Raw genomic sequence first — 144,179 nt, 5'->3', positions numbered from 1 at the left:
ATGAGAGAGATGGGGGAGTGTGACTCTATTGGTCCTCCATGAACTTTCAGTGGCTTTTGATACCATTGACCATGGTATCCTTCTGGAGCAGTTGTCTGAGTTGTGTATTGGGAACATCACATTGCGGTGGTTCTGTTCTTACTTGGATGGCCAATTCCAGAAGATGGTTTTTGGGGAGCATTGCTCGGCTCCGTGGGCTCACCAGTATGGGATCCTGCAGTGGTTGATTCTGTCCCCCATGCTGTTTAACATCTACATGAAACCACTGAATGGGGTCATACAGAGTTTTGGAGTGCATTGTCATCAGTAAGCTGATGACACACAGCTCTATTTCTCCTTTTCATCTTCTGCAGGTTAGATAGTGGATGTGCTGAATCAGTACTTGGTTGTGATAATGGACTGGATGAGGGCCAATAAACTGAAGCTTAATCCAGACAAGACTGAGATGCTGTTGGTGGGTGGTTCCTCTGACCGGCTGAGTGGTGTGCGGCCTCCTCTAGATGGGGTCACACTCCCTCTGAAGGAGCGGGTTCATAGTTTGGGGGTTCTCCTGGATCCATTATTGTGGCTTGAGATACAGGTGGCCTCAGTAGTGTGGAGTGTCTCCCATTAGCTTATGTGACCCAGTCTGGACAGGGATAACTTGGCTACAGTAATCTATGATCTGGTAAACTCAATATTGGATTATTGCAATGTGCTTTATGTGGGGCTGCCTTTGAAAATGGTTTGGAAGTTTCAATTAGTGCAGAATGCAGCTTCCCTATTGTTGATGGGTTCAAGGCGAACAGAGCATATAATACCTATCCTGCTCCAATTGCACTGGCTGCCTGTATGCTTCCGAAGGTTCAAAGTTCTGGTTTTGACCTATAAAAGAATTACTTTTAAAGATGTTTTTAATTTTATTTAAAAATTATATGTTTTGTTTTAATGTATTTCAAAGTCTGTTTTTATGATGTTTTCGAGTGTTTTTAGTGTTGTTTTTTTTGCCACCCTGGGCTCCTACTGGAAGGAAAGGTGGGATATAAATTTAATAAGTAAAGGAACAAGTGGTTAATTTATTTACGTTTTGATTGTAATACAACAAGGAGAAATTTTAGAATTGTTTTAGAATTATTTAGAATTTAGAGTGATTTTAAAATTATGATGTGGTTTTTTACAGCAGCTACCCTGTGCCTGCCTAACGAACATGCAAATTGTTGAAGAATCTGGCTTACGGCTAAATGAGAGACAGCAAAGTACAAAGGTGTGCCTGTATTTAGTTGATAGCTTAAGGCAGAGCTGAATGGAAGCTTCTCACACTTTTGATTTGTGTTTCAGCATGTGACTTGAAATGCAGAAAAGAGCAACTCTGAAAATAACTTTTCCTGTAACACAAGGATTTGCATGACCACATATAACTCCCCCCCCCATTATGCACTGTGCATCTTAGGCAAAGCCTGTGGTTCTGTTCATACTGGGGTATTAGCATCAGTTGCTCAGATCCAATTTTTCTCTATGTGCATTTGTGCCCATATGTCCACACATAAGCACTTGAATTTGATTGCCTCTGACACCTGTATCAATGTTTTCCATCCACATTAGTGGGCAGTGCTGGATGGGGTAAGTGCACATTGTGATGTGTGGTGTGCCCTCCAGGGGTGTAGTTGTCCAGGGTCTCAGGGGGTCTTAGAGCCCTTACTTTTTTGGGAGCAGGGTCCCAGCAGGGTCCCAATGTCTCCAGCATCCTGTGAGTCAATCAGCATGAAAGGGAAATGTGTGAACCCGTTCCAGTTTGCATCCTTCTTGAAGTGCGGAGACCACACCTGGACGCAGTATTCAAGATGAGGCCTAACCAATGCTGAATAGAGGGGAACTAGTACTTCACGCGATTTGGAAACTATACTTCTGTTAAAGCAGCCTAGTTGCGGACCAGCTCCAGACACTCTTGGATGAGACCGATTATCTGGATCCATTTCAATGGGGTTTCAGGCCCGGTTTTGGCACGGAGACGGCCTTGGTCGCCCTGTATGATGACTTATGTTGGGAGAAAGACAGGGGGAGTGTAACTCTGTTGATTCTCCTTGATCTCTCAGCGGCTTTTGATACCATCGACCATGGTATTCTTCTGGGAAGACTTGCGGATTTGGGAGTTGGAGGTACTGCTTGGCGGTGGTTCTGCTCCTATTTGGCGGGTCGTCTCCAGAAGGTAGTGCTTGGGGAGCATTGCTTGGCACCCTGGGCTCTCCAATATGGAGTTCCGCAGGGGTCAGTTCTGTCCCCCATGCTCTTTAACATCTACATGAAGCCGCTGGGTGCTGTCATCAGGAGTTTTGGAGTGCGTTGTCACCAGTATGCTGATGACACGCAGCTCTACTTCTCCTTTTCATCTTCATCAGGTGAGGCTGTCAAGGTGCTGAACCGATGCCTGGCTGCGATAATGGACTGGATGAGAGCTAATAAATTGAAGCTCAATCCAGACAAGACTGAGATGCTGTTAGTAGGTGGTTCCCCTGACCGGATGGTGGATGTACAACCTGTCCTGGATGGGGTTGCACTCCCCCTGAAGGAGCAGGTTCATAGTCTGGGAGTTCTTTTAGATCCATCCCTGTCACTGGAGGCTCAGGTAGCCTCGGTGGCACGGAGTGGGTTCTACCAGCTTCGGTTGGTGGCCCAGCTACGCCACTATCTGGACAGGGAAAACCTTGCTTTAGTTGTCCATGCTCTGGTAACCTCTAAATTAGACTACTGTAATGCACTCTATGTGGGGCTGCCCTTGAAGACGGTTCGGAAACTGCAGCTCGTGCAAAATGCGGCGGCCAGACTGATAACTGGGACCAGGCGGTCCGAACATATAACACCGATTCTGGCCCGCCTGCACTGGTTGCCTATATGTTTCCGGGCTCGATTCAAGGTGCTGGTTTTAACCTATAAAGCCTTGTACGGCATGGGACCACAATACCTGATGGAACGCCTCTCCCGATATGAACCTACCCGCACACTGCGCTCAACATCGAAGGCCCTCCTCCGGGTGCCTACTCAGAAAGAAGCCCGGAAGGTGACAACAAGAAAAAGGGCCTTCTCAGTGGTGGCCCCCGAACTATGGAATATTCTTCCTGATGAGATACACCTGGCGCCAACATTATTATCTTTTCGGCGTCAGATAAAAACCTTCCTCTTCTCCCAGGCATTTTCAGTATTTTAGTAGTATTTAATATGCATTTTAGTGTGTGTTTAATTATGTTTTAATTCTTGATATTTTAACTTATTTTTAAACTGCTTAATATGAGGTTTTAATTGTATGTCAGATGTTTTTTACCTGTTGTAAACCGCCCAGAGAGCTTCGGCTATGGGGCGGTATATAAATTGAATTAATAAATAAATAAATAACATAAAAAGAATCTTCTAACATGCTTCCTTGTCCTTTCCTGCTGATTGGAATCAATCAGAGTGAAAGGAGGTGAGTCAGCCACTGAGAAGACTCTCTTCAGTAGCTAACACTCTCCTCTTTCATGCTTATTGGCTCCTAGGGAGTTCTACTTTTGTGGGAGAAGGCATTAACAAGGATCTCATTCTCAACCCTGCAAAAAAAGGGGAGGGGTATGGCTGTGACTAACATGAAGGGACCCTGTACTTCTGAATTTGCCACTACACTACTGTGCCTTCTATTACCTTTTCCCTCTTCCAGGCTAGGGATGGAAAGATCTGTCCATTTCGGTTCTCTCAGTTTCTCATTTTCCCAAAGTTAAATTGAGTTATCTACATTTCTACAGTGATCTGTAATTTTTTTTTTTTTAAAAATCCTCACGAAAATTCTCCACCATTTTAGTGCGAATTTCTCCAAATAAACACATTTTTGTAGGCAGTTTTGACAAAGGTACACATTTTTGCAAGCCATTTCTCATCACATCATGCCTTTTTGCATGTTATTTTCACTCATGTATTCATTTTTATGCACACTTTCCCCTAATATATGCATTTTTGTAAATGTTGTGTAGTTGGTGAACTGCATCCCAAAATTCTAATAAATGCGAATTTCGAAGGATGGCTGTGTTTCGGTTCTCATATTGTTTAGAAAATCGCAAATTTGATAAATTCTGCTTAAAATGCGAACTGAATCGAAATTCTCACCCATCCCTATTCCAGACACATGTGCAGGATAAAACAAGAAGTCTGCTCCATTCACCTGCTCCTTCTACCTAACTGGCTCTCAGAACGTGCTGCTGTAGCTTGTGGGGGATTAGAACTGTGCAGGCTCAGAATAGGAAAATGCATGCCTCTCATTGACTTAGAACAGCAACAGCAGAATGCATGCTTGTGATTGGTTGTGTGGGTGCCCATAGGTCTGGATCCGCTCTGTTAATACCATCTGTTGAAAAAGGAAATGGACTGCTTTCATAGAATCATAGAATAGTAGAGTTGAAAGGGGCCTATAAGGCCATCAAGTCCAACCCCCTGCGCAATGCAGGAATCCAAATCAAAGCATTCCCGACAGATGGCTGTCCAGCTGCCTCTTGAATGCCTCCAGTGTTGGAGAGCCCACTATCTAGGTAATTGGTTCCATTGTCATATGGCTCTAACAGTTAGGAAGTTTTTCCTAATGTCCAGTCGAAATCTGGCTTCCTGCAACTTGAGCCCATTATTCCATGTCCTGCACTCTGGGACGATCGAGAAGAGATCCCGGCTCTCCTCTATGTGACAACCTTTCATGTACTTGTAGTTTTAAAGGCAAATACGCAAGCTGGTATAATTAATTAAAATGATCCTGTTTCCATGGCCAGAAATGTAATGGAACAGTCAAGATGGTGATGTTTGCCAGTTATGATAAATCATTTTCACATTTGATTTTGTCAGGATTCTCTGTGTCTGCCCAAAGCTCAACTTAAGGAAGGAAGGAAGGAGGGGGAATTAAATATGCAGTGGCACACTGTTCTTCTACCTGCCTGTTTATATGCCTGCTTCAAATTAAGGGTTTAGTGTCATGGAAACAGCTCCTTTATTTGGAAAGCTACTGCACTGCTATGAGAAGCAAACAGAGTGTGCACAAGGGGGGGGCAGGAATGTGTTGTCTACTCTGTCTAACATCTAACATGCTTTGAAATACTTTCATAAAAGATGGGTGGTTCTGAAATACCTCTTGTATTGCATTGCAGCATATTATAAATCTTTCTAGCACTGCCACTTGTCAGCTGCACAAACTTCAGCATTTTGTATTTTGTAATGAAACTGTAAATTTCCTGCATTTTAATTAGGAGGGTTTCACCTATTCATCAGGAACACTGAAAACATTTCTGAAATATATATCCACACACAGAAAGTACTTTCCCATTTAAAACAGAGAATTCTGATTAGCATGTGAAACATTTATGTCAACTGTGCTTTATATGTGTTGATGTGTATAGAAAATATTATTATAGAAATGCATTGTTCTTTAAAAAGAACTGGCAGGGATAAGGCATATTATATTCCTGAAGCCTGGAAGGAAGGAAACTCTTATTTTCTAACTGAATGTAAAGACAAACATCGGAACTAAGACAATTTCCTAGATTTGCACTGTTTTTCTAGGCACAACGTATGTGGTAATATAAATGAGTAAGTAACAGAAAAGTGTTACGAAGTCAAAATTAACTGCAGCACATGATGTTTTGTTAAAGTAGACTAAAAGTGGTGGTACCTGATGGAGCAGTTTAATACCACATAAATGTGACATTAATATGAATGCCAATGTAATGTCCTCCAACTTCTTCTGTTCTGTTAGTTTTATTTGTTAGTTTTTTTTAAAAAAAACATGCATGTCTTATTTTTTCATCAAGTGAACTTGAGAAGGTTACAAAAGATGGCCTCAGTAGCATAAAACCCATCAGCTTTCAATAACATACCATAAAACAAACCATACAAGGAACAGGACTTGTACAGCAATTGCCTTCTTTGAAAGCCATACTTTAAACAAATATTAGGAAAAGCCAAACATCTTTTAGCAGAGCATTTCATAAGGTGGTGAGCCACCACAGAAAAGACCTGCTCCTAGCAGTTGCCCATAATAAGACCTCAGATTTTGAGCAGAGTATGTGGGGAGAAATATATGGAAGGCGGTCCTTAAGATTTTCAGGTGTTGTAAAGTATGAGGAGCTGACATGGGACCCAGAACCTACCCACCACTTCTGCCATTGGATGGGGTCCTTCAAACCTCCATTTTGGTATGAAATTACATCTGGAGATATGGAGAGAGGAGGAAAGAGTGGTGACCAAGTGGTTGGAGGTGAGGTGATGAAGACTGTGTAGCAGGAAGCCAAACAGGTGAAAAATGAAAAGGTTGGGAAGATCTCTCTCTCTCTCTCTCTCTCTCTCTCTCTCTCCCTCTCTCTCACACACACACACACACACACACACACACACCCCTCTCTCTTTCAGTTGGAAATTGTCAAATGCTTCTCACTACTTGTAATTAGAACAGGACCATAGGCAAATGTGGGCAGAGGAACAAATGTGAATGTTTATCCTCGTTCAATACACTAGTTTCTACAAACACATGCAAACTCTGCTATTCTCCACCCAGGCAAGCAAGGTGTGGCCTGGGAAGAGTTCCAAGGGCCAGAGAGAGTGGCCCTGGAGCATTTGCCCCCCAGGCTTGAGGTTCCCCATCCCTGCACTATATGTTGTTTTAGATGAAGAGCTGAAGAATTCCCACTTAATCTGATCCCTAGTTTCAGGTCAATCCATGCTTCCTAATTCCAGGTTTTCTATAACAAGAGTATTTAGTTTAAAATTAAGGGCACCGTATGATCCTTCACTTGATTTATAGTCTCCAGATTATTATTCTGCTAAAGGGTCATAAGGAGATTCTGTGGTGGAGGCTCTGGGACAGTGTTGCACCTGTTCAGAGTCTCTCTCCACCAGACAACCAGTGGGGAAAGGGTGGGGGGTTGGCGAGGTATAAAGGGGGGAAAGGGAGGGGGCTTAGTAGTTACAGGAGGTGAAAGGGGAAGGTCTAAGGGGTTACCATGGGGGAGTTGGTGAGGATAGGTGAGGTTGGTGAGCGAAGTGAGCAGGGGCGGCAGCTCCTAGTTTTTTTAATAAGAACTTATATTTCCTCGTGCCTTCACATTCAGTGCTGGTATGCAGCTGATTAGCTCTCTCTCTCTTTGGAGGGTCTTAAGCAGTTTTATATTAGCCAGGGAAATGCAGGTATTTTATTATAGCTGTCTTTGGCTTTTGATCTGGGGTGAGACCCAGCTTTCAAACAGTGACCTCAAGGTGGAGGAAGACTTCCTTTTGAGGCCCCACAGACTCTGAAAGAAAACAACATACAGACCTCCCTGAGAAAATATGTGGCCTTTGATCCCATAATTTAGAGCTTCCTGGTGGTCAATCTGAACCCTTTTTACACCAACATACTAATCACCAAAGACCAGTGAAGGGCACTACTGAAGGCAACTCAATGGCATGGCAGTACAAGGTTCCAAGATGGAGCACCTTCCTTTCTAAGTTCCCCTCTTCCATCAGCTTATGAGCAGTGGTTTGAAAGTCATCAGCCTTGCACCAGAATTTAAGGCCTGCAGTTTTCCAGTGTTAGAGCAACATCTTTCCTATATCAGAGCTGTCCCAGGTCCTGTGGATCCTGTGCCCTGCAACGCAACACCCTGGCCCCATCTATTCAATGCTTACTGCCCACAATTTTGAACCCCCTAATTGCTCCAGGCTGATGGTCTTGGGTCTTGCCCAGCACTCTGTGCACTCATTGGTGACTTGGAACAGGACTGAAACCTTGGAGAGCCACTGCCAGTTAGTATTGGCAATTCAGAGTTAGATAAAGCATCTTCCTATGCTTCCTGGGGTCTTGAACCAGAACAGGAGTCTTCGTTCTGTTTCAAATGTGAGTCTTTTGTCTTTGGCTGAAACAATGTATTAAAATAGCAAATTACCAAGTTCTGTAAGGTTAATTCTCTCTGTCTCGTCCTTACAGAAGCCCAATTACTTTTATATGACATTTTCTTATGCAGTACTTTATTTTTTCTAATTTAGCACTTATGTGATACGGCTGCATTAACTGGAAAAGGAGCATTCCCAGGTGAAAACCCAGCAACCTTAGCAGAGGCTGTACAGTGATTGAGGCACTATTATTATTATTATTATTATTATTATTCCTTCAACAGTAGGTCTAAGTAGCACTTTGAGCTGAACTTTAGCTGCTAAAGAATAAGTCTGAAGAACATATATTTATGTGTGTGTTTGGGAGCCAGTTAAAAAGAAACACTTTGAGCCAGTAGTGGATGTCGTGTCACGTTGCTGCTGCTTACCGGGAGGCTGAAGGAGATGGATGAGGCAGTGGTGTGGTTGGTGTGGTGCAATTGCACCAGTAGGAGCACTGAATTGGCTCCTCCAGTGTGTTTGCACCATGCTGACCTCACCATCTCCTTGACCCCTCCCCCCTCTACCTTCCCATAAGCAGCACAATGTAACCGACAGGAGGTTAAGTGAGCGGCAGCAGCTCAACATGGTGTTTGCTACTGCTTTGAGCACAGTCCTTTCCTGCATGAGGGTGCAGGGCATGTAGGCAAAGGCATCCCTATAGGTTCTCACCTTTTCCTCTACTGCAGAAAGCATGGGTACAAGCTGCCCACTGTGTCATTATGGGGAATAAGAGGACTTTGCATGGCTTCTACTGGGTTCTTGAATAACTTGAACACCACAAAGAGGGATGGCTTGATAGAGAAGTGGGCCCTGTGTAGACTCATTTATTCTCTTAATGTCCTGATGCATTCCTTTCATATGTATTTGCCAACGTGTTAGTACTGGTGGAGAAATAGGACTCTGTTGAGACATGTGAGGATCCTTCCATGTGGCACCATTGGTTACTTGCACAGGGAAAAAATGTGCCTTTCTCATAGTGTGGTTTATTTTGCACTACAACTTCTATGCTTATAGACAAGGACCACCACATCCTTGTTAACTGCACGTGCCCCATGAGCCCCATAATTATGTAATCTTTTATAACTTACATTTGTAGTTATATGACTTTTCTTATGCAGACATTTTGTATGTTTCCTGGAGAAAGTAGGCTGCACCATGAAATTACTGACAGGATATATAAAAAACAAGAAGATCCCTGCTGGATCAGACCAAAGGTCCATCTAGTCCAGCATCCTGTTCTCACAGTGGCCAGCTAGGTGCCTATGGGAAGCCTCCAAGTAGGACCTGAGTGCAACAGATTTCTTGTTTTCATTTGCATTCTGTCTCCATCTCTGCATGTATGATGGCTGACTTGTTCAGCGAGCAGAGAAGCAAGATATGTTTACTTATCTTTATTGATCTTTCCTTAGATCTGAAAACTCAAGAAAGAGTTAAGAAATTCTTTCAAAGAATAGAAAGCATTTGTTCTGGAATTGAATCACTGTGATGGAAAGCTTTCATTTGCCCCTTGTGAAAGCACAATAAATGTGATAGCTGTGACTTTTCTAGCCCAGAAAAAGAAAAATGCCTTTCATTACAACTCTCAGTTCAAGAACGAGGATGGTGTGAATTGAAGGCTAGGAGCAATTGTCTGCTGCAACAACTCTGGCCTAGGAAGAAACTTCAACTGTATCTAGCTCCTTGGTTCCCCCCCCCGTCCATTCCCCTGTGCACTCTTCAGTGGTAAAGCAGAGTTCAGTGGCAGAGCAGATACCTTGCATGCAGACAGTCTCAGGTTCTACTTAACCCACACTTCTTGAACCAAAACATGAACTGAAACGCAGTTATCCTTCAAAATTCGCACTTCTCTGAATGTTGCGATGCAGTTCTCCAACCAATACAAAAATGCATATATTAGGGGACAGTGTGCATAAAATGCATACATTAGTGAAAATAACATACAGAAATGCATCTTATTACAGACTAGGGCTCCGCCACTGCCAATCCCACCTACAACACCGCCCCAGCCCCTCACCAATCCCTGTATCCTTAGGTCTTGCCAGACCTGCCCAGATGTACTCATTAAACTATTGGGCCAACTTTAACAGGTGGGCGAGGCAACCTCAATGTCAATCACATGGCGTAAGTGTAATGTCACATGACTGACATCTGTCAAAGTTGGCCCACAGAGTGGGAGCAAAAAAGGTTCCCCACTGCTGGTCTAATGAGTTAGTGTATGGAGTTTAGACCTGGCTAACCCTCCCCCCCACTTCCCCCTCCACTTTAGACTTGATTATCCCTCCCCCCACTTCTCCCCTCCCCTTTAGAGCTGGCTAAGACCCACCTGCTTTCTCCCTCCCCTTTAGAGCTGGCTAAGCCCCCCTTCACCCTTCCCCTTTGGACATGACTAAGGGCCCCCCACTTTCCCCCTCCCCTTTAGAGCTGGGTAAGGGCCACTGTGACGCCCTTCCCTGGCTCTCCCTGTCAGGTTCCTACCTGCTCGTTGCTACTGCCTGTCACTAGGCACCACCAGGGACTCCACCAGTCCGGACTGTCCTTTTTTATGTTTTCTCTCTCCGCTCTAGCACAGACCTCACCAGATCCCTCTGCTAGGCAGCACCACCAGTCACGTCCTATAACCAGTATTCCCAGAGACTCTGCCTGAGTCTCTCTCAATCAGGTTACCTCTGTGACTGCGTGCTTAAGCTGTCCCAATCCCTTTGATCTATATAGAATGTATATAATTCTGGGTTGCTCTGGATACTTGTGGTGTTATATTCTTCCCTTCACCGCTGCCACCAATTGTTACAGTTTCTCTTCAGCCTTGGTAAGTACCTTGCCCTCCCCTCTGGTCTGTATATTCCCCAGCCAAGGATCAGGCCTCCGGTAAACCAAAATAGTGTTTATTAAATATTAGAAATAACAAGATTACTTTATAAAGGCACATAAGCATATGGTTTCATCTATTCCTGTGATACTTGTCTTAGTATTAATCCGAACTCCACACTCTCCCCACACCCAGCTCCAAACACCCAGCTCCAAACACCTCTCAAACACCTCTAAAACCCACCAACGTCCACCAAATACCTCTCAAACAACCCACTAATGTCCACCCCCAGATTCAACTGTCATCCTTCCATTTATACTCTCAGTCATTCAAACACTCAGCCAATCATCCAGCATTCTACTGCTCATTTACTCCCCCCTCCTCTTTTACTCCACTTACCACATATCTTCTATACAAACAGTACTTACCATATATACATTAATACAGGAACATCACAGCCACCTCTGCTTTCCTCCTCTTCATCAGAGCTATCTAAGCCTCCTCTGCTTTCCCCCCTTTAGAGCTGGCTAAGGCTCCCCTCCCACTTTCTCTCTCCTTTTAGATTGGCTTATCAGGAATGTTCGTCCAGGACTTGCCTGAGCTGCTCCACACTGCTCCCACCTACACTGCTGCAATATAGTTCACAGTGCCACCAGTCTGTTGGGCTGTGAACTGCAGTGTGATAGGTTACATCTTCATTTATTTACATCTTTATTTTTTATTTTTATTTATATAGAAATCTGCATACAAAAATGTGTGTATTAGGAGAAATACACTCAAGTGCTGACAAATTTTCATGAGGATTTTTTCCTGAGAATTTTTTAAAAGGTTACTTGCTGCAGAAATGAAGAGAAATGAATTTAAAATTGATAAAAAGGAGAGGATGAGAGCAAATGAAATGGACAGATTTGTCCACTCCTAGTTCAATCCCAGATAGGGCTGGAAAGTCCCCTGTCTGAAAACCTGGAGAGCCACTGCTAGTCAGTGTAACCTAGTAAAATAACCTTTGTGTTTTAGTATAAAGATTTCTTGATGAAAGTCCAAATAGAGAAATATATAAATACTAGTATCATCAAGAAAATGGAACTATAGCTTTAAGAAATTAAACATAGAAGTACTTCCTTTGCATCAGAAAGATGGGATTGGATGGAAACAGGGGCATAACAAAAGCTCCAGAAGGTGCTGAGGTAGGATGACTCTGGCTGCTAAAACTGTATCTGATGTCTCTATGAAAAGTTGTGCTCCAGACCCTCCAAGCTCCTGCTTGAAATTTAGCTGTCGAAACAACCACAGTAACAACTGAGATGCATTCTTCTCCTCAGGACTTCCTTCTGACTCCCTGTGCCAGGTGATGTAGATAACGTGAAGAATTCAAGGTCACAGGAAGATAGGAAGCTGCCCTATGGCGAGTCGGACCATTGGTCCATCTAGCTCACTGTTGTCTACATCGCCTGGCAGCAGCTTTCCAGGGCTTCAGGCAGGGCTGTCTCCTGGCCCTACCTGGAGAAGCTGGGGATTCAGTCTTGGACTTTTTTCTGGCAAAGCAGTTGCTCTACCACTGAGCGATGGCCCTAATGGCAACAGGTATATTTATCTACAAGGGTTCCAGAGTTGCTCTTGCTCCCCCTCAGCCCATCCCACTAGCTGCCTCCTGCAGCTTAATCCTCACAGGCCCTCTTCTGTTATGTAGTTTGAATGTTCAGTACAGTCGATCAAGACTGAACGGAGCCCTCCTCACAGGTTGTTGTCGACACAGGGAAGGGAAGTGGAACCACGCCTGCTGGTCCTGCTCCCACCAATGTGTGCCCTGACATCTCTGCCTCCTGACGTTTGTGCTGTGGGTATGACATTGCAAACGAAAGTCTATGCCTGCAGATGTACCCAGTCATGCAGGGCTCATGATTGCCTAGAACTCTATGTGTGTACAGCTGTATGCTTTTCAAACACTGAGGGTGGGGCCAGGAGGCTTAGTCCTGCTCCCCATCCATATATTCAGCCCTTGTGAAGAGGGTTCTGCTGTATTCTGCTATGCTTTCAGCCCTCATGAGCATGACTTATTACACTCCTGTTTGTCAGTCCAGGGAACTGGCTCACCGGTGGTGGCCATATTGTTCAGATCTGGGCCACGCTTTCACTTCCTCCAAATCTGTACTTTGAGGCTTTAGAAATATAGGAAAGGGCCATAGCTCAGGGGCGCAGCCCATCTTTTTGCATGCAGAAGGGTCCCAGGTTCAATCCTAGGCAGCTCCATGTAGGTCTGGGAAGGGCTCCTGCTTTAAAAACCTGGAAAGTGGCTGCCAGTCAGCATTGACAATACTCAGCTAGATACATCAATGGTCTGACTTGATATAAGGCAGCGCCCTACGTTTGGTGCAAGTTGTGGGTTGCAGAGCAGAGTAGGTGCAGATGATACCAATCTGGGAGAAAGTTACTGTCTTGTTTTTATTATACCTCAGATATGTCACCCCAGATTCAAAAGAGAAAATGCTAAACAAATTTAATTAAATCTCTGCATAGTGACTTAGTATGCGATCCACTGACTACTTCAACAGACGTGATATCCCCCACCAGCTCTAATAGGATGACTACAGCAGTGTAAGTTAAAAATGGAAATGATGCCTCAAGAACCAGAATAATTATATGTGCTCCTCTTCTTTTATTTAACTCTGAAATGAGCAGACAGATTTTGACATTCAAGGACATCCTTTTAATTTGTAGTCCTCTCTAAGAGATTTGTGTTCATGACGAGATGAATAGGTTTTATTTATTTATATTCACAGTTTTAGTCGTGCATTATTTTTGCTTTGGAATGTTGTTCTCTCTTTAATCATTCATAGTTGGTGAGAAATAAAGGACACTAATTGATACAACTGTTGATTGTCAGACCAAACAGGAGCTCCCAATTATACTTTTCGTCTTCTAAGCATACATTGAACCCAAGACATTCAAGCTGTGTTTCCCCCTTTTTTCTTTTCCCAGTTGAGCAGTGCCATTCAATTGTTTACCTCATTTATCCTCACACCAGGTAGATAGATTAATCTGAGAGATGGTGACAGACTTGCCCTGGGCCATATAACAGTGAACTTCATTGTTACGCAGAGAGGGACTTCAGCTTGGCTCTCCTCTATTCCTGTCTGCCATTCCATGCACAACACAATACTAGTCATCAGGAAGAATGTAACAAATGTTTGTGCCCATCTCTTTTTTAAAATAATATTTATAATATTCAGTCACAGTAGCCTATATTTCACAGCTGAAAATAGGTAGGGGTGTGTGTGTGTGTGTGTGTGTGTGTGTGCGTGTGTGTGTGTGTGTGTGTGTGTGAGAGAGAGAGAGAGAGAGAGAGAGAGAGAATGTGTGTTTGTGTGAGGAATATACACGGACAAGTAAGGTTGCGTCTTTACAGAGGTAGCTCTCTATTTTAAGGTGTTCTCTGCTTGAAGAGCTGTCCAGTACAACCTCAGTTAACAAACCATAAGAAGGTAGAACAAGATCCTTGAAGTTGCCTGGTTCTAACTTTGCATCTAAACTTATAAATTAGCATATGCAAATTTTATTCAAATCTCCTTTTGATGACACATTTCCAGGGCAGGAGGGTAATATGTAAGTTGCTCCTTATATGCTGGTGAATATTCTCCTCTGCCTGATGTATGCTATATTCATTTTATCTGCAATAGCTCATCCTATATTGCCTTCTGAAGCGATGTTACTAAATAGTCCAGACCACTTTTTAAAAATACACATGATAAAAATGTGTTGCATTACAATGGATCTTGTTGTCCTTCATAGAGCAGGGATGGGAATCTGTGGCTGTCCAAGTATTGTCAGACTACAGCCCCCATGACCTCTCAGGCCATACTGGCTAGGGCTGATAGGAGCTGGAGGGCACAGGATTCTCTGTTCCTGCTTAGAATAATAGCTGAACTCTGGCTAGGAATAAGTCCCATTGAGCTCAGTGGATGTACTTCTGAGTAGACATGTAAGGATTGCATATTTTGGTTGGTGGTTCTGGAGTGGAAGAGGAAAGGAAGGTTGTGCCTGCATGTGCAAAGGTATATGCACAAAAACAAGTCCAAAAGGGCATCTCCAAAATCTTCTCAAGAGGCAAAATAGGAGCAGTGATTTACCAGGGATGGATACCAGAAAATAGGGACTGTCCCTTGTAAATAGGGATACCCGCAATACATTTTTATTGTTTTGTTGATGTGTTTGCTGCCCTGGGCTCATTTGGGAGGAAGGACAGGATATAAATTCTATAAATACTACTATGACTATTACTACTAAGATGTAGCAGTAGTTGCATATGAAGATGCAAGCACACTTTTTACATATTTTCATATGTATGTGCGTTAAGGTTGCCATGGTTTGTGCCTAAGAACAATTTCATACAAAACTGAGAGATTCCGCTCCCCAAAAAGGCACACATATTTTATCAGTTTACTAATAAGCAGTTTCTGCACGGGAACATATCCTCTATAGGCATATACATTTTCTTATTTCATGAATAAGAGTTACTACAATAGGTGGTACTTGATACTGTACTGATCTCAAATTGGTTAGCTAGATATGGTTTGCGCAGAAGTACAGGAGGAAATTGATCACACACCAAAATAAGATATTCTGATAATCATGGGGGACTGGAATGCAAAATTAGGGAACAGAGAGGAATTGTGGGGAAATGGGGCTTAGGAGACAGAAATGAAGCAGGAGAAAGACTTATTGAATTCTGTGAAGCTAATAATTTGTTTCTTGCGAACACATTTTTTGAGCAACCGAAAAGATGACTGTACACGTGGACATCACCAAATGGTCAATATAGGAATCAAATTGATTATATAATTGGTAGCAGAAGATAGAGAAGTTCCTACGTTCTGCGAAAACAAGACCAGGAGCAGACTGTGGTACAGATCATGAAGTGGCCATATTGAAAACCAGAGTAAAGCTAAAGAACAACAACAAAGCAATCATAATGCCAAAATACAATTTAAATAACATCCCATAAGAATATAAAGATCAAATAAGGAACAGGTTTGAGGCTTTAAACTTAGTTGACAGAGAACCAGAAGAACTATGGAGTGCAGTCAGAGACATTTGCAGGGAAGAATGCAAAAAGACAATACCTCTCGTTAAAAAGAGAGAAAGACCTCAATGGATGACTGAAGAAACTCTTAAAATGGTTAAAGAGAGAAGGAAAGCAAAAGCAAAAGGAGATAGAAATACGGTTAGAACCCTAAATGCAACAGTACAGTGACTAGTACGTAGGGACAAAGAGAACTATTACAATAGTTATTGTATAGATATAGAAGAGGACAACAAAAAGGGTAGAACAAGAGCCCTATTCCAAAAGATTAAAGAAATAAAAGGGAAATTTAAACCAAGAGTAGGGATGTTGAATAATCAACAGGGAAACACACTGACTGACCGAGATGAAATAAAAGGAAGATAGAAGCAATACACTGAAGAACTCTATAAAAGAGATGCCCGGATGACAGACTCATTCATGGAGGAACCATATGATGAAGAACCAGAAATTCTAGAATGTGAGGTGAAAGCTGCTCTTAAAATACTTGGAAGAAACAAATTACCAGGAACAGATGGCATACCAACAGAGTTGCTACAAGCTACTGAGACTGAATCTGTCCAAATGTTGACTAAAATCTGTCAAGTGTTGAGCCCCAGCTCTTCCTGGAGGATCCGGGAGGGGAGTCAGCTGAACCCCAGCTTCCCCAGATAGAGCAGAGGGTGGAATCAGAGATAGATGAGGCTTTTGAGAGCCAGGAGGGAGGGGGTGTAGCTGCCAGGCTGCCAGTTCCCATGGACAGTTCTCCCGCTGAAGCAAACCTCGTCCCACCTACAAATGCTCCAAGAGAGATGTTGGGGAATGATCTAGCACACGCACCAACTCCACCCCCCCAGGACCCGCCTGGTACTTCAACACTTTCCCACCTTCTGATGCTGAGCCAGCACCTATTCAGCCTGTACTGTCAGATGAGCCGGTGGAGGCTCGCCTCCCTTCGCCTCATATGAGATGCCGTGAGAAAGTGGGACTTTGAAGGAGTCAGAGATTACGGGTGAAGACCTTCCCTACTTAAGGTGGCGCCCCCCTGACTCGGTTGCTGAGTCAACTTTCTTCACACGCTGCAGAGTATGCTTTGGTAGCTTAGTTAGGGATAGAAGTGAGATAGCATAGCTAAGTCTTTGAAGCACACTGCTTTTGATGTATCAATTACTCTAATAAAACAAGAATTAATTCCAGTCTCGCTTCTGACTTGTGTTTCGCACTCTGGGCGGGACATCAAGAAATATGAAAAACTAAACAATGGCCCACAGACTGGAAGTGTTAATAATCCCAATTCCAAAGAAAGGGGATCTCAGGGAATGCAGTAATTATCGAACTATTGCCTTAATATCCCATGCAAGTAAAGTAATGCTCAAGATTCTACAACAAAGGCTCTTACTATATATGGAGCGAGAAATGCCAGATGTCCAAGCTGGATTTAGAAAGGGTAGAGGCACCAGAGATCATATTGCAAACAAACATTGGATAATGGAATGGACCAAGGCATTTCAGAAGAAAATCACCCTGTGCTTTATAGATTACAGCAAAGCCTTTGACTGTGTAGATCATGAAAAACTATGGAATGCTCTAAAAGAAATGGGGGTGCCACAGCATCTGATTGTCCTCATGTGCAACCTATACTCTGGACAAGAGGCTACTGTAAGGACAGAATATGGAGAAACTGATTAGTTCCCCATTGGAAAGGGTGTGAGACAGGGCTGTATTTTGTCACCCTATTTACTTAATCTATATGCAGAACATATCATACGGAAGGCAGGATTGGACCAAGATGAAGGTGGTGTGAAAATTGGAGGGAGAAATATCAATTTAAGATATGCTGATAATACCATACTACTAGCAGAAACCAGTAATGGGTTGAAATGAATGCTGATGAAAGTTAAAGAGGAAAGCACAAAAGTAGGACTACAGCTGAACGTCAAAAAGACTAAAGTAATGACAACAGAAGATTTATGTAACTTTAAAGTTGACAATGAGGACATTGAACTTGTCAAGGATTATCAATACCTCAGCAGTCATTAACCAAAATGGAGACCATAGTCAAGAAATCAGAAGAAGGCTAGGACTGGGGAGGGCAGCTGTGAGAGAACTAGAAAAGGTCCTCAAACGCAAAGATGTATCACTGAACGCTAAAGTCAGGATCATTCAGACCATGGTATTCCCGATCTCTGTGTATGGATGTGAAAGTTGGACAGTGAAAAAAGCGGATAAGAGAAAAATCAACATTTGAAATGTGGTGTTGGAGGAGAGCTTTGTGCATACCATGGACTGCGAAAAAGACAAATAATTGGGAGTTAGAACAAATTAAACCAGAACTGTCACTAGAAGCTAAAATGATGAAACTGAGGTTATCATACTTTGGACACATCATGAGAAGACCTGATTCACTAGAGAAGACAATGCTGGGAAAAACAGAAGGGAGTAGAAAAAGAGGAAGGCCAAACAAGAGATGGATTGATTCCATAAAGGAAGCCACAGACCTGAACTTACAAGATCTGAACAGGATGGTTCATGACAGATGCTCTTGGAAGTTGCTGATTCATAGGTTTCCCATAAGTCGTAGTCGACTTGAAGGCACATAACAACAACAAGATATGGTTTGTGTTCTCCTGCATTCTCCTGAGTTGTGATGTGGGCAATTAGGGCTTTTAATTCTGCCATAGCTGATTGCAATCAGGCTTGCCCCTCCTTTAGTTCTTTTCATTCTCTCACAACTTCGCTTAGCTAACATGGTCCTATTATCTGTGTTTTTAGATGAGGGATCAGCAGCTGAGAAATGTGACGACTGCATACTTTGACCTGCAAGGCTGAATATAGTTCTCAAAAGTTTCTTCACCACCATGTTGGGAGCCTCAAGACAGTGCAACCATTTCCCCTAAAGATCCTGATGAAAGTTGTGAAACACTGTCTGATAAGAGAGATTCACCTTTTTTCACACACAGGAGAAATGCCTTTTCAAAGATAATTCCTGGTGTGGCACTTATGTGCATCATCTAAAAATAAAGAAACTAGCTTCTTGCTTGAGAAATACAAATATAGAAATTTAATCAATAGATTAATCACCTACAAAAGATAATTGATTTATTAATTAACATTTATTTAAGAGGCTTCCAGCCATAATGATTTTTGCTAGAAACTGTAAATCTTCCTTTTCCCAAACAAATGAGAAAATTAATTGGATAAATTAAAATTACAATTGAATCCTCTAGATTAATAATAATCCACCAGAACTTTTGAGCCATATGACTATCATCATAGTGCAGGATGGGGTACCTGTGGCCTTCCAGGTGTTCCTGGACTCCAGCTCCCATCAGCCACAGCCACCATGGCCAGTGGTCAGGGATGATGGGAATTGTAGTCCAGCAACACAGGGAGGACCTCATGTTCCCCCATCACTGGTCTAAATATGCAAGGACAGCAGCTAAAACTTGGGGAAAATGCACTTTTTGAAATACATTCAATAAAGATAACAGTCTTCTTGTTCACATGTAATACTAATCTAAATAATGGCTTAGCATGAATGAGCAAACTTGCAGGTTCCTAGAGAGGAGATTGCAGTCTCTTTGCTCCTCTCCTGCTCTCCTGCTGCTTGGCTAAGCCATAGTTTGGCTTAGCATGTTGTCTGAACATGGGCTTGTGGGCTCGCTCTCTTCAGACAAATCACAATCTGTAACCAAGGTTTGTCCTATCGCTTACAGTTCATGGTTTGTGTGGGAGACGTAAACTATGGGCCTAGGTTCAGATGACGTGTTAAAGCCAAACTGTGGCTTAGCTCAGCATAGCAGCAGAATGACTGCGGTGGAGCAAAGCACCTGGAACCTCTCCTCCAGGAGCCTGCATTTTTGCTCATTTGCGTTAAGCCATGTTTTGGCCTAGCCTTATGTGTGAACTAGGCCAATATGTGCAATGTGTTTGTGGCTAGAATGTGGCCTATGAATCTGAACTTGTTTTGCATTCAGGATCTTATCGAGTTCAACTGGGTATGGAATTTGACCAGGGCCTAACTATACACGACATTAATAGGATTATTAGAAACCATGTCATTGGCACTGAGGAAGAGAGAGAAAAAGAAGGATGCACACTTCATTGTTTGTGTGGAAACTTTTTTGGTTGCCAGTTAATATTATTTATGAAATCATAGAGGGTTTGTTTTTATTTTGTTGCATTTATTTGTATACAAAATTGAAGAAAATATATCTAGTATAAGGTTGAGATTGCTGCAAAGTTAGGACTTCAGTCCCTCCTTAGTCACTTGAGATATGAGAAAGCACATTTCATTTGTGTCCAAGAAGGTGTTACTTTTTCTGGCACAGAGATTGCAGATCATACTTTAGGATTCAGGATTGCTCTCATCATTCATACTTTTTAACACCTCATGATTCATCTTCTGCAATATGTTCTGCACGGAACTATAGGTTAAATTAAACCAGCAATGATATGGAAATGGCCAGCTGTCTAGTAAAGAGTGTGACTCACTGGACGCCCATGAAATGCCCATGAAACCAATCTGATAGCAATGAAAGATTAGTGCACAGTAAGATTTCTCAAAAAAATCTAATTTTAGCAAAATATTTCTAATGTAAACAGCGGCAGTGAGAAAAGGAAATTGGTGTGATGTTAAACATCTAGCTTATATTTTATACCTTGGCACATCACATTTTCATTGATCTGCATAATTCTGACATCAAGGTATAGCAGATAGCATGAAGGAGAAGTAAAACTAACTTTTAGTATTTCATCAGTATGCAGAATCAATATTTAATAGTATACCAAAATCTAGCTGGCAGTTTTATTCAAATGTTTATACATCAGGTCATCATACTATGATTTGTGGAGCTTTGACATTTGTAGCAAAAACATCTGCTTTGATAAAATGCAATGAGCATCCTGTTTGTGGACCAGCCCTTCTGTTAGGCAGCAGATGCTGGGTGATACGAAACAGTAGCAACCTGTTGGAGACAGAACTATGTCTGTCATGCAGCATGCCCTGTGACCTCCAAGTGAGTCTGCTGCCTTCAGGTGCACTGTCTTGTTGCCAGTGTTGAAATATGATTGCCACTTTACCTGGTCAACTTCTGCTCATAGAATGTGTGTGTGTGTGTGTGGGCTTGTTGTCTTGTTCTTTGCCTCAGGCAGGAAAATGCCCAGGGTTAGTCCTGTTCTAGATTATGACAAAAACATATAAGGATATATTCAAGGTATTACAATTTCTCACACGTGAAATAAAAAAAGCACATTGATTAAAGAGCCATCTGAAATTACAGTTGGCAGGTCAGAATCATCCCAAAACCTGAGATTCCGTGGGCTGGCCCTAGTGGTGTCATAGGGTGGGTCCTAGTGATGTCATGGGCAGAGCTTGGAAAAGTTACTTTTTTGAACTACAACTCCCATCAGCCCAATCCAGTGGCCATGCTGGCTGGGGCTGATGGGAGTTGTAGTTCAAAAAAGTAACTTTTCCAAGCTCTGCATGGGATAGGCCCTAGTGATGTCACAGGATGGGCCATAGTGATGTCATTAAGCATGATACATTAAGCATCAACCACAGTTGCTTGGAGCATACTATGCAAACAAAAACATTTCTCTGATTGTAAATTAAGATAGAAATCTTAGCTAAAAGATGGTGTTCCCAGGTCCAGCTGAAATGATAGAATCATTCCTTCTCACCTGTTTAGGGAGCATGGGTAGGGAACATTTAATCTAGCCTACTGGCTTCTGACAAGAACGGTTTAAGTGCCCTCAGGACAGACTAGTCACCGGAAGGCCATTGTAGGAAGAAAGGAGCCTAGTGTTGTGGAGATGTTAGATGGGAGCACTCAGGAGTAAAGACAGATGCCCTTGAAAGCTGCAATTCTAAACACACTTACTAAGGGACTAAGCCTCATAGAACTCAATAGGGGTTACTTCTGAGTATCTATGGTTTGGATTGTGCTGTTGGTAAAACTTGACTAGGGATCATCTGCAAAGATATCCATATCCAAGTAAGGTTGGCAACCCCCTGCCTGGAATATCCTGCCCTTGCCTTTTAACATGGGTGCTCCAAACTTCTTTACAGACTTGACCCTTCACTTCAGAAAGAGGTTTGAGAAATGAGTAAGAGTTAAGAAGATTCTCTGTCCTTTGCCACCACTCACCATATGCTCAGAGGGACATGTTACCAAATTCTTCCAAGCTACACAGGAAGTGGATTGGACTGTGAAAGACCAACCCAAATTGTGTTTGCATTTTTACAAATTTGTAGGGCAGTCCAATATCTCAGAGAGGAGATCAGGTCCTGCTCCCCTGGTGCATTCACTATAGCTGCCCAATTTCCCTGCCTTTTAAAGTTTGATAGAAATATCTGTTGGCTGTAGATATGTTCTTTTTTGCCTATTAATGAATTTCTCTGCTTTTTAATCTGGGAGGTAAGAAATGGGACCCTGTGCAAATTTGCTGTGAAGGGATTGATCATTTGCTTACTTATTGAGTTCAATTGGATTTACTCTCCGGCAATCATGCTTAGGATAGGTGAAACTGACCATGGGGGAGGGGAGGAGGAGAAAGGGCGGGGGGAGGAGGAGGAGGAGGGGTTTGATCATTTGCATGCATATTGAGTTCAGTGTGATTTACTCCCGTGCAACCATGTTTAGGATAGGTGAAACTGACCACGGGGGAGGAGAAGAAGGAGGGAGGGCTGGAGTAGGCAGGGGAGGAGGAAGAAGGATGAGGGGAGGGGAGGAAGGAGGGGAGAGGAGGGGAGAGGGGAACAAGAGGAGGGGAGGGGAAGGAGAGGAAAGAGGGGACGGGGAGGGGAACGGATGATCATTTGCACGCTTATTGAGTTCAGTGGGATTTACTCCTGTGAAATCATGCTTAGGATAGGTAAAACTGACCATGGGGAGGAGGAGAAGGGGGAGGAGAGGGAAGGAAGAAGGGAGAGGAGAGGGGAGGGCTAGGAGGGGGAGGGAATTGGAAGGGAGGCAGGAGGGGCAAAGGAAGGGGGAGGGAAGGGGCAAGAGGGAGGAGATAGGAGGGAGGAGGAGGGGAGGGCAGGTTTGATCATTTGCATGCTTTTTGAGTTCAGTGTGATTTACTCCTGTACAATCATGAGTAAGGTATGTGAAACTGACCTGGGGGGCGGGCGAGGAGGGCGAGGAGGGCGAGGAGGGGGATGGGGAAAGAATGGGAGGGAGGGGGAGGGGAGAAGATTGGGTGGGTGGGTGGATAGTGGGCAGAGGGAAAGCCCCTTTCCTTTCCAAAAGGAAAACATTGTGAACAGTATCATTGTTTTCAGGGTTTCCCCACCTTTTTATTCTACAGTAGGCACATGTAGTCTCCCACCCAAATTTAAACCAAAGCTGTCACTGGCCACAGGCACACCAGACCTTTATGTCACTTTAGACAGTCATTGTATCCTCTAAAGAATTCTGTGAAGTGTAGTTTGTGAAGGGTGCTGAGAGCTGCTAGGAGACACCCCATTCCCCTCACAGAGCTACAATCCCCAGAAGAGGGGCTGATTGTTAAACTACTCTGGCCGCTGGAGTTCTGCCAGGAGAGTAGAAGTCTCCTCATAACTCTCAGCATCCTTCACAAACTATACTTCCCAGGATTCTCTGGGGGAAGCCATGACAGTCTAAAGTGGAATCAGTGTCTGGTGTGGGTGTGGCCACCTGATTAGCCAAGCCAAACAGCTTTTCATCTGGCTTTTAGAACACTGTCAGTTGGTTCTTACTGAGCATGCCCGTGCTTATCATTGAGTCCAATGTTAAATTTCTTAAATTAATTAAAAATCAGTCAGGCATTTTTTAAAACTTTGAAACTGCAGAAGATGAAGGTCAGAGTATGGGGCAATGTGAGTAACAGGATTACAGGTACTCTGTGAACATGGCTGATTTTTAATTAATTTCAACAAATTATGAGACCACTGGCAGAAAAAATACAAGAGGGGTATGGATTTTTTTGTCTTGTTTTAGAGTTTGAAGTCTCGATTCTCTCTGAGTGCTTTGTGTATTGCCATGAAAACTGAGGAGGGTTGTTATGCAAGCATTTCTGAGTTCAGAACTATATGTTTTATAAGGTTTTGTTTTGAAATGAGCTTATGGGAAGCATCAGAATGGCATGGGGGGTATTTTCAATTCATGCTGGCTATAGTATACAGCCACTCTTGTGGCTGTATAATACTACTACTTTTTAGATTTTTGAAATTATACATGATCATTCAGTGGAGAAATTAGCGGGGGAAAGCACTAAAAAGTCACAATTAAACAGAACTAAAATTAGGTGATAGCTATAGCTGTTTCCTTCCACACAAGCTCAAATTCTTTTCTTTTCACAGTGTATCTTTGTATGCAAGGAGCACAGTCATATCTGCTGCATAAAAACAGCATTTTGTATGCTTTGCCAGTTCTCTGGGCAGCGTCTGTACCTGTTTACCCTTTACAAAAATTCTGACGTCAGTGGATGAAGAGAAACAACTACTTCTCTTTTTTGGATCTAGGCCAAGGCATGAGAGAGAAGATGGATTAATGTAAAACAGACAGTTAAGGGACTGACGAAAAGGTGGGTGAGTGAGAAGGACAAGGCAGAAGTTAAAAGAGAGAGGTGGATTTGGAACTTTTTGAGCTAGAGGAAGCCTCATCTGATAATGCATCAAGGCGTTAAGCAGCAGAGTGACAAGAGGGTAAATAATACCTATTTATTTATTTTATTTAAAACAACAGCTCAGTATAATGAGGGCACACTAAGGTCACTGTATACTGGGAGCCAAATTCTGTAATAACGTGTACTTCAGGAGCTATATTCTAGGGGTAGGAAGCCTGTAGATACCTAGTATTTACCGCTATCCTAGCAAGGAAGCTGGAGGGGCCACAGTAAACTGGACTAAGCTCCAATTTTGGAGAGGGAGTAAAATGAAAACACTAATTATTCAGGCACGAGAGTGGCTGTATACTATAGTCAGCGTGGATTTTTCACATTCTACAATGTTACATTGAAAATACCCCCATGCCATTCTGATCTTTCCCATAAGCTCACTTCAAAACAAAACCTTACAAAAATTATAGTCCTGAACTCAGAAACGCTTGCTTAACAACCCTCTTAATTTTCATGGGCGATAAACAAAACAGTCAGAAAGAATTGAGCATTCAAAGTCTAAAAAGAGAGAAAATAAACCAAGACCTCTTTTGGACTTTTTTCTGTCAGTGGTCTCATAATCTGTTGAAATTCAATAAAAATCAGCCATGTTCACAGAGTAGCTGTAATCCTGTTACTGACCTTGCCCCATACCTCATCTTCTGCAGTTTAAAAGTTAAAAAAATGCCTAGCTGATTTTAATTAATTTAATAAATTTTGCAGTGAACTCAATGATAATGTTGGTCATGCTTAGTAAAAACCAACTGTTAGTGTTCTAAAAGCCAGACTCACAGCTGCTGGGCTTGCCTAATCAGGGGGCCACACTCAGGCCAGACCTTGATGTCACTTGAGACAGTCATGGCTTCCCCCAAAGAATCCTGGGAAGTGTAGTTTCTGAAGGGTGCTGAGAGGAGACTCCTGTTCCCCTGAGACAGCTCCAGTAGTGAGAGTGGTTTAACAGTCAGCTGCTCTGATTGAAGCTCTATGAGCGGAAAAGAGCATCTCCTAGCAACTCTCAGTACCCTTCACTAGCTACACTTCCCAGGATTCTTTGAGAGAAGCCATGACTGTCTAAAGTGAAATAAAGGTCTGGTGTGGCTGTGGCTAGTGACAGCTTTGGTTTAAATTTGGGTGGTAGACTACAATTGCCGGCTGTGGAATAAAAAGGTGGGGAAACCCTGAAAAGCAATGATACTGTTCACAATGTTTTACTTTTAGAAAGGAAAGGGGCTTCCCCTCTGCCCAGTGCCCACCCACCTAATCTCCTACCTTCCCCCTCCTCCTACCCTCCCTGCCCCTCCCCCAGGTCAGTGTTGGACTACGACCTGGGAGACCAGGGTTCGAATCCCCACACAGCCATGAAGCTCACTGGGTGACCTTGGGCCCATCACTGCATCTCAGTCTCAGAGGAAGGCAATGGTAAAAACCCCTCTGAATACCATCTACCATGAAAACCTATTCATAGGGTTGCCATAAATCGGGATTGACCAGTCCATCCATTTTCAATCATGATTACACTGAAATAAATCCCATTAAACTCAAAAAGTATGCAACTGTTCAAACTGACCTTCCCTTCTCCTCCCTCCTATCCCCTCCCTCTTGCCCCTTCCCCTTCCCTTCCTTCCCATGGTCAGTTTTACCTATCTTAAGCACAGGAGTAAATACCATTGAACTCAATAAGCATGCAAATGATCAAACCTGCCCTCATCTGCCCCTTCCTTTGCCCCTCCCTCCAATCTTTCCCTCTCCTCTCCCCCTGCTCCTCCCCCATGGTCAGTTTTACCTATCCTAACCATGATTACATAGGAGTAAATCCCACTGAACTCAATAAGCATGCAAATTATCACACCTGGCTTTCTCATTCTTCCCCTCCCCTCTTCCTTCCTCCTCCCCTCCTCTCTTCCTTCCTCCTCCTCCCCTGCCCACTCCAGCCATCCCTCCCAACCCCCCAGTCAGTTTTACCTATCCTAAGCATGATTGCATGGGAGTAAATCCCACTGAACTCAATAAACATGCAAATGATCAAACCTATTCTCCTCCCCTCCATCTCCTTCCTGCTCCTATCCCCCTCCTCCCCTCTGCCCTTCCTTCCCTCCCTCCTCCTCCTTCCCTCCCCATCCCCTGTGGTCAGTTTCACCTATCCTAAGCATGTTTGGAGAGGAGTAAATCCCACTGAACTCAATAAGCATGCAAATGATCAATCCATTCTTAGCAAGCTTACACAGGATCCTATTTCTTACCTCCCAGATTAAAAAGCAGATAAATTCACTAACAGGTGGTTCCTTGCGGTTTAAGAACGTACCTATAGCCCACAGATATTTCTATCAAACTTTAAAAAGCAGGGAAATTGGGCAGCTATAGTGAATGCACCAGGGGAACAGGAGACCTGACCTCCTCTCTGAAGAGTTCTTGTCCAGAATATAGGTTGCGCATCAGGACAATCAGGTGCTATGGCACTCCCATTTCTTTTAAAGCAGCCTTTCCCAACCAGTGTGCCTCCAGATGTTGTTGGACCACAATCCCCATCTTTCCTGACCATTGGCAATGGTGGCTGAGGCTGATGGGAGTTGTGGTCCAACAACATCTGGAGGCACACTGGTTGGGAAAGGCTGTTTTAAAGCATTCCATAGTTTTTCATGATCTACACGATCAAAGGCTTTGCTGTAATCTATAAAGCACAGGGTGATTTCCTTCTGAAATGCCTTGGTTTGTTCCATTATCCAATATATGTTTGCAATATGATCTCTGGTGCCTCTTCCCTTTCTAAATCCAGCTTGGACATCTGGCATTTCTCGCTCCATATATGGTAAAAGCTTTTGTTGTAGAATCTTGAGCATCGCTTTACTTGCATGGGATATTAAGGCAATAGTTTGATAATTACTGTATTCCCTGGGATCCCCTTTCTTTGGAATTGGAATGTATATTGAACACTTCTAGTCTGTGGGCCATTGTTTAGTTTTCCAGATTTGTTGACAAATTTTATCAAAATTTGGACAGATTCAGTCTCAGTAGTTTGTAGCAATTTTATTGATATGCTATCTGTTCCTGGTGATTTGTTTCTTCCAAGTATTTTAAGAGCAGCTTTCACCTCACATTCTAAAATTTCTGATTCTTCATCATATGGTTCCTCCATGAATGAATCTGTCATCCTTGCATCTCTTTTATAGAGTTCTTCAGTGCATTGCTTCCATCTTCCTTTTATTTCATCTCGGTCAGTCAGTGTGTTCTCCTGTTGATTATTCAACATCCCTACTCTTGGTTTAAAGTTCCCTTTAATTTCTCTGATCTAACGTTTTTGTTGTCCTCTTCTTTTTTTGTACAATAACTATTGTAATAGTTTTCTTTGTCTCTACATACTAGTCGCTGTATTGTTGCATTTAGGGTTCTAACCATGTTTCTATCTCCTTTTGCTTTTGCTTTCCTTATTTCTTTAACCATTTAAAGAGTTTCTTCAGTCATCCATTGAGATCTTTCTCTCTTTTTAACTTTTTAACATTAAAAATACATTAAAAACAAAGGTCAGCTATTGTTAACATACATCTTAATTGCCTGCATAAGCCTGGCAGAACAGAAAATTTTTCATCAGATGTTTAAAGGTTAAAACAGAAGGTGCCTGTTGAATCTTGGTTGGCAGAGCATTCCAGAGAACTGGGTCAATGACACTAAAGTCTCAATTTCGTGTCGATGTTAAATAAGCCTTGCCAACTCAGCCACTCCTGCAGATTATCTCAGTGATCAAACTGGGGTATAAGGGTTCATGCAGACCCTTCGTTGTTCAGGGCTTTGTAAATTAATACAAGGACGTTGAACCTGGCTCAGTAATGGGTGGGCCTTGGAGAGAAACTGAGCTGGTATGATTGAGCCAAAATGGATGTGGCAGCAACATTTAAAGTGCAATTCAAGTTGTTGCAACAACAAATGGAGGTCTTGCACCAGCAGCCACTCAATTCTAAACATCATATGCTTCATATTTAGACTATATTTAAATACCATTGCGCAGTGACTCTTATACATACTATCAAGATGGCTGCTGGCCTATTATGTTGTTTGTCACCTTTTGGTTAAGTCTGGATTCTTTCTAGGCCTTTCTATGTTTAGTGTTTAACAGGTGTCCCGATTCAAGCCTGTTTTGAGGTAAAAGTGTTCTGCACATAGCAGAGACAGAACCTGTGGTAAGTTCTCTCACTGAAATACAAACAACAAAAGAATGTGAAGACACTAGTTTTAAAACAATAATGTCTGCTTTTAATTTCCAGACTGCAGATCAGGGGTGGGGAACCTGTGGCTCTCCAGATGTTATTTGACTCCATCTTCCAATAGCCCAAACCAGCATGGCCAAAGGTCGGGGAAGATGAGGGTTCTAGTTCAGCCTTCTCCAACCTGGTGGTTTCCAGATATTGTTGGACATCAGTTCCTATTATGCCTGACCATTTGCAATGCTGGCTTGGGTTGATGGGAGTTGAGGGGTTCAACAATGTCTTGAGGGCCACAGGTTGGGGAAGGTTGCTGTAGTCCATCAACATCTGGAGGTTCCCCAACCTTATTGTAGATTATCAAGATTGCCACTACTGTTTAAAATGACCTGGTTTGAGTGCCACTTTTCTAGCAGGTGAGAAAAATGCAAACACTGCAGAATATGTTCGTTTCTTTTCATTCCTGGTTTTACATGAGACTAAAGCAAATCCTTAAATGAGAAATAAAGGGCAAAATGACTAAGCAAATACAAAACCATGTAATGTCTCTTTAGGTGCAGAGCCATCCCAAATTACTCATCAGACTTACTCAGGGAAAGGTTTTTTTTAACTGCATAGAGAGGAACATATTGGCTGCTAACAACAGCATCACCCGTTACTTCAAAATGGTTTTTTTGAATGGCTGAATTGATCAATTGGTCAGTGAACTCCATGTAACTTACAAATTAACCCTGACAGATTACATTCTTATTGGTGTGTGTGTGAAGTGGGGGCAGGGGCAGGGGCAGGGGTGGGGAGAGAGCCCTATTCCATCTCAAATGTATCTGTGTTTGAATTTTATTAACTTGCAGCGCACCTACATGGATGATGCAGCTGTACAGAACCATGTCAGAAATGATAATGGTATTTCTCAATGGTATTGACAAAAGGCAGTAGCCACAATCCCTCTGGTGGAGAAATCTCCACATTTCTGCAGCAATATATATATATTATATGTATATATATAATCATCATGAAAATTCTCCAGTATTTTAGTGAGAATTGCTCCTACTAAACACATTGTTGTATGCACTTTTGACTAATGTACACATTATTGCAAGCAATTTCTGCTAATATAATGCATTTTTATATGTTATTTTTGTGAATATATTCATCTTTAGGCACACTTTTCCCTAATATATGAATTTTTGCAAAATTGCTTAGTTGGGGAACTGCATCGTAAAATTCAGATAAGTGCAAATGTCAAAGGATGGCTGAGGTTTGGTTCTCAGTTTGTTTCAGAAAGCGTGAATTTGATAAATTCAGCTTTAAATGAGAACTGAATTGAATTTCTCCCCCATCCCTAGCTTAGTTATGGGTGGGTATTCTCCTCTGTCCTCAATTGTCTCACAGTGGCAACCAGTAGTTTTGCCTAGTGAACCACTTCATTGGCTGCTGCTAATTAATTAATCCCACTGGATTGTGTCCAACTAAATTCCAGTCTAAGTAGACCCAATGAAATTACTGTACCTAAGCTACTCATGTCCTTTTGTTTCAGTGGGTCTTCTCTGACTATGACTAATATTCGATACAAACCATTGTTTTTAATGCCAGCATGGCTTACAGCAGCAGCCCTCAGACTTGGGTTTATGGGGTGCAGCTTGACTGTAGGCAGGTGCCCACTTACTCTAGGGTAGCACCCAGGCCTGACCTCAGATCATGCCTTTCTTCCTGCATACTGCATTTGTTGCTACCCTGAGGTATGTGTTGACTTGAGATTAATGTGTCCATGACAGAGAGGTGGCCAAAGTGAGTGGGAGTGGCAGGGCAGCCCCACCCATGCAACAAAGTCAGTTGAACTGTTCCAGGCAGTGGCATTTGGCCACCTTTCAGGGGTGACATTTTCCTGGAGAATCCACATACAAACCCCATCCCATGGAAAGCACAGCTCCCCCAAAAGACAAAGGAAGACAGGAATTGATGTTTGAATGCTAGAGCAAGACCCTTTAAAACATTAGTCCCAGCATTGTGGGGTGGGAGTGGGGATTTTGTGGCAGCAAAATATCGTGGGACACCACTGGAGAGTGCTCCCTAGCCACGAAGCCTCAAGGCTGTCTGGGTTGTATTGAATAGGTGTGCCCAGAGTCCTGTCAAGATATGGTGGCACGTGGGCCTAAGTCAGTGACCTTCTTGCCACCCAAGGAGTATAATATTTTGGAAAGGTGTCTCACACAAGCCTAGTTGAAATGAAGGTGGTGGTGGAGTTTGCTTGCATTCTTTTCAGTGGGGTGGTTTGCAAGAGAATGTGCCAGCAGATCGGGCTTTGTGAGTCAGAGATGCTGTATTGGGCCTAATGCACTATACATGTAAAGCAGTATCATACCACTTTAGACATTCATAGTTTCCCCCAAAGGATCATGGGAACTGTAGTTTGTTAAGGACTCTGAAAGTTTTTAGAAGACCCCTATTCCCCTCACGGAGCTACAATTCCCAGAGTTCCCTGGGAAGAGAGATTGTTAAACTACTCTGACAATTGTAAGCTCTGTGAGAGGAAGAGGGGTCTCCTAACAACTCTCAGGAGCCTTAACAAACTACAGTTCAAGCCACAACTGTTTAAAGTGGTATGACATTGCTTTAAATGTGTAGCGCAGATGAGTTCAACAGTGCTGCCCTTAATGATCCTCACAATCTGCCACCACTGAAGGCTGCTTCATCTTGCCTTATGTTCACCAGAGTCGCCTCTGGTTGTGGCATTTTTTTTCTTTGTAGTAAATAGGTTTCTAGGGTACGTTTACAATGACACGTGGGCTGCCTGCCATGTCTAGGACTGCCACTTCAATTGCAGCAGTGGGGATGGGGAAAAACACCCCCTGTTTGTGCCACTGCAGCTAAAGCAGACCCATAGGATCTGACTGTTCCTTTTTCCTTTGATTTTTCATAGCACAACTTTTAGCACAGGATGATCAACTATTCTGTTTAAATAGCTATTTCCAAAAGGACTTAAATCAAACTAGTTTTTATTGTCCTCTTGGGGGAAAACTATGCCGTGCATTTTAAAAAGCTCATAGAAATGCTTCATATTTTATTCAGGTTTAGCACTTTTCATCTAAAGATTTGGAAGCACTTCTCAAACATTAATTATAATTTCTATTTACAATTCCTTGTGAACTAGGCCTTATTTTACAGTGAAAAAACAAAGAGCACAATGGCCAATACACGTGACAAAATTTGCTTGCTGAGAGCATGTCAGTCATGAAAGACATCATATGGTTTTTTGTCTATTCAGTGTGGTTACGCTGAACTTTGTCTAAATCTACCTGAGCAGCTCTGAATTAGTCATTATGCTAAGGATGCTCTAGCCAAATGGATTGTAGCCAAATTCTGTAATTTTTGTATCTGAAGGACCCTCTAGCCCATCTCCTTAAAAATTTCACACTGTTCAGAAGAAGGTATCTCCTGAGGTTGGCCATGTGTCCTACTTTACAGAGGATAGTTCTCTGTCAACTCCAGAGTTACACTCATTCAGGAATATAATGGAAACATAACGTCTGCACCAGCCTTTTCTGGAATCACAAAAAAGGACTAATTTACAGTAATAAATACAATTGGGGTAAACAGATTTGCTTGCACATATTTTACAAAGAGAAAAAGGATAAACTCATCAGATGAATTATTGAGAATGAATTATTTGTTCAGCTCGGATGGAGTTCATAATGAATTCACTTGTATGGAAGACATGAGAGAAACTATTGCTGCTGCACATCCATCCAGTGAACAAATGTCCATCTTATCTCTTATTTGAACCATATTTTCTAAGTATTACGACATCCTGGCCACAATCCAGGGAATCTATGCAGAGTTATGCATGCTATATATAACATGTTAGTTTCAAAGGGATTAGATTGCATTGGATTTTGACACTATTTATTTTCTATATGTAATTCTATAAGAAATAGCGAGCCTCAAAATAGAAGCCACCTACTGGTGGGAAAGTGACACTACCTACCAAATTGACATTTAATCTGCATAGCTGGGTGGGGCTCATTAACATGTTTAGTTATACAGTAAACTGATAATACCAGAATTATAGATGTAACACTTGTGGGCGGCTGTAGCCCAACTATCAAAGGAAGAAACTGTACATTGTATTGGCACTATTTGCTCTCACTCCAAATGCTCCTGGGAATATCAGAGTATAAAGAACAGAAGATGAAACATGGAGAAATTATTCCTGCAGAGCTTTAGGGTTGTTTGTGTCTATTTTGTTGTTGTTTGAGTTTAGGCATTTGCTATAAAGCCTGGGACAATATGAAAGGTACTCAAGCACTATAAGATGAAGAAGCTGTTACTGTAGTCAGTCTTCATATCATCTGCCTGAGGTGACCATGGAAGGAGAAGCAGCTACTGCCACTATCTTATTGTATCATTGTTTGACCTGAATCTATGAGCTGAAATTTCTCCACTCTATAGGTCCCTCTTCCCCTGCATCTTTGTTAAGATGAGTTATGGTGGGTGGGTAGCCACCAGAGTGTCCAATCAGTGCAGAAGAATAAGACAAATGTGCCAGACCAATGCTCTCAAGTTTGTGCCAAAAGCAATAGTCTCAGCTCTTTAGGGAGCTTTTCCTTCCAGACCAGCCTTTCTATTCCATAGGATCTATTGTGGAGGCTCTTCTCCATTTCATGATGGTGGGTGGCCAAGGCAATACTAGCTGGGTCGCATGTGAGAGCCTTCTCAGTGGTTGCATCCAAACTGTGCTTGCATCCTTACTCTTGGGAGGAACATTTGCTCCCCACTTTGTTGTTCAGGCAGACATCTAAAAGGACAGACCAATGGCTCTATTCAACTAACTCATTGTGCTACCAGAAGCCAGTACAAGGATTCCTGCTAGCACAATGGGACTTCTCTCCCCCCCCCACTGTCCCACCAAATCCACTCCGAAGGATTGAGAGAATCCCCAGAACAGCATGAAGGGAGAGGACAGAGGAGATTGTTCCACTGGGCAAGCAGAAATGCTTGCACTGATGGAACAATCTCCTTAGGGCTACATTGAATGCAACCCTGAGACTTCTAGTGGCTGCGACCCTTGTTCCAAGATTTATTTATTTATTTATTTGGTTACATTTATATACCACCCTTAGCAAATAGCTCTCAGGGCGGTAAACAGCATAGGGTAAAATACATACATGGCAATAATAAAATCACAAAAACATATATGACATAAAAACAAATACAGTTAAACAGAAAATAAAAATAAAGACTTAGTATACAAGATTAAAAAGCTAAAAAGATTAGAGTGATTAAAATGCCTGGGAGCATAAAAAGGTCTTTACCTGGCGCCGAAAAGATAATAGTGTAGGCGCCAGGCGTACCTCTTCGGGGAGGCTATTCCACAACTCAGGGGCCACCACGGAAAAGGCCCTAGATCTAGTAACCACCCTCCGGGCTTCACAATGAGTTGGTACCCGGAGGAGGGCCTTCGATGACGAACGAAGCAAATGGGTAGGTTCATAGTGGGAGAGGCGTTCCACCAGGTATTGCGGTCCCACGCCATGGAAGGCTTTATAGGTCATAACCAACACCTTGAATCTCGCCTGGAAGCAAATAGGTAGCCAGTGCAGGCGAGCCAGAACAGGAGTTATATGCGAAGACCGACTGGTCCTCGTCAATAATCTAGGTGCCGCATTCTGCACTAGCTGAAGCTTCCGAACTGTCTTCAAGGGCAGCCCAATGTAGAGTGCATTACAGTAATCCAATCTCGAAGTTACCAGAGCATGGACAACTGAGGCGAGGTCGTCGCCGTCCAGATAGGGGCGTAGTTGGGCTACCAAACGGAGATGGTAAAACGCATTCCGTGCCACCGAGGCCACTTGAGCCTCAAGAGACAAGGAAGGGTCAAAAAGAACCCCCAGACTACGGACCTGTTCTTTCAGGGGGAGTGTAACCCCATCCAGAACAGGATGCACATCCACCATCTGAGCGGGGAAGGCGTTCACCAACAGTGTCTCAGTCTTGTCTGGATTGAGTCTCAGTTTATTAGCTCTCATCCAGTCCATTATCGCGGTCAGGCAACGGTTCAGCACATCAACAGACTCACCTGAAGAAGATGAAAAGGAGAAATAGAGTTGCGTGTCATCAGCATACTGATGACAACGCACTCCAAAACTCCTGATGACCGCACCCAGAGGCTGCATGTAAATGTTAAAAAGCATGGGGGACAAAACCGACCCCTGAGGGACTCCACAATGGAGAGTCCAGGGTGTCGAGTAATGTTCCCCAAGCACTACCTTCTGGCGACGATCCACGAAGTAGGAGCGGAACCACTGCCAAGCAGTGCCCCCAACCCCCAACTCCGCGAGTCTCCCCAGAAGGATACAATGGTCAATGGTATATTTATCTGCTTTTGTGTCATTTTCTTTTACTGTTTTATTATTATTGGGTGATATTCAATGTTAGTCAAACTCAGAGTTGGCCAAATGAATTCAATGGACTTAAGCAAGTAAAGTCTATTAGTTTTGATGGGCAGTATCCAACAAGGAGTTTTGGCTGCACTATGGAACTTCCTTCCCACTTCTTTTTATTTATTTTTTTATTTTATTTTATTACATTTTTAGACCACCCTATAGCAATAAGCTCCCAGGGCGGTGTACAGCATAATAAAACAGATTAAAATACAAGCGGATGCAAATACAATACAGTACACAATAAAACATAATTAAAAATTTCCAAATTTAGATTCAATTTTAAAAATTTTAAATTTTTTTTAAAATGCCTGGGCAAATAGGTAGGTCTTTACCTGGCGCCGGAAAGATAACAGAGAAGGCGCCAGGTGTATCTCGTCAGGGAGGGCGTTCCATAGTTCGGGGGCCACCACCGAGAAGGCCCTAGCTCTAGTTGTCGTTCTCCATGCCTCCTTATGCGTTGGGACACGGAGAAGGGCCTTTGACGTCGAGCGCAGCGACCGGGTAGGTATATAGCGGGAGAGGCGTTCCGCCAGGTATTGCGGTCCGATGCCGTTAAGGGCTTTATACCGCAATACCTGGCGGAACGCCTCTCCCGCTATGTACCTACCCGGTCGCTGCGCTCGACGTCAAAGGCCCTTCTCCGTGTCCCAACGCATAAGGAGGCACGGAGAACGACAACTAGAGCTAGGGCCTTCTCAGTGGTGTGCCCCCATGTACCCCCTAAATCTGTTCTGGGTCTCCCCCCAAACTAACATAGATTTGGGGAAGGCACGGGGGCACACAGGGAGAGGGGAACATTCTGTTGTGGAAGTGGAAATGCTTGTGCTAGTAGAAGCACTGAGTTGAATGCTGCCTAAGAGGCCTACTCTAACATTAGAGTTGACCCATTATGCTTTGGGGATTTTGAACTTAAATGTTTGTAAGCTGCCCTGAGTGCTGTATATTCAGTGGAATTGTGGAAAATCAATTGTCTGAAATAAAAACATAAACCAACAAACTCTGAGGCTACCCGAGTAGCGGTGTGTGTTACATATACATATACACGTGTATGCTATGGGCACACTAGTTGCTTCAAAAGCAGCCAGAATGTTTTTTTCTTGCTGTATTTTGAAGCGACACTATCCTGTGCTGGCCACACCTCCTTTCACCCCCAGTTGCCTTCAGACCTTTCAGGACTGCCCAAGCAAAGCATTGGACCAATGTTTGGACTATCAGCAGACAATTCCAACGAGGAAAATGTGGAGTTTTAGTATGATCTGGATGAGCTCTGTGTTTATATCTACTAAACCCCTCTTGTGATGCCTGTGAATGACTAGCAGTACCAAATGGGTCATAGTCAATTAAGTCCTACTCAGAATAGGCCCATTGAAATGAATGAATCTAAATTAGTAATGTTCCATAATTTTAATGGGCCTGCTGTGAGTAGGACTAGCATTGAATATCACACAGTGTCTCCATTTCACAGATATTTGTGTCCTCTTTCAATGCTTTCCTGCTGTTCAAAGACAAATTCCTGTCAGATCTGAAAATTGAGTCATGTCAATTCATTTAATAGGTGTTATTGTTTGTGTCAAAGGTTTGGTGACTGTTTTTTTAAAAAAGTATTGTATTGGTTTTTTAAAAAGAAAGGTAAGTAACAATACATCTAAACAAAGAACCACTTCAGCTCCCTCCCTCTTCCCTATCTCTTAACCCCAACAATCATACTTCCAATCCTTTTTTCTTTTTCACAGGACATCACAGGATATCAGCAGAAGAAAGAGTCTCTAGGCAAGAGACTTGGTGACTGTTGACATTTACTGGTAATTCTTAAGATATACATCTGTACTAGGGTAGAATACATGATGCCATTTATCAAGTGAAGTCACTCTTGTCTCCGAGAAATGTGTAAGCTACTGTTGTACAGAAGCTTCAGCAGAAAACGTACGCTAGGCAAGGGGAGGCATGGCCACCTTTCTCCTGTAAATGTGCTTGAAGCTGTTCTACCCTCCTCATCCCCACAGGAAGCTGTGACCCTCCTAGGGTTGCTGGACTCCAGCTCCCATAAGCCTCAGCCAGCATGGCCAATGGTCAGGGAGGATGGGTGTTGTAGTCCAATACTGGAGGGTCACAGGTTCCCCATCCTTGCCCTTTATATATGGCACTGTCTGATCTGCCAGCCTTTCTGTTATGTATGTATGCACCAAGAACAGGTCTCCTCTGAGGGCATTATGATATAGACCAAAACATGGTTTTTGCTTAATTTTTTGATAGCATAGGAGGCACAGGTAGGAGGTTTAATAGCCGAGAAATGCATTAACCTCATGCAGATTTTGTCCTACAAATCAGCAAGGACTGGGAGAGACCATGCTGCTGCAGCAGCTGTTTCATAGGTCCATCTGCACAAATCCTAAAATTCTCCCTCAAACCATTTTGTGCCTGCAGAGAAAACTTTCTTAAGCCCACAAGAAAGAATGAAGTGTGCAGTATTAACTTTTAAGGACAAAATAAATCACACAGCTCTCTACTTTCTTTGCTTCTGTCTTGGGGTGCCGGAAATTATTGGAAATAAGGTTCATAATTTGGCTCTTTGTCATGTCTTCCTTTTTTTTTTATTAAAAAAAATCTGCCTCATTTTTCTTTCTGATTTAATAAACCAGTTATTACCTTGGTCTTCTAAGAGACTTCTTGAAAGTCATGCCACTTGGATCCATCAAGGAAACATTGAACAGGTGGGCTGGAAGAAAGCTCCATGATTATATATCAAACATTCCCTTCTGAGATAGAATCCCCTTTCTCCAAGTATTAATCCACCTGGTAAAAGAATCCACCTTGATGCACCCCAAGTGAATTGTGAGCGGATGCCAGGCACACGTATTTTTAGCTGTGCAGTTAGACTTTCATATCAGGACAGAACAGGACAGCTCCCTCTCCCCGCAATTACCAGATCATTGCCAAGGAGAAGCAATCTCAGCTAAGGTGCTGGGGAAGAGAGGCTTCTCTGGGTCAGGAAGTTTCCCCATATATGTTCTTTAGAATCCCTCCTTTTTTTCTGGGACATACAGTACCTCTAGAACACGTGTGGGGAAGCTATGGCTCTCAAGATATTGCTGAACTACAACTCCCATCATCCCTAGCCATTGGTCATGCTTGTTGGGGCTGATGGGAGTTGTAGTTCCACAACGGGCTTATCCACATGGCAATTTACTGTGCGATTGGTGCTACCTGCATGCCCTTTTAATTCGCATGGTTCACATGACATTGCAGGCAAGCAGAAGCTATCACGCAGTTTTCCCCTTTAAATCCGTATTAATCTAATCTGCTAATAATGCAAAAAGGAAAGGAAAAACCGTCTCAGCTGTGCTGTGCTCCTCCTTGTAGGCACTTTGCTTTGCTTTTTTTTAGTGGGCGGGTGAATTCTCACTTTCAGTGGTTCCTCTTTCTCTGCCCACTAACTCTCCCGTGAGTTCCCCTCCTCCCTCGACGATATGTATGTTCTGTTATGCCATCACCCGCTCTGTCTCTCTTCTCAGATCTTCGGACTCAGGAGCTGCCCAGTGAGGAAGGCTCACATGCTCTCCCCGCTGTTCTGCAAAGTGCCCCTGTGAAGGAGCGCTGCTGCTGCTGCCGCCGCCAAAGGATGCCTTCCAAGTGGAGTGCTCAAGGCCTTGCTGTGGACTTGCAGATTAAGGAACAGCAACTCGGGTCTCCAACCTTTCTGCCCCCAACTTACCCTTGTGAGAGGCTCCCCATTGGAACAGGAATAGTTTCCGTCAGAGTTTCCCTCCTCTTGCCCCCACCCCCTTTTTAGACTTTTCTCTCCCCTTGTTCAACTGGAGAGGCTGCCGTCTACTTGTGTGAATGGAAAACAGAGCAACAAGTGTGGACCTTGAAAATCTATTATGATGGTAAAAGCAGCATCTTTAGTATGAAGTTAGGCTCCCGTGTGGATAAGCCCAACATCTGGAGAACCAAAGCTTCCCCACACCTGCTCTAGAAAAAGGATTTTGAATGGTGTGGGTTTTGCTTACATTTGTGATCTGACTGAACACCGTGTTTGGAATTTATCTCTAGGTCTAATGGATATGTATTTTCACACACATACCTTACCTCCCAGCATGTGGTTTGGATCGCATGTTTTGCATCTGAAGCAACTGTGATGAAATTGTTTGCTTCTGTTTCCATTGAAAAGGTTGCTTGGGACAGGGGTGAGTGAGTATATGGCTGATTCTGCCTAATGGCAAAGGTTTGGACTTGATAGGCTTTTGATTCCTCCCAACCCTATACTTCCAATCATAGTTTACAGGACCAATAAGCAGCAGCATCTGAAGTACCAGTAAGTCAGGAAATATCACTAGCGGGAATTGGTATGACAGCAAGCCAGTTAAGCTCAGAAGTGGCTTGCCAAGTGGAATGGAGCCTCACCGCTGCTTACCAGGAGGGAGAAGGGAGAGGAGACTGTGAGGTTGGTGTGGGGCAGGCAGAGCCAATCTGGTGTTCATACTTCTGGCTAAGCTGAAATTCTAGAACCTAAGACTGTGTGGTGTAGTGGTTAAGGTGTTGGACTATGACCTGGGAGACCAGGTTTCGAATCCCCACATAGCCATGAAGCTCACTGGGTGACCTTGGGCCAGTCACTGCCTCTCAGTCTCATGAAAACCCTATTCATAGGGTTGACATAAGTCAGAATCAACTTGAAGGCAGTACATTTACATTTTACAAGACAGTGAACCCCTAATCAACCAAGCTTGATATGTGTTCAATAAAGCACAAATGGAAGAAAACATTTCTTCTGGTTTACAGGAGAAGCCAACTGTGTAGAATGTTGAGTGGCTGGTTTGTAAGTTTTAAACATCCAAAATGATGGGCTGTTTAAAAAGACATTGAATAAACATGTTTAAATGGCTAAACACCCTGAATGTATGTGTGGAAAAAAAACTCTTATGATATGCATGGAGGGAAATGAGGGGAAAAAAATCCATGCTAGAGTCAGAGCCAGGTCCGTATGTCAGCAGAGGAGTGAAGATGGAGGGAAAGCGCAGCAGAAAAAAAACCAGACCTGCTCCTGAATGGAAATATGCTTATTTCAGGCCTAACCCTTATTTACTACCATTGATGTATGCTTAAATGGGTTGTCCAATGGAGCTGTGCAATTTCTTGCAGCTGTACCATTCTATGGTAAGCCTGAGAAAACCCTTTTAATGTTTTCCCTTCGAAGTTTACATGCAGATTAATAGTAATCCCATATTTTATAAGGGGCATTGTCCTCTAAACTGAGGGCAGGGTCCATATCATATATTTAAAATACATCCAAAGCATATTTAAAGCACATGACTTCCCCCAAAGAATCATGGGAACTGTAATTTGGTAAGGGTGCTGGGAATTTGTAGCTCTGTGAGAGGAAAACCATCGTTCCCGGGATTCCTTGGTGGAAGTCATATACCTTAAATGTATGGTATGGAACTGGTGAAGATATATACCAGTATAAATGTACACAAAAGCATTTTTTTAAATGTGTGCTTTATTTTTTTTAAACCTGTATAAATAAATACAAAATGACAAAGAGGTTTATGTTTACTAAACATTGCATTTGATTGTATGACATTACACAGTGTCTGTCACAACAGGTTGACTTAAAATTGTGTCCCTTCAGCTGTTGGTGCATAATTACATAACTTTTTAGGATACAATTAATCCTGAAGCTGCATCCAGCCACCCTTTTCAGTGAAAACCCTGAGTGCTTACAATTGCAAAAGAGTGTAAGGGGAGCCATTAAACCATAGTGGCTGAATTCTGGGAATTTTGTAAGGAAAAGAGAGAAAGAGAGAGAGAGGGTTTTTCCCCAGACATAAAATCATCACCAGGCTTTCAAACATGTTTCCTCCGCAGTGGCTGAAAAACCCACAACTTTCAAAGGAATAATAATGATAATATGAATTCATTACATTGCTTGGTCACCTGAGATTCCCTTCCTCCCATTCATGCTCACTGAAAGCCTGATAAAGTTTATATTTGATGCACATACATTACACATGTACTTTAGTCATAGATTAAAACTGCATTATTGGGTCTGCCCAACAAGATAACATGCAGAGCTAGTCATGTGTGTGAATTCTGAAAAGAGCGTACATGACAGTGGCTAGGTTTAGTCTTGGCTTTGCAAAGCAAACTTAAACTAATACACCAATTGATCACCACCATGTCCACGAATGTGGCCCAGGTACTCTCTGTTACACTAATCCATATCTGAATATGCTGCAGAGTTTTTAATTTTTACAGAGCATGAAGAGGAGGGATACAATCAGCCACTAAAAGGAGCCTGTGATTCTCCAAGCACCTTCACATTCTTACCCATGGAAGGTCAACTGCCAAGGTTCTAAAAGTGTACTTTATAAAAAAAAACAAATTCATCACATCTGGCCATTTAATAAATAGACTTTGCTTTTCAAGTAAGAGCTCCTCATTTGTGAACAACTCATCTGCTGGATTTCACCTGCTGTTTTAGAAGGAAAGCCCATTGCCTGAAAAAAAACCCCTTTATATTAGAGTCATAGAAGGCTATGAGTAATCAGAGCAAGCAGTTGAGGACTGCAGTAAATAAAGATAAACTTCTTTAAACAAATCAGTGAATAGTTCTAGGCAGGTATCGTAACTAATGATAGGCAACAAGTGTAGGTAATCAATGTTTGGTCTATGAATCTTGTGATTAGCTGGTGATGTCATATGCCATGGTTTAACTTCCTAGCTCAACAGTTTCTTAAACCTTGTATTGAGGACCATTGTTCTGTGTTTCATGTTCTATCACATGTTCTTCTGCTGTTGTTGCCCACATGAGGGGCCTCTTTGAAAAGGTTCTGAATTAAAATTAGTCCCTTCTGTACTTCATTGCAGCTACACTATGAACTGCAGTAGTGGACAGAGTGGTGGGGTACAGTTGTTCACCTGATCTCCCAGTCGGTCACGTCACAGCTGCTTACTGGGAGGTAGAGTAGAAGGGGTGAGGCAGCGGCAAAATCAGCGCAGTGCAAATGTATTGGCAGAGCCAATCCCATGCTTCCACCAGTGCATTTGCACTGCACCAACCTTGCTGCTTCCTATCTACCTCCCTGTAAGCAGCAGCAACACGACCGACTGGAGATCAGATGAGCAGTGGTGACCCACCACGTCCAGTACTGGTTTACTATGACCAATAAATGCATTCATAGTGTGAAGGAGGGAAAGGCATTATTGATAGTACTGGGACTTTGCATACTCCACATAGCTCATCACTGAAACATTTGTTTGCCAATACTTAATTCATAAGTAGATCTAATCACAATTTATTATTTCATTATAGACTACTCACTGTAGGTAAACTGAAGCGTTTTCCATATGGGAGATCATGAGTGTAGGTGGTGCTTTTTATGAAATGCCAATTGCAACATCCGCTTTAGCAAAATCTTGGATTTTTAGTATATTATTTTTTGTCATAGTCTCACAGATTACCTGAAAGCACACTAAAGGCTAATGCTAATGAATCATGGCTCTAGCTTGTAAAAAGCAGGAAATATACCTATAGCCACCCTGAAAAGTCAAACTTGTTTGGAAGGAAACATGAGGCTTAATTGTTATCAGGGCTCAGGCTCAGTCCAGATACATTGAGAATGTGTCTTTTCCAAAAAGATTGCACAGATTCCAGAGCTCTATTCTTAAGTTTAATTGGATCATTGGAGGGGCTGTGCATGCCAACCCTGCCCCATCACCTCTAAACTTCCTATGCTGAATGAAAAGATCTGAAGGAAGATTGTAAGCATATTTGGCTGAATGCAGTTATAGTCCTCTCCATGACCAGGATCGTGTGGGAAGGTCAGAGATGGTGGGCTGGGTTTGAAGGGTGTGGCCCCATAGCCCTTCCATTGATACAGTGAACAAATGCCTGACTAGGGCTCAGATTTACACCCATGCCTGTTATTTGCATGGTGGATTGGAGGGTTGCATCCACTATTTCATTATAATTTCTTTTTAACTTCCTGGGCAAGTGACCAGGCTTCTCAGCCTTGCACTCTGTTTTCAATACTATGGTGGAATCTTAGATGGTTTTAAACAACCTAAGATGAAAACAAGAGAGCGTGTACAGGACCTGCACACATCAGTGAGCAACTGCAGTCTGTTACTGCATGCTGAAGACAAAGGAGTAGTATTTACATAGCCATTGGCATGGCTGTCAGGTAGACTTCAGTCTTGGTACCATTCTTTTTAGGTTATTAGGTGATGATTAGGGATGAAGAGGAAAATGAACAGGCCTTTGTACATTACTACAATAAAAAGAATTTTTTAGATATGTTTTGACTAGAATATTCTATTTAGCGGAGTACAGATGAAGCCAACGTTTAAAAATAGCCAGCCTTCATTCCCTTCTGAAGGGCAAGAAGAAAATATAAACTAGATTTATTAGCCAAACAAACATTACATTCAGTTCTTCTTTGTCAAGTATCACAGCAGTTCTTGAGGATCTAATTCTTCCTACTCAAGAGCTGCTGCTTGCCAGCTTCCAGCACTAATGTTTCTTAGAAAATGGAGTTCAGGTTGATGATACACCTTCCCCTCAAGAAGCAAACTTCTATCAATCTGATGAGTAGTTCTGTAGAGGAAGAATGCGTATGCTGGTGGCTCAGTTCTCAGATTGCTTCTTAAGGAGGAAGTAAACGGAGGATTGTCTGTTGAGTTTAGCTTCAGAAGCTGTACTTATTCATTCACAATGAACATGAACACATTCTTCAAAATACTATAGTTGGCCAGTCTACAAACATTCTTCCACTCTCCCTTGGAATGCAGTGTTAGGAACTTTGGCAGTGCTCACATGGAGGTACGGTTTGTGAGAACTAGCATCTCTTTGCGGGGGCTGTATATGCTATCACAATTTTTGCAATTACTGCAATCTGTTAATGGATACCATGCTCATGCTTAGTGACATGTATAGCTTCCAATAGAGAATTGGTTCTCATAAATGCACATCCACATGAATGCTGACTCACCATGAACCCTCTAGAGGCCTTTCTGAGGGGCTGGAATAACTATGAACTGACTCATAGTCATGCTTCCCTCCAATTGGCTTGCTTGAGCAAAGTCTTCAAAAGTGCTTCATATTTTCAGGAATGACTTTAGTTGTCTTCATGTCTATTCATACTGAACACTGGGAACTTCTCATGATTTCTACTGCAGTTGTCTGAGCAAATGTAAGGTCACAGTCTGCTACAAAAAAGCTATCAGTGGTCCCTTCTAAAATCTTAAATTTTAATCTTATTTTCATCTCAGTTGACTGCTACCTCATTGAAAGAGAGGCACAGGGCTAGCACCAAGGGGTCTGGATCATTGGGCAGATACGGAAGCCCTGGCACTCTAGGAGGGCCCACTGCCAACTCATGATCCACCATAGTGCAGCTGCAGCCACCACCAGTTGCTTGGTGGCTGTGACTCCTCTCCTCCCACATAACAGGAACAAGACAAGTAGTCTCTTTTCCATCTTGACAACTGCAGAAGTCATTGCTTGATGACACCCATCACTCACCCTAGTTAGGGTTACCAACCGTACTCTTTTAAGAGTACATGTACTCTTTTTGAGATGGTGCAACAGCATACTCTTACTTTTCATTGATCGAAGCCAAATGTACTCTTTTTGAAATGACAAAATGATGGTATCCCTAACTCTAGTTGGGCAAGCAAGAGCTGAAGACTGATAAGATGAGTAAGTGATAGGCAAGTGGCAATGGTTGCTCAAAGCAGCAGTCGTGTGGAGAGGAGGAATAAGCAGGCAAGTGGCTGTTGCATCTCCTAGTTGTCACCACCACTTGCCCACTTGAGCAAGTCAGTGATCAGCAGCAACAAAAAGCAGCAACCAGCGCTGTCTGTCTCTGAGTAGTAGCTGTTGGTGGTATTCCTACCAATCATTGCTGCTGGATCACCAGGTGAGCAACTGGCAATGATGGCCACCACCTGCATTCTGCCTGAACGAGGTGGGGAAGAAGGTGGATGAAGAATTGTCACTACGTCTGATGGCATGAGGAATGAGGTGGGAGCCCCAGACCCCATCTTGCCCAGGGTTCCCTGGAACTGGCCTTGGTGAGAGAGACAATGAATAAAAATATACCTGTTTCTAAATGAAAATAGCACTTTACCCTGAACAACTGGCTGAACAAAAACTGATTGCAAAAAGCAGCAGTGTTGATGAGGATGTTACTGAACCAAGAGGAAGTTTTCTTCATTCTATATAAGTTCCTTATCAGGAATAAAAGGCAAAAGAAACTGTTGGATTGGGGACTGATTACTGTAATTCTAATCCAACTAGTTCAATAGCTTTGCTGGATTGTGCACATCATTTCCAGTCACCAAAAATGAGAACTTGTATCAAATATGGCTATTCAAAAATAATGAGAATTTTGCATGTTATGTTGACTAGCTAGTCTGACAGAGTGGTAGATGATGGAGGTGTTAAAGGGGACAGGAGTTTTGGCTTTAAGTCCTTCTGGTAAAACAATGCCTTCTCTTACAGAATTACATTATCACTTTCCTCCTCTTAAAAAATTTACCTGGCAGTTGTTTTCCGCTTTCATGCTCTGTAGCCTGTAAATTGTACCTTCTCTTTTTGTAAACCCCTTCAAAAGTTTGCTAGTTCATTACTCCTGCACTTCAGATTAGTTTTCTTCACTGCTCAGAATTAACAATAGTTGTATGAATATATAGTTTATGTATTTCAGTCAATAATGGAATTCACAAGTTTAACCTTTAGTTTCTGCTTGAGGGATCAGTCATAACATTGCAGTTTTCTCAACTGTGCTCATTAGTTAGTATTGCCAGGGACTGAGCTCCATTAAACTTCAGTTTTTTACAACATAGAACAGTTGGGAGGTTCCTTCTGAGCCTCTCCCTGGGGCTGTAAGAACACAAGAACAAAAGAGCCTGCTGGATCAAGCCAATGGCCAACTAGTCCAGCATCCTGTTCTCACAGTGGTCAGCCAGTTGTGACTGGAGGTAGTAGAAGATGCAGCTTGTGATGCTTTGAATTCCAATCCACAGCCTGACAATTTGAAGAGCATCTCAGAGGCTCTTGTTTTTACCAGGCTGGAACTTAATGGGTCTTATTGTCTGGTTCCCTTGGTACCACATCCTGCGTGGGAGGAGGAGACCCTGTGAGGGAGCTTCAGAGCCATTACTGGGCACAGTTATTCCTAGTAGAAGGGTGGACAGGAGAGGGTGAAGCTGGCAGGCAGGCAGGCAGTCAAATTCCCTAGTACATAAGGGTCCATATTACAGCAGGCGTAAGAGCAATCTCAAAAGCAGCCTGAAACCTCTGGAGTTCTCTACTTATAGAAGTTTGCTTGTACCACAGCCTCAAATTGTTTTGAAAACAGTACAAAGCATTTCTATTCAGTAAAGTATTTGGTGGTTTTAAAATCATTTCTAGAAGTGTATTTATAATAATATGTTCTAGCAGTGGATCTAAGAACACTGCACCATTTAGATATGAACTAGGTCTCTGCGGGGGTTCATAAGTGTCCAAGGTCAAAAGCTACCTTGCTGATATGATTTCATGATGTTTGTGTTCTTATCCAACTGATGCATGGCTAGGGATGTGGAGAAATTGTCACAATTCACATGTTCATAGGTCAGAAATGGAAATCGTGCAAGTGAATACGAGTGGTATTCACTGTCGTCATTGTTTAGTCCACAAATGTTAGGTAAATAATTACATTATTTTCTGTGTGGCTTTTGATGTTGCCCTTTCATTGAAACACATTAAAATCAATTATGTAATTAATTTCATAGTGTTGGCCATAGCTGAGAACAAGACAAAGCAATGTAGGTTTAAGTGGAAGATGAACTGTAGCAGAACAGGCACAGCGCTAATCGCAATAAACACAGGATAGGACAGAAACCGCTGTCTCCTTATATCCCTATGTATGACTATGCCTCATTGTTTTATTATGGGATTGTTGTAATTTGGCTGCTGCAAGCCACTCTGAGCAATGCAGATGCATTGGAAGGCCAAGATAGAAAACTTTTAAAGATATGGGAAAAAATATTTGTGGTTTGAAGGTTATCCCTATTGTCAAGCTTATGCAGGAGGCGGGTATGGCCATATATTTCATCAATTAATTAACCCATCAATCAGAATAAACACTATGTAGCAGCCATACCCTAAGTCGATCCACAGCTTGCATTCTTGGCAGCCACTTTCCCATGCAACAGAAAAAATCTGTACGGCCTTCAACCTTTCATCGATAGACATAAGTGCAGTCCACTTAGAACAGATGCTTACTCTACATATACCAGGAAAAACAGTTTCTTTTAGTGGGCAGTGACTATGCTACTTCCAGGGTGCCTTTCCCAGCCTTTATCTTTAACAGTGAGTTTAATACGGTTTTTAGTTTTTGTTGTTCAAAGTTTTCACAGTGAATGATGGCTTTTCTGAATTTCCCCGCAAAACAAAACTAGTTTTGTGTCTGTTTTCCTAATGGAACTGATACATTGACTGAAGCAGGGGCCACCTATTGGCAGAAGAATAAACAAAGAGAAGAACAGGAAATGGCGCTGAAAAAAACTACTACTTCTGTATCCGGCACTGTCATATGAAGCCTCAATATCATGCAAAGAGAAATTGGCGCATTTCAGTATAACATCAAACCATTTAGATGTCAAGTTTTTAGAGATCTGGTCTCATTTAGTAAGGTGGTTGGCATTTAGAAAGAAAGAAAAAAGATGTATTTTGTCAGATTTTCAGGTTTTTGAACTCTAGTGTTCATCTAATTTGCATTGTTTCCAATAAAATTCTGGGCATAAATTTTGGATATGGATCATTTGCAATGAAACTGTTGCAGTTGCTCCAGTTTTTCTTCCTTCATTTTCCCCTAGACTCAGGTTGCTTACAAGAATTAACTTCCACAAAGCCACTATAGGGAATAATATCTCCAGGAATACTACTGTGAATGGATTTGGTAGGCAGACTAAATTAAGCTTATTACCCCCCCCCACACACACACACACTCCTGGAGTAAAAAATCTGCTCTGATCAATCTGTTATTACATGGATACTGTAACGCTTTTAAATGAGTTATTTAGTTATCAGCACTTAGGCTAAGCAGGTGATATTTTGAAAATGTAATGACGTCATATCAGATCTAATCTCAGTGGCCACAATCCAACCTAGACTTGCTGCTTTAAATCCCTATTAATTTCAGGGACATTTAAATATGACGACCTTTGCACCGGATTTCTTCCACTGTGTATTTGGGAGACAAATTTAAAATATTCTCAGCATCCAGCTTAGGAACAGGTGTGAAAAAGGACATTTTTGAAAAATAATTGAAGCAAGCATACAGGTTTGTAAGATAAAAGATTTTGCTGAACTATAACCTGGAGCAGGGAGAACAAAATCACTTTCTAGATGATACAAATCATTTTAAGTTTTCACCAAAAGAAATGTATTTGCTGTATCTCACTGTAAATTAAATTATACTATAGGGCCTGAGCTTTGGCTGGGGGGAATTTGTGAATGAAGAATTAATTCCTCCTTTTAAAGTAGACTGTACTTTCCAAAGTACACCTACCACCACCACCACCAGGGATATGGACACTGACACATGGACCAGCCCCTGTGGCAAACCCAGATGTCAGCTTTGTCTCCATGCCTACTTTGGCAGAACTATTATAGCACCTAATAATGTCATCCACAACACCAGGAGTTCATTCACCTGCATATCTTCCAATACGATATATGCCATTATTTGCAAACAATGCCCTTCTGCCATTCTAAACAGGATAAACAGGCAAGTTTCTACACACAAAAAATAAATGGACATAAACCTGACATCACAAATGGCAATATTCAAAAGCCAGAGGGGGGACATTTCAACCTCCTGGGATGATCTGTAAGTGACTTTGAGTGGCCATCTTGGAATATAGGAACTTCAAAGGGAGACTGCAATGTGAATACATCAAGAGGACCCATGCTATCACTTGTGGGCTAAACCAAGACAAATAATTTTAGCACATATGTGTCAATTGGCTTACCAATGCTACTGTGTCTATAGTATCAACATCTGTTTTGTAAATTACTGTAAATTATGTAATTATCACTCCCTATACTTTTCTGCATTTCATTTCCCTCTGACTCCCACTGTTTACAATCCCCCACCCTCCAAACTACATAAACTGTACATATATGTACCTGTAATTCAGTATTACACTTCAGTATTACACCTTAATATTTAAGGTGTCACAAGATTCTTCTTCTTTATTTATTTTATTGCTATGGCCACCTCTCCAGAAAATGCTACTTTTTTATCCATCAGTCTTGTGTGATACAAAGATGATATTCCATTGAAAGTTTCTAAGAAGGAAGTTGCATTACAACTTCCAGTTGCTACTGTATATTCATCAGAGTATTGGTGTACACAGGAGCTTGCCAAATTTGGGCATTATGGTGCTTTGTGTGTCTGTGTGTGATTTCCATTTTAGAAAGGAGAAAGGTTTGGCAGGGATACAAATGGCTCTTGCTTGAACACCTCTTATGCTGGAAGAATGACAAAATATTTTACATTTGAAACAAAACATCTTAACTTTCACATACATACAGATACTCAACAGCTGAACAGCAACAAAAGAAGCTCCTCCATCAAAGTGGAGCAGCAAGAATGGCTTGGATGTATATCTGAAAATGAACAAAAGAGACTTAACCAAATCACTGGTTTGTTTCAGCAAATGGTTCATATGCTTATCCTCAAAGTTTGTCCAAACTGCAGACAATCGGAAACATCTGCGATTCAGGAAAGACCACTTTTGTTAGCTAGACGTATGGGAGATAATTTGTGTACTCTCTAAATCCTTGCCAGATCCCTTGCAGGAAATCTGAATGCTTATACATAATATCTGAACACAGAAACCCATTCCAACTTTTTCTTCTAGTGAAAAACATTATCATTGAAAGATTATTTGTGGAAGCCAGAAAATTTAGCTTCTCAGCTGTTGCATTAACATCCCCATTTCTACAATGGCACATAGGAATTTGCATCAAGGCCCCAGTGCCAACAGAAGAGGGCAAAGATGCCCCTTGTTCTAATCTTGGGGCAAAACGTCCTCTGGTGCAGGATCAGCAGCAGCCACAGATACAGTTGCGAGACGGTTTTCTAGCGCAGTCTTTGCACAGCTCCACTGACCTAAGGTATTATTCAGGGCAGATGCAGAACTGAGAAACAGAGCTACAAGAAGATTGTGGGATTGCATCTGGAGGTTGGCCATCTGGTGCTGCCTTCCCAATGCTAGTGCAATTGCACTAGTGACCACTGGGTGGGTGGGTGGGTGGAACTTGGAGGGAACACTTGGAGTAAACTATCCAGCTGTGCCCCACAGAACAGTATCCTGTGCCACTGAAGCTACAGCAGTATCCTAAAATTTGGTTCCGAATACCTTCACTAAAGCTTGTCAAGGGTGGCATTGCTTTAGCTAATACAAGGAGATATATACGAAAGAGACCTGTAGTCACCTTAAAAACTCCTGTGACATAGATCATTGCAATAATATTAATTATTTATCTATAATATTGGTTTCCACCTGTCTCTGGCATTCTGTATCAAATGAATCTTAGGGATGGTGTGTCCATTGCATTTCATTATTGTTAGGGCATCTGCTTTTAACATAACCTTAACCTGCAGTATTAAGAATTCAAAAGCCACTTCTTTCAAAGTAGCCCCACTAATTTCCGTGACTCATGGTCTACAGTGGAGATTACTGAAATGGAAGTTATTGACAGAGGGTTGCAGACCACATTGTATGTTATGTAAAGCTACTCATTGATCCTCTTAGTGTGCATTACTAGTGAATGGCCTGGAGTGAAGGCTCTTATTTTTAAAGAGCCCTTACATTCACTTTTTCTTGATGCAATTTAGGCATCGGAGGCTTTCATGGATTTTGGTGGTGAAGCGCTTAAAATATCCCTTCCTTTTGTCACTAGATCATCCAGCATATTTAACAGAGTCCTACGAAATTTAGCCTTCAGTAAACCACGTCTCTTCAATGAGACAAACACATTCAGAAAGCGGAGCTGGATCAGAAAACATGAACTATGTGTGTGTATGTGTATGATGTCTTATACATATCATTCTATATTTTCTTAAAATGAAAAAGAAATGCTACAAAATCATGTTATATTAAAATATACTGAGGGCTAATTACATTTTAAAACATCTATCAATTCAGAAAAGAAGGCAACTGCAACAAGATCCTACTTTGACAGAGATTGCTGTATTTATCCTTGTGTGTAATTTTTTAAAATCTCCTTGGCCTTTTTTGTTTAACAAACTTGCATATACATTTCCATTCAGAAAAAAAGCAACAGAAAGGAAAGTTAGATGTGATGGCTAAGATCCATAATAGCTGACTCACTGACTTGAGTTATTGCTGTACTGAAAGTTTCCTATAGCCTTGATGTCCGAAATGTACACTTAGCTGTTTCTTCAGCGTTGACAGTTGACCTTTCAACATGCTGGGATTTTGCCACAAGGACAACAGCATCTGCAGGGCAGACACAAGCAGTTTATGCTATTTAATAACCAACCTACCTCTACTCTCTTATCTCAAGCAGCAACCCAAATTGGCACTCTCTTTGTATTGGGTGAATGTAAATTTCACTGTACTTTTTTATGTGAAGACCAATCCATGTATTATTATTATTTCCCCTTTACACTTTGCTTTGGATGCTCCTAGTTTTAATTTGAAAACAGACATCCAAACACCATTCTTATATAATCAATATGATTTTCTTCTCTTGGTAAGATCTAGGGTGGTGTTTTGTTTTGTTTAAAAAAAGATAAACAAACCAACTAGTCAGACTGTTGTAATTTGGTCAACCACTCGGGTACTATCCATATCCACCATTTCAACACACTCTATTTCCTCCCGGTTTTCAGGAGTTTTCTTCTCTTTCCTCTTTTTCTTGGATGGTGGCAGAAAAGTCAATATCACAGGTAAAATGGCAAAGCAATGAAAGAAGGTGACTAATGCTATCAAAAACAAGCACCTGAACAGTGTACGGGTCAGATTTGAAGGCACAGCTGCGAGAGGAATCAGACCAACGATGTAGCAGAAGTAGCTTTGTAAAATAGCTACTCCATGCACTTCCAGGGCATTCTTTACCCATTTAGTTCTTGTGAAATCTTTGCCCAGGACAAATGTTGACAAGAGAGGTGCACAGTTGTCAACTGTATAATTAATCCCATAAATTAAGCACAGCACAGAAATACAGTCCAGCTCTACTTTCCACAAGGTCATAAAACCGATAACTCCAAATTCGACTGAGGCAACGGTGAGCGTGAGCCACACATTGATGAGAGAATCTGCCACCAGAAAAGCAGAGAAGAAGAGCAGGAATAAAGCACTGATGCAGGAGTTCTGCAAGGGGGCCCCCACATATGAGGCATAACGATCCATGTAGACAAAGGATGGATTGAAGACAATGAACTTGACCTTGGATTTGAGAGAGAGCTTTCTTAAGGTTTCCAGGAGACGGTAAAGCTCTTCCCGTTTGGTGTCCATTGTCTTAGCCACCAAGAACATTCGAGAGGCCACAATGTCGAGTTCATTGTTGTACTTCTTGGAGAAAATGATATCCTCTGAAAAATGAGCAAACGGGGGTGCTTTCAGAAAGGAGTTCCTCAGCATATCTGTAAAATTCTTTTTGGGTAATCCCGTTGATATGTTGAGTTTTCTAAGGTAATTTAAGTAGCTCTCAAACCAAGATATCCTCACAAACCCCTTGGTATACTCTAGCATATCATCTTGGACGGTCATGTTCCAGTATTCAATTGATTCATAGATATAAAACCCAATGACTGGGCTGTAATTACTGAAGTATTTCTGCTGAGCAGCAGTATACTCCATAGTCCGTGTCGCAGTTGCTACAATGTTACTAAGGTCTGACTCTTCGTTGACCTGCAAGTAGCCCATTAAGGCAAAGGAAATATAAATAAGGTAAAAGAGAACTACAAAAGGCTTGACATAAGTGTTTGTTATCCAGTCACAGTAATAACGTTTGAGAAAACACACCAAAAGGTGACTTTCATAGCTGTTTGTCTCCTCTGACTCTGCCGTGTCCTCGCTGAATTTGGCTGTCAGAAGAAACCTATACCAGGCAGGCTTTTCTTGCAAGACCTCTGGCTTTGGTACCTTTCTACAAAAGATACTATGCTGGTAGTTGTTTTCTATGTAGCCAGTAAACACGAGGCTGGAACCATAAAAGGAGAGTATATAGAGGTAGTTGAAGAAAATTGCGATACAGGAATTGCAGCAGAAGATCCTGGCTGCTTCAATGTTTGTGAAGGGGCTGGCACCTATCCCCAAAGTGACCAGGTACATGGCAGTGGTGAGAGAAAAGGAGAGCATGGAGTCTGCAAAGACAGCAGCAGTCCTCTCTTTCACATGTTGGTCTTCTCTCGTTCTCCTCCAGGAGGACAACATTTCAAAAGTTCCATATAATCCATGACCTGGAATAAAGAAGAAAGTGTTAGAAAGGAATGGCAGACCAGTCAAAATGAGTATGTCCAAAGTTACAGTCGTTTATGCATGGGTTTTAATCAAGGCTCTTTTTAAACAATGGAACTACAGCAACAGGGGCTGGTAGAGTGCTGTGCCAGGAAAAAGCCATGTTTGTTGCCAGGATGAATTATGCTAACGAGGCCAGTTATCCAATTTAAAACTAAATTATGCATTTTTCATGCCATGTTTTCACTTTGAGTAGATTTAAGAGTTACCAAGTTAAGGGGACTTTAGCCATGTTTTAACTGACATTAAAATAAAACACTGAATTTACCCATGAATTCTATTTTATATAAGATACAATAGAAAGCTTAACAAGAGGACCCATGGCACAGAAATTGGCTTTCTTTTTTTTCTTGTTTTATCTGTGGCTGGGAAACTCAAAAATTGTGGTCAGACTAAATTATGCAAATCAATGCAATCCATGTAAATTTGCTTAATTTTAATAAGTATTCTCAGAGAAAGATCTATGTGTGCTGTCGGAAAGCACGTATGGTGTTCCCCCCACCACTGTAGTGAATAAAGAAGTCCATGAAGAATCTTGAGAATTGAACCTTGTATGTGATTGTTTCTAAAGCAAGTTCCTAGCCTTCACCATTGCATGAATAGATTTGAAAACTTGCAGGTAATAGACACAGATCAGAGGCTCCTTTGTTACATGGAATGACAATTGATTTCCCTTACCATGAGAGCTACAAACTTTAAAAAACCCACAAAGTTCCAAGATTTTTAAGATTCTGTACCAGATACAAAATTCTGAGGGACACATTTGCCCAGTCATAAGGACTAGCCTCAGCTATGAAGAGAACTTAGATTTTTGTTTCTGTACCAGGTAAAAACTTGTGCAATACTCTGCATTCATGGTGCCTGCCATCCCTGATTAAAAAATCAGGGATGGGGAGCCTCAGGCCTAGGAATCAAATGTGGCCCTCCAAATCTCTGTCTCTCTGGCCCTTGGAACTTTCCCCAGGTCACACTCCTCTCCCCAAGCCACACCTTTCACTGTCCCTGCTTTGCACCCCAACGGGTTTTGCCAGAGTTCTTGAACTCTGATGCCTCTTGCTTGTTTGGAAGAAGGATACAGAAGGATGTACAAAGGTTAAATTTGCACTTGTTGCTCCACCCACTTTGGCTTCTGGCCCCACCCACCACTGGCCCGTGGTCCTCTGCAGGTTTCCTAGTGAATGTGGTCTTCAAGCTGGAAAAAGGTCCCCCACCTCTGATTCAGATTATGGATATGAGCAAGCTTTAGTCACTGTATATTTGCCATCAATAACCCTATGGAAGGAAGACATATTGGACTATAATTCATCAATACTTCAATAAATGATGTCAGTGAGGGTGAACTTACATATTATGTTTCATCTGGTTTTCTCTGTTTTTCTTTTCTATTTTAAAATAGCAACTCTCACTCTCTCTCTCTCTGTGAATGATCAGGGTTGGGATCACAGTGTGCAGAAAGTGGGAGGGGTTAATCCTTTACAGCCACACTTGAATTCCTGGAGCTGCTATATGCTCTAGGAGGGAAGCTACTATTGGTGTCAACAACTCCTTCCTTTTGCTCAAGGTTGAGGAGGGCAAGTTACACCCCCCCCACAAGAACTAGTGTGGCAAAGTGTTGGACTATGACCCGAGAGAACAGGGTTCCAATCCTCTCTGGCCATGAAAATCACTGGGTGACCTTAGGCCAGTCATTGCCTCTCAGCCCAACCTACCTCACAGGGTTGTTGTGAGGATAAAATGGAGAGAACTATGTATGCCATCTTGAGCTCCTGGGAGGAAAGACAGGATAGAAAATCAATCAATCAATCAATACCCCTACCACCACTGCCTATGACTGCAGTTCTGATATTGATAAGATCTCCTCCCCCTTGCACTGGCTGCTATTTTTTTTAAAAAGGGATAAATGTAAGGGAGGAAAAGTGTCTAAGGTAATGTGCAGTTTGATCCTGAAGTGACAGTAGCAAGAGAGCCACTAGCAACAGTATTGACTAGTCTGTGATGCTCTCAAGATCATTTTCCTCATTAAGTTTTTCAGTTAATGGATGATCTTGCAAGCTATTTTTCTATGGCTACAATCTTAACGGATGGAAAATTTTTAGGCGCATCTTATCTGTCGGTCAGAAACAAGCAAGTCAAGAATCCAGGAGGAACTCAGTGCCACTTAGGGCATGACATCAGAGTAGGTGCATAATCCAATTTCAGTGATGGGATCGGTGTGCAGGAGCATTTCCATAACAGGAAGTAAAGCCCTGAAATAAAGTGTTTTTTCATCTATCTGAAAGTAAAGATGATAAAGACTGTAATAAAAATTTAGCAGATAAAGGAGTCCTTGAGTATTGTGTAGTCTCTTAGCAACCGTTTCTTGCCTCCAAAGGTCAATTTCTTTACCAGCACCGTCCTGCACATGTCTACTCAAGAAAGTCCCATCGAGTTCAGTGGGGCTTACTCTCAAGTAAGTGGGCATGGAATTACAGTCTGAGTGATTTGACATCATGATAAAAATCAGTCACAGCAACTATTCCACTCCCTCACAACATTCTAGAAATTAACAAAAACCTGCCAACATACCCAATACAGAAATTCATCAGAGATATGGATTGTAATATATTACAAATAAGGAATATATTATATATATCACACACTTTCAATTAGGGATGGGCAAATCTGTCAACTTTGGTTTGTTCCGTTTTGCCAATCTTCAGTTCTCCACATTTCTGTATCAGTTTGTGAACATTTTTTTAAAAGCCCTCATGAAAATTCATCAGCATTTTAGTGTATGCAATTTTTGTATGCATTTTTCTTAGTATACATGTTTTTGCAAAGCAATCTTTCCTAACAGAATGCATTTTTGCATGCTATTTTCCTCAATATATGCATTTTTATGCACATTTTACCCTACTACATACTTTTTTTTTATACATTACTTGAATGGAGAACTGCATTGCAGAATTCGGAAAAGTGCAAATTCTGAAAGATGCTCATGTTGCAGTTTGCATATTGTTTCAGAAATTGTGAATTTGGTAGGTTTGCCTTTAAATGTGGACTGCATTGAATCACTCCCTACTCCAAATTCTCCATTAGATAGCCCTCTATTTCTTGAATTCCAGCCCATTTTTAACCAAGATTTAAACACTACAGGGTATTATAATCTCTCTCAATAGAGCAGTATTTAGGAAAGGAACTATTGTATATAGGAGGAACTGGGGACTAATTTTTTCCTGTTCTTCATCAGTTGCATTTTGCCCCAGGTGGCCTAATGCTCCATGGGAAAATATATATATTCAGTCTTAAGGAAATAGGTGTTTCCCATCTACACTAGGTGTTTCCCACCGACACCCACCCGCACTTCTGTGCAGACTAAGGGTCTTCCACATGATAGTTACACTGAACTCAGTGCTGCTCATGCTTTATGCAGCATCCATACAACACTGTTGCCATCACAGTGCCAGCCTGCATATTATTTTCCTGTTTAATCTAGATTTACTGTTTCCATGGAAAGTCCAGCAAGAGAAAAACCACATAAACAGAGATGGTAAATCTGGATTAAAGGGGGAGGGTATGGGATGGCATTTGATGAGGTTGTAGTTGTGTGGATGCTTAAAAATATGTAAGTGAGCAGCACCAAATCCACAACAAATTGCTCTGTGAAAGCACCCCATCAACAGAAGCGGTGCGGATATATGCCTGCTAACCACACAATAGGCAGCAGCAGTTTATTTCATCCTTCTATAAGGTAAGCAAGACATTTTGGAATTCTAAAAGATTTGACTTATTTGAAAATATTCCTCCTAAGCTTTCTAACCTTAAAATAAACTAATTTATAAAAAGGTGCTACCCTGGGCTCGTGCCGGAAGGAAAGGGGGATATAAATCAAATAATAAATCAAATAATAAATAAATAAATAAATAACAAAACTAAGTGCAAACTGTTTAATTCTTAAATTTAACTAATAGTGTGCACATTCTCCCAGTCATGGTAGAGGTTAATTTATTTATTTATTAAATTTATATTCCACCCTTCCTTCCAGAAGGATCCCAGGGTGGCAAACAAAAACACTAAAAACACTCTAAAACATCACAAAAACAGACTTTAAAATATATTAAAACAACATCTAAAATCATATTTTTTAAAGAAAAAACTTTTAAAAACATCTTAAAAAGCAATTCCAACACAGACACAGACTGGGATAAGGTCTCTACTTAAAAGGCTTGTTGAGAGAGGAAGGTCTTCAGTAGGCACCGAAAAGATAACAGAGATGGTGCCTGTCTAATATTTAGGGGGAAGGAATGCCAAAGGGTAGGTGCCACAACACTAAAGGTCCGCTTCCTGTGTTGTGCAGAATGGACCTCCTGATAAGATTATCTGCAGGAGGCTCTCACCTGCAGAGCACAGTGATCGACTGGGTATATAAGGGGCAAGACAATCTTTCAGGTATCTATTAATCTATTTATTTACATCTCACCTTCCTTTTATTATGAAATTTAAAGCAGTGTACATGGAGTTCCCATGCAGTCTCCAATCCAGGGACTGACCTTACCCAGACATGCTTAGTATCAGCAAGGTGGCTGCAACATACTCTCCACTGGATTTATACGTATGACATTTGGATAATGCCCATACTCTTCTCCTGTGGAATAAATCCCAAATGGAATGCCATAGCTACTGTTGGAAGATGAAATCAGCTTGCTTAGTTTTAGAATCTTTGTTTTAAGCCTCAAAATACTAGTGAATTTTGAACTACCAATCCTGTGTTTGGCAGAGTAGCATATGTGTGTCTCATTTATTATCAGTATCAAGTCATCAGAATTGTGGTTCAGCCTGGATGGAAAGGGCAGCATCTTTTAATGTTTATCTTTTAATGTTTACCATCCTATCAGATCAACAGGGAACTTGGAAATTCAGCAGTCACATAGCTGTTTCTGCCTGCTGCCTCTTTAAACTGGTGTTGATGCATCAGGTATGCTTAATTGTCTAAGCAAATGATATCTTTGCAGTCATAACAGAATTTTCTTTTTAAAATATTTTGAAATGCTATTTCATGAAGGTCCCATCAATACTTCCTACAAGCTTTCACTAACTTTGTCAAGTTGTTACAGCTGAACAGATTAATCACAGCTCTTGTGTTAATGTAATCTTTTTACAATTGATATGTCTGGTATGACAAAGTAGGTATATACAGCCAATGGTTAGGGGGCAACTTACTTATTGACAACAAAGAAAGAATGCATTGCCAAAAAAGAGGATAAAAGGGGGTATAGATTTAAATACAATGTGCATATGCTAATTTATTTGTATAGATGCAAATTGAGAAATTATTACTATACTTTAAATAGAAATACAATACATCTCACCTCATTGGGGAAGACTGTGACCACGTGACTGCTGTTCCTGCCCAGTCTGCTGACCTGGTGCTAACTGTGGATGGACAACTTCTCAAGAGCACTGATCTTCCTTTGTATGGTTCTTTTATCATTAAATCAGACTTGCACTGGACAGCCTTTCAAATAGGAAATGGTCCTTTGTAAAGTAGGACAGATGACCACTCTATCAGTGGTGTAGTTAGATAATTCTGGACTTAATTATCTTTTGCCTCCCTCTCCTCTTTAGATGGCTACATGTTATTACTTCACTTCAAAATGTGGCAAGCCTACCCAGCTGTGTTTCGGTCACTCTTCCTGCTCATTCTGCAGACTGGTGCCCTTGATTTATGTCCCAAAGTCCTGTCTTGATGGCACCACTGTATATATATTCACAGCCTGAAGAAATTGGCAATGCATTGTGATATGCACAGAGGGGTCCCACTCCAGTATCACTTACTCTAATCAGAGGACGGTGCTGTACACAGAATGGTGATCTACAATGGCGATGTGTATATGAGATACCCCTTTGGTCAGGTGTGAACTCCGCGCACACTCCCAAATTCTGTTCATGTTCTTTTAACATTAGAAATCAGAATAGTCAAAGAAAGTTTCAGCTGTCTCCAGGTGTTACATTTTTAAATACAAATTTTCATGTTCATGTTTGTAAAGATTGCCAAAGGTGTCAGATAAATTCCTAGCTTTCTCTCTCAATGCACTTCAGCAACTTCTTAGCCCATTTTTTCCCAACATCTAAAGCAGGGATGATAAATCTGTGGCTCCCAGATGTTGGACTGCAACTCCCATAATCCCTGACCATGAACCATGCTGGCTGGAGCTGATGGGAGCTGAAGTACAACATCTGATTCCCCACCATGTTTTAAACCATATAATTTCAGATTTCACTTAAATTTCATAACCTGAGATATTGCTAAATTTTTGGATCATTTCTAGAGTGGTAGCATGACTGACCATGTTTTAAATTTTATTATTCAGTCTTTAATCCTTACATTGTCTTTCATCTGTCAACTATTGCAAATGTTTTCAACAGCAAACAAACAATAAAAGGGAAAGACAATAATCCAAAAGCCTATTAATGATTAAAACTCAGCCGGTGACTTATATATCACACTTATCCACAAAAGAAAACTGAACGATTTCAAAGCCTCTTACAGTGACTGAACTCTATCAAATGCTTTTTCACTATCAATAAAACAAGATGCTATTCCTTCCTTCCTTCCTTCCTTCCTTCCTTCCTTCCTTCCTTCCTTCCTTCCTTCTAGTATTTAGGCCACTGTTCAGGGCAAAACTCTTCCACGACAGCTCACACAAACAATTTAAACATAAATATAAAAAGAAACTAAGTACAATTAAAAAACTAAAAACAGCAGTTGAAGACAATACAAACCCAACACAACACTTTAGATAAAACAGATGAAAGCGAAAAACAGCAGTAATCTAAAAATAAAAAATAAAACCCAGCTCAGCACTTTAAGTAAAAGCAGACTGAAACAAGGGGATGGGGTGGGGGAACAAAACACAAACCCCTTCTAAAGATCTTGTCCTTGGATATATCTGTGGATAAATGGTTTTTTATTTTGTAAATTGAGCTGCTAGTTGTACTTTTCTCCAACACAATAAAGACTTTTACATGCTACATTTTAGTGTATTATATAGTGGATACAGTGTTAATACTGTATTTCTACTTTTTTGTTCTGTAAGCTCTAACAGACAATTTGGTGATGGGCAGCTATATAAATCTAGTAATAAAAAGATATTTTCCAAAATTAGAGTGAATTTGGAAGCCTCTATTCAGGTGAGAGCTTAATAGGTACATAAAAAACCTTGCATGGGTAAACCCCTGAGCAGGAGCTTTCAATCTGACAGTGCCAGAGTTCAATTTCATAGGCACAGCTTGGAAAAGTTACTTTTTGAACTACAACTCCCATCAGCCCCAGCCAGCATGGCCACTGGATTGGGCTGATGGGAATTGTAGTTAAAAAAAAGTAACTTTTCCAAGCTCTGTTCATAGGTACTCTTAAACTAAAGAGAAACCCTGATGAGATTATGTAGAAGGTAATTTCACCCTTTGAAAAGTTCACCCTTGCCTGGGAGAGCACCAAGGAAGGCTGGGATATGAAGGTACTGCAAGCATGTTTCCTGATATTTACAAGAGCAAGGCATGTGTTCCTGTCCATTTTGGATGCAACAGGGTCATCATAATTTGTAATCCTGTCATATAAAACATGTATAGACATATAAAAGATATTTGGGTCCTATCTGTGATGAGACTTCTACTATTCATCTTCATTTTTCTAATAAACTGTTTTATAGTTGCTTCTGCCAGGCAGGTCAAGACTGTCAATTTGATAACTAGCAGAGTGGCCCCATTAAAGCTAATTGGGAGCACTAAAACTTCCCAGACATATAATCCAGCAAAAAAGTGACTGACATCCTATTGTTAATTATGATTTAAATAGTTATGTTCTATTCTCCATAGGGAAAATTATTAAGCTCACTTTCACTGCCTTTATAAAGGCAGACTGACCTTTTTCCCTTAAAAAAAACCCATGCAACAGCTTGCTTGGCAAAGTAGGAACTGAGAGGTTTAATCCTTTTTCTAGTTCCCATAAGTGCTGTGGACAAGCCTGAGAATTCTGTGTATCATCCACATGAATCTGACTTCTGTTCAACAAAATATTCTAAAACCAAATCACTGCATATTATACATTTCTGGTGCCATAAGTTGTAACCTGCAATAATTTTGTACAAACACTTTGCCTAGTAACAAGATCTGACATTAAAACATTTCAGTTAATTGGGCAGTTCTTAACTGTTGCAATACAGCAAAAATTAGATCTCACTAATATTGATGGAGGGTCTGGTATATTTATTAGTATAAACTTGTAGATAATAACAATGATGTTGATTCTCCTTGCCATTAACTTCACAAAGAAACTCTTTGGACTATGCCTCTGACTTAGAATAACAGAATAGTAGAGTTGGAAAGGGGCCTATAAGACCACTGAGTCCAACTTCCTGCTCAGTGCGGGAATCCAAGTATAAAATCATAGAATAGTAGAGGTGGAAAGGGCCTATAAGCCTGATCATCTGTATCACCCTACAGAGAATTTTACCAAACACTGGGTGCAGACATGTGATAGAATCAGAGCTTGGAAAAGTTACTTTTTTGAACTACAACTCCCATCAGCCCCAGCCAGCATGGCCACTGGATTGGGCTGATGGGCGTTGTAGTTCAAAAAAGTAACTTTTCCAAGCTCTGGATAGAATGTGTTATAAAAAAATATGACTTGGCTCAAAGCAGGGGTGGGGAACTAGATCTGGTCAGTGGGCCAGAAAGTTATCTCCCCCTCCACCAGGCCATGTTTGACAGATAGGCAGGGCAGCCCATTTGTCAAACACTTGATAGCACAGTGACAGCAGTTGTCCCTTTTTGCCCACATGCAGGCAAAGGCACAGCCTGCAAAGTGCCAGCAATTACCTCATTGTTGGGTCTTCCCTCTTGCCAGCACTCCGCAATACCTGACAATCAGCTGAGCCTCCAAGAAAGTAGGAAGGGTATTTGGTAAAAACACATGAGGATCTTTCTACTTATGTAAATGAATTCAAGATCAAGTTTTTGACCAAGCTTATTATTAATGGTAATGGAAAGAGCTTTGGGATACCCAGTCTTGTAATCATTAATGATCTTAATCTATAAAAACAACCACAAAGTTCAGATCTTTATCATCTTCTATTGAAAAAGTTGTCTACCAGTTACCACTTGCCAGTGACACATTTGTAATAAAAATAAAAAAATAGTGTTTTGGTTCTTCTTACCGTTACAAAATATTTTCCAACTGGTTCATTGGAACAATTGTGGGAAAGCATTTGGTAGTTACGATCAGTTATTGTCTATATAAGGTTATAAGTATACACAGTGCTTAGCGAGTGTTTTACATAAAATGGTTTTACATATGCAAAGTAAGATTGCCATAAACTGACATCTTTCATGTTCTGGCTGGAAGTCCTGTACTGTAGTGTTTTATTTTCAGTACATCCCAAGAGGTAGGCATTTGTGTCGAGGAAGGTGTTAAAAGTGGAACAGGCAGCAAATATTGCAATCAGGATGAGATAGCTAAATGTACCTCTCAATATTTAAATTGTGACAAGTGTGTGGGGGCGGTGGAAGCAAACTTCTTTGGCCCAAGAAAACAAATGCTCAATCATGTGCAGGTCTACATACTTGCATGTAAGTGTTTATAGGATTGCAGCCTCAATGAGGTTTCTCATGCTTTTACCTTGTGAGATAACATTACCTTTTATTATTCAAAAAATTTCCTCCTTTGTTTGGATCATATTAAAACATAACAAGAGTTCTCCTGGATCAGACCAATGGCCCCTCTAATCCAGCATCCTTTTCTTACCATGGCCAAGCAGATGCTTATAGGTCCAGGCTATCTATCAGACCGTATCTCCCTGTATGAACCTGCCCGGGCCCTGAGATCTTCAGGAGAGGCCCTTTTCTCAATACCCACGCCCTCTCAAGTACGACTGGTGGGGACGCGTGATAGGGCCTTCTCGGTGGCTGCCCCTAGGCTTTGGAATTCCCTTCCTAGGGATGTAAGAATGACCCCCTCCTTGCAGTCCTTCCGGCGTCAAGCAAATACCTTTCTATTCCAACAAGCCTTTGGTATTGACGGCTGCTAAAGATAGGGCTTGACGGGAACTGCATTGCTAGTGCCTAATTCCTCCATTTTTAAACTGGTTTTTTGATTCTCTTTTAGCTATAAGTATGAATGGTTTTAATGTTGGAATTAGTTTAGTTTTATTTTTATCTAGACTCTGTATGTTTTAATTATATGTGTTTTTTATCTGGAAGCCGCCGCGAGTTCCAGTTTTGGAAGGATGGCGGGGTATAAATAAAGACAATAATAATAATAGGAAGCCCACAAGCAGGACCTGAGTGCAAGAGGACTCTCCCCATTTGTGATTCCAAGCAACTGGTATTCAGAGGCATACTGCCTCCAAAGTAGAGGTAGAACACAGCCATCATAGCTGCTATTGATAGTCCTATCCTCTATGCATTTGTCCAAGAATCTTTTAAAGTTGTCCAAGCTGGTGGCCATCACTACATCTTGTGTAAGCAAATTCCATAGCTTATTTACTTGCCATTCACAGGTAAAATGTTGAATCTCAGGTCAGTGTACAAAAATACCATTCTGTGAACAGTCCCACACCTCTAGAAGCATTTCATTGAGGCACTGACACTCCATGTCAAGCCTTAGTACTCCATTTGGGTATTCTGAAATAGATTTTCTACTGTACAATTTGGATTTTTATTTTGTCCAATCACAAGTGGTTTCCCAAAGTGTCCATGAGAACAGGCTCATTCTTCCCTTATCTTGCTTAAATACTGAAACATTTCTTGTTTCTAATCCTGCTTCTGATTGGCTTGCGTGGCTTACATACTCTCTGTGTGCATGCAGACACACACACTTTTATGTTTTTGCCTCATATTGATATTGATGGGCATTTGGGATACTTGTCCTTATTAGGACTGATCATCCTATTTTAATATATGTTCTTGATTGTTCCTTTTTCAGCTCCATGGAACATAACATTTCCTCCACCTTTCAGAATGCTTCTTCAATGCTTCAGCTCCAGATAATCCTTTATCTGGACAAAGAGAGAAAAATCTGACCTGCTGATAAAAGTTACGGTAGTGGAAGATCCTCCATGGCGCAGAGTGGTAAGTGGTGGTAACGCAGCCAAAAGCTCTGCTCACGGCTGGAGTTCTATTCCAACAAAAGGAGGAAGTCGAATCTCCGGTAAAAGGGGTCGAGGTCCACTCAGTCTTCCATCCATCCGTGGTCGGTAAAATGAGTACCCGGCGTATGCTGGGGGGTAAAGAAAAGCCAGGGACGGAACTGGCAATCCCACCCCATATATATGGTCTGCCTAGTAAACGTCGCAAGATGTCACCCTAAGAGTCGGAAACGACTCACACTACAAGTGCGGGGACACCTTTACCTTTACCTTTAGTGGAAGATGGATAGAAAGATTATATGCTGAGAGGAGCTTGTGGCATGAGGAATGAGGAAGAAGAAGAGAAGCACAGAGAAAACAAAATAAAAATCTTGGCATCTGACAAGTCTGCCTCTCATCCTATGGCTTAGAGTGTTCCCTTCTCTCATGCCTGAATAAATAATTTAGCTGTAACTAAACAGACATGAAATACTGAGAAATAAAAGTGAGAAAAGTGCTGTTTTTAGATATTATTTAAAGAATACAGCCTAAGCCAACCTTTTCTCTTTGAACCAGATACAGTTGCTTATATTAAAAGAATGATAATTTGAGGCCATGATCTTGTCCTCGGGCTGCAGTAGACCAAAACATTGTGTAGGCACCAGAGGCCAGCCAAATCTTTGCATTATTCATCAAAGCAGAGCCCGCATAGTATCAGCAGCTGTACAGACCTGGCTGTAGGATAAGCACAATCACCCTCCTTGAACTGATCCGTGAATGGGGACACACTGTGGAAGAGACCAATGGGCCCACATTGGACATCCCTTAATGTGACCTCTAGAGAGCATTTATGTGGAAGCACTGGACTCCATGGTGAAGTGGTATCCGCCGTGAAGAAACAGGAACCTCCACATGCCTAAGCTGCAGTGTCGTTCCTTCTTTGGTTGCTTTTTCACAGCACAACTGGAGGAGGAGCTCAGCCTGGCTGATAGAACTATTATTTATTTTCTTTACAGCTCATCAAGTAAAGACAAGATTTTTTCATGTTTAGATTTTCATTTCTTTCCAGATTTTAAATTGAAGCAGAACAAAGTATGAAAAACTAGCACCAACATATTTCTTACTGTGTTGACATTCCCTCTCATTTAAATAGAAATTGCTATGCACAAACTTTAGTATTTTCCAGCCTGATTCCGTAACAGTTTACAATGGTAAGTGTGCACAGACTGCAGTCTTCATGAGGAATTTTCAGTGAGCTACCTGAATAGAACTAAACAGGTTTGAATGTGACATAAGCATACTCTTCCGACATTCTGATCGGGGTTCTAAAACGCACTCAAGTACAGGATACTCTGTGCTTCACAATCTGTGAAGGGTGCCAGGAAAGGCAATGGGGGTGGAGCTAATGTGCTTGTCCCATGCCCCTTCCCCGTATGTTGAGTCAACCTCTTATCAGAACACCTGAAGCTATGGTGCAGTTTAGGGTGTGATTCTCATTCTTATGTCAGGGTTAGCATGGATCTGCTGCTTTGGATCATTTTTTTTATCATGTACCTCACTTCTCTTGTAAGGTGAAGCAGTGGGGATTTACAAGAACAATCAATATACCAACAACATAGAGGTAATAAAAAACCTTTGTAATTAAATGATATATAATGTAGTAGTAATCAGAGAGGTATCATGATAGTCGCTTTAAGCAGACTCATTCTTAAAACTGTATTATCATATAATCTATTACGTGAATTCATTTACTGGTGAAGTTTGGAAAGTCTCCCTTGTGTAATACTCATCAGCCTTACGTTTCATTGCTTATTTTACATTTATATCCCACCTTTCTTTCATCGTGGAACTCATGGTGGTTTACTTGGGGTTCAAGTGTATGTCGTTACTTCGTAAAAGCAATGACCCTAATATTTAGGGAAACAGTTTATTTCTCTCCTAGTCACTTCCTTTTTGGTTGCAAACAGTGGTTTGTCCCATTTATTTTACAGGACTGCCTCTCCCACTTATGCTGCTGTCCTGCCATAAAGCAGTACTCATGTGTGACATTTTCTGAGGCAAACCTGTGGTAATGTACTAATTATTTTACCTAGCAGATGATCTGAGTGTGCAACAGTACAATCTAGTCCAGCCTTCGCCCACCTGGTGTCTTCCAGGTGTTTTGGACTACAACTCCCATCAGCCCCAGCCACTGTTTAAAGGGGCCCAAGGACAGCTGAGCATGTATAGCTTTTACACATCTGAGCATTTATAGCTATAACAGCAGGTGAAGAGTGTCTTGAGGGTGGGGAAATGGGAAAGGTGTAATTTTTTTCTTTGACTGAATCAGCATACTGCATTCTGCAGTTTAGTTTTTTAATGTCGCAGCACACATTCCCCCCACCCTCCAAAACCTCCCCCAACAACCAAGATATTTAATAACAAGTTGTTGTGAATTTGAGCAGGGTCACTCCTTTTGCTTCTCCCACACCTCCAGTTCCTTCCATCCCACCCCCAACGAACTAACTCTGTACTAACCCTTTACAAGATTATGTAATGTTAGTTTCTGTAAGCAGTAGCTATATGTAGTGTGTGTTCTCAAGACTGGGCAATATCTGGAGAAATAAAACAAAACTGTATTTGTATTGATGTAGTAAAGACAAAGCATCAGTGGCAGTTAAAATCTGACATGTGCTTTGGTGACTTTCATGATGGACATAGCATTCCGAATGAGGGGCTGTGGAGGGGAGGCTCACAGTGGCGAATCTGAAATCCTAAAGGGGCAGAAAGTGTGGTCTCCCCCCTTCACACTTGATATCATTTGCTACACCAGCTCTAGCACAGCTGAGACAGCCAAAGATTTGGCTTCTCAGGGGATCCACAGGGCTTGGATTCCGATGGATCCCAAGCTTCTGGTGCGTTGCCCATACCCTGAATGCCCCATTTCATGGCCTTTCTACTGAAGTAGCTTACCACCCGCCAGCGGCGTCACTAGCAGGAGTGCGTGGACCTCCGGCGCGCGCCCTCCCAGGTGTATGGACGGGGGTGGCTGGCCACACGCGCACTCACACGCGCACTCACCAGGCCCGTCCCGGCTTCACCGCCAGCGAGTGGGTGCCTGCTTTCGGTGCCCACTGGACCGGGTGCCAGGGGGCCCTTGGTGAGCCCCCAAATCTTGTGTTGAGCGCACACGTGTGCGCAAGGCCAGCCACCCCGTCCATGCCCCTGGGAGGGCACGTGCTGGAGGGTCACCCAGCCGGAGAAGCAGGCCTGGGAACGCCGGCGTGCCTCCCTCGACCCGCCGACGCTGATCCCAGTCTTGCCCGCCCGCCCGCCTCCGAGGAGGAGTTGGCTGCTCCGACCGACGCTGACCTGGAGCGCTTCTCAGCTCCTTTGCCGGGCAACGGTGCGGGGTGGGGCGGCTCTGGGTGTCACCCCCTCATGGTGTCACCCAGGTGCGATCCGCACCCCCCGCACCCCGCTAGTGACGCCCCTGCCACCTGCTTCAGCAGTGCTAGGACTTTCACTGCAGCAGAATCACCCTGCCAGCAGCACACCTCTCCAGTATCGGTGTGCGAGTATGTTCGGGTTGCAGTCTAAGAAGCTAGAGTTACTTTAGGCAGTTTCATCTGACAAATACGTACCCTCCCCCCCATTTTCTACAACATAGTGTATGAATTTATTTAACAAATGAATGGATATTTATAATTGGAGGCAGGATCCAAATCTCCTCTCTCTGTTTCCAGAGGGAAGGCAGAAAGTCAAAATATGTGGCAGCTAGGAGAGAAGGCTTAGGTGGAGAAAGAAAAAGCTGGAAAGAAAAATGATTTGCAAGGCAGGACATTCCCTCTTCCTGTGCCCATTCAACCCCAACATCACTCACTCCAGAGAGCTCATCCCCTCTGCTGCTGGTCCACAAGCCTGACCTCAGCCAGGAAGAGGAAATGTCCTTCACTGGCTACTCCCTTCCCCTAATCTGCATCTTCTTGCATCTCCAATCACATCTTCACCCCCGGCTTCACATACAGTAACTATAGCATGAGGGCCAAGGTGTGCACATGGAGAGATATGTGCACATGGAGAGCTGTTATTGAGGTTGTAGAAAGATAGCTGGGATAGGATACTGAAGCAGAGGTGGATGAGTCCAACACTGACAAAATAAATTGTTAACATGGAATGTGGAAAATAATAATGTGTTACTAGGCAGCATGAGTGGAGCTTGGGAAGGAAGACACATTTCAGAATCCTGCCAGAAGGCTTTTCTCCTTGACCTTAGGAACTTTTTCTTGTATTTGACAAAGGAGAAGGGCTTCTTGTATGGCTACCTTAGCAGACATAAGGTAAGGACTACTTGCATGGGCACTTTGGTCGAGGTACAGTAAGGACACCTCTCTAGTTAGAAATTAAAGACAAGGCAACAGAGTGATTCTATTAGCTATTACTATCCCTGAAAACGTCATAGAAAAATTAGTTATCTACTTTAGCAGCTAAGCTCTAGAAAACGGCATTAATTCTTTCAAAGCATTTTCAGAAAAAGGAATGTCTTGCTGAACTCTCAGATGCCTGAGTCAGTGTAGTAATTATTGGACTTGTGCTTACAGTAGTATAGTGGCACATTCAGATGTGCAGGGTTCCTTCATGATAGTCATACCATACCCCCTCACAGTCACACCCCCTTATAAGATTATATAATTTATCCCCACTGCAGTGTAATTCTGGTTTTATTCCACTTTAACTGCCAGAGCTTTCCCCAAAGCTTCCTGGGAAGTGTAGTTCTGTAATCTCTAAAGGAGATTTCTCAGCACCTCACCAAACTACTCCCCAGAGTTATCTGGGGAAACCTATCTCAGTTAAAGTGGAACAGAACTAGAATAAAACTGCTGTGTGCATAGACTCTCTCTCTCTCTCTCTCTGGGGGCTAAATGTTGCCAGAAATGTTTTGATTTGTAAGAAGCCTGAAATTATAGCCAAGTGTGGGACTAGGGCCACATTCACACCATAGATTTATAGCACTATTATTCCACTTTAAGCAGTCATGGCTTCCTCTAAAGAATCCTAGGAACTATAGTTTGTTAAGGGTGCTGAGAGTTGCTAGGAGACCCCCTCACAGACCTGCTGTTACCAGAATTCCCTGGGAACTCGGGAAATCGTATCTCTGTGAAAGGAATAGGGGCTTTAACAAACTACAGTTCTTCAACATACACTAGCCCCCCTCCTCACACTCACAGGGCTGAAAGAAAGAAGGGGGCACTACATCTGACAATAAATCCCACAAGTCCTTCTTACCACATGTTCACAGAAGAAATGCAAACAATCCACACATCATTAATTTCTTAAATAAATCCCCTCACAATCCCCTTCCATAGCTTCCCCAAGAGAGAGAGAGAGGGTGTGCAGTGGGTGGGCAGGCCGTCCAGCAGGCAGGCATGTCCCTTCCCACCTTTCATTGGTGAGTTGATAAGGAAGACTCATTAAGCACTTTTTATTTTCTTTTGTGAATGGGGTTTCTTTGACGTTTCCTCCTGGTTTGGGGCTGGAACAAAAGCACACATCCCCCCCCTTTTTGCTGCTGGGTTGGAGACTGGGATTCTAGTTAACACCCATCAAAAGATAAGAGTTTAGCCAAGCTGCTACCCTCCAACCCCCCCTCTCACATACACACCTACCTCCTTCCAGGGCTACTGCAAGGATAAGATGGGTGCTGGGGATAAGATGGGGCAAGGGGAAGAACTTTGTGACACTGAACTCCTTCCTTGCTTGCACGCTGTCATTGGTGTCCTTCCCGCGCTTGCCTTTTCCCTCAACAGACATCCGTAGGAGCCAATTAGCATGAAAGGGGAGGTATGTGGTCTTCTCTTAGTGGCTGACTCACCCTCTTTCACTCTGATTGGCTCCAAGCAGCATGACAGGACAAGGAAACATGCTGTTAGCAAGCCAAGTGACAAGGCTGTTCTCAGTGGCTATTGGCTAATATGATCCCTTTCATGCTGATTGGCTCATAGGAGATATAGGGCTCTGGCTGGGCTCCAGCTACCAAAAAACGAACAGGGTATCAACCTGCTGTGTCCTGGCACAGCTACACTGTGTGTCTGGGAATGTCTTGCTGAACTCTTAGATACCAGAGCCGGTGTAGTGGTTATTGAACTTGTGCCTGGGAGACTTGGGTTCAAATTCCACATGCACAAATTGCTAAGTGCCAGCCCAACTACCTGACATGATTGTTGCAAAGATAATGTATGCTAATTTCAGCTTCCTGAATTTCTTGGGGAAATGGTGAGATATGATATATTCAATTGCTTTACTGGAAGTGATTCTAAGGGAGACCTGTCCTGGTTTGTTAGACATATAGCAATATGCAAATTGCTGGTTTGGCTGGTTTACCTCCACTGTTGGAGGTAGCATGCTTCTGAATATCAGTTGCTGGAAAATGCAGGAGGGGAGAGTGCTGTTGCACTCAGGTCCTGTCTGTGGGCTTCCCAGAGGCATCTGGCTGGCCACTGTGAAACCCAGGATGTTGGACTAGATGGACCACTAGCCTGATCCAGCAGGCTCTTCTTATGTTCTTATAGGCCAAATCATAATTCTGAGTTTGTTTGTTTTTAAAAAGTGAAGTTAAAATAATGTTAAGCTAAAGAAGCAGACAGAGTATTTCTACATTGTAATGACAACAAGGAGGGGCAGTGGAAATCTGCTGGTAGAGCAGTCTTCAAATCCATTGCCCTGCTTTTCTGCTACGGCCAGGCCAGTGTGTGTGTATCTTTCCTTTTCTCATCTCACTGACTACAGAATGGGAAGGAATTAACTGTCAACCCTAGAAATAGCATAATGTTCTCCCAATTCCCATGTCAGCAAAATTAGGGAGCCTTGGATCCAATATACCTCCAATGTGCCCAATTTCCCCTTGCATTGTTTGCGGGACATCAGTGCAGGTGGATGTTTCTACCTGTGTACTGGGGTGCCCAGTGGCGTTGTCATCCCATGGACAGACCTCCTTCTCTTCTAAAAGCACAGGCTTTATTTTATTGAATTCATTACAGATGTGCATCTGATTCGAGTCAAAGTGGGTCAAACTGAGTCAAATCCTGAGTCAAAGGGGGGTGCATCAGAGGAATTTTGGGCTTGTAAAAGACATGAGATCTCTGAGAGGCAACACAAGACAAAGCAGGGACACTTGAAATGCTTCATGGTACCTCGGTGATCCAGACATTTAAAGAGCTGCAAACAAGCATCTACTGAAAGTGAAAGTAATGTCTCTAAGTTTACTATAACACCATAATGCCAGGGTGGACTGATGGAGTAAGGAGGAGCAAATAGTAGTAGGGAGAGGGCAAAGGGACAGTTCTATTGTGATTGACAACTTGTAACCAGAGGGAATGATTTTACCTGGAAAATAAATCCCCTTTAGTTCTTCCCATTTCAAAATCAACTTTAAAAGTTCCTAGCACCTGGACCTATTTGTGTGCACATCTCTCATCTCTGCAATTTTCAGACCAAGTGCCCACAAAACACTAGGGGTGATAAAGAAATTCCTTTTTTTATCCACCCTAATACTGTAATGGCTGTCCTTGCAGGAAAACCACTAAAGCTATCCTTCTGAATTTTGGAAGAATTCATGCCATCAGAAGGGCATTGCTTGCAAATTTAATCCAATTCTGTCCAAAAATGATAAGTTATACATGTTTCCTTTAAAAATAAAAGTTTCCTTTTTTAAAAAAAGTGTCCAACTCAAAATCTCCTGCACCTATTTGCCTACAATTTGTCCGGTTTTATCTACTCTGGAGGTGCTAGTATGCCTGCAAATTTCATCAATTTCTGTCAAAAGGAAAACAAGTTATAGCCATTTTTAAATTTCCCAATACTGAAATGGGGGAGTGAAGACAGACAGATGAAGCAGACTTGGATGAGCCTTGCACCGAACTAGACAGCCTACAAAATGCATCAGACTGAAGTGGGCTACTTTTCAATGTACTGAATCAGGGCCCAAACAAAATCTTGTGGTTGGTGCCCCCCTCCTCTAAAATATACATGTGTATGCTATTCCAGATAACCTAACTAACTGGACATATAAAGATGCTACATCTTCCACAGTTTCCTAATAAATGTTCAAACCCCCAATAAATGCTCTCAGATGTACATACATCAGAATATATGTTGTGGATACAAACATATATAAAAATAATAGCAACTCAAGAGACAAATGAAGCTATCAGCTGTCCAGTGTGACAAATCTATAATTTAATGTTCAAATGTATTTGACATATTGATCCAAATGCAAATAAATATTTAAGATATTAGTAACTACTTTTATTGGCTATGGGACTATACTCTTGAATTCAGTGTGTAAGCATATGTGTATACATCTCATGCTGAAACACTAAATCTGTGCTTGAAGTGCTTTTGAACTGCAGCTCTGATCTCCAGCTATGCAGTAGCTTCCAGTGCCTTGAAGGTAGCAAATCCATTCATAGCTTCCAACATATAACTTCACTTAAGCTTGTGTGGGTGATTGACATGACAGTGTGCCTTTAGGAAGTAGGCTTTAATGATCCACGATGAACATGGTGCTACTCTAGTTCAGGAGTAGTCAGTGTGGTGCCCTCCACATGTTTTGGACTACAACTCTCATCAGCCCTAGCCAGCATGTGCAGTGGTCAGGAATGATGGAAGTTGTAGTCTACAAAATGTGGAAGGCACCAGACTGGCTACCCAGCCTCCACTGGCCAGTTTTATTTTCATGCTCTTTTGTTGTCTGCTGTGTTTTTGGATTTTTTAGATAGCTACTATGTGCCCTAAGCCATGGGAAGGAAGATTACAAATATAAACAAATTTTAGTCAGCAAACACGCACATCCCACATATGATTCCCAATAGTCCTGCTTGCACTGAATTAGTCTGTAGCAGCAATAAGATTTTAATTGACTGAGGGCTTATCCAAACTATTCCCCAAAGAGAAAATATTTGAATATCTTTCCCCCCCTGCAGAATCTCTCTGTAACCCTTTCCTAGTATTATATCTAATTCCCAAGGGATAGATATCTGGAGATTGTCTTGTTCAGGGTGTTGTCAAATGCCCTGTTCACAAAATTCTAAGATATGACATTGACATGAAGGTTTCTTTAAACCTTCCGTAAATCTACTGGAAATGTTGGAGAGCGGGGAGTGTATGAGCCTAACAAAATTATGGAGCTACAGAAGAAGCTCCATAGTTAAGGCATTGTCGTTTTTCTGTGTACTACCATTATAAAGCCTGAAAATGCTATTCATCGTACAATCAAGATAATTAGTCATATCCATATGTAATCTGGTACTGAGAATCTACAATCTTGCCAAATAGCTGAGAAATCTAAATGAAGAATGGCCCAGTTATAATTGTTTAAACATTTTGCTTTCATGGATGAGGGTCCCTGTTTGGGAATTGTAACCATTTCCCCCTACCCGCTGTCAATGCCTTCTTTTTGAAGTTTACATTGCAGTACTTTTTTTTTTGAAGTACATTGCAGGGATCTCCCTTTCAGCGGTTTGTTGGGTACTCCTAAAGTTTCAAAGTCCCTGTTTTAATCAAGGAGACATGAACTAATGGCAAGTTATGCAGTCAATCTGGGACGCTTCCAGACGTTGCTATTTTCGGGTGGGATTCAGTTACATACTAGCAAATTTAGGTTGCATAGCTATAATTGATTGGAAGACCTTGTGCAACAAACCTGCTTCCCCAAAAGGTCAGTGATGGGAAAATACACTTGAAAGTGAGGGATAACACTTGCTTCAATGCAACATCATCTAATCTCCCTTCAAACTAATCTGAATGAATGCTCATTAAATAGTCACCGTCATCTAATCACCCTGCAAACAAATCAGGATGAATGCTCAATAAACAGGTTGTCTGGAAGTACCCTTTTTTAGCACATTGAAACAGAACAGAGGCAGCCAACATGGTGCCCTCCAGATGTTGCTGGACTACAACTCCCTTCATTCCTGACCATTGGCCATGTTGGCAGGGGTTGATGGCAATTGTAGTCCAACATCTTTAGGGCGCCATGTTAGCTACCACTGCCCTAGAAGTAAAGTTGCCACTGTTAGAATGGGCAGGCTTCAGCAGTTGAAGCAAGTAGGTGATGGGAGAAGGGCATGCATACTTGTGGGTGTGTGTGAGAGATTTTGATTGCAGAATATGTTTACATAAAAAGGGATCAAGAAGCACCTCACACACTGGGAAAGCATGTGACTTCTTAGCTTCTAAACAGAAAAAAAATATCAGGTGGCAGTTCAAACACACAGTGAGAGCCATAAAACAAAATGGAGTATTTTTTACGCTGTTGTCTCTTTATTCTTGTGTGTGTTCAAACATAACTCTATTCTGGGAAAAAAGTTTTAAACTATGGAAATGGTGAATCACTGATCACTAGTGATGCCCATAAAGCACTCGTGATACCTCCTATTTGCCAGTAACAAAATTTTGTTTGAGCACTAAGAAAATGCAGCTACCTAGAAACACATTAATGGTCATCCAAAATGCTTGAGAAATGGCTGCCCATCTCCACTACAAACAATAGCCTGGAGGGCCCTGTAATGGTAGGCACAGTAACTTGTAGTAAAGGAAGGAATCTTGCAGCATTTTAAATCTCTCTATGAATAATTTTATGCCACTCACTTTGGACCTTGTCAGGTTAAAAGGTACACATGCTTATCTCTCCAAGAGTGGTCTGTGACATTAACAGGAAAGCTGACAGGAGAAGAGCACTGATTGTGAACAGACAAATGACAGGAGAAGCTCAGGAGGCAGAAAAGAGAGAGCAGGATGGGAACAAAGATAAGTTATGCCTCGTGAGTAAATGGACGAAGGGGTAAGACGGGAGGCAGAAAAGACAGAAAAGAACCTTAGCAAAGATTGGAGGGACTGCCTATATTAACTGATATGTTTAAGTCAGGATCAATGGGATATTTTTTGTTGTTAATGTCAGGTGATGATGTTTCTTTCCCCCTGTGATATTTGCAAAAATGAAATAAAATAATTAATTTAAAAAGATTGGAGGGCATGAGTTAAGAGAAGGGAAGCTTAGAGGCAGAGAATGAATGTATGCATGCTGAAGGAGCAGACAATATGACACAGCACAGGGAAAAAAGAGCAGGAAGTGAGGAACTAAAGGAAAGCAAGGATACTGAAAGGGGAGGTGGGGAACCTCCAGCCCATGGGCCTAATGAGGCCTGCCAGTCCTCTGCCATTTGGCCCATGAGGCCACTGTGGCCAAGCCACACTCATGTCATCTCTGACATCAGGTGTGGGATAGGTCTTTAGATATGGCTGGGGCTAAAGGGGGATTTGCAGGCACCGCTAATCCTTAGAGAGTGGATGACAAGAATGTACCTTTAGAAAACAGCTTGGTCCCCAAACATCTGAAGGGATACCTCCTGCCGCACTAACCTGGCCCATGTGCTAAGATCAGGGGAGGCTCTTCTCTGTGTTCTATCTTTGGTAAAAGTATGCACAAAGAGAGGACCTTTTCTGTCGTGGCACCCTGACTGTGGAATACCCTCCCAAGGGAGGTACACCTGGCACTGGGACTGCATTCTTTTTGGTGCCAGTTTAAAACATTTTGATTTGCCATGGCATTTTAGTATAGAAGGAAAAAGTGGGATAGAGGGGAACATATTTTTAGGGAAGGAGATCTATTTGGAAAGAACGTGAGAAACAAAGCATATACAGTGGGGGGGGGGAGGAGAAGAAGACAATGAAAACATACCTAAAAGAATAAGGAAGGAAAGGCAATAAATGAAAGGGGGCACGGAGAAATTACGAGGAACAAACCTAAAAGAAAAATGAAAGGAAATTAGGAACACCTCACCGATTGGGGCAATGGCCAGTGTGCGGGTGGGGAATCCCAAGTTTCAACATTTAAAATTTGTGGCCACTGCTGGCCAATGTTTTTTTTTGGGGGGGGGGTAAAAATAAAGTGCCAATACTCATACCTTGATAAAAGGACTGTGGGTGCCAGCACCCAATAGTTGCCATGGGCAGCCACAAAAGAGGGCCAGTACTTTGTACTGGTGAGTGCCATCACACAAAAAAGCCCTGCTTGTGGAAAAATATTTTGATGGATCAAAGACACATTTTATTTTTATTTATTTATTACGAGATTTGTTAGTCGCCCATCTGGCTGGTTGGCCAGCCACTCTGGGTGACGTACACGTTAAAACAGTATATAAAACAGTTAAAAGTTTAAGAACACAGTAAAACTAGCCCGTTCCAAAAGCCTGCTTAAAAAACCATGCACTCTGTCTGCTCTTATAATCCCTGCTTCCTAGGTCTTCAGATTACAACACACACTGTTTGTTACTTTCCTGTTATCCCTGCTGAGGCTCATCTACAATTTATTCCACCCCTTTTGCTATTGTCCACACCACCATCATCCCTCCACTGTATTGCATATTTCTCTCCATACTAAGTTTCCTTTTTTTCCTATTTCTCTGGAGTTGTTTTGAATTAAAGATGCACATAAAGAAAGATAAGATCAGAACCAAGGCATGGTCTTTTAAGATATGGACGATAAGTTGCTACTACACTATACCACATTGCCCAGAGTAATATGGAAGAATTGGCCCATCAGACCAAAATGTTCATCCAAAGGTAGCATTGTTTTTCACATAAAATGAGCTAATAATTGGATGCTGCCTAGAGTCTCTACTCTCCCAGTCCTTGGCCTCTCTCCCAGTCCCTACTGACTGATCCACCCCACTTTTCCCTTTCCCTAGGGATATATGAATCTGTCCATTTCAGTTGCTCATTCTTAAGTTCAGTTCTCCAACTTTCCACATCAGTTTGCATTTTTTAAAAAAAGTCCTTGTGAAAATTCATTGGCATTCTAGTGTGCATTTCTCCTAAGATTCACAACTTTGTATGCAATTTTGTCTAATACATACATTTTTGCAAAGCAATTTCCCCTAACATAATAATTTTTATAGGTTCTTTTCACTTACACATGCATTTTATCCACACTCTATACTAGTATATGCATTTTTGTTCACATTATTTGGTTGGAGAATGGCACTGCAAAATTTGGAGGAGTGCAAATTTTGATGGATGGCTATGTTTCAGTTCACGTATTGTTTCAGAAAGTGCAAATTTGGTGGGTTTGCCACTGAATGTGAACAGAATTAAATTTCTCCACCATCTCTCTCCCCAGTTGCCCTGGCTGCTCTGCTCTTCTCCCTCCCTGCCACTGCTGTTGCCCTATTTCCTTTTTTAACCTTTTGAGCACCTTCTGGGCAACTCCTCTCCCTCTGTCCTGCTGTGGCCAACACTGCTGCTAAACAAACATTAGTCTCTTTCACAAGAAATGTGCCTGCACTGAATCAATACGTGAGCGTGGCTGCACTGATTAACCTGGCCCCCTGATGATGGCATGAACATCTGTAGTGAGGAGTCAGCACATGTGAAAGCATCCATGTGCCCTGCAATCTTAATAATGGAGAGCTGCAGATAGCACGGATGCCTCCATTTGCGCACTTGTGGAAGGCATGATCACAATCTGAACAGCTGTGTGATCAAGGTTGCAGATCGCAGGGGTGCCATCATTCATACAGCTTCCTTGTTGCAGATGTTTATTGTGAATATGCAGCTGCCAGGGGTGTGGTAAGCACGTGAGTACTTCTTGTGAAGGGGGCAATTTTAACTGCAAAATCACTTGTATAATATTAGGAAAACACTATGGCTGCTGTGCATGGCCAGTTTGGCCAAGGGCAAACCTTACACAGGGAATACTTTACATAGGCTCAAAACAGCAGTGGGAATGGGAGATAGTTAAATCTTTTTTATTTTATTTTTACTATCAGTGACATTCTGTATCAGCCTATACAACAAGACCCAGCATTAGCCCTCCTCACTATTTTCAAGGGACGTAATATGAATTTATTTATTTATTAAATTTATATCCTGCCCTTCCTCCCAGTAGGAGCCCAGGGCAGCAAACAAAAATATTAAAAACACTCTAAAACATCATAAAAACAGACTTTAAAACATATTAAAACAAAACATCTTTAAAAGCATCTTTTTTAAAAAAGCTTTAAAAACATCTTAAAAAGCAACTCCAACACAGAAGCAGACTGGGAGAAGGCTTGCTGATAAAGGAAAGTCTTCAGTAGGCACCAAAAATATAATAGAGATGGTGTCTGTCTACTTTTCAAGGGAAGGGAATTCGAAAGGGTAGGTGCCACTATATTAAAGGGCTGCTTCTTATGTTGTGCAGAACAGACCTCCTGAGAAGATGGTATCTGTAGGAGGCCCTCATCTGCAGAGCACAGTGATCGACTGGGTATATAAGGGGTAAGACAATCTTTCAGGTACCCTGGTCCCAAGCTATATAAGGCTTTGTACACCAAAACCAGAACCTTGAACTTAGCCTGATAGCTAATGGGCGCCAGTGCAATTCTTCCAGCAGCAGGATGACATGTTAGCAATACCCTGCCCCAGTGAGCAGTTGTGCTGCCACATTTTGTAGTAGCTGCAGCTTCTGGACCAACCTCAAGGGCAGCCCCACATATAGCACATTACAGTTATCCAGCCTGGAAGTTACCAGTACATGGAAAACAGAGGTCAGGCTATCCCAGTCCAGAAACAGCCGTAGCTGTCTTATCAGCCGAAGCTGGCAAAAGGCACTCCTAGCCACTGAGGTCACCTGGGCTTCTAGCAACCAAGATGGATCCAGGAGCACCCCCAGACTACGAACCTGTTCTTTCAGAGGGAGTATAACTCCATCCAAAGCAGGCAACTGACCAATTATCCACCAACCACCAACCACAGCACCTCCATCTTGCTAGGATTCAGACTCAGTTTACTAGCCCTCATCCAGCCCTCCACCAAGTCTAGGGCTTGTACGGCTTCTCCCAATTCAGATGTTACACAGAAATAGAGCTGGGTAGCATCAGTGTACTGCTGACACCTTGCCCCAAATCTCCTGATGACCACTCCCAAGGGCTTCATATAGATATTAAACAGCATTGGGGTCAAAATGGTTCCCTGCAGCACACCAGCACAAGTGCCAGGGAGCTGAAAGACAATCACTCAATGCTATTATCTGAAAATGACTCTGGAGGTAGGACTGGAACCATTGTAAAACAGCATCTCCAATATCCATCTCACTGTTGGCTCAGAAGAATATCATAGTCAATAGTATCAAAAGCTGCCAAGAGATCAAGTAAGAATATCAGAGTTGCACGCCCCTTGTCCTTCGCCAGAAAAAGTTCGTCCACCAGGGCAACCATGGCCAATTCAGTCCCATAATAAACTTGTAGTAGTGCTACTGGTAGCATCCCATATGCAGATTGCTTGCTTCTGGAAAGCTAAGGAGGGCTTTCCATTCAATGGTGGCATTATAGGATGGCCTGGCCAAAAAAATTCACACATAGCTGCAGGGTAGACAGGGGTGAAGCCCAGGTGGATATGTTTTCTGAGACACAGTTTCCCTTCATTATGTATGTGAATTGTTATAAGGCTGTACACATCTGCTGGCTTCTTGAATGCCCTTTTGGAATGATTTGCTGGTGTGAAAGGAGATTGCAGGTGGTATTTATGACTGGACTGTATAACTGTAACAACACTGTTTCTTTTTGTAAAAATTGCAGACTTGAGCTGAGTGTTTGTATTGTTTGTTGTTCAATGTTATACTTCAATAAACATTATTATTAAAGAAAAAAGATAAGAGAATCAGAAGGCAGAGGCCCAGGGCCTGAGAACTGAAAGAGTGGGAAGACAAGCAGGGAATGAAGAAAAACTCACATAGGCTGTTTGACATAAGCATGTGAGGGGTCAGGAGAGTTGAATTTTTCATATTGATTGAAAACAAACAGCCAGCTCTTTTGTCCTAGTAAATATGTAATTTCTTGATACTAGTACTGAATGTTGTATCTTGGCAGAGATAAAGCCGTCTCCCTGGCTGAACTAATTCTCATTAAAGATTCTTTAGACATTGCTTTGCACTGGTCCTTCACTCTGCTGTCTAGCTTTTGTCAGTTTTTATTAAGCCATGCAAAACATTGGAAGGATTAAAATGAACTGGGCAATTTTGTTCTGACAATTATTTAGAGTTGAATTGCTTGCTTGAAACACATTCCTGGAGGAAACACAAATGTGGCTGTATCTGCTGCCGAACACTGAAAAGCTCAAAATTGCAAGACTTGCCATAGTTAATTTTAACACAAACAGTGAGGATCATAGCATATTCATTGCCCATCAATTAAAAATATGAAAAGTTGTCCTCAGGCAACTGGTGTCTTGATCTGTTAATCCAGGTGCCATTTCAAAAATTACTGCATGTCTCATATTCTATGGATGGAGTGGTAGATTTAATTCCTGCAGTGAATATTTTCATTTTCCCCAACATAGATTGTTGCCGGGGACGATGCGGGGGATATATTTTGCACAATCTGCTTTGTTTGAATCATGGTATTGCCACATTACATACAGGGCAATTTATGGAGATGGGGGAATTGACTAGTCTCCCAACAATGAATTTTTAGACTGTATGATATTGCATTTTGAATTCAATTTGAAAATGAATATAGCAATCTCTGCCTTCGATTTGGACCTTCTTACTGTTCACTAAGCATATTGTACCCACAAATGACTGCTCTAAAAGATGAAGCTGCAACTTCTTTTTAGCTAAAAATATAAGAGGGGAGCAAACATATTACATGCACAAGTTAGGACAGCTAATATTCAGTTTGAATATATTAAATAAACAAACCAGGAAACCCTCCTGAGAGATGTATAACACGGCTACAAGGTGTGATAAAGCAGTATGAGCTCACTTATGTTAAAACATAAAGAAGCACTGTAAATTAAATTTTAACTGGGAAATCTCTATCAAATCAGTGTACTGAGCATTCCATAAATAAGTAATGTTGTCAACAAGGAAGTATCAATGGCTTGCAGTGAGGCTTTTCTCCCCCTCCTAGTGCCTATGAATGAAGGTAACACTAAACTTCGGAATTTTTAAAAACATGACTGAGGGAATGTCAACAATCCTCCTCCCTCCCTTGATCCAGGACATCCACTTCTTAAACCATCTTTAATATATGTTTTTACAGATGCTGTTCTTCTCAGAAGCAGCTAAGAGGTATTTTGAAGAATAACTATTACCTTCCTTCCCAGCACCCAGGGAGGGAGACTAATTTGTATGTGTTAATTTATCAGTATATGTATTTAAATTGTTTGTTGTCAAACACTGAGGCTACACTAATAAAAACTTTGACACTCACATTTGGGATGGCAGAATTAGCAACATGCTTTAGCTTAACTCTGGATACTGAAGACTTTTATTTCAAGTGACCATTGTAGAAAAGTAGATTGGTAGAATTTTTTCATTCTTGGGAAAATTTTACTCAGAACTTTTCTGATGTTCAGGAAGGTTATCCTGTTCCACTATTGACTGTGTTGTTTTTAACAGATGGATTTTTGTGTAATAAATTTGGTATTTTCTAATTTTTATTTGTAATATCTTATATCTATAAATTGCTTAGAGTTCTTTTTTCTAAAAATGTTAAGCAGTATGTACATTATCTAAATAAATTTCCACCATCATTAAATATACTCCCCTTATGCATGAAATATGAACTTCAGACAGAAACCTATACTAGGCATTGCCACTGAAAGTAGCTAGTTACTGATACTGGAGTACCCAACATGGTGCCCTCTAGATATTTGACTGCAACTCCAACCATATGTGGCCACTGGCCATGTTAGTTGGGGACGATGGGAGTTCAACAACATGTGGAGGGCACTTTGTTGGCTAATCTGGCTTTTACCATCCAACCACCTGCTGTATACACAGAATGCATATGACACAAGAGAAATACACCTTTGAACCATGCCGAATGGATTCCCAGTTTGTCACAGTGCTCTCTGATGTCTAAATTAGAGCAGAATGGTGATTCCATGCCCTATCCCAAGATCTCCAAGGAGGCATTAGTCTACAAAGTAATAAGTATAAGGAAGTATAAGGAAAGTAAGCAGTTCATTTTTTCTTTGCCTGAAAGCATCTTCAGTTTAGCAGGACTTCCTTCAGTTATGTGATGCACAAGATAAATCTATGATCTCCAATTGACAATCAAACCAAGGTTATTCACTAATAGGAAAAAAAATATTGCGGTTTAAGAACCTATCTATAGCCCACAGATATTTCTTTCAAACTTTAAAAAGCAGGGAAATTGGGCAGCTATAGCAAATACACCAGTGGAACAGGAGACCTGACCTCTTCTCTGAGATATTGTACTGCCCTTAAAATTTGTCAAAATGCAAACACAATTGGGTTGGTCTGTCACAGTTCAATCCTCTTCCTGTGTAGCTTGGAAGAATTTGATAACATGTGCCTCTGAGCATATGGTGAGTGGTGGCAAAACCTGCCATCTCCAAAGATGGAGAATTACATTTTTTTTATGTTTGTTGGTGTTCTTCTTACTTTGCTTCTTTCCTGTGTTGCTATTGTTTCTACAGAGAATCTAATCTAGAAAATTTTATTTCCCTCATTATTCATCCTAGAAATTTGTGTCAAATTTATTTTTATCAATTTCAAAGCCTTTTTATTGGTCAATTGCATATGATGGTGAAGACAGCCTTTTGTGTTTCAAATTAGAGGTTATGTTCTATTTCTAATTTTGGTACATTAACAGTTGAATCTGAAACTGCAGTTTGATGTAAAATCAGACTGATTACAATATGTTGCTACTTCAGGAATGACTCTAGCTTTGGAAAAAACAAACTACCTGCCCAAGATGCATGTTTTCAGTCTGCTATGTTTAAACCACTTCATTTAATGCAAGGTGGGCATGGTCAATTAAAAACAAAGAGCACACCTAGATATTTTCTAGAATATATTTCACCTCCCACTGTTTTATCTTGTGCAAACTGAGACACTCCTGATGTCCACTGGAGACTATTCTGCAGAATAGTGAGTGCTATTATTCCACAATTGTTTTTGGAGTTTTTTAGTGTACATTTTACAAAGTGTTGCTGTGCTTCACATATTCACAGAAACAGAAGCAAAAGAAATGTATTTACTAAATTGCAAAGTAAATCAAACATATTTAAAGTGACTATCTGAACTATTTCAACTCTATCTTAATATTGTTGCTTTCTCCCTCCTCAAACAAGAGCAGCACAGCACGTCTTATTTCTGTTGCTTGGGCTGATTGCAGGTGTTGCCACCACTCACCATATGCTCAGAGGCACATGTTACCAAATTCTTCCAAGCTACATGGGAAGTGGATTGAACTGTGAAAGACCAACCCAAATATTGTTTGCATTTTGACAAATTTGTAGGGCAGTACAATATCTCAGAGAGGTGGTTAGATCTCCTGCTTCCCTGGTGTATTCACTATAGCTGCCCAATTTTCCTGCTTTTTAAAGTTTGAAAGAAGTATCTGTGGGCTATAGGTACGTTCTTAAACTGCAAGGTTTTTTGCCTATTAGTGAATTTCTCTGCTTTTTAATCTGGTAGGTAAGGAATGGGATCCTGTGCATGATTGCTGAGAGTGGATTGATCATTTGCATCCTTACTGAGTTCAGTAGGATGTACTGCCCTGCAATCATGCTTAGGACAGGTGAAACTGACTACAGGGGATGAGGGGAGGGGTAGGAGGAGGGAGGGGAGGAAGAGCAGAAAGGAGGAGGGGAATGGGAGCAGGCAGGAGGGGGAGGGGAGGAGAAGGACAGGTTTGATCATTTGCATGCTTATTGAGTTCAGTAGGATTTACTCCCATGAAATCATGCTTAGGATAGGTAAAACTGACTGGGGAGGAGAGAGGGAGGGTGGACTGGAGTGGGTAGGGGAGGAGGAGAAGGCAGAGGGGAGGGGAGGAGGAAGGGAGAGGAGAGGGAAAGGAGGAGAAAGGCAGGTTTGATCATTTGCATGGTTATTGAGTTCAATGGAATTTACTCCCATGCAATCATGGTTAAGATAGGTAAAACTGACCATAGGGGAGGGGAAGGGGAGAGGGTAGGAGAAAGTGAGGGGAGAGGGGAGTGGAAGGGGGGGAGGGAAAAGGAGGGAATTGGAAAGGAAGGGGCAAAGGAAGGGGGAGGGGAGGGGGGAAAGGGAGATGATGGGAGGAAGAGGAGGGCAAAGCAGGTTTGATCATTTCATGCTTATTGAGTTCAATGGGATTTACTCCCGTGCAATCATGCTTAGGACAGGTGACACTGACCTGGGGGAGTGGCAGGGAGAAGAGGGAGAGGGAGGGAGTGAGTGAGTGGGGAAGAGATGGGGTGGGTGGCCACTACGCAGAGGGGAAGCCCCTTTCCTTTCCAAAAGGAAAACATTGTTAACAGTATTATTGCTTTTCAGTGTTTTCCCCACCTTTTTATTCTACAGCAGGCACATGTAGCCTCCCACCCAAATTTAAACCAAAGCTGTCCCTGGCCATATCCACACTAGGCCTCTATTTCACTTTGGACAGTCATGGCTTCTGTCAAAGAATCCCGGGAAGTGTAGTTAGCGAAGAGTGCTGAGAGTTGCTAGGAGACACCCTGTTCCCCTCACAGAGCTTCAATCAGAGTGGCTGATTGTTAAACTACTCTGGCCACTGGAGTTCTGTCAGTGGAATAGGAGTCTCCTCTCAGCACCCTACACAAACTACACTTCCCAGGATTCTTTGGGGAAAGCTATTACTGTCTGAAGTGAAATAAATGTCTGGCATGGATGTGGCCCCCTGATTAGGCAAGCCAAACAGCTGGGAGTCTGGCTTTTAGAACACTGACAGTTGGTTCTTACTGAGCATGCCCAACATTATCATTGAGTTCAATGTAAAATTTCTTAAATTAATTAAAAATGAGCCAGGCATTTTTTTAAAACTTTTGAACTGCAGACGATGAAGGTCAGAGTATGGGGCAAGGTCAGTAACAGGATTAAAGGTACTCTGTGAACATGGCTGATTTTTAATTAATTTCAACAAATTAGGAGAACTCTGACAGAAAAAAGTCCAAAAGGGGTCTGGTTTTTTAAGTCTCTCTTTTTACAATTTGAACTCTCTATTCTCTCTGAGTGTTTTGTGTATTGCCATGAAAATATAGAGGGTTGTTAAGCAAGCCTTTCTGAGTTCAGGACTATAAGTTTTGTAAGGTTTTGTTTTTGAAATGAGCCTAAGGGAAGCATCAGAATGGCATAGGGCCTGTTTTCAATTTAACATTGCAGAATGTGAAAAATCCATGCTGGCTATAGTATACAGCCACTCTTGTGGCTGTATATAATTATTGTTCCCCAGCCACACTGTGATTAAAATAAAAGTCATTGGAAATAAGCAGTGTATATTTAGTAAAGACTATAATGATAGTATGTTGTATATGCTATGTAAATGGAAAAAATTGACATTCCTACTCTTATTCACCAAGGCAACTGGTATTTTAATTTCAGCTGCACAAAAACTTGTTATAAAGTTAAGTACCAAAGCCAACCAAATTTTCTACAGAGCAGTATGCATTTGATTTTTCCTTATCTTGCATAACACCCTGTGCTACTGCATGGGTTTTCTTTGCATAGGAATAGATAAAACTATGCCAAAGAACAGCTTAGCTTCCATTCTATCTAATATATAAATGATTCACTAATAGACAAAAAACCTTGAGGTTTAAGAACATACCTATAGCCCACAGATATTCTTATCAAACTTTAAAAAGCAGGGAAATTGTACTAGGGGAGCAGGAGACCTGACCTCCTCTCAGAGATATTGTACTGCCCTACAAATTTGTAAAAATGCAAGCACAATTGGGTTCATCTTTCACAGTTCAATCCACTTCCTGTGTAGCTTGGAAGAATTTGGTAGCATGTGCCGCTGAGCACATGGTCAGTAGTGGCAACACCTGCCATCTCCAGATGGAGAATTATATTTTTGTATGTTTGTTGGTGTTCTTCTTACTTTGCTTCTTTCCTGTGTTACTACTGTTTCTTCAGAGAATATAACTCTGGAAAATTATATTTTTCTCATTATTCATCCTAGAAATTTGTGTCAAATTTATTTTTATTTATTTCAAAGATGCATGTTTTCAGCCTGCTATGTTTAAACCACTTCATTTAAGGCAAGGTGGGCATGACCAATTAAAAACATAGTGCACACCTAGAATTTTGCTAAAATATAATTCACCTCCCACTGTTTTACATTGTGCAAATAGTCTCCAGAGGACATGCAACTCCTCATGTCCACTGGAGACTATTCTGCAGAATAGTCAATGCCATTGTTCCACAATTGTTTTTCGAGTATTTTTAGTGTTGCAAAGTATTGCTGTACTTCACATATTCACAGTAACAGAAGCAAAAGAAAATGATTTAATATAGGAAACTAAACTTGCAAAGTAAATCAAAGATATTTAAAGTGACTGAATGATATCAACTGTTTTAATATTGCTGCTTCCTCTCTCCTAAAACAAGATCAGCACAGCACATGTTTTGTTTCGGTTATTTGGGCTGACTGAAGGTGTTGCCACCACTCACCATATGCTCAGAGGCACATGTTACCAAATTCTTAAAAGCTACACAGAAAGTGGATTGGACTGTGAAAGACCAACCCAAATTGTGTTTGCATTTTGACAAATTTGTAGGGCAGTACAGTATCTCAGAAAGGTGGTCAGGTCTCCTGCTCCCCTGGTGCATTCACTATAGCTGCCCAATTTCCCTGCTTTTTAAAGTTTGATAGAAATATCTGTTGGCTATAGGTATGTTCTCAAACTGCAAGGTTTTTTGCCTATTAGTGAATTTCTCCGCTTTTTAATCGGGGGGGGGTAAGAAATGGGACCTTGTGCAAGTTTGCTGAGAATGGATCCATCATTTGCATACTTATTGAGTTCAATGGTATTTACTTCCCTGCAATCATACTTAGGACAGATGAAACTGACCATGAGGGGAGGGGAGGGGGGAGGGCTGAAGTGGGCAGGGGAGGAGGAAGAAGGAAGAAGGGAGGAAGAAGGGAAGATGAAGGGACAGGAGAGGGGAAGAAGGGGAAAGGCAGGTCTAATCATTTGCATGCTTATTGAGTTCAGTGGGATTTACTCCTGTGCAATCATGCTTAAGATAGGTGAAACTGGCCATGGGAGGAGGAGGCGGGTGAGAGGTGAGGGGAAGGAGGACAAGGAGGGAGGATGGGATTGGCAGGGGATAGGGAAGGAGGGGCAAAGGAAGGGGGAGGGAAGGGGTAAAAGGGGGTGATAGGAGGGAGGAGGGGAGGGCAGGTTTTATCATTTGCATGCTTATTTAGTTCAGTGGGATTTACTCTTGTGCTTAGGATAGATGAAACTGACCTGGGGAGGGGGAGTAGAGTGGAGGAGATTGGGTTGGTGGACACTGGGCAGAGGGGAAGCCCCTTTCCTCTCCAAAACGAAAACATTGTGAGTGGTATCGTTGTTTGTCATGGTTTCCCCCACCTTTTTATTCAACAGCAGACACATGTAGTCTACCACCCAAATTTAAAGCTGTCCTTGGCTACATCTGCACCAGACCTTTATTCCACTTTAGACAGTCATGGCTTCTCCCTAAAATCCTGGAAAATGTAGTTAGTGAAGGATTCTGCGAGTTGCTAGAAGAGGTCCTGTTTCCTCACAGAGCTTCAATCAGTGCGGCTGACTGTTAAACCACTCTGGCCACTGGAGCTCTGTCAGGGGAATAGGAGTCTCCTCTCAGCACCCTTCACAAACTAGACTTCCCAGGATTCTTTGGGGAAAGCTATGACTGTCTAAAGTGAAATAATGTACTGGCATGGGTGTGACCCCCTGATTAGCTAAGCCAGGCAGCTGGGAGTCTGGCTTTTAGAACACTGACAGTTGGTTTTTACTGAGCATGCCTGACATTATCATTGAGTTCAATGCAAAATTTATTAAATTAATTAAAACTCAGCCAGGCATTTTTTAAACTTTTAAACTGTAGAAGATGAAGGTCAGAGTATGGAGCAAGGTCGGTAATAGTATTACAGGTACTCTGTGAACATGGCAGATTTTTAATTAATGTCAACAAATTAGGAGAACTCTGACAGAAAAAAGTCCAAAACGGGTCTGTTTTTCTCCTCTTTCTTTTGAACTCTCAATTCTCTTTGACTGCTTTGTGTATCATTATGATAGGGTTGTTAAGCAAGCTTTCTGAGTTCAGGACTATAAGTTTTGTAAGGTTTTGTTTTCAAATGAGCTTATGGGAAGCATCAGTATGGCATGGGAGGTATTTTCAATTTAATACTGCGGAATGTGAAAAATCCATGATGGCTGTAGTATATAGCCACTCTTGTGGCTGCATAATAAAGATTGTAAGTATTAAAAGTGTGTCATGGAGACTGATGTTCAGTATGTAGTATGGCACTAAGTAGAAACAGCTGAGTGAGAGCCATTCTGAGTACTGGCTTCAGAGCAAACGTAAGTCAATCCCCACAATTTTGCATTATGACTAATTATTAAAGATGTTGTGGCCCATCCAAATGTCCTAGGCCATCATTCTCCAACCTGGTGCTCTCCAGCTGTTTTGGAATACAACTCCCATCAGCCCCAGCCAACACAGAGCTGGCTGGGGCTCATGGAAGTGTTAGTCCAAAACACCTGGAGAGCATCAGGTTAGAGAAGACTGGCCTATGACCCCACATTGCCCTCTGTTTGGCCTTCCTCTCAGTTGACTTGATCAGAGCAACACTTTAGGCAGATAAAACATAAATTCAAATATCCCCATAGCAGTAACAGAATAAGAGATAATTACCTAAAACGATGAAGGGAATTCCCAGGAAGGTAGAATTGTATTTCCCCCCAGTCAGGTTAATGATTCCAGCTGCAGTGAGAGTGGCCAAACTCACAGTTAACAATCCAAGGAGGCCAAGCCAGGGTTTGCTGCGGACACAATCTTGCATGGAACAGCACAGCATGGCCAAGGTTACCACAAGAACCAGGCTCGTAGTCAGGTAGCGCTCTGACACCCTACTTGTCTTCTGAAAGTCTTCTTGAAGTGAAGATGAAGTTAAGGGATACATTGTGACATTCTGGTTGGATTTCTGGAACAGTTCCACAGTGTCGCAAAAGTTGGATTCCCATTTTTCCGCCACCATGTCATTTAGGGAATTGATTGCCTGCAAATAGTATGTGAGCTGAACAGCTTCAGCAGACTTCACTCGGTCTTTGCTGTGCACAGTGACACCGCCAAGCTGGTGCCCATTGTATACTTCCCTGCCATCCTTTAAGTGCGTGATTGGATATGTGATAGCAAAATTAGTTTGATTAGACAAGCGAGCAGCCTTTAGTTCCTTCAGGACATGCACAATGTCATCCACTATGCAAGACTTGTCATTATTTAGGATGCAGATATGGGCAAATGTGTAATTGAAACCAGGTCTTTGTACTTGGATCCTGGTCACAGCAGCGTGCAACTACAAGGGAGAGAAAAATCACACACATTATTTATCATCTGATAATCTTTGCATTATAGCAAGCAGAACAATAGCAGCAGCAGCTTCATCAACAGTCTGTCTCTTCTTATCTAACCAAGCAAGCAGGTTTTAATAACTACAGTAATCATAAGTACCTCCTGAAAATGGAAAACACGCATTAAAGTATTGTTCTCATTCCCCAAAACTATTTCCTATAACTCAATTAGGTTCTGGCATAGAGAAGCACTGCATGCCTCAGTTGGCTGCTTTCTTTCTCTCACATGCCCCAATATACTCACCCCAACCCTCATAAGCTATTTTGCTTTAATCTGCAAGTTGTTCATCTACAACAAGCAAAGGGAAATGGAACAGATCAAATGCTTAACAGCAAGTATATAATAATCAGATCAAAATTATTGTCTCGTGTGTGTGTGTGTGTGTGTGGATTTCTGCCTGTCATTTAGAATGGTTACATAATAATTCTAAAATTGAGTTACCATGGAATGAAAAGTTCCATTGTCTCCTACACCTGCAGCATCAAAAGAGCTTCCGCTATCAGGCATGCTCTAAGCAACCTTAGGTGGCTGCAAAGAGCAGGCCTGCCTGTCAAGGCCAGCTCTTCTGATGATGTAGTGTAAGAGATGACAGAACTTTCTCTTCACAGAACCATTCTGGTATATCTGCTTTCTCTGTACAACAACAAGTAGGCAGAGGCGATGAGGAAAAAGAACAATGGAACAGAGCACTTCGTGTGTGTGGCCCACAGGCATCTGAATGGAACACTGGACTGTCCACCAAGGCTCAACAAGACAGCATCCAAACGAAATTGATTTTGGGTTGGAAATATACACACTAAATCAAGAAACAAGTGAAAATGGGAAAGAATCAAGAAGCTTGTTTCAATCCAGGCAAACCTTTAGTTCTCTGAAGTCCAAGGAAATAAAAAAGGTATTCAGAGACTGATTTTGATTAAAGATTGACATTTGAAAGAGTAGTATCTTTGAGGATATATTATTTATTGTATAAATTATATGATATATGGGTTTTGTGTTCTCTTATTTTTACATTTACTGTGTGTGATGATGATACACTTCTGAAGAGTTCAATGTTGCTATAACGTTTAACACAGATTTGCTGGCAGTTAGGCTGGGGGCTGACACCAGTTTTTTCCTTCAAAGAATTGGAAGTAGTTTGAAAGTGGAATCATTCCTTTTGTGTGTATACCTGTAACACATTTTCCAGGCTTTTATATTGTTTCTTCTTTTAGATAAGGCTGATAGTAAAGAGAGGAGACTGGCATTTTTTAAAAACAACAACCAGATAATAAAACTCATTTACAAAGTTGATTTCTATTTTTATGTCTTTTTTTCCTATGCTTTTCCCTACTATATTAAAGTAAGTTATGCTTAGGAATTTTGGGTGTCGCAGCTTACAACTCCACATCTAATACAAAGTATTTTTGTAATTATTGAATAAAACTAATAAAGCAGTTTACTTTAAATTTCATAAATATACCAAATGATGCAATTTTTGTCCTTAGTTATACATGATGCAGTTTATATTCAAAGTGGTAAGATATGACATGAAAATAGGTATTGTACGTACTCGCAATTCCCCCCTTCCCCCAATATTATTGTTATCATTATTGTTGTTATGATTGTTGTTATTAAATTTATTTATATACTGCATTTTCCACAAATACACATGTGCTCAAAGCGGTTCACACAAACAGTCCAAGTGCTGTAGCATAACAACACATAATAAAAAGTATAATCGCTACAACATTAAGAAAACAATATATATACATCAAAGTATAAATGAGCATAAAGCTCAACAACAAAGCCAAAGCAAAAATATTTAAAAACTAACCCCCAAACTGATACAAAAATCTCTTCCATTCCCCCGACTCCCATAGCTCGACCCAAAGGGCCAGAAACTCTTCTGAAAGAAGCTGCGTTTGAAGGCTTCCAGGGCTGGAGGGTGGGGCAAGGCAGGTGGAAACAACCCCCCCCCAACAACAAACAGTGTCTCTCTCTCTCTTCACAGTCATTCTCCTGAAGGCAGCTCTCTTTTGAAGGCTTCCAGGGCTGGAGGGTACGGCAAGGCAGGTGGAAATAGCCCTCCCCTGATGACACACAGAGTCTCTCTCCCCTCATAGCCTTTTTCCTGAAGGCAGCTCCCTTTGGAAGGCTTCCAGGGCTGGAGGGTGGGGCAAGGCAGGTGGAAACAACCTGTCTCTCTCCCTTCATAGTCCTTCTGAACTGAACCCCAATTTTCCATTTTCATGCAGTTTTCCATAGCTTCAAAATTTCTGGAAATTTTAGGTCTTTAACCTGAGATCACAGAGAAGTTCAATGTTTGGTTTCAGGGTGCAAAATTAATCTGCAAAAGTCAGAAATGATAAATATAACCTTCATCCATCTCTTCAGGTGAAGAACACATTCCCATTTAGCTAGCCTAACAAGTCCTGTAAACACTTGGGGGGTTATATCTCCATCAACCTTACTGCTTTTTACAAACCTAATTACACTTTCTTGAAGGTGCTGATGACTAGGGACCAGTTTGAATAGGTTTTTCCTGGTGAGCAAGAATTTCAATATTGTGTATGGATTTTTTTCATCTTACACACTTCTTGTTTCAGAGGCTACCAGTGTATTTAGGTTGCAAGCCTACATGCACTTACCAAACAGGACATACATATCTATTGGACTGCACTGTCGAGAATGTTGAGATAGTGTTAGGCCTTTGTTCAGAACTTTTCCTGATCCCAGCAGAAGCCTTGGCTAAAGACATTCTATCCTGCAGGGGCCTTTTTTTCTGAGTTTGGAAAGTTATTTTGGAGCTGCCCACTTATGGCATGTGTTTACTTGGCTAAACAATTAAGAAGCCAATGGAGTTAAATAGAACACATTTTTCAGGATTACCTGTTAGATAGTCCTGTATGGATTTTTTCATATATTTTATCAGAGGTGGCCAATTCTCATATTTAAATTATAAGCATGCTACTCACCAGACAAAAACATATTGCCTTGGATTGGTCTCCAGTGACTCTGCTGGACAACCACCCTGAATTTGTTGCAAAGAACTGCTTTACACAATTTACATCTGGAGAAAGGCCAAAGGTCTATATAGAGTAAGGGATTGTGTTTCAGAAGACTTGGTTAAAGAATTCGGCACACTGCAAGAGACAGACCCTTTTTCTCAAATCTGGTACAGACTGGAAATATATTTTGATACTTGCATGTTGGTTCAGTGTTAAGATGGCCACTGACACACCACCAAAAGAGAAAAGAAAATGTATCACTGAAAAAAGGAAGACAAAAGAGGATATAGATTTGCATATGCTAATTTATACATATAATGCAAATTTAGAAGTAATTACTGTAATTTAAATACAGCTCCATCATAGTGGAGAGGGCTGTGACCAGGTGACCTACATGCCAGCTCAGTCTGTCATCCAGTGCCAAATGTTGATGGGTAACCTCTAGGTCTTCCTTCTTATGGTTCTTTATCATTAAATGGGACTTGGATCAGGCAGTACTTCAAACAGAGGACTGTTCTCTGTAAAGTAGGTACGTGACCTCCCAGTATTAAACTAACATCTAACTATTAGCTTCTGTACGTGGAAGGAATCAGGGGTTGAGGGGAGGAACACAATGCTATTTTGTCCTTTGCCTTAGGCAGCAAAACGTCTAAGGCCAGTCCTGTGTATTCTGCTAGTTTGGTTAAAACAAATCTCTAACCAACAAGTTGAAACATACTATTACTTATACTGGGAACACAATGTAATTTAGTGTTTTGAAAGAAAGTTGTCAGTATACACAGCAAGGTTATGATCTTGATTCTGCCTTGTTGTTCCTAAATTGCTTTGATAGTTCAACTCCATTTAGGAAGCTTTTAGCCACTCTCCTTATGGTGCCCAAAATTTCTATAGCTAGCCTTTGCAAAGATTCTAAACAACCTGCAATGACGGCTTTCAAATGTTAAGGAAGTTCTGATAATGCAGACGCTAATTTTAGTAGACAGTCTAAGATGAACATAAACTTTTTGAAAGGATGGCAGTCTTTAATTACTTATTTATGGATCTTTGAGACTCTTTGATCTTATTTAGAGCTGTGATTATACTATGATGATGTTGATGGACTGCCTTCAAGTTGATTCCGACTTATGGTGACCCTATGAATAGGGTTTTCATGGTAAGCATTATTCAGAGCGGGTTTACCATTGCCTTCCTCTGAGGCTGAGAGGCAGTGACTGGCCCAAGGCCACCCAGTGAGCTTCATGGCTGTGTGGAGATTCGAACTTTGGTCTCCCAGGTCGCAGTCCAACACCTTAACCACTACACCACACTGGCTCTCATGATTATATAAATGTATTTATTGATCTCAATTGTCTCTAAAGTTCAGTGTGTTTTGTAGTTTATAATTTCTTAAGAAGTACCTGATGTTTTGTATTCATATTTTGTGATGTCACATTTTTTTCCAAATAAAAAAATGTATTTAAAAATATGGGGATCTCATGTGTTCTTCAATGTGTAGGACATCCCACATGTATCTTGTTTTGGGTAAAGTCTACCCCACTTTTCTTCATTGTCTTTATGATGTTGAATCCCTACATCTCATAGAGATGGCACATTTTTAAATTTCACCACACTTTTCCTCTGAGGCTTTGGGATGAGCTCCTTTGAGAGGTAAGGCACTGTACCTGATTTTTAACTTTCTAAAAAAGATAGGAGAGCTGGGATACTGCTGCTGTAGTCTCTTAATAAGAATTAAAATCATACCTAACATGGATTCTGCTTCATGTTAAATTAATACATTTGCATCACAATGTTGTGAACGTTAAGAGTGTTGAACTACAACCTGGGAGACCAGGATTCAAATCCCCACACAGTCATGAAGCTCACTGGGTGACCTTGGGTCAGTCACTGCCTCTCAGTCTCAGTGTAAGACAATGGTAAACCACCTCTGAATACCGCTTACCATGAAAACCCTATTCATAGGGTCGCCATAAGTCGGGATCGACTTGAAGGCAGTCTATTTCCATTTTTCAAGCTCCACTACTTTTAATTTAGCTGCAATCCTAACAACAATTACTAGGGGGAAAGAACTGTTCAGCATAAATGTGGCTTACTATCAACCATTAAGGTGATGTTGATCACTTTTTAAAGTATTGATACGTTTTTAAATGTTTTTATTGGATCTATTGTCTCTATTTTTTAGACTGTATTTTAGAACATTATTGTATTTTACTGTTGATTTTAATGGTGTGCTGCCGTGAGTGGTGAATAAACAATAGAAGAGTGGGGCAGAATTTCTTATAACACACAAAAATATAAATGTATGCATAAAACAAATAAACGTGCAGACTGATTCTTAGAAAGTATGACATTTGAAAGGCATGGATAGGGATTAGCTGTGTGGATCTTAAGAGTTTGTTTGGTAGGGTAGTCTGTAAAAATAACATTACTGGTACAGAAATCTCCTTTCAACTGCTAATCTACAGTGCAGACAGCTCATCCATAGCTTTAAAACCATACCCCACTGGAGAAAAGGGGCTTGAGGGGAGGACTGGAGGCAGAAAAGCAGCTGGTATAGAAAAGGATAAGCACCCCCCCCACACACGCAGGTTCTCCATTGAAATTACTTTCCTCTTATATAAGTGTCTGGTTATTTGGTCACATATATTTGCATGTTATATATTGACAGATCTCTCACTCTCTCTGTGTGTAGGATAGGTTTATCAAGAAGACTAGCAAGAAGATTATCAAGAAGCTTACAAGATCTGAACAGGGTGGTTCATGACAGATGCTCTTGGAGGTCACTGATTCATAGGGTCGCCATAAGTTGTAACTGACTTGAAGGCATATAACAACAACAAAAATGGGACCTCTTAGTCCAAAAGCCATTTAACAAGTTGTTTTTCATTGTTTTTAAGGATGTATGTTAAATTGTTGTGAACTGCCCTGGGACCTCAGGGTGAAGGGTGGGCTGTTGTTGTTGTTGTTGTTATTAGGCAGTGCTGTTTTGTGATGGTACTGGCCCCTCTTTTTTGCTGCCCATGGCAACCATTTTTTATTGGCACCCACGGCACTTTTATCAAGATGTGAGTACCGGCACCTCATTTTTTTACAAAGAAAAGAAAAGAAAAGAAAAGAAAGCACTGTTAATACTGTTACTAATGCTAATAATAGTAACTCTGAAAGCCAGATGTTAGGGACGGAAATCAGGGGACAATTGTAAACTTCCAGTGGTATCTGGTTGGCTGCTGTTGCAAACAGAATGCAGGTCTAGGTGGAACTTTTGTGAAGTCCTTCAGGGCTTTTGTTCTTAACTTGCTTTAACAAGAGGCAAACGTAGTCAGGGAAGACAGTGGATTAGTTTGGGCAGTCCCCCCTTCTCTCACTGTCCTACCTCCTGTGCTGTCACTTGCCTCATCCAAGACTTTTGCTGGCCTGGTTCATCTTTCTCTCTCTGACCACCGACCTGGGCTCCCAGGTGAACCAAATGACAAAATAAGGGGAGAGAAGAGAGGAGAAATCACTGCCCAATCAACTTTCTTCATCACCAGTCCTCTTTCCTTTGTACCGCCAGGCTCCCAAGCAGCCACTTAAACATGATTTGTGAGAGCCAAGTAGGGTTGGATAAATCTATCAACATTGGTTGTCTCAGTTTCTAATTTTTCCAATCAGCAATTTGTGATTTTTAAATAATTTTCTAAAAACTCCTCATGAAAATTTGACAGCATTTTAGTGTGGATTTCTCCTAATAAACACATTTTTATATGTCGTTTTGATTAATATACACATTTTTGCAAGCATTTTCCCCTAATATTTGCATTTTTGTACATTATGTTTGGTTGGAGAACTGCATCACAACATTCTGAGTAGTGCACATTTTGAAGGATAGGTGTGTTTTGGTTCAGGTATTGGTTTGAGAAGTGCAAATTAGATGACTTCTCATTAAAATGCGAACAAAACTGAATTTCTCCCCTATCCCTAGAATCAAGTGACCACAGAACAAGGTCTGGGTGGAGAAGGGACAATACTGCCCCAGCCCTATCTCAGCCCTTCTCAACCTATCCCCAGCTGGATCTGGACTGGTCACTGAGCTTGAATTCCCAAACTGTCTGGTGAAAAATGGATATGCAGCAAGGGGTACCAGTAATTTCTGCCCTTCTCTCCGAAAGTGTTTGCAGCTATATGATACAGCCTATTTACAGCAATATAGTACAACTCCTGTTGCTAAGAACTGCCAACACCTGATGACTCGTTATGATTAGGAGAGCCCAGTAGATTTCAAACCTGGAGGGCTACTTCTCTCCCCGTCCCCAAGTCCTTCCCATTGTGAACAGCTGCAAAACTGCATTTAATTTTCACTGGTTATTTCAGTCTCAACAATTCATTTTCCAAGGAATTCATTCAATGATTTTTTCTTTGTCTGATCTAAAACATGAAAGGTGCTATAAATCTGAATTACTACATTACATGTTAATTCATTTGGACACAGTATATTAAAAGAATTTCCCAAGAAACTTTTTACTTGAGTGACAGTGAAAGATGCTTAATTGGGGCAGCAACTTAATTGCCACGGAATTGTTAAATGTGAATGCCAGATTAAAAATGGTGCGCTGGTGCAGCTTGGCTTGATCAAGGTTGTTTTTCATTCCAAATAACTGTTGTCAACAAAAACTGATTTTAAAAAAGGATGGAAAGGGCAGCTTAAATGGACGATAAAATAATCTTCACAAGGAACTTGTAGCAGATAAAAAAAGAGAGGCTGGCATTGCTTAGTCATTGCTCATAATTTAGAAGCTCGCTCAGTATAACTAACTTTAGACACAAGAACACTGCAATCTCACTAAAACATTGCAGCAGTGAGGACTGTACAACATCCCTAGATGCCAGGATGTCACACAGTTTTCTCCCTGAGCCCAAGCATTTCCCTCTCTTTCAAAAAAAAAAGTATGTTAGATTTTTTAAAAATTATTGAGGGATCAAAATGAAGAAAGAATAGTCCACCTTGAAAAAAACTGTCTCTGTCGGAGGCAGCAGCTAATTTGTCTAGTCTTCTTTGAAAGCCAACCAAGTTGGTGGTCTTAACTACATCTTGTGAGAGTGAATGTCATTGTTTAACTATGCACTATGTGTATAGATCTGTCTTTTGTCTGTCATGTATCTTCCAACAGTCAGCTTCACAGAATGGCCCTGAGTACTAGAGTTATGACCTATCCACTTTCTCCACACCATGCCTAATTTTATACACGTTTATATCATGTCAGCTCTTACTTGCTTTTTTCCTAAACTCATCTGGAATTTTATTTGGAGACATGGCTCAAATGATAGTTACAGAGAGGGTTAGATTATAATAGTCAAGTGAAACAATCCACAGAATGTGGTTCCATTCCAGTGTCATAATAAGTAAAGTGGATGAAGGCAGAATGAGCAATTCCTGCTCCACCCCGTGAAGGAAAAGACCACACACGCTTCAGTGCATTAAAGAGGAGGGTATGTTACATATAGTAGGCACCTCTTTTGGTGAACAATAAAATGTACACATTAATGCATGAGTGCAGCTCTGTACATATTTGTGGTTTTTTTAAAATGGAAATTTGACATGAATATTTGCCAAGCAAATGTGGGGATAAACCTACTTATAACCCTCTCTGGCAAAGTTGAATGGGATGTTATCCTTCTCTAAGCACACCTGTCTGTGCTTCTATTATAATTGGACTGTCCATTGAGTCAGAGATGATCTGAGACCTTGTCCATATGGGAAACGTATTCATTACGCTACTTTCATTGGACTTCTTAAAAAAATATCGCCTAAAATTATACAGCCATGAGAGTGGCTGTATACTATAGCCAGCATGGATTTTTCACATTCCACAATGTTAAATTGAAAATACCCCCATGCGATTGTGATGCTTCCCATAAGCTCATTTCAAAACAAATCCTTACAAAAGTCCTGAACCTTAGAGTCCTGAACTCAGAAACGCTTGTTTAACAGCCTTCTCAATTTTCATGGTAATACACAAAACAGTCAGAGAGAATAGAGAGTTCAAAGTCTAAAAAGGGAGAAAAAAAACGCTGAGCCCTTTTGGACTTTTTTCTGTCAGAGTTCTCATAATCTGTTGAAATTCATTAAAAATCAGCCATGTTCACAGAGTACCGGTATTTATTTATTTATTTTATTAGATTTTTATACCGCCCGACTAGCATTAGCTCTCTGGGCGGTGTACAACAAAATATAAAAATACAAAAACATCTCAAAATCTCATAATAAAATACAGCATAAACATATGTAAAAACAAGAAATCAGAAACAATTACAACAAAATTTAAAACTAAAACAAGTTACATATTAAAACGCCATAGCAAAGAGGAAGGTCTTAACCTGGCGCCAAAAGGACAACAATGTTGGCGCCATACGCACCTCTTCGGGGAGACTGTTCCACAATTCGGGGGCCACCACTGAGAAGGCCCTAGATCTTGTCACCACCCTCCGAGCCTCCCTATGAGACGGAACTCGGAGGAGGGCCTTCGATGTAGAGCGTAGTGTACGGGCAGGTTCATATCGGGAGAGGCGTTCCGACAAGTATTGTGGTCCCGCGCCGTATAGGGCTTTATAGGTTAGAACCAACACTTTGAATCTAGCCCGGAAGCATATTGGCAGCCAGTGCAAGCGAGCCAGAACAGGTGTTATGTGTTCCGACCGCCCGGTCCCCGTTATTAATCTGGCCGCCGCATTTTGGACAAGCTGTAGCTTCCGAACTGTCTTCAAAGGCAGCCCTACGTAGAACACATTGCAGTAATCCAGTCGCGAGGTTACCAGAGCATGTACGACTGATGTTAGGTCCTCCCTGCTCAGATAGGGACGTAGCTGGGCCACCAGCCGAAGCTGGTAGAAAGCATTCCGTGCCACCGATGCCACTTGGGCCTCAAGTGACAGGGAAGGATCTAAAAAGACTCCCATACTGCGAACCCGGTCCTTTAGGGGGAGTGTAACCCCATCCAGGACAGGATGTATATCCACCATCCGATCAGGGAAGCCGTTCACCAGCAGCATCTCAGTCTTGTCTGGATTGAACTTCAGTTTGTTAGCTCTCATCCAGTCCATTATCGCAGCCAGGCAATGGTTCAGCACATTGACAGCCTCACCTGAAGAGGATGAAAAGGAGAAATAGAGCTGCGTGTCATCAGCGTACTGGTGGCAATGCACTCCATAGCTCCTGATGACCGCACTCAACGGCTTCATATAGATGTTGAACAGCATGGGAGACAGAACCGAACCCTGCGGGACTCCACATTGCAGAGCCCACGGTGTCGAGCAATGTTCCCCAAGCACAACCCTCTGGAGACAACCCGCTAAGTAGGAGCGGAACCACTGCCAAACAATACCCCCACCTCCCAGCTCCCCAAGCCTCTCCAGAAGGATACCATGGTCGATGGTATCAAAAGCCGCCGAGAGATCAAGGAGGATCAACAGAATTACACTCCCTCCGTCCCTCTCCCGACATAGGTCATCATACAGGGCGACCAAGGCTGTGTCAGTGCCGAAACCGGGCCTAAACCCCGATTGAAACGGATCTAGATAATCAGTTTCATCCAATAGCGCCTGGAGCTGGCCAGCAACCACTTGTTCCAAGATCTTGCCCAGGAATGGAACATTTGCTACTGGTCTGTAGCTGTTGAAATTTTCCGGGTCCAAGGAAGGTTTTTTCAGGAGTGGTCTTACTGCCGCCTCCTTCAGACAGCCCGGGACCACTCCCTCTCGTAAATAGGCATTTATCACTTCCCTGGCCCAGCCAGATGTTCCATCCCTGCTAGCTTTTATTAGCCAAGAGGGGCAAGGATCTAGTACCAATGTGGTTGCACGTACCTGTCCAAGCACCTTGTCCACGTCCTCGAGCTGAACCAACTGAAACTCATCCAATAAAACATGACAAGACTGCGCTCCGGACGCCTCATTCGAATAATCTGCTATAAACTGGAAGTCTAAGTCCCGGCGGATGCATAAGATCTTATTCTGGAAGTGTCCAGCGAACTCATTGCAGCGGACCATCGATGACCCTACCATGTCCTGAGGGCTAGTATAGAGTAACCCTCGGACAACTCTGAACAGCTCCACTGGGCGGGAAAGAGATGACCTAATAGTGGCAGCGAAATATTGTTTTTTCGCCACCCTCACCGCTTCTAAATACTGCTTAGTGGAAACACTTACCAGCGCATGGTTGCATCCATCGGGGGTTCGTCTCCACTTCCGCTCAAGCCGTCTCCTATCCTGTTTCATCGCTCTCAGCTCAGGGGTATACCACGGAGCTGTATGAGCTCTACATAGGAGAGGGCGCACAGGAGCGATCGTATCAACAGCCCGAGTCATCTCTGCATTCCACAGTTCAACCAGGGCTTCGACAGGAGCGCCAGTCTTATCAGCCGGAAAATCCCCCAGAGCCCTTTGAAAACCTTCAGGATTCATTAGTCTCCGGGGGCGGACCATTTTAATAGGTCCCCCACCCTTGCAGAGGGGAAAAGCCACTGTAAGTCTAAACTTCAGCAAGAGGTGATCTGACCATGACAACGGGAGAGATGTAAAACTCCCCACATCCAGATCACCATCCCCATGTCCAGTTGCAAAGACGAGATCTAGAGTATGCCCCAACACATGTGTTGGGCCGCTGACATATTGGGACAGCCCCATGGTTGTCATGGAAGCCATGAAGTCCTGAGCCGCCCTGGATAAAGTAGCCTCAGCGTGGATGTTGAGATCCCCCAGTACCAGTAGTCTGGGGGATCTCAACAGCACCTCCGAGACCACTTCCGTCAGCTCAGTTAGGGAAGCCGTTGGGCAGCAAGGTACACCAACAAGATTCCCAATCTGTCCCTCTGACCCAACACTAGGTGCAAACACTCCAGGCCAGTAACTGCATGGACATGGTGCTTGATGAGTGAGATGGAACTCTTATAGACCACAGCGACCCCACCTCCCCGACCCTCGGATCTACCATGATGCTGAACCAGGTACCCTGGTGGGCAAAGCTGAGAAATACTAAATCCTCCCTGCTCACCCACCCAGGTCTCGGTTATGCATGCCAGATCGGCCGCCTCATCCACAATCAAAATCATGGACGAGGGAAGATTTATTTTGTACTGATCTGGCATTTAAAAGCAGCAACTGGAGATCCGAGAGTTGGCTGATAGGACAACCAACAACCCTGCGGGTGTGAGAAGGACCGGAACAAGGCACAGCCATTACATGTCTGGGCCGCATTCCCCTTACCTGGCACGTCCTTCTCACAACGCTGTACCTCCCTCTGCCCGTCACTACACTAATTGACCTTGGCCCATACTCTGACCGTCATCTTCTGCAGTTTAAAAGTTAAAAAAAATGCCTGACTGATTTTTAATTAATTAACAAAATTAACATTGGAGTCTATAATAGGGCAGGCATGCTCAGTAAGAAGCAACTGTTAGTGTTCTAAAAGCCAAACTAATCAAGGGGCCACACCCATGCCAGACATTTTCTCCATGTTAAACAGTCATGGCTTTCCCCAAAGAATCCTGGGAAGAGTAGTTTGTGAACAGTGCTAAGGGTTGTTAGGAGACCTTTCTTCCCCTCATAAGAGTCACAATTCCCAGAGTACTCTGGGAAATGAGACTGTTAATTCTCTCTTTCCAAAAAATGCCTGGCTGATTTTTAATTAATTTAAGAAATTTTGCATTGAACTGAACGATAATGTCGGGCATGCTCAGTAAGAACCAACTGTCACTGTTCTAAAAGCCAGACTCCCAGCTGCTTGGCTTGCCTAATCGGTGCCACACCCACAACAGACTTTGATTTCAAGTGAGACAGCCATGGCTTCCCTCAGAGAATCCTGGGAAGTCTAGTTTGTGAAGGCTGCCGAGAGGAGACTCTAATTCCCCTGAGAGAGCTCCAGTGGCCAGACTGGTTTAACAGTCAGCCACTCTGATTGAAGGTCTGTGAGGGGTCTCCTAGCAAGTCTCAGCACCCTTCACTAACTACACTTCCCAGGATTCTTTGAGAGAAGCCTGGTGTGGATATCACCAGGGTCAGCTTTGGTTTAAATTTGGGTGGGAGGCTACATGTGCCTGCTGTAGAATAAAAAGGTGGGGGAAACCCTGGAAAGCAATGAACTGTTCACAATGTTTTCCTTTTCGAAAGGAAAGGGGCTTCTCCTCTGCTTAGTGCCCACCCACCCAATCTCCTCCCCTCCCCTCCTCCTACCTTCCCTGCCCCTCCCTCAGGTCTGTGTTGGACTATGACCTGGGAGACCAGGGTTCAAATCCCCACACAGCCATGAAGCTCATTGGGTGACCTTGGGCAAGTCACTGCCTCTCAGTCTCAGAGGAAGGCAATGGTAAAACCACCTCTGAATAATGTTTACCATGAAAACCCTATTCATAGGGTCGCCATAAGTCGGAATCAACTTGAAGGCAGTCCATTTCCATTTTCAAACATGACTGCACAAAACTAAATCCCACTGAACTCAAAAAGTATGCAAATGATCAAACCCACCCTCCCTTCTCCTCCCTCCTATCCCCTCCCTCTTGCCCCTTCCCTCCCCCTTCCTTCACCCCTCCTTTCCCTCCCCCATCCCCTTCCAATCCCCTCCTTCCCACTCCCCGTCCTCCCCCCTATGGTCAGTTTTACCTATCCTAAGCATGATTGTACAGGAATAAATCCCACTGAACTCAATAAATATGCAAATGATCAAACCTGTCCTCACCGTCTCCTCCCTCCCATCACCTCCATTTTGCCCCTTCCTTCCCCCTTCCTTTCCCCCTCTCCTTCCAATCCCTCCCTCCTCCCCCTCCCCTTTCTCCTTCCCATGGTCACTTTTACCTATCTTAAGCATGTTTGCATGGGAGTAAATACCATTGAACTCTGTAAGCATGCAAATGATCAAACCTGCCCTCCCCTCCCCCTTCCTTTGCCTCCTCCAATCCACTCCTTCCCCGCCCCCTTCCCCCTCCTCCTTCCACATGGTCAGTTTTACCTATCCTAACCATGATTGCATAGGAGTAAATCCCATTGAACTCAATAAGCATGCAAATGATCAGACCTGCCTTTCCCCTCCTTCCTCCTCCTCCCCTGCCCACTCCAGCCCTCCCTCCCTCCCCCCAGTCACTTTTACCTATCCTAAGCATGATTGCATGGGAGTAAATCCCACTGAACTCAATAAACATGCAAATGATCAAACCTGTCCTTCTCATCCCCTCCCCCTCCTGCCTGCTCCCATCCCCCTCCTCCCCTCTGCCCTCCCTCCTCCTCTCCCTCCCCCTTCCCTCCCCATTCCCTGTGGTCAGTTTCACCTATCCTAAGCATGATTGCAGGGGAGTAAATCCGACTCAACTTAATAAGCATGCAAATGATCAATCCATTCTCAGCAAACTTGCACGAGATCCCATTTCTTACCTCCTGGATTAAAAAGCAGAGAAATTCACTAATAGGCAAAAAACCTTGTGGTTTAAGAACGTACCTACAGCCCACTGATATTTCTTTCAAACTTTTAAAAGCAGGGAATTTGGGCAGTTATAGTGAATGCACCAGGGGAGCAGGAGACCTGACCTCCTCTCTGAGATATTGTACTGCCCCACAAATTTGTCAAAATGCAAACACAATTTGGGTTGGTCTTTCACAGTCCAATCCACTTGCTGTGTATCTTGGAAGAATTTGGTAACATATGCCTCTGAGCATATGGTGAGTGGTGGCAACGCTTGCAATCAGCCCAAATAATAGAAAGAAGACATGTGCTGTGTTGATCTTGTTTCAGCAGGGAGAAAGCAACATTATTAAGACAGTTGATGTAGTTCAGATGGTCACTTTAAATATGTCTGATTTACTTTGCAATTTTAGTGAAGTTTCCTATAGGAAATCATTTTCTTTTGTTTCTATTTCTGTGAATATATGAAGTACAGCAACACTTTGCAAAATTTACACTAAAAAAACTCCAAAAATAATTGTGGAATAATGGCACTGACTATTCTACAGAATAGTCTCCAGCGGACATCAGGATTGTCTCAGTTTGCACAAGATAAAACAGTGGGAGGTGAAATACATTCTAGCAAAATTTTAGGTGTGCTCTATGTTTTTAATTGACCATGCCCACCTTGCCTTAAATGAAGTGCTATTCCACTGTTAAAAATGGAGCACAAGGCAGTTTACAATCGTAATAAAAACAATAAAAATACACAATCAATATAAAAATGTAATAAAAACACAAACATAAAACAAATCAGGGCAGCAGTATAAAAATCCAGCATAAAACAAAAAGGCAACAAAACATCAATTAAAAGTAATATTATAACTGAGAGTTTTTTTTGTAGCAACAATTAGGAAATGTGAAATGAACACACCACTACAACCTGTAATGCAGACAGAAATCAAGATTTCAATATCAGTTCAGTCAATAATCTTATCTAAACACAGTAGTGTCTGAGCATGTGAGAAGTGTTTTTAGTACACTGATTCTCACAAATCAGATCAGGGAGAGGGGAAATCCAGCCTTCTGCGATAAAGGCTGGAACTTGATGGAGACATAGGTGCTGGCACCTCTTTCTTCTTCTTTTTTTCTTTTTGCAATGAATTCTAGAGACCTGGCAAGCTGTGCTAGCATTAGACAGAGCATCTTATAGTGAGAAAGGAGGATGTATCCACCCAGCCATTTTCTGCTTTCTATAAATAATGCTGCTGCTGGTGTCCCCTGAAGGAGATAAAGCCCTAGCTTACATTACATGGTGAGCAAGGTTGCAATCCCACACAATTTTACTTGAGAGTAAGCACCATTTAACAGGGTGGAGCAGGGCTGAAAATGCAAATGCCTAGTACCTCAGCCTTTTCTACAGAGAGGGTTGCTTTTATATCTTGTATTTGGTCAGGGGAGAGAGTGTTTGATGGATTCAAACCCTTTTATTCCATCCTCCATGATGGCAGGTCGACACTCCCATTGCATTTACCGCTTAAGATAGATACCCTGAGAGACAGAGGCAATTGAGATGAAGGCTGCTTCTCCTTGCTGACTGAATCAGAAAGTAAGCTGAGCTAGTTTCTGGATAAGGGGCAGACATGCACATGTTGATCAAGTGAACACATGCAGTTTTCTAAACTGTCTAGAGTCTGCATATGCAGCAGGCAGACAGGCTAAAATTCCTGATTTTCCCAGGACAGCTGTGGTGTCCCTCATTGGCTAAGAACACAGAGACACTGTTAGTGAGTGCCTTCTCTGCCCAGATGGTGGATGCTCACCCTGTTCTGGATGGGATTACACTCCCCTTGAAAGAACAGGTTCGTAGCTTGGGAGTTCTTTTCGACCCTTCCCTGTCTCTTGAGGCTCAGGTAGCCTCAGTGGCACGGAATGCTTTCTACCATCTCCGATTGGTAGCCCAGCTACGTCCCTACCTGGACAGTGACGACCTCGCCTCAGTCGTTCATGCTCTGGTAACTTCTAGATTGGACTACTGCAATGCGCTCTATGTTGGGCTGCCCTTGAAGATAGTTTGGAAACTACAGTTAGTCCAGAATGCAGCGGCCAGATTGTTGACGTGGACCAGAAGGTCCGCTCATATAACACCTGTTTTGGCCCGTCTGCACTGGCTTCCTATTTGTTTCCGGGCTAAATTCAAAGTGCTGGTTTTGACCTATAAAGCCTTACACGGCATGGGACCGCAATACCTGGTGGAGCGCCTCTCCCAATATGAAACTACCCGTACACTGCGCTCAACATCTAAGGCCCTCCTCCGAGTACCATCCCATCAAGAAGCTCGGAGGATGGTGACTAGAAATAGGGCCTTTTCGGTTGTGGCTCCCGAACTGTGGAATGGTCTTCCTGATGAGGTGCGCCTGGCGCCAACGCTGCTATCTTTTCGGCGCCAGGTGAAAACCTTTTTATACTCCCAGGCATTTTAAAGTGTATTTTTACAGTATTTTATTACTATGTTGTATTCTGGATGTTGTTTGGTTCTCGTGTTGTTTGTGTGTTTTTGTTTTTTTGAGTTATTGTATTTATTGTATTTATATATTGTGCCTGCTTTTACCTTTTATGTACACCGCCCAGAGAGCCTTCGGGCTTAGGGCAGTATATAAATAAAATAAAATAAATAAATAAATAAAGTAAGAACAATGAAAGGCTGGAGTAGGCTGATTTCTCACAAAATGATTGGACAGATAACTCAGTTTGCCTTGTACTCAGGATCTACAAAGGCTAGAGACTTCCTTTTTTACAAAAATGAAAGCCGGGAATCTGGGCCACCTAATGGGCTAAGTGGGCACCATGTTGCATGGCTAGAATCTGGGTAAAGCCTGGCTAACCAGGCAACATGACAACCATAGCCTTGGGCAAAGTGTTCTCCGAGCCTCCTCCTGTCAGTGAGCCCTAGCCACCTTTTAAATTTTTTACACTGCCCATAACCTAGTGTCTTTCTGAGGCATTGCTGGAAATTAAAGAAGTGATGAGATCCAGCCATCTGACCTGCTTGGAGTTCTGGGCCAGATTTTTTTTTTTAAGGGTCCCCAGGGGAGCTATAGAAGAGGGCTCTGCTGTGGTGATGGGGATCAGAGAACTGCCTAAGCATGCTGGCCCTGCGAATGTCACAACTGTAGTGAGGCACATCACAAACGTTACTACACTACACTTGCTTATACATACTTGTGGCATATAGATACCCTAAAACAAAATGTACACACACACTCCTTCCTTCTTATATAAGCTTCCCTGCCTGGTGTTGTGAAAGAAATTATTACTTGCTGCACTTGCACACCTCAGTGTCTGTTCACAAGCCTGCTAGATTGTGATGATGATGTTGATGATAATGATTCCTTTCCCTCTTTTCTCCCATTATGCTCATGAGTTTGGCTTAGTGTGTGTATGTGGCCTGCTGTGCTGCCTTGAAGAGCACAGGCCTTCATTCTTTCCTCCCTTTATTCTTGCAGTCAAAAAGAGTGGAGGTGGGCTGACTGCAAAGGCAAGCTATTGGTGGGCTGAACTCAGTGTAAAGAGAGGGAAGGAGCTGGAAAAGGCAGGAACACGCTAATCCAAGGTTAGTCAACATAACGTCCTCCAGATGATGTTGGGTTACAATTCTCATCAGCACCAGCAAACATGGCCAATGGTCAGGGATGATGAGAGTTGTAGTCCAACAACATCTGGAGGTACTTTGTTGGTGATCCCTGTCCTAAACACCCCTCCTATCTAATCAACAGGTTGTTAGTATCCTGACAGAAATCCATAATCACAGTTTCATTTCCTTAGTCAGACCCTTACGTGCAGTCTGTTATATCAGCATCGCAGTTAAGTCTCACACAAACTCCTTTGTATATTCACTAATAGGCAAAAACCCCTTGTGGTTCAAGAACTTGCCTATAGCCAACAGATATTTCTATCTAAAAAGCAGGTAAATTTGGCAGCTATAGTGAATGCACCAGGGGAGGAGACCTGACCTCCTTTCTGAGATATTGTAATGCCCTATAAATTTGTAAAAATGCAAACACAATTTGGGTTGGGCTTTCACAGTTCAATCCACTTCCTGTGTAGCCTGGAAAAATTTGTAACATGTGCCTCTGAGCATATGGTGAGTGGTGGCAACACCTACAATCAGGACTGCATCTCCAAAGATGAAAAACTGCGATTTTTTTGTATGTTTGTTGGTGTTCTTGCTTTGCTTCTTTCTTGTTTTACTATTATTTCTGCAGAGTCTAACCTAGAAAATATTTATCTCATTATTCATCCTAGAAATCTGTGTCAAATTTATTTTAATTAATTTCAAAGCCTTTTTATTGGTCAGTGTCATATGATGGTGAAGATAGCATTTTGTGTTTCAAACTGGAGGTTATATTCTATTTCTATTTTGGGTGCATTAACGGTTGAATCTGAAACTGCAGCTTTGATGTGAAATTAGACTGATTACAATATGTGGCTACTTAAGCAATGAATCTAGTTGTTGGAAACAAGGGTAAGGATGGGTGGGAGGGGAGGAGTAGGGGAAGGAGGAGGGAGGGGAGGAGATTGGGTGGGTGGGCACTGGGCAGAGGGAAAGCCCCTTTCCTTTCCAAAAGGAAAACATTTTTAACAGTATCATTATTTTTCAGGGGTTTATTCATCTTTTTATTCTACAGCAGATATATGTTGTCTCCCACCCAAATTTAAACCAAAGCTGTCCCTGGCCACATCCACACTAGACATTTAAATAGTCATGGTTTTCTCCAAAGAATCCTGGGAAGTGTAGTTTTTGAAGAGTGCCGAGAGTTACTAGGAGACGCCACATTCCCCTGATAGAGCTACAATCCCCAGTATTCTCTGGAAAGAGAGAATTAACAGTCTCATTTCCCAGAGAACTCTGGGAATTGTGACTCTTATGAGGGGAAGAAAGGTCTCCTAACAACCCTTAGCACTGTTCACAAACTACTCTTCCCAGGATTCTTTGGGGAAAGCCATGACTGTTTAACATGGAGAAAATGTCTGGCATGGGTGTGGCCCCTTGATTAGTTTGGCTTTTAGAACACTAACAGTTGCTTCTTACTGAGCATGCCTGCCCTATCATAGACTCCAATGTTAATTTTGTTAATTAATTAAAAATCAGTCAGGCATTTTTTTTAACTTTTAAACTGCAGAAGATGAAGGTCAGAGTATGGGACAAGTTCAATAACAGGATTACCGGTACTCTGTGAACATGGCTGATTTTTAATGAATTTCAACAGATTATGAGACCACTGGCAGGAAAAAGTCCAACAGGGGTCTGGATTATTTTTACTCTTCTTTTAGGCTTTGAAGTTTGGATTGTCTCTGAGCGTTTTGTGCATTGCCACGAAAACTTACAGGGTTGTTATGCAAGCGCTTCTGAGTTCAGGACTATATGTTTTGTAAGGTTTGTTTTGACATGAGTTTATGAGAAGCAGCAGAATGGCATGTGGGTATTTTCAGTTAAACATGGCAAAATGTGAAAAATCCATGCTGGCTATAGTACGCAGCCACTCTAGTGGCTGTATAATTTACTTATTGCCTCAGAGAGGGCCTTTTTCCTTTCTCCTTTTCAACCTGTAATTGCTTCAGTCCTTCTGGGCAGCCACTTTTCACCCATAACCGAGGGCATTTTGTAAGGAATTGTTACTTAGTGTCCATTTTTTAATTCAAATAGTTGCATGTGAAAGTCTCTCTATCATGTGCAAGCCCTGACATTTGGATTGAGGCGAAAGTGGTTCAAACTAAAAAAAAGAATTGGGGATAGGGAATACAGCTTTGCAAATGCATTTACACAAGTTACTAGTCTAGCAAAATTCTTACTAGCCTGCCAATCCAGCACTAAATACACAAATTATAAAACAAATTAAAAACTGCTGCTTATGATTCATGTCCTGCTGCAGCAGAATTCTTATGACAAGAGAATAAAAATACAGAGAACCAGACATGCCAGTGTACAGGAAGAGAGGTTTGTAAAGATGTTTTCCAGAAAGACTTATACTTTGCAAGACGCCTTAGAATTATTGTGTAATGGGCCCCTATATTCTACTGTTTCTATTCAATGTCACTACAATTTCATACCTCTAGACAGTGTTTCAGTGCCTTCCAATGAATTTGTGTTCATGGTTCATTGATTCAATTTTATGTGTCCATTTGTGTCCACTGAGTGTCCAAAAGCTAGGACTGGGTATCCATTTGGACATACAACTATGACTTTAAAAATGCCTTGCCACAACCTGGACAGCTTAGGCCCCCTTTTGCCTTAGCCTACAGAAACACCTTCTTCTGGCTGTACACAGAGGGGTGGAGACCCTCAGACACGGGAATGGGGAAACTCTGGCCCAGAGACCAAATGTGGGCCTCCAGGCCTCTCTATGTGACTCTTGGAACTCTCCCCACACCCCTCTGGCCCTGTATTGCACCTTGAGTGGTTTTGCCAGGCTGGAACAGGTCCTTGATCTCTGATAATGACTTTTACTTGTCTGAAAGGAGGATAGAGAGATGTGTGTAGAGCCAAGCCTACTGTCCAAAGGTAACATTTACATTTGTTGTTCCATCCACTTTTGCCTCAGCTCTGTCCACTGCTGGAATGTGGCACTTGGAAGGTTGCCCAGAAGGGAACGTGGTCCTTGGGCTGAAAAAGGTTTCCCACCCCTGCATGAGACAGTGCCAGTTCCAGGTTTGAGGAAGTCCAGGGTAAAATGTCATTTGGTGGGCTCTCTGATCTGCATGGCTGTAAACACACTAGTCACCAGATCAAAGCGTTTCTATTTGGCCACACCTGGAGAGGGACCGGGTTAGTTGTGAAATTTCTTTGAAGCTGAATTTTAAAAAAACACTCAAGCTGTTCCCACCAGGCTTTACAGTAAAAAGGGGTTGACTAGCGTTGTGTGCCCCTGTTTTCACAACAGAGAGGTGGAGATGCACTGGAACCGGCAAAACTGTGTGTCTCTACCCTCAGTATGGACAGGTCTAATGGCACAATCCTTTTGTTTCCGGAAACAAGGACAATGCATACCTTATTATAAGGATAATCTGTCTCTTCTGTACTGAATGGGAAGAGGAGAGCAATATTTTATTCTGTAAGTGCTCTGCTCGGAGGTTCAGTGTCCAAGGGTGACAGAAGATTGAGAAGGCAATCAAACCACAGTATCTCATAAAATATTGTGACATCACTTCTTTTATTTACTACATTTCATATTCCACCTTCCCTCCAAGGAGCTGAAGGTAGTATACATGGTTCTTCCCCTCCTCTTTTTCATACTCACATTCTGTGAGGCAGAAAGATAGAAAAATGGTCCAAGGTTAGCTGAGTGGAGATCTGAACCTGCTTCTCCCTGTACTAGTCCAACACATAACACTGGCTCAGTTTTTAGGGCTGTAACCTGATTAATTGGTTAAAATACCTAAAAATCATATGAATTTTAGTCAATAAATTGCATAAACTGGCATATGGGTAAAACAATATTTCTGAAACAAGAATAATATTTTCTTTTCTTTTAGGGAATGCAGTCATACGCCATAGCAGGCACCATGTTTTAAATAAATAAATCATTGTCTTAGAAGAGCATTCCATCCTAAGAGACAGCAAAGACGGAATGTCTCTTTTAAGATGGCACCTTCTATAAGTATTTGTATTTTTAAAAAATCATGTATTTTTAAAACATCTGCCCAGTTATTAGGGGGTCCCTTTTTAGTGAACTAATCATGTTTGTTTAATCTAACTGGTGAACTGATTAAACATTGCTTCCCTACCAGTTTCACAAAGGTCTTTTGCAAAGACTACTTCTCCCATCTCCCTCCCAATTTGTTTTCCTTTTGTGCTGTGTCATTTAGATTATAAGCCTGAGGGCAGGGGCTGACTTGTTATTGATCATTGTAAGCCACTCTGGGAATCTTTTTCAGCTGATGAGTGGGATAAAAATCCTTCAAATCAATCAATAAATAAAATGAATAAAGCCTGTATTTTTAACAGAAGTTGGGAACTCTGTAAATGCATTTCCATAGCACCCTGAAGAAGAATGTGTATATGCACTTACATTTGCTAATCATTTAAAACTGGCTAGAAAGTTGATGAATTCATACAGAAGATGAAAGCTAAGTCCATTCAAGATAACATTTTTCTCCATGGTAGTGCTTCTGAATGTTTCCTTTAGTCACCTACATGTGTAAACTGTTACATCAGAAGTCATTGAATTTTTTTCCTACTTAGGATTGCTGTCTTTTAAGAAAATGGAACATAGGTCCAATGCCTTTAACTATTGCCCAACGGACAGAAATCAATAGGTCGAGCTTTTCTGCTACCATTAAATCACCACCTTAGCAAGAGCACAGGAACATAAGAAGAGCTCTGCTGTATTAGGCCAATGGCCCATCTAGTCAATCTGTTCTCAGTAGCCAACCAGATGCCCATTGGATGCCCAAAAGAAGGACCTGAGTGCAATAGCACTCTCTCCATGTGTGTTCCCCAGCAACTGGTATTAAGAGGCATACTGCCTCTGACAGTGGAGTCAGAATGGAGCCATCATGGCTAGTAGCCCTATCCTCCATGAATGTATCTAATCTTTTACAGCCATCCAAGCTGGTGGCCTTAATTACATCTTTTGGGACTGAATTCCATAATTTAACTATACACCTTGTGAAGAAGTACTTTCTTTTGTCTGTTCCAAATCTTCCAACATTCAGCTTCACTGGATGTCCCAGAGTTTTAGTGCTGTGAAAGAGGGAAGAAAACTTTTTTCTGACCACTTTCTCCATGCCATTTACACTCGTCGGTCAATATCTGGTTATTTCCCTTTTCTCTAAACTACAAGCCCCCAAACATTGCTACCTTTCCTGGAGATTCACTCCATTTGTGAAGCTTTTCCAGTTCTGCCTTTGTGAAGCTTTTCCAGCTCTGCAATCCAACCCCTGTCTCTGCATGCCACGCAGCTCTTATAGCCACACTGTAAAAAGGTACCTACCCTATCCTTGCTTCCTGCTGCTCACAAGTCCTTCCTGAAAAATTCATGGAGATGACCCCATTTTTGTCATAATGCCTTTTCACATGTATGTCATCGCAGCAATAACAGTTCCTGGGATATGTTTATATATGAAACGCTTGTGTATGAAAAGGCCCTATAGACTTCAATTAGACAAAATGAATTTGTACCAGTTTACCTAGTAGATTAGATAAAGTTGATCAACTTGTAACAAGATATGGTGCTGCCTTTGACTCTTCTTCTTTTGGCTCTAGCATATGCCCTAGCAGCAGGGCTTCCTGTTTCTTCCCCCGGTCACAATTTGAGCTCTGCTCCCCCAAACCCTTCACAATACATTTGATGGATGTACTGGTCAGAAAATCAAATATTGTTTCAGTAGCCTACTTTGCCCCAATCCATTATGCCCTCCAACTATTGTAGGACTACAGCATTCATCATTCCTAACCATTGCTCCTGCTGGCTGGGAGTGATGGGACTTGTAGTCCAAACCATCTGGAGGTCACCAGGCTGCTCTAGAGGAACTACACACCGTTTAAAAAATCACACAAAAGTATCACATACACATACATTTAATGTAGTTTTGTCCTCTGTTATACTTTTTTTTTTAAAGCACAACATTAAAAAAAAACGTGAAAAGTTGCTTTGGGGAGTAAGGAAACGGTGGGTTGGTGACGTCACTAATTTCCAGATATTCAGCATTGTGCATAGACCGCTTCTTGTGTAATTGCACTGAGCTAGTTTCCCTTGAGCTCAGTTTGGGAGAGAAGACTGTATGTCTAGCCAAAAAAATGGTGCACACTCACTAAGCACGTTATGTTTGTCTGTATGCACCCTGAGACTCCAACTCTATTGCTAGTTGTTTTATGATTTTGTTGATGACTCAGTTCTTCTCTAGGTTCTTTGACAAGGTACCTATTTGAAAGAGTACAGCTGAAGCTAAAGACAAACAGGGAGCAGTTGGGAATCTGCAGATAAAAAAGGGGGGAGAACATTCTTGTTGTTATTCCCAGTCCTATTAACAAGATCCTTCACAACATGAAAGGAAAAATATCTTCTTGCATTCAAAAGTGTCAGAGTACAATACTCAAAGAGATACCAACTAGGAAATTGGTGGGCTTTTTTTAAAAAAACAAAGCAAAACAAAAGCAAACCATGGAGAGTATTAAAGTCTATGCTGTTCCTTCCTACCACGGTAGGTCAGGAGCATCCCTTTGTACAGTTACACAGTCTGTGAAATCCTGTAAATCTTATACAACATGGTACTATAATCAAAATCTATGGCTGAAAAATAAAAGAATGAAAATAAACCCACCCTATCAAAAACAAAAGCAATACCCTGACAAGACAAGCTGTCCAACACAAAAAGAGAGTTCTGTAGCTAAAGCTGGAAGTTCATAAAACCTGCGCTAAAAGCAGAATGCAACTCATCCAGCACTGACTCAGAACAACAGAAAAGAGTCCTGCTGGTTTTCATGGGAGTTGGATGCTCACTAACTTGGGATGCCCTTCTCTGATCCTGAAACCTTTGTGCACCTGTTGGTGGAAAGGCAATATATTTTTTAAAAGTGTGTATGGAGAGGGAAGATTTGTGGCTAGGGGAAAGCACTCTAAAAATGCTACACAGTACTCTTTTCTCTCTGCAAGCAGAGAGGAAGCAACTGGGGAATTGCAAGGCAGGGGCCCACAGAAGACCTCTCCAAAACCTGAAGCTGGCACAGCACCACAGGAATAGAGTTTGCAATTAAAAAGAAATACCATAGCTATAGCCTCACTCTAATTCCAAAATTAGCATTAGTCTGGAATTAGGGACTTTGGAATTACTAGGTTTATATAAAACTAATCTCTAACTGAATTGGGGAGAATGAGAGATATTTTCTGTGTTTCATACAATAGAGTGCCTGTCCTCGACCATTTCAAAAACACTGGGGTGTGTGTGTGTTTGTTTTTTTGTTTTGCTTTTGTTTTGAAACCATTGCATGTGGTATTTTGTGGGGAAATATGGCACATTATTACTCTGAATTATGCTGTGTCACTAGACATGTGGCAATAAATAGCTCGCCATATAAAATTAGTGTGATGGATATATTTTGTTCCAGTAGAGTGAGTAATCTGACAAAAATAGAGAAACATTGCCGATATGACAGCCTGACACTTGCAACACTACCGCGGAACTATAAATTCTGCCCTTTGTTGTTTACAGATTGACTTTGAAGCCAAGGACAAAGAGCAACCTGTGGTTCGAAGAGCTAGAAAGGATGCAGCGTGTAGGTAGGGTTACAAATCTCTTGATGGGAGGCATTTTTCTTGACAAAGCCACAACTCCCTGGAGCCATGTCATTATACAAGAGTCATTACCGGAGAACCTCAGGTTCTCTCATTAAAGAGAAAAATTATCTCCTCAGAGCTTTGAGCAGGGAGAAATGTTGTGAATGTCAGTGGTGGACTTTCCAGAAGGCAAAATTTAAGAGGCTGTTTCAAAAACAAAATCTATTTTGGGGATTCTGCCCTAGTGAGTTCATGAACACCTGAGTTAAGGAGGTCGCTTAGGCAAGCGACTTCCTGCGAGTTGTCAGGAACCTCATTGGTGGCTGGCAAAGCAGAGAGAAGCTTTTAAAGGCAGGTTACTTAGCTTCTTTCTAAAAGAAAGTAGGAACAGTGGAGCCCACGGGAGAACAAATCCACTGATAATGCTAATAGTGACTTAGCACAAATCTTATTATGTACAATTGGGACCTGCAATAAAAAGTTGCAGTTTATTCCTCTCCCCTTTGGTATTCTCCTCTTTCAGAGCTTTAGTCAGCCTGGTAATGGTGCTTTGTAGGTTGTCCAGTTGTGTGTGTGTGTGTGTAGTTTCCACTTCTCTTTCTGTGGTGTGTTATATAGTGCAAGAGGACTCCGATTTGGGGCTGAGTGCCAGCCTGGGAAACTGAGCATTTACAGTTGTATGGGGGCGGGGGGTTGTTTGGAGAATGAGAAAGGGAAAAAGCATCCTTTATTTTTTTATACTCCTGGAAACCTCTTTTTGATATATTTTTTTTAAAATCTCATCATGTGCATCCCTTACTATCAGTTGTTATTGATCTGAGCAAGGCAATTTCCTCTGTCACTTCAACATTCCTTACTTCCAAAAGAGTCACATGGCCTTGTCAAGCTGTTTGGGGTTTTTAAAGGAACTTCATTTCTTTCAAATTACAAACTCATATACTTCCACGCTTAAAGAGAGTCCCCATTACCTTATTTTGAGAGGGCCTATTTTGCTTTCAAATTAATAGGCACTTAACTCCTGAGTTCACTGTCCAAAAAAATGATGCACTTACAATATTACATTGTGAACATTCAAAATCTGCTGAACATCAACAATTACACGCTAGTACTGATAAGCCCAGATGACTTTGGTGAATGCCTGAAGACTTGCAGACACTGCTAAGAATCGACCATCACCTAAATGATTGTTTGCCATAAGTGTCCAGTTGAAAAGTGTGAAAACAAATTCCATTTTTGGCAATTCACAAAATTCATATGAGATTCTCAGTATTTTTATGTGAGTGTTGACATTTACCATATATCAAACATTATTTATTTATTTATTGAATATCTATCCGACCCTTCCTGCCATAGGAGCCCAGGGCAGTAAAGCGGCAAAGTGGTCAAACAATAACATTTTTGAAAATGTTAAACGTAGGCTGTTAATGAGCTCAGTTTTGAGGGAAGATCTGTGTGCACGGTGATGGTGATCACTCCAGAAGCTGTGGAATGGAATGGAAGAAAAATTTGGTCAAGAGACTCTGGCTTATGATGGAAACAGGCCTGAATGCTTGTTTGGAGGGCAGAAATGTTTTTCTGTCTGGAGTGTATGAGAAGCAGAAATGCTGGCAAGGCCTGAGCTGAGCTAAGACAATGCACTTGTGTGAAGAAGGTACAAGGGTGTCCTTCATGAGACTCCCCATACGCAGGTAAGGCTTGGGATCATGTCAACCCCTAACACAATGGAAAACTTTCTGCAAGTGTTTACCCTGTGACCTGTAATTTACCAGTATAGAGCTAAGTTTAGTTGTCGGCAAGAGGGGGATTAAAAAGGAACCAATCAGTGAGCAGGAAAAGCTTTCTGAGATGTTAGGGAACATAGAGACATGGCACTTCTCTGAATTCCATCTTCAATTTATATCTTTTCTACATAAGCAGGTTTTTCTGATGTCTTTTTGTATTGTAATTTATCTCTTCTCTGGAAAGCACACATAAAGATGAAAATTTTGCTTTTAGATTCCATTCTTCCTGCTTATAAAATTTTACATTGGGTTAAAATTTCTGTGCTGAGTTTTCTATATGCTTTTTTGTACAGCTCTGATTATTTTATTCCTGGGTGAGGTTTAGACTTCGTTATTTTATTTTTAAACATTTTTCTTTAATTTTTACCTGGACTAATTTTCTAATTGGATTTTTCTGGACCCTGGACACCAAATTGATATCTGCTAACATGCATCTAAGATCACAAGAGCTTGATTCCTGGAATGTCACTCTGGACTGGTACCTATGTTCCTGTCTTAAACTAAAGGTCATGTAGTTAGGGCAACAGGGATAATGTAGTAAGCTTTAACTAGAGGGCTGGTGGGGTTTAGGTGGGCCAATGTAGGATTCAGTAATGGTTAAGTTGTAGTTAATTTTAGTCTTGCATATTGTCTTTTGAGTGTGGCTAAATTTAATAAAGCTGCATATTCATGCAACTTTTATTTGGTTTTCCGTAATCATTATTTGCATATACTGTTCCTTATTTTTCCCTTCCCCAATATTCATTCATGTATAATGTGCTATTGATTTCTCTTTGATATCACTACACCTATCTTTTATGAAAAAAATGAAATGGACTGCCTTCAAGTCAATTCCGACTTATGGCGACCCTATGAATAGGGTTTTCATGGTAAGTGGCAATCATCATCATCATCATCATTTATTACATTTATATACCACCTTTCCTCCAAGAAGCTCATAGTGGTGTATATGGTTTTGCCCTCTCCATTTTATCCTCACAACAACTCTGTATGGTAGGTTTAGGTTGAGAGGCAGTGACTGGCCCAAGGTCACCCAGTGAACTTCATGGCTCAGTGGGGATCTGAAGCCTGGTCTCCCAGGTCCCAGTCCAACTCTGTAACCACTACACCAATGTGTTCACTGGTCTTCTGCTGATGCATTTAAAATGAATCTTTCCATGCAGATTTTAGCTTCTTCAGTCTTGCCTGGTCACCACTGGGGCAATTTAAGATTCTTGTTTTCATAGGCAAGCTGCAGGGCTGAGTAGATGGTGCAATTTCTTCATTGCATGTTATAAAAACTGATCCTTGGCACAGGAGTTACTGTACAACCCTATATATATTGTTGCGCCACCCCAATCTCCGAGCGGTGGGAGATCTCCAGGGGTGTCTGTGCTTACCCAGAATTTCGTTTCCTAGGAAAGGTCAGTGGAGACTGTGATGTCTTTTAGGAAATGTGGTTTTATTTACACACATTCCAGCCTGAGCTTAAGATGGAGGGGTTCAAGGCATTAGCAGTCCAACAGGTCTTGCCTTTCCATCAGGCTTATAGCAGGCACCCAAAAACCATGGTGCAGGGACCCATTCTCTCTGCATCTCTCCAGTCCCCAGCCTTTCCTCTAACTCACTAAAAACACAAGCCTCTCTTTTGCCCCAGCAAGGGGGAGCTCTCCTGAAGAGTTTCAATAACAATAGGGTCTCCCTGGCCCATTTGCAAGTTAACGGGCACATTACAGACCCATTAGCCCACCTGACCACTCTATTGGATTAACAAAGGAGACTCATCTGATCAGCGGAGCAGGTTTCTCAGCTGCAGAGCCTACCTCCAGGTGCAGGGTTCCAAATCAGAGGCTGGAAGGAGACTCATAGAAATCATATATCTCAACCCCCAAATCCATAACAACATCTACTCAGAAGCAAGTCCCACTGAATTTAAAGTAAGCAGGTATAGCAGTGCAACCGAAGAAAACCTCAGCTTTCATACTAGTTAAATTAATAGTCTTTTTGCCAGCACTAAAAGCATGTGTGAAGTATCTGGTGGATTCTCCAAAACTAGACGGGTAAGCAGAATTTTCCAGGGTGCTGAAAGTCAGTGCTCTGCTTAGCTTCTTGACCTTCCCCATGAACACCAAAAGCAAAATAAATTATGCAAAATAAGTATGTATGTGCAAATATGTTTAAATTACAAACTTATTCAGATATCAGAATTCAGACTTAGCTTGGCAATTTATATATTTATTTTTCTTCCATTCCATGAATGGAACCATTCATTCCATGAATGGAACCTATACTCCAAGCACTTCCAAGCTAGCATACATGGTTTTATTTCCTCCCCATTTTATCCTTATGAAAACCCTGCGAGATAGGTTAGGCTAAGAGATAGTGACTGACCCAAGGTCACTCAGGCTTTACAGGAACCTGCATTTCCACAGTCTTAGTCTAGCAGTCTAAGCACTCCACCATGGCATAATTTATACGTAAGCCATGCTGGAAATTTCTGTCAATCAACTTGTGTCAAAGAGCTGGAATTTCCTTCTGGGAAGGGCTGTAACTCAGTGGTAGAGCACAAGCTTTGTATGTAGAAGATCCCAGGTTCAATCAATTCAATGACACTTCTGAGTTATTTTTTGAGAATGACGTAGCTTTTATATCAGTGATGGCTAGTGCCCATTGACAGTCGTAGGGCGAAAGGCATGGAGATCAACAGAAGGTGGACCCAGAGTCAATGATAGGCAGAAACAACTAATTCTAGTTTGTCCCCATCCTCTTCCCTGTTGAATGCTCCAAAGGCATCACTAAGTCTAAAGAGGAGGCAGCTGGTAGGCAGTTCCAGCCCTCGCACTGGTTGTAATTAGGAAGGAAGGCACGTGGCAGATGGCTGGAGGCAGACTAAGTCTGGTGTGGCAGTGTCCCATTCACCCTAGTGGATCACCCTCCACTTTATCGTGTTCATATTAATTATTTATGGTTACTATATTTTAATTTTTTAATATATTTTTACCTTGGTTCTAAGTAGCTTATAGAATGCCTTATATATGGCGACAAACAAATTGAATAACAATAATATCATCCCTGTCATCTCTAGGAAGGGCTGGAGAACATCCTGTCTGAAATTCTGGGGAGCCCCTGCCAGCCAGAAGACAACACTGAGCAAGATGGAGAAAGCTCTGATTTGTAGCTACCCTGCCCCGACAACAAAGGCCCATCACTGCATGATTTAAAGAAAGATGCTCTTTATGCAGCAAAGTGTCTCCTGGTGAAATGATATATATTCATGTCAGTTAAGTGTGAAGGAAGCATCACTATCCTAAACACATGTATAAGACAACAAGGGCAGGTCCACACAGCCATTTGGATTGTCAGAAATTTCTCCATTTACTAAAGGAGCTCCACAGTCTGATGGGTGCCCCACCATAGCTATCCTATGTTTCTGAAGCTAAAATATTTACACATTACAGACAACGCCGGAAGACATTTGTCCCAATTTGACACCAAATTTAATATCATTAAAATCATCTTCTTGCAGAGCATTCAGTATGCACCATAGCTGGATTTTTTTATGTTCCAGCACTTTTGTCTTACAGCAGAGAGAAAAATGTCAGCTTTATCACAAATCTGAGTTCTGCTCTACGGAAAAGATTTCGGTATTGCTAAGTTATCTTCCTATATTCACTAATAGGTAAAAAACCTTGCGGTTTAAAAACATACCTATAGCCAACAGGTATTTCCATCAAACTTTAAAAAGCAGGGAAATTGGGCAGCTACAGTGAATGCACCAAGGGAGAAAGTGACCTGACCTCCTCTCTGAGATATTGTACTGCCCTACAAATTTATAAAAAATGCAAGCACCATTTGGGTTGGTCTTTCACAGTCCAATCCACTTCCTGTGTAGCTTGGAAGAATTTGGTAACATTCTTTAAGCTTTTTAATCAGGGAGGTAAGAAATGGGATCCTGTGCAAGTTTGCTGAGAATGGATTGATCATTTGCATCATGCTTAGGATAGGTGAAGTTTACCAAGGGGGAGGGGAGCAGGCAGGAGGGGGAGGAGGAGGGCAGGTTTGATAATTTGCATGTTTATTGAGTTTAGTAGTGGGATTTACTCCCATACAGTCATGCTTAGGATAGGTAAAACTGACCATGGGGAGGGAGGCCTGGAGTGGGCAGGGGATGAGAAAGAAGGAAGAGGGGAGGAGAAGGGGAAGGGAGAGGAGAGGGGAAGGAGGGGAAAGGCAGGTCTGATCATTTGCATGTTTATTGAGTTCAGTGGGATTTACTCCAGTGCAATCATGGCTAGGATAGGTTAAACTGACAATGGGAGAGGGGGAGGGGAGAGTAGAGAGAAGGAGGAAGGGGGAGAGGGGAGCAGAAGGAGGGGAGGGGAAAGGAGTTGATTGGAAGGAGAGGGGGGAGGAAGTGGGAGGGAAGGGGCAAAATGGAGGTGATGGGAAGGGGAAGGAGGGCAGGTTTGATCATTTGCATATTTATTGAGTTCAATGGGATTTACTCCCGTGCAATCATGCTTAGGATAGGTAAAACTGACCATGAGGGAGGAGGAGGGGGAAGGAGGGAACTGGAAGGGGATGGGGGAGGGAAAGGAGGGGTGAAGGAAGGGGGAGGGGGCAAGAAGGAGGGGATAGGAGGGAGCAGGAGGGGAGGGTGGGTTTGATCATTTGCATGCTTTTTGAGTTTAGTGGGATTTACTCCTGTCCAATCATGCTTAGGATAGGTGAAACCGACTTGGGGGAGGGGCAGAGAGGGGAAGAAGAGGGTAAAAAGGGGAGGGGAGGAGATCATATGGGTGGGCACTGCGCAGAGGGAAAGTTTCTTTCTTTTCCAAAAGGAAAACATTGTGAACAGTATCATTCTTTTTCAAGGGTCTCCCACCTTTTTATTCTACAGCAGGCACATGTAGCCTCCCACCCAAATTTAAACCAAAGCTAGACTCACAGCTGCTGGGCTTGCCTAATCTGGGGGCCACACCCACACCAGACCTTTATCTCACTTTAGACAGTCATGGCTTCTCCCAAAGAATCCTGGGAAGTATAGTTAGTGAAGGGTACAGAGATTTGCTAGGAGATGCCCTGTTCCCCTCACAGACCTTCAGTCAGAGCGGCTGACTGTTAAACCACTCTGGCCACTGGAGCTCTGTCAGTGGAATAAGAGTCTCCTCTTAGCACCCTTCACAACCTACAATTCCCAGGATTAGTTGGGGGAAGCCATGACTGTCTAAAGTGAAATAAAAGTCTAGTGTGGGTGTGGCCCCCTGATTAGACAAGCCCAGCAGCTGTGAGTCTAGCTTTTAGAACACTGACAGCTGGTTCTTACAGAACATGCCTGACATTATCATTGAGTTCAATGCTAAATTTCTTAAATTAATTAAAACTCAGCTAGGCATATTTTTAATGTTCAAACTGCAGAAGATGAAGGTCAGAGTATGGGGCAACGTCAGTAACAGGATTACAGGTACTCTGTGAACATAGCTGATTTTTAATTAATTTCAACAAATTAGGAGAACTCTGACAGAAAAAAGTCCAAAAGGGGTCTGGTTTTTCTCTCTTTTTACACTTTGAACTCTCTATTCTCTCTGACTATTTTAGCTCCAATCAGCACAAAAGGACAAGGACTCTTCTCAGTAGCTAATATGCTCCCTTTTCATACTCATTGGCTCATACATAGGGACCTGGTTGAGACCCTGCTCCCAAAAAAATACTGGGTCTACAACCCACTGCGACCTTGGATGACTACACACCTGCTGGTGGGTCAAGACTAAGGATGGATGAATCTGTCAATTTCAGTTTTTCTCAGTTTTTCAGTTTTCCAACATTAAATTCAGTTGGAAATTTCCGCTGCAGTCAGTAATTTTTATTTTTAAAAATCCTCATGAAAATTTGTCAGCTTTTTAGTGCATATTTCTCCTAATATACAGATTGTTGTATGCAATTTTGACTAATATAAACCAGGCTTGTTATTTGTACTAATATATACATTTTTATGCACACTTTCCCTTAATATATGTATTTTTTTAGACATTGTTTGCTTGGAGACTTGTATTGTAATAGTCACAGAACTGTGAATTTGGAAGGATAATTGTGTTTTGGTATGCATATTGGTTCAAGAAGTTCAAATTAGGTAGTTTCTCATTAAATTGCAAACAGAACCAAATTTCTCCCTGATACCTAGTCAGGACCCATTACTGGCAAACATATAGTTAAAAACAATTAAAAAGTACATCCCCAAATACTTATTTGGCCTAACGGTAGCTCCCCAGTCTTATCTAAGGAAGTATCAGAGACGCTGCAGCAGGTCTTGAATTGGTATCCTGAAGGCTATCAAGTGAGAATTCAGCCTGGGCATCACCATCCAGCTCTGGACAAAAAGATGAAACTGCATCCACCAGCCACACCACAAAAGATGTGCTTTTTTACTCATAGGCTGGATCAGATCTGTGGATACCTCTCCCTAACCCTAACAAAGCTGGTGTGAGCAACTAGGAAGCATCCAGGAAGATGCCTCCACCTTGCATCACTCCCAGCTGCACACAAGGGGAAGGTCTAATAGGAAGCTGTGAGGCACCATTTCCCTATGTGGATGGGATGGAGGGGCCTTTTTGTGCCCCACCACATGATCACACAGCAAAAAAAAAAAAGGTGGGGAGAACCAACTTTATTGCATATATGAGTTCTGCTCCAAGAATAGGATTTAACTTTTCAACTGTCCATTCAGTGATTAAATACTTATTACAGCAGTCCAGAAATTTAGACCATATTGTCATGGTGAAAATGCCACGAGATAAGATCTCTTTTACTGTACAGATTGCCACTTGTTGCAATCTCATAAAAGCTGTTTTATCTAAAGCAGTGGCACACCTTCATTTTAACAAAAAGAAGTTTAGCATAACCATGTCCTTTGTCATGTAATTCTGAGATTGTAGCTTCACATCTGACATGTTTATAGCTAATCCCATATGATACTGAATTTCACTTAATGCCTTAACTTCAGGAATGTGAGCTTTCATTAAATACAAAAATAATTTTCTAGCCTTCCTGATTTCAGGACAAAGCTTGACATGAGCTTGACATCAGCACCATCAAGGTGCATATTTGATCCTTCAGGAGGAGTGCAGCCCCACTCAGAACAAAGTATTCACTGACTCCCAGGATAATCAGGGCTCCCACGTCAATATCTCTGTCTTGCCTGGATTGATCTTGAGTTTATCCACCCTTATCTAGTCCTGATCCTTCAGTGGGACTAGATGCTTAATTAGGGTATCTACCACCTCACTTGATTCTGTTAAAAAGAAGAAAAAGAAACGTGTTACCATCATACAGATGATTCCTTACCCCGAATCTCAAGACAATCTTTCTCTAGTCTCATGATTTCTAACTCTAATATGATTTATAAGGAATGACTCAGAATTTCAGAATGCCAAGAGTTAATAAAATCTAATCAGAGAGCTTTAAAGCCAATTTATGTGAGAAAGGATGCTAAAAGAATTTCAACAACTTTTTTTAGTTTTAGTATGGTATGAGGTATGGATAAGTTATGCTGTAAAAATAAAAGTAAAAGGAAATCTACGTCCTATATAGCAGAGGAAGTCTTCCAGGGGAAAAAAAGGCCATAGCTTATTTACAAGTGATTTCACTTTAACGGGTAATCATAGGTAGTTGCCTAAGACCAGGGCCAGCACAAGACATTTGCTGCCTGAGACACAGGACAAGATTCTGCCCCCCCCTTCCATATACAGAAGCTGACTGAACTAGCAGTTGAATCTGTCTTCAGTACTGGTAATGGGATACTGGCTAATGGTGGGCCTGTGCTCTGTGGGGAAGCACAGTTGCTACTCCTGCAGCAAACGTGGGAGATTTTCCCAGTGCTGTCATGGTGCACACATTCCTGTTGCCCATCAGGGTCTGGGCACAATTTACTGAAAGTCATATAAAGGTAGTTGTGAACCAGGGAGAGGGCTGATGAGAACTGTGAAACCCACTTCAAATCATGATTTGTGTCTTTACGGTAGCCATTCAATTGCAAACCACAGTTTTTCAGTGGGGACATCATTCCAACAGCCAATCTATGATGAAGCTTTCTTAAACATAGAAATATGGGAAGCTGTCTAATACTATTGGTCCATCTAGTTTAGTACTGTGTGAGAACTAGTGAAACACTTTAAATCATGATTTCTGTCATTATGGTAGCCATTCAACTGCAAACCATAGTTTTTCAGCGGGGACATAATTCCAATAACCAAACCATAATGAAGCTGCCTTAACCACAGAAATATGGGAAGCTGCTTAATACTGTTGGTCCATCTAGCTTAGTATTGTTTACGGTGAGTTGTAGTGGCTCTCCAGGGTTTCAGATGGGGGATAATCCCAGCCCTACTTGGAGATGCCAAGAACTGAACCTGGGACCTTCTGCATTTAAACCAGATGCTCTACCACTGAATTACAATCCTTCCCCCGAACTGGCTTGATCTCTGAATTGACAGCCCTTAGTTGCGGCCATTCCTCCACGTATGGAGGCTGCTGCATCAGGAGATGGAAGAGGTGAGCAAAGCAGAACATTAAAATGGGCAAGCAACTCTAGGCCTAAGAGTCTGACTAAGAACACTGATGTTGTAGCACACTCACTGCAACCAAGCAAAATGAATCACAGTACACAAATCAACATTGTCCTTTGTCCAGGCTCATGTACTCTGCCCTCTTCACAGTGTGTCAATGAGCCATGGAAGGAGAAGGCAGGAGGGAGGCCTGCTGCTTTCAATTTCCAATTTACTGTCACAGGCTGTGATAGAACCATTTGGTAGACAACGCTGAAGTACTCAAGCCCTCTCTATAGCAAATGAGGCTGTTCCTGGAAAGTTTTGTTTCTAACCTTTGACCCCAAGTTGCCAAAACTTGAAATAAAAAGATATGTGATACTTGGGTGCAGAACCCTTTAGGTGAGGGATAAAGTCCACACTGGGTTGTGTGTGCAGTAGGTCTTGAAGTTTTCAGTGGTTCCAGGGAAACGGACAGTAAAAAAGCTGGCTGTTCACTTTAGGTGCACAGTTTCCACAAAGGCCATGTTCTTCTAACAACTGGCTCCAGAACAAAAGAAGACAAAGTTTCCTTACAGACAAGCTTGTAAAATCCCTGGCAGGGCAGTGCTCAAGCTTTGAGGTGCATACATTAAGGGTGGCCTTGTGCCCTACTTTATAGAGGACAGTCATATCCAAGTCTGGCTTATATATAAGGAACTATAAGAAGGGCAGGGACGTTGAAGTTGCCCATCAATAGTTAGCACCTGGACAGCAGACTGAGCAAGTGCACAGGTCACCTGATCACAGCCTTCCCCCGCTATGGTGAGTTGTATTGTATTTCTATTTAAATTATAATAACGATTTCTAAATTTGCATCTATACATATACATTGGCATATGCAAATCTCTGGCCTCTTTTGTCCTCTTTTGGGCACTGCGTAAGTGGCCATCCTAAAATACATCTGAGACACCAGAGAGGAAGTATGCTGAATGGAGACAGATGGTATATAAGTAAGAGAATTTAAAGGAAACAAACATTTTGTCAACAAATGAAATATTTTAATGTCAGGTAATGTAACCCATGATCAACATACCATTTCCTTAGTGTATTGTCCCTTCCCACATTGTTACAACTTTGTGTACCTACTGGAGGCATTTCTTTCTATTATGTTTAACCACTTGCATGAAGATCAGGATGCAGGATCACAGGTACAAGAATTGCTTTAACATGCAACTCAGTGTTCTAATGTGAATGATATTTAAAACTTGCTCACGTGAACCAAACCCAAACCGGGGGGGTGGGGTTGTTTGCCCTATCAGCCTACACTGAACTGAAGCAGACCCAAACAATCAGAATGTCTATCACAGATGGACCTGAACCAAACCAGAAATGTGTAATGGTTTGCCTCAATGTTTTGACAGGTGAATGCATTTTGCATGTAAAGCTAGAATACAGGACCATGATACCCAAGCATGCTCAAAATCAGTTTTGCAGCATTCTATTAACATGTATGCCTTTAGAAGATGTTTTCACATTGTAATCAGTTACTTACTGATTAAAATATTTTAGTTGACGTATATATTAGTTGTTTATAACTAATTTAAATATGAGAAAACCTCAACAAGGATGCATTTTAAAAGCCAAAGAAAACACAAGATAAAAATGGGAGTAAGGAAAGCTTTTAGGCCATATTTAATATTTTATTCTTCCCAACATTTCAATTCCAGTCCTAGTTATTTTAGGTAGTAGCTATATAGGTTCTGTTCTGTGACTTGCCTTCTAAGCTAGATTGTAGGAGAGATGCCACTAGCACCTTGGCAAGCCAATGGGCCACATTCATGTAGGGAATCTGTGCTAGCACGATTTCCCTGCCTTCTGTGTGTTTCAGGCTATTTTCAAATATCAAATGCCACACTTCTTACAGCTGTTAGATGAAACTCATGTAGTGTGCGAATATGAAAAGATCAAGCCCCATCGTCTTTTACATTATCAACCTACACACAAGCAACAATCTTCCAATACTGTATGCAGACTTCAATCTTGGCTCCTTTCCCTTTGTGAGTTGTACTCGCCTCCAGTCAAATAAGAAACAACAACAATAATAACAACAAAAAGGTAATCCCACTAGACCCTTGTGAGAATAGGCAGTACAACAGTTATCTTTCTTAACAGAAAAAGGCCTGCCTATGAGTTTTGTTGGTCTAGATCAGAGATGGGAAATCTTGTGGCCCATCAGATGTTGTTAGACTCCAACTCCTCGAGCCAGCATGATGTGAGCGGTAGTTCAACAGCATCTGGAGGGTCACAGGTTCCCTATCCCTGATCTAAATAAAATATATTTATTGAGAAAAAAGATGCCTCTTTTGGTCCCTTTAATGATTGGAGACCAATTTCAGTGTCTCTTTATTGTTATCCAGAATCTCCTTTTAGGCTATGACAGATACCAATTTTCTACATTTTCTGAAATAAAATAGGAATTTTAGGCTGCAATCCTATACACGCTTACCTGGAAGAAAGTTTCATTGACCTCAGTGGGACTTGCTAATGAGTAGACATATATCGGCTTGCATTGTTAGTTGTTTTTGCAATTTTTCATTTTCTTAGATTTCCATGCCACTAAATATTTGATGAAAGTCTACTTGACTGCACCAAAGTTAGAGCCACTGGAAAACTTCTGTACTCAAATCTAGTGGGATTCCTGATTTGAGGTTAAGACCTTATCAGCTGAGGCTACAATCTTAAACAAATTTACAAGGTAGTAAACTCCACTGAACACAACTGGCCCCATGGGCTCCTTCTGGGAAGAAGGATGGGACATAAATTTAAGAAACACACACACAGGGATTGTGCTGCTTCTCATTTAAAATCCCCTTTCATTCCACTATTAAATGAGCTCTGCAAGGAAAGAGGTAACTTGCTAGATTTGGGAAAGAACTGGTATCTTTCCTTAGCATTGTGCTGATAAAACTTGGATGTCAGTTGCAAAGAAGTAGCTGTAACAAATATGCTTGCAACTAGAAGTTTGGAGTTTGGTTATATAGTTGTATTGAAATTTAAAAACAGATGTGGTCAGCCAAAAGACAAAAAAAAGACAGCAGTAAGATTTCTTCACTTGTGTTATTTTTCAACAGCTAGTGAGAAGTAAGATTAATTTAGAAATCCTTTTTAAATGAGAGGAAGAAATCAGCTGTGTCCAAACTGGGTCTGGGATATGAAGAGCATCTTCATTGCAGAGTTGCTAATATAAGCACTGAATTTCCTCCAAACACTTCATGAGTGCAAAGCATGCTGAGGTTCACTTGACAGTGGAGAATGAGCTGCAGATATAACACTAACAAACATCTGAGGTCCATCTTAGGCTAAGTGAGGCTTCAGTTGCTGATATTGTCTTGCTGACTTGTAGTTTAATCTCCATGCTTTTTCTCCTGCCAAGGGTGATTCATTAGTGTAAAAATAGTCCTGCCCTCATGTCCCAAGACCAACACCTATCAACAGGAAACAGTGCTCAAATCAAACAATCAACAATCTCTCAACTCATAACTCGTGATTTCTCATACTGATGGACACAACTGCTTTGTATCTAAGCGGTACTTAACATGCCTTCTAGTTCTTAGGAACAAACATAGGAACACATCTAGATGAGTATTGATTTGCAGAGGTTATTGAGAGGTTCAGGCAGGGTGCCTTTCCCAGGCTTTCCTGGAGATGCTAGAGATTGAACCTGGGACTTCCTGCATGGAAAGCAGATGCTCTACCACTAAAACTATGGCCCTTCCCCATTTTACTTATAATAATGGGGAAGATATTTCCAGATGTGAGATCCTCTTAAGATGGCGAGATAATAGATAATTTTGATTAATGGATTGTACCATTGGCCATCTTTTGGAGAAGGAAGGAGAAAGAAAAATAGAGGGAACAATTCTAGACAGATAAAATACATAGATGTAGTAAAGACATAACAGCATGTTCAATAAACTTATAGTCATACTTGTGCCTATTAGATACTCAATGAAACATCCCTTTTCTTGTTTCATTGGATACTCCAGTACAGCTATAATGTGGAACATTATGAGACCCTAAAAACATGTAGTGAAACCCCATGCGTGTTTACTTGAAAGCAAGTCCCACTGTAGTAAATGAAGCTTACTCCCTAGAAAACGGATTAAGGATTGCAGCCTTAGTTCCTATGTGGTCTTCTACCTTTTACTCCCTTTGCTGCACAAACCCTTCAACACGACATCACCATAACATGTCAAGAACTGCATTTTCTGTTTCTCCTTGCTTAGACGCAACCTCCAGCATCTTTCAAGGGCTTAACCACACATTCACCTGAACATGGCACCAGTCCCAAAGAGAAGCAATTAAAACAGAAGTCATTGTTCAATGAATACATGGCTATTAGTTTGGAACAGAGAACATCTGGTGTGCCTGATGACTTCTAGCTAACTGCAAGAGTCCATGGTGTCAAAAGTGACAATGGAGTGTGGTTTACCATCATCTCATTAAATGAACAATAACCATTCTGTGGCAGAAGTCTGTCTATAAAATTAGATTGCATTGAACACTGATATAATTATCAATGTTTCTGACAGACCTGTCAGTTCTCCTTTGCACTGATACATAATGTGATGCATAAAAAATTGTTTCAGAAAAGGTTGAGAGTCATTTGTGTCTAATTTCTAGAGCTAGCACGCCAGGAGAAGATTCATTCTAATCCTATGCCTACTTCGAAGGAAATGTATATCAGGGAAAACAAGGAATAGGGATCAACATCTCTAGAGTATTCTTATTTGCCAGAAATTTTTCTATAGGAAGAAATCAACTACATCTCCTTTTTGATATTTCTGAACCAATATGCCAGTATTCCCATGCAAATCATTAAACGTGAGATCAGTAAATGCTGCTATTGCTGATTCCATTGCAAATAAGTTTTTTTTAAAAAATCAATCCCTGGAATGCTTAGCATATTTTTTGGTGGAACTTGCAAGACTCTCTATGAATATGCATTGTTTCAGTTGAGGAGAGAGACTCTAAAGGTCAAAACATTTAAGATTACTTTGCAGTGTCTTCAGAAGTCTTGTCAACATTTTTCTGTTTTCAGAAATAACTGTTTGGCAATTCCCAAAAGAAGCAATGGAAGCATGCAGTGCAGTTGCTTTATGATGGAAAGTGTGTGGGTGGATGGTCATAGCCACACCTCTAAAACAATTCTCCATGTTTCAGAAATTTGTTTACATCCTCTTCATCATATTGATCTTCTTTCCACTCATCTGCATCTCTTTTTCATATTTTTATTCCAATCCTGCACACAAAATTATTGCAGTACATATTGTAATGCAGATATGACAAATTATGACAGACTACTAGAACAGCTGGTACCTCTCATACCAGCGCATGTTGACCTAGGAAAGTAAAATCTAAGGACATTCCATGCATTATGCTACATAGGAAATGTCTATATAGCAATGTCATTTTTAAAAAAGAAATGTACCCTTTCTTTTGATTTGAAATTGTGTGCATGTGAAAATAGTGTGTGGGATGCCATAAAAGCCCTGGTTGGAATGACATGAAACAAATATATTTCAAACTCAACAACACCTACAATAAACTTGCAAGAGCTGTTATATTTTAAGGGTTTTGGGGTGTTTTGCTAATCTGTTCTAGAAGAATTAAGTCAAGAGCAGTCCCACAAATGATACTTTTACAAATCCCCTTAATCAATTTTGAAGTTTAGGTTTAATTGCAAATCAGCAAAACTAGCCATCACTGATTCAACTTACACAATAGGCACAGGTGGGGGGGAATGTGTCTGTGTACAGGCAGATTGTTTTAAAAGTATCATTCCTTCATTCACAAAATCCATCCCATCTGCCAGGTTATCACCTTCCAAGATGAGAGGAAATCTCTGTTCTGTTCTGCAGCCAGGAGTCAACCCAACTGTTGCAGGGATGTGACTTGGTAGCTACATTCTCAGGGCAGAAAACAGTTCCGGAGAGAGGCATAGTCGACTATATAAATATACGATGGAGATACATCTATTAATGTTTTAAAACAATCAAAATAGGATCCAAGGTGAGGGGCGATTTCCCTCTCTCCCCTTGCTAGTGCTCACCTTTAAGATCAGATCGGTGTGGTGTTGGTCCAGCATGTTCGCCTTCACGAAGGATGTGATGATGACCCTGCCGTATCTCCCAGGGGTCTGCAGATCGGAATAGAGCCGGTGCTTGGAGCGGTTGACGGGGAAGAGGCTGTTGACCAGGTTCCTCTCGATCTTAGCCAGGCTGTGTTTGGGGGCCAGCAGGTGCTCGACGCTCTCTTCGATCTGGTACCTGCTGAAACTGGCCCCCAGCAAGATGGAGATGAGCACGGGCGCGGAGGCGAAGAAGACCGGGTGGCTGGCAATGAAGTGGCCGAGTCTGGCGAAAGACGTTTTCAGCCCCCTGTGCAAGACCTGCCGCAACATTCTAGTGCAGAAGCAGCTCAGGAGGGCGAGGCGCGCGCGACGGAATCTGAAGCTCTCCCAGAGCCGAGGCAAAACCATCGGGGAGCCCAGGCAGGCGGGAGCTTCCCCTCCGGGCTGAAATTGACCAGGCAGGGCAATTCTCCCTCCCCCTTCGTGCACGGTGGGTGCTAAAGCTCTTTGCCTCCCTCCAGGCGGCCGAGGGGAGTTTCCCGGCGCCTCATTGTCTGACTTTAAACAGCAACAAAGCCTCTCCAGGGGAAGGGAGAGGGGGAAGGGAGAGGGCGAAGGGGGGGGGGAGAAAGGGAAAAAGGAACACCCAGAAAAAGGAAGGAAATCACGATCTTTTGGGTGGTAACACCTATTTCTTTGTTTCTGTTTATGGTTGGTGGCTGATCTTTCTGGCAAGTGCGTGGTGTTATTTTTGGGAGGGGGCTTTTTTTTGTTTCTTGGTCCAGGAGAGGGATGTGTGTGTGTGTGTGTGTGTGTGTGTGTGTGTGTAGAATCGTGGTGGGGGTTAGACACACTTGCTGACTAATCTCAGTCGAGCGCCCACTCCCCGTCAGGAAGAGAGAGGCAGGATGGGGGAGGGAATGTAATCAAATAAAAATGAAAATAAAAATCGCACGCAGTAGCACTGGAAACCTGACTCTCCGGAGGGTATTGGGATTGTTGTTCTTGTTGCTCGGTTGTAGATCCACAGGAGATCCCGGGGCTACGGCTGATTACACACCTGCAGAACTGAATGAATGGATTTCCTCCCCCATCCGCGTCTCTAAACGGTGACAGGAAAGAGACTCGCCTCTTCCTCAGTCAAAAAGCCCCCGCGGGAGGAACCCGCCGTTTCAAAGCACAAGCCGCCGCCGCTGCCGCTGCCTCCGACAGAGTTCAGGGGCAGTTTTCTTCCCGGCTTTTTCATGACAGTTGTTGAGCTTTGCAAACGACTAGCCAGTGCCCAGGTGGCTCAGAGCGGGCGGCTAGGCGAAGCAGCGCTCTCTCGCCCTCATCTTCCCAGGCTCTTTCGCATCTTTTCGGACTCAGGAATCCGGTGGGTCGCATTCAGTACAACAAATAAAGCCGCGCGGGGAGTTGGTGGTGGTTCGGTCTGGTGTTTTTAAGCCGTGCAGGCAACTTAGCTGGAAGTCCCGGTCGCCGGCTGCGAATTACCACTGACTAATCGTAGTCTTTAATAAAGAGGCAGGGGATCCCTCCTCAGCTTGTTTACACGGCAAGAAAATCTGCATCTGGTCCAAAATGGAGATCCTTTAAATTTGGACCGTTTACTCGACGTTTTAACAAAAGCGCATGCATTGTGCTGCTTTTGCTTTTAACACCGGGTTTAATCGATGAGGTTAAAAACAGGATTTACCTTGAAAAACTGCATCCACTTCAGTGCATGTAAACGTTTCTCTTCTTCTTTTTTTTTTGGATCCTCCCCGACTCTGCCCCCTTGCTCTGTCCTCTTCAGTTCGTTTCCGGCTGCTTAATAGAAAACTTCCTCAACCGCTCTTGCTGCTTCCTGCACAATATATTCCATCTCAGAACACCAGGGGGCAACCTCAATCCAGTTTTTCCCGGGAAAGGAGGGGTTGGCGGGTGGAACTGTAGACCCCAGGGAGGCTGATTGGGAGAATGATGCTTGTGTTGGTATGGAGCAGGCAAAGGGGTGCTTGAAGAAAAGGGGCACCAGCGCGACTGCAAACGTCTGGCTGCTTATGCCTCGTGAAACTCTTCATTAACCCCCTTACGGCCAATTACAGCATCTCTCTTCATGCTCGCAAAACCCACCTGTCTGCTTACTGAAAAGTAAGATTTCCAGGGACTGCAGGCAGAGATCATGATCCATGCACGTCTACTTGAAAGCTGGTCCCACACTGATCAGTGTGCTGTGCAGACCAATCCAATGGACTTCGAAATAAATGTGGATAGGATTGCACCCATGTAGGAGAATACACTCACAGAGGGAATTCACTCATCTACAAGCCCAGAAAGATGGAAGCAACTTTCTGAGAAGGAAACCTCTGTTAAAAGATATGGGGCTGGAAAGAACGGAGGCTTTCACCAGAGAATGTGATGTAACATTTCTCTAATAAATGTAGAGCTTTGACTGAACAAATGTGAGTTGGTGCCTTTATTTTGACCTTCTCACACTTTCCTGGCGTTTGTGAAACAGGAAAGCTGTTCTCTGTACTTTGTATGGATGTTCGCTTAAAATGTGTGTGGCTCGGTATCCAAAAATTGGAACCATGGAACAACAACCCTGCAAGGCAGGCCGGTGCCCATACAAATGATTTAGCTGGTGTTGGTGTGTTTGCCACTGAGAAGAGTCTTCTCGGTGACTGACTGACCTCACAACAGTCCAAATGTGAATGGGGGGAAACTATCGATTGTGCTTCCCAGGATGGGGCTCCCACTATAACATACTCTGTCGCCAAAAAAACTTTTCCTGGTGGTTGTGAAACAGGAAAGCTCTTCTCTGTACTTTGTATGGATGTTCGCTTAAAATGTGTGTGGCTCGGTATCCAAAAATTGGAACCATGGAACAACAACCCTGCAAGGTGGGCCGGTGCCCATACAAATGATTTAGCTGGTGTTGGTATTGGGCTGGAATTAGTTCACTGAACTGATCCAATTCTGGCACTGGACTGGACTGGATTGGGTGGCACGGCTAGCACGACAGCTGCGATCCCTGGGAGACACCCCCCATGAAAGGGGAGTGTGTTTGCCACTGGGAAGAGTCTTCTAGGTGATCGACTGACCGCACAACCGTCCAAATGTGAATGGGGGAAAACTTACCAGGTGCCAAACACAACATGGTGAATTTGAAGCACAACAAAACAGTCACTGTCAGGATTAAAACACAAAGCATCAAACCAGTCAGTGCTGCAAGGTGCAATTCTGTGTCCATGGGGTCAACAGTTCTTATCTTTGTAAATTTAACATGCAGACCAACAAAGCCTGTCTGTTGTGGCAGAAAATGACATGGACACCAAAACATCAATTTTGGAGAATGATGAAACATCCTTCGCCAGAGTCAACCATGGGTACTCAATATTTCTAGTGTTCTTAAACAATGAAGGTCATTGTTAGGGAAGCAACGACCATGAAGTTATCATCTCCTCCCCCCCCCCCCACAAAAAAGGAAAGCTCACATAAGATCACAATTAGATCCGGCAAACATACTGGCCCTCTTCACATGTTACAGTCAACAACTGTATTCTGTGTAAGTGGGTACAGAAGTAGTTTGGCTGTTCACTTGTACAGTTATTCACATGCAACATAGCACGAGTGTACGTTCCCTGTGATATACACATTTGCTGCCAGCGAAAGAAAATGGCTTCAATGAAACTTATGAAATGTGCCATATCAGTAATTCCCTTTCACTGGAAACAAGGCAAGGCATGCTGGGTCTGTTATACTTCCTGAAACTGTTTCCTGTCAATGGGTACATTAGAAAGAGTTTGTGCAGAATTTGGAATGTGGTTTTACTCTTTTCATTTTTCCTTATTCTTAAGTTTATATAATCCAAACACCAATTGTGAAAGGAAAATACCAACCTGTAATTATCATAATTGGAGTTATTAACATTTTTCATTTATCACTGCCTGTAATTACAGTATGTATGCTTTTTGATGTAGGCTTACATTGAACAATCAAATACATTCTTATAGAGATCAATAGGACGTACTCATCGTTAAATCTGCGAAAGTGCAGACCTAAATGTATCAAATGTTTATATATGAAAATATTTCTAGGAGGAGTGGGCTGCATCAAAAACAAGGTGCATAGAAGAGTAAGAAATGAAACAATTCTACCCACATGGTAGACCTGATTCTTTCTCGGGAACATCATGTGTTTCAGTACACAGAACCACACTCAAAATATAAATGTGGAGGAAATTATGTGTCGATTGGACCTTCCAGGATGATGCTCCCACTATAACATACTCTGTCCCCCAGAAAACCTTTCCTGTTGTTTGGGAAACAGGAAAGCTCTTGTCTGTAGTTTTTTTGATTGTTCAATGGAAATGTGTGTAGCTCAGTATCAAAAAGTTGAATTTTGGCACTCATAAAAATATTCCCTGCCTAGAATTTTTTAACTGTAAGTGCATATTTTTGGTGGCTTGCTCTGGTTGGCAGATCTTGGGTATTGTTAGTAATAATAGAAATAAAATTAAATACCAAAAACCTGAAGTCTAACCATCCTGATATACAGTATTAGATGCTGTTGTAGTCTAAACAGGAAGTCCAGCCAACCTGATCTAGATTATTTGGCACCCTGTGCTCCTGCTGGGAGGAAGGACAGGATATAATTCAAATAATAAATACATAAATAACTTATTACAGCCCTACAAGAGACCCTTGTGGTACCATAAAACCATGTCATGCAGCTCCTTCAGATAGCTGTTTATAATGAAGGGAGCCATTTGCATGCGTTTGAACATGCGTTGGGTCTAATTTTGATGCATGACAATGGACACAGAAGGTAAGAGGTGCACAGCAAAGAGAAAATCCCCTTTTTTCTCATCACAATCTCTGGATACACAGTGACAAAAAAGAAAAAAAAGGTTGTAGGTGTAGCCATCCCGCCTCTGATTTTGATTCCTGCAAGTGTGAGAAAGAAACCCACTATGATGTTGACATTATTCCTCCTTTTGTTAATCTAATAGAGTGGCCTGTGAGTTAATGGGCCTCTGCATTGTCCGTTAGCTGGTGAATGGGTGTGGGAGATCCTATTGTTATTGAAACTATTCTGTAGCCCACCCCCCTAGATATCATATTTAAAGGTTATAGTGGGGTGGGTCTGTTAGCTATGACCAGAATGGCCATGCCTGGGAGACCTTTGTCATGCCTGAAGGAACGGTTGAGGAAGTCTGTGAGAAGAGTCTTCACAGTGGCTAAGACACATTAGTTTCATGGCTCCATTCTGTCTATGGCTATAGTGGGGTGGGTGGGTCTGTTAGCTATGACCAGAAAGGCCATGCCTGGGAGACCTTTGTCATGCCTGGAGGAACGGTCGAGGAAGTCTGTGAGAAGAGTCTTCACAGTGGCTAAGACACATTAGTTTCATGGTTGCATTCTGTCTATGGCTATAGTGGGGTGGGTGGGTCTGTTAGCTATGACCGGGATGGCCATCCCTGGGAGACCTTTGTCATGCCTGGAGGAATGGTCGAGGAAGTCTGTGAGAAGAGTCTTCAAAGTGGCTAAGACACATTAGTTTCATGGCTCCATTCTGTCTATGGCTATAGTGGGGTGGGGTGGGTCTGTTAGCTATGACCAGAACGGCCATGCCCGGGAGACCTTTGTCATGACCGGAGGAATGGTCAAGGAAGTCTGTGAGAAGAGTCTTCACAGTGGCTAAGACACATGGCTCCATTCTGTCTATGGCTATAGTGGGGTGGGTGGGTCTGTTAGCTATGACCGGAACGGCCATCCCTGGGAGACCTTTGTCATGCCCTGAGGAACAGTCGAGGAAGTCTGTGAGAAGAGTCTTCACAGTGGCTAAGACACATTAGTTTCATGGCTCCAGTAGTTATTCATACTACCCACAATTTTACTACCGCAAGATGTGATGACCACCATTTTTAATGCTATAGACAAATTCATGAAGGATAAGGCTGTCAATGGCTACTAGCCATGTTGTTTGTATATTACCTCCAGGATCAGAGGTGGCATGTCTCAGAATACATGTTGCTGGGGGGAGGGCTCTTCCTTCATGTCCTACTTATGCAGAAGTTCCCAGGCATCCCCAAGGAGGTCTGGGGAAAAGAAGCCTGCCTGAAACACTGGAGAGCTGCTGCTAGTCACTGTAGACAATGCTGTGCTAGATGGACCAATAGTCTGCCTCAGTATAAGGCAGCTTCTTATGTTGTGGGCCTTTTATTGGTTTCTGACTGATTACTGTGGGATATAGAAGACTGGTTTACAAAGCCCTTTAGTCTGATCCAGCATGGCTCTTCTTGTATTCTCATGTCTTTATTTCAAGTCTCATTTCTATCTTAAAACTATTATGGTTTTAATTACTATTAATATGCAAGGAGTACACTGGTTCCTGATGAAGGCTGTTTGCTCCATTATTAATGAGGTAGTGAATCCTTTCAACAGCCCATCCAAGGTGCTTTAAGCTTGAACAGCTCCTTGATAGTTCAGACTAAAACCTGGGGAGGATTCACTGCCCCATTGACATCAGAGCCACCAGCCTCCACTGTTGGTTCCTGTTCAACCTACACTTCATAAATAGATTTATATTTCCAGTATTCTGTCCTCCAAAGGAATCTGATTTTGAAGTGGCAATCCTGAAATTCTTACTGCCTGGATAAGTTGGCACTGGTGGTGGTGTGTGGGTTAATCAGAAGCATCACTATGCATCCTTTGACCTCTTGTTGAAGTGATTCTTCCCAAATCTGCCTACCCAAGATGACACTAGCAGGCTTTAGCATCATGATAGAACATGATCTCATACAACAGGGGTGGCTAAGCTGTGACTTTCCAGATGTTGTTGGATGCCAGCTCCCAACAGAACCATCCAGCATGGCCAATGGTCAGGACAGAAGGATAAGAGTTGTCATCCAGCAACAAACAGAGGGTCACACATTCCCCAAACATACCACAGAACTTGCACCGATGTAGAAATGTTCCTTGGGTGACTGAGCCTAGGGCTTGTACCTGATAAAGAGTTAGCAAGGTTCTATATGTGCAGGTTTTAGAAAAACACATGAAAGCAAACTCACATGTACAAATGTACATCTAGGCCATGACTGAAAGCTCTACATGTTTTAAATGTTCACTCACATTCTGCCTGAGATCTGCTGGAGAGGCTCTTCTGGTAGTTCCAGGTTTAAGTGAAATCCAAGGGTCCGTTACCTGGGCGAGGGTCTTGTTAGTAATAGCACTCCATCTGGAAGTTAGGCTGGTGGCAACATTGTATAGCTTTAGGCACCAGGTGAAGACGTGCCTCTTCATTTCAGGCTTTTAACAATTGCAATCTTGGCCTGTAGTTTGGGACACTGACAGATTACTGATGTGATCTGATATGTTAATATTTTGTTTTATGTACATACTTGCTGTAACCTCGCCTGGGGTCCTGCAATGAAGGGTAAGCTATACTTTTTTTAAAAAAAATTCTCATCGGTGTCAGACAATCATCCCTGTTTGCATCAGGGTCCCTGGATATGCCCTGGAACCACTGGACAAGGAAAATGATGATTTGAATAAATTTATATGCAAGTGGAGAGCTGCAAAAATTTGGTGTTTGTGGTGTGCATGTATTCTGCATCAATTCCCTGCTCACATCTTACATTGATTTGAATTCACCCCCTCATTCAAACTACTACAGTGAAGTAATCATCCAACTGCTGCTTTATTTATTTATTTAGTCATCCATCCATCCATCCATCCATCCATCCATCCATCCATCCATCCATCCATCCATCCATCCATCCATCCATCCATCCATCCATCCATCCATCCATCCATCCATCCCATTTATGAATTGCTTCCCATGAGAGATCCAGAAATGATTTAAAATATAATAAAACATATATAAAACAGTTACATATGCAAAGACAGTTAATATATATATATACAGAGAGAGAGAGAGAGAGAGATTTAAACAATAATAGGACGTACATAAAATCAACTCAGATCCAATACAGGTATAGTTTGGTACCTGTATGCACAACACCAGGGGTAGAGAAACTTTTTGGCTCTGTGGGCACACTTTGACAGGTGGATGGGGCAACCCACCAGTCAATCACATGGCTCCATTATGACATCACACAATTTACAGGTAAATCTCTTGCCCTTTGGGAGTCTCCCTGTGTTTTTTCTTTCCATTCCCAATGTCAGCGGTGGAAAGGAGCTGCACAGGGCAACTTCAAAGAGCAGCGCTGGGAGGGAAAAGCAGTTTTCATTGAATGGAAGGCATGCTCCTGCTGCCCATCAGCTGATGGGTGTTTGGGAGTACACCTTGGTCCAGCAAAGGAACGATCAGGTGCTCACTTTAAGCTTCCTATTGTTCCTTTGAAGCTCTGCCCTTACATGCCTCAGACCTGGTGCTATGTATGACATCAGAGGTAGAATGGGTGGATGGGGCTTCCCCAAAACGGCCTCGTGGGACAAATGGGGAGACCTGGTGGGCCAAGTCTGGCCCATGGGCCAGAGCTTCCCATCCCTGTACTACTTAATACACTAAGAATATGAGACACTGTCCACTTGTACCTTGTGATCCTCAGGGCAGCTCTCTGCCTGTTAGCTTCCTTCCTGCTCTTCCCCCGCGCGCTGCGCCGCCGCCTTCCACGTGTTGTTAGCGTGGGCAGGGCAGCTCTCTGCCATAGATTTATATCCCGCTCTTCCTCCCAGTAGGAGCCCATGTACATAATACTACATAGTAAATGTGTGTGAGAGAGAATAGAATAGAAATGCGGTATATTTTAACTGATGGATCTGTTAACTGTAGCTAATGTATTTTTACCTAGTTTAATATTTTATTGTGTTTTTAGGTACTGTGCAAGATTGCCTTGTGAGCCGCCCTGAGCGCCCGCACCATTGTGGGGTAAAAAGGCAGGATAGAAATATTTTACATAAATAAACAAGCTTTCGCACAATGAAGAATGAAGCAAAAGCAACTATGACTTGGATCCAACCCTTCCATTAACCCGTTGCATTATTTAATTTTTCTGCTTTGTTTTTTATGGAATGTATTTGTATTTTATTGTACGTTGCCCAGAGTGGCAGGATAACCCCTGCCAGATGGGCGTCTAACAAATTTAATAAAATAAAATAAATAAATAAATAAATAAATAAATAAAGGATGGTGTGTGTATGGGAGTTTTGGCGGGCTGTCCTGGCCACTGCCTCCATTTCTCCCCTTCCCTGAGGCGACACAAGGAAAGAGAAAGTTGGTCTCCCTCAGAGCGCCGCTCCCGGCGTTTTCGCTCGGGCACACGCACCGGCATTCCCTCAGGGAAAGGAGGCGGCGGTGGTGGTGGTGCGGCTACGGCAATGGCAACGTGCACCTCGTCCAACCCCACCCACTCCCCGCTTTGGTGCGTGTCCCCCTCATCCCCCCACGCTTGTTAGGGAGCACGCACATGAGATGGAGGGAGGTGGGAGAGAAAGAGCGTGCGGGAGTGAGCTGCAAGGGAGTGCGAAGGAGCCAGCCTGTGAGGGGGCAGGGTGGGTGCTGAGGGAAGAGGGCAGTCGCTGCGCTTGCTCCTGATTTCTCTCTCTCTCCTCCTTGGCCACGCCTGCTGCTTCCCGGCGGTGGTGCCTAGGGCGGGGCGGCGGCTCTGGTGTCACCCTCATCTCGTGGTGTCACCTGGTGCGGCTTGCACCCGCTGCACTGCCCTAGTGATGCCCCTGCCCCCACCCCTGCAGAGGTTCTGAGTCCTAGTAAGTCTAAATCCCACCAGGTAGTGATCTGTCCATGACAACGGAACTACTGAGAGTTCCTCCACACCAGAATCACCATCATCCCATCCTGCACAGAAAACAAGGTCCAGAGTGTGGCCAGCAGCATGGGTAGGGCCTGATAATACTTGGGACAGACCCATGGTTGTCATGGAGGCCATGAAATCCTGAGCCACTCCCGACAGGGTGGTCTTGGCATGGATGTCGAAGTCTCCTAGCACCACAAGCCGAGGGGACTCCAGCACCAACCCCGAGACCACCCCGGCTAGCTCAGGAAGGGAGACTGTTGAGCAGTGGGGTGGGCGGTACACCAACAGTATCCCTATTCTGTCCCGGCCACCCAACTTCAGATACACACACTTGAACCCTGAAGACTGCGGAACAGGGCACCTGGTCAGGGGGATAGCATCACGATAGACTACTGCAACTCCATCTCCCCGTCCCCCAGGTCTCGCCTGCTGGTGCACAGAGAAACCTGGTGGGCAGAGCTGTGAGAGATTAACCCCCCTAGCTTCATCCAACCAGGTCTCTGTAATGCAAGCCAGGTCGGTGTGCTCATCAAGTCCTGGATTGCTGTTGCTCTCTTTTCCTCTGATTGATAGTCTGTGCCTTTAACACAGGGTGGCCATTATGGTGAGCTCCAGATGGCGTGGGCTCCATTATTCTTGACCAGTGGCCATGCTGGCTGTGGCTGATGGGGGTTGGAGTCCAGGAGATTTGGAGGGCACCATGTCGGCTACCTCTGCTTTAACAGCTGCACCTGGAAATTTAATAAAATGCACCTTCTCCTATTACTGCATCTCCATGCCAGAGAAAGCAGCACCTACTGAATTTCTGCCTGTCGTGCAGCTATTCAAAGCACCAAACCTCTGTCAAGGAAAAGTTGGCCCCCAGACCCCCAGTTTCCATTCTGCATGTTTCAGGGAGTTTCTATAGGAAAAAGAAAAGGGCATCTCTCTCTCCCCCCCCTTCCTTATACATTAAGAGGCAAGGTAAACAGTTTTGCCTCACCAAGCCTGGGCACCTTTGCTGCTCTGGGTTACATTTATGAGTTAAGACATGGCATGCTTCAAAGGGAACCATTCATTCAAGCAACAAGCTAAAGTGAAGCCGCAGGCCAAGGGTGGGAAGAGAGACACTCTCCTCTTCTCCCCCCACTCGTCTCCCCTACTTTTTACAGAAGTTAAAATCAGAAATCTTTCAGGAATACCCAGGACTCTTAGTGGGTTTCACCAACCTGCAGCAAATAACACATTTTCCTTAGCACAGAGGGGGCTTCAAACCTCCCTGTGCCTCTGTTCTTGTTTTTATATGAAAGTGGGAAAGATGCAGAAATTGGGGTTTTAAAACCCTCTGTGTGTGTAGTTATTTATTCTTTGCTTACTACACGAATGTCTCAAAGTGACTTACAATTATAAAAACAGACAAGATTTAAAATACACCAAAAAGATAAAAGAACATTACTTTACTAAAAGTCCTCATCTTGCAGTAACAAAAAGGACAAATCCCATTCCATTCCACCCTATTAAAATATGAACACCAATACAGGCTTGGGTATCCCCAATTAAGTGCAAATGCCTGGGTAAACATCTCTTGGCGGAGAGCATTCCACAATCAGGGAGCCACCACTGAAAGGGCCTGTTCCCACGTTGCCACCTTCTGCATCTCCCTCCAAGGTGGCATACAAAGGTCTCAAATGAGGAATGTAGATGAACTTAGAGGCACCTTGTTATTTAATTCTATGTAAGCCACTTTTTAGCAGTTGGCTCCAGCTGGCAAGCTCTACGAAAAAAGCACAGGAGAGAATGCAAGCTTGAGATCAGGGCTACATTCACAGACATTTATTCCACTATTATTCCACTTTAAACAGTCATGGCTTCCCCCAAAGAATCCTGGGAAGTGTACTTTGTGAAGGGTGCTTTGTGTTGTGAGAAGACTCCTTTCCCCTCACAGAGCTACAATTCCCACAGTTCTCTGGGAAGGGGAAATGATGGTTAAACCACTACCGCAAATTGTAGCTCTGTAAGGAGAAGAGGTCTCCTAACAATTCTCAGCACACATTCACCCCTGTGCTAGCTGCGGAAGGACGAAGGGGCATAGGAGGTGAAAGGCACTCGCGAGAAAGAATCCCTCCTTTTTTTCAGGAGACAGCTGTAGACGATCAAAGCCCAGGGAAGTTGTTCAGAGACACACTGTTAACCACACAGAAATTTAATGACCAGAGTGGTTTCACAGTCATTCACTCTTCTTGGACTTTCCAGTCAGTGAGAGGAATAGTGTTTTTATAAACTTTTTCCTCA

General features: G+C 42.2%; 1 protein-coding gene across 2 annotated transcripts; it reads right to left on the bottom strand.

Moving 5' to 3' along the window:
- Positions 1 to 40,559: 40,559 nt before the first annotated feature.
- PTCHD1 (patched domain containing 1) lies at positions 40,560 to 133,973 on the bottom strand. 2 transcript variants are annotated; one of them, XM_061627304.1, is made up of 3 exons: positions 133,839 to 133,973; positions 89,350 to 90,010; positions 40,560 to 53,504 (listed from the first exon to the last, which is right to left on the bottom strand). In XM_061627304.1, exons 1-3 carry the CDS (start codon positions 133,851 to 133,853, stop codon positions 51,850 to 51,852), a joined length of 2,331 nt encoding a protein of 776 aa, XP_061483288.1. In that variant the 5' UTR covers positions 133,854 to 133,973; the 3' UTR covers positions 40,560 to 51,849. The 2 variants fall into 2 exon arrangements, with proteins under 2 accessions (XP_061483288.1, XP_061483287.1); XM_061627303.1 differs by having other exon boundaries at positions 132,122 to 133,959.
- Positions 133,974 to 144,179: the final 10,206 nt, after the last annotated feature.

The sequence above is a fragment of the Rhineura floridana genome, chromosome 5, assembly GCF_030035675.1.
Source record: "Rhineura floridana isolate rRhiFlo1 chromosome 5, rRhiFlo1.hap2, whole genome shotgun sequence".
Classification (NCBI taxonomy): Eukaryota; Metazoa; Chordata; class Lepidosauria; order Squamata; family Rhineuridae; genus Rhineura; species Rhineura floridana.
The sequence above is the reverse complement of the archived record's forward strand: the minus strand, read 5'-3'. Positions and strand labels throughout refer to the sequence as shown.

Excerpts from the sequence above, each read along its gene's own strand:
- PTCHD1 (XM_061627303.1), bottom strand. The coding sequence starts at position 132,550 with ATGGTTTTGCCTCGGCTCTGGGAGAGCTTCAGATTCCGTCGCGCGCGC. Across the intron at positions 90,011-132,121 it reads ACACCGATCTGATCTTAAAG|TTGCACGCTGCTGTGACCAG; the intron begins GTGAGCACTAGC and ends TCTCCCTTGTAG. Across the intron at positions 53,505-89,349 it reads AATTCCCTTCATCGTTTTAG|GTCATGGATTATATGGAACT; the intron begins GTAATTATCTCT and ends TCTTTATTCCAG.